This window comes from Ciconia boyciana, chromosome 21 (assembly GCF_034638445.1).
Source record: "Ciconia boyciana chromosome 21, ASM3463844v1, whole genome shotgun sequence".
In the NCBI taxonomy this organism is placed as follows: domain Eukaryota; kingdom Metazoa; phylum Chordata; class Aves; order Ciconiiformes; family Ciconiidae; genus Ciconia; species Ciconia boyciana.
This window is the reverse complement of record NC_132954.1, coordinates 3,299,767-3,420,303: the sequence shown is the minus strand read 5'-3', so window position 1 is coordinate 3,420,303 and position 120,537 is coordinate 3,299,767. Positions and strand designations below refer to the sequence as shown.

General features: G+C 54.4%; 8 protein-coding genes, 1 long non-coding RNA gene and 5 other non-coding genes across 24 annotated transcripts; 2 read left to right on the top strand and 12 right to left on the bottom strand.

The window, feature by feature from the left end:
- Positions 1-5,258: 5,258 nt before the first annotated feature.
- Positions 5,259-8,106, bottom strand: LOC140662123 (peptide methionine sulfoxide reductase MsrA-like). Its single transcript, XM_072885205.1, has 6 exons — positions 8,034-8,106; positions 7,057-7,125; positions 6,805-6,924; positions 6,114-6,218; positions 5,678-5,784; positions 5,259-5,524 (listed from the first exon to the last, which is right to left on the bottom strand). Exons 1-6 carry the CDS (start codon positions 8,104-8,106, stop codon positions 5,366-5,368), a joined length of 633 nt encoding a protein of 210 aa, XP_072741306.1. The 3' UTR covers positions 5,259-5,365.
- Positions 8,107-17,893: 9,787 nt separating this feature from the next.
- Positions 17,894-40,242, bottom strand: YTHDF2 (YTH N6-methyladenosine RNA binding protein F2). Its single transcript, XM_072885163.1, has 5 exons — positions 39,954-40,242; positions 39,628-39,652; positions 39,126-39,205; positions 33,258-34,844; positions 17,894-18,831 (listed from the first exon to the last, which is right to left on the bottom strand). The coding sequence occupies exons 1-5, from the start codon at positions 39,978-39,980 to the stop codon at positions 18,808-18,810; spliced, it is 1,743 nt and encodes a 580-aa protein (XP_072741264.1). The 5' UTR covers positions 39,981-40,242; the 3' UTR covers positions 17,894-18,807.
- A 964-nt stretch (positions 40,243-41,206) lies between these two features.
- GMEB1 (glucocorticoid modulatory element binding protein 1) lies at positions 41,207-55,062 on the bottom strand. 5 transcript variants are annotated; one of them, XM_072884883.1, is made up of 10 exons: positions 55,044-55,062; positions 51,587-51,753; positions 50,469-50,551; positions 49,380-49,504; positions 48,316-48,419; positions 47,710-47,864; positions 46,372-46,500; positions 45,510-45,647; positions 44,259-44,381; positions 41,207-43,171 (listed from the first exon to the last, which is right to left on the bottom strand). In XM_072884883.1, exons 2-10 carry the CDS (start codon positions 51,712-51,714, stop codon positions 42,465-42,467), a joined length of 1,692 nt encoding a protein of 563 aa, XP_072740984.1. In that variant the 5' UTR covers positions 51,715-51,753; positions 55,044-55,062; the 3' UTR covers positions 41,207-42,464. The 5 variants fall into 5 exon arrangements, with proteins under 5 accessions (XP_072740984.1, XP_072740981.1, XP_072740983.1 ...); XM_072884880.1 differs by lacking the exon at positions 55,044-55,062 and adding an exon at positions 53,458-53,613; XM_072884882.1 differs by lacking the exon at positions 55,044-55,062 and adding an exon at positions 52,807-53,088.
- LOC140661965 (discoidin, CUB and LCCL domain-containing protein 1-like) lies at positions 54,162-65,625 on the top strand. 2 transcript variants are annotated; one of them, XM_072884877.1, is made up of 15 exons: positions 54,162-54,290; positions 57,003-57,224; positions 60,610-60,747; positions 61,148-61,199; positions 61,431-61,503; positions 61,731-61,864; positions 62,030-62,067; positions 62,190-62,384; positions 63,149-63,270; positions 63,360-63,528; positions 63,634-63,726; positions 63,926-64,016; positions 64,214-64,251; positions 64,451-64,573; positions 65,054-65,625. In XM_072884877.1, the coding sequence occupies exons 1-15, from the start codon at positions 54,185-54,187 to the stop codon at positions 65,470-65,472; spliced, it is 2,013 nt and encodes a 670-aa protein (XP_072740978.1). In that variant the 5' UTR covers positions 54,162-54,184; the 3' UTR covers positions 65,473-65,625. The 2 variants fall into 2 exon arrangements, with proteins under 2 accessions (XP_072740978.1, XP_072740979.1); XM_072884878.1 differs by lacking the exon at positions 62,190-62,384.
- An 88-nt stretch (positions 65,626-65,713) lies between these two features.
- Positions 65,714-65,842, bottom strand: LOC140662260 (U11 spliceosomal RNA). The gene has a single exon (XR_012046029.1). It is a non-coding gene; the product is annotated as a U11 spliceosomal RNA (small nuclear RNA).
- Positions 65,843-65,902: 60 nt separating this feature from the next.
- TAF12 (TATA-box binding protein associated factor 12) lies at positions 65,903-73,694 on the top strand. The gene is made up of 6 exons (XM_072884885.1): positions 65,903-66,275; positions 69,627-69,878; positions 71,023-71,100; positions 71,403-71,517; positions 71,969-72,057; positions 73,229-73,694. The coding sequence occupies exons 1-6, from the start codon at positions 66,045-66,047 to the stop codon at positions 73,262-73,264; spliced, it is 801 nt and encodes a 266-aa protein (XP_072740986.1). The 5' UTR covers positions 65,903-66,044; the 3' UTR covers positions 73,265-73,694.
- A 1,225-nt stretch (positions 73,695-74,919) lies between these two features.
- LOC140661964 (ras-related protein Rab-39A-like) lies at positions 74,920-76,422 on the bottom strand. The gene is made up of 2 exons (XM_072884876.1): positions 76,208-76,422; positions 74,920-75,346 (listed from the first exon to the last, which is right to left on the bottom strand). The coding sequence occupies exons 1-2, from the start codon at positions 76,420-76,422 to the stop codon at positions 74,920-74,922; spliced, it is 642 nt and encodes a 213-aa protein (XP_072740977.1).
- A 577-nt stretch (positions 76,423-76,999) lies between these two features.
- LOC140662111 (ras-related protein Rab-42-like) lies at positions 77,000-78,427 on the bottom strand. Its single transcript, XM_072885180.1, has 2 exons — positions 78,177-78,427; positions 77,000-77,414 (listed from the first exon to the last, which is right to left on the bottom strand). Exons 1-2 carry the CDS (start codon positions 78,425-78,427, stop codon positions 77,000-77,002), a joined length of 666 nt encoding a protein of 221 aa, XP_072741281.1.
- Positions 78,428-79,664: 1,237 nt separating this feature from the next.
- Positions 79,665-82,485, bottom strand: LOC140662099 (uncharacterized). 2 transcript variants are annotated; one of them, XR_012045978.1, is made up of 5 exons: positions 82,237-82,485; positions 81,704-81,814; positions 80,954-81,012; positions 80,463-80,577; positions 79,665-80,008 (listed from the first exon to the last, which is right to left on the bottom strand). It is a non-coding gene; the product is annotated as an uncharacterized lncRNA (long non-coding RNA). The 2 variants fall into 2 exon arrangements; XR_012045979.1 differs by having other exon boundaries at positions 79,665-79,943.
- On the bottom strand, positions 80,144-80,214 carry LOC140662262 (small nucleolar RNA SNORD99). The gene has a single exon (XR_012046031.1). It is a non-coding gene; the product is annotated as a small nucleolar RNA SNORD99 (small nucleolar RNA).
- Positions 80,782-80,916, bottom strand: LOC140662256 (small nucleolar RNA SNORA61). Its single transcript, XR_012046025.1, has one exon. It is a non-coding gene; the product is annotated as a small nucleolar RNA SNORA61 (small nucleolar RNA).
- Positions 81,120-81,250, bottom strand: LOC140662255 (small nucleolar RNA SNORA44). The gene has a single exon (XR_012046024.1). It is a non-coding gene; the product is annotated as a small nucleolar RNA SNORA44 (small nucleolar RNA).
- LOC140662254 (small nucleolar RNA SNORA16B/SNORA16A family) lies at positions 82,013-82,156 on the bottom strand. The gene has a single exon (XR_012046023.1). It is a non-coding gene; the product is annotated as a small nucleolar RNA SNORA16B/SNORA16A family (small nucleolar RNA).
- Positions 82,486-82,969: 484 nt separating the features above from the next.
- On the bottom strand, positions 82,970-103,826 carry TRNAU1AP (tRNA selenocysteine 1 associated protein 1). 5 transcript variants are annotated; one of them, XM_072885158.1, is made up of 13 exons: positions 103,629-103,825; positions 100,412-100,509; positions 99,512-99,611; positions 96,659-96,711; positions 95,179-95,310; positions 91,880-91,999; positions 90,230-90,392; positions 89,614-89,647; positions 86,015-87,869; positions 85,275-85,488; positions 84,925-85,037; positions 83,336-83,947; positions 82,970-83,132 (listed from the first exon to the last, which is right to left on the bottom strand). In XM_072885158.1, exons 1-9 carry the CDS (start codon positions 103,653-103,655, stop codon positions 87,733-87,735), a joined length of 864 nt encoding a protein of 287 aa, XP_072741259.1. In that variant the 5' UTR covers positions 103,656-103,825; the 3' UTR covers positions 82,970-83,132; positions 83,336-83,947; positions 84,925-85,037; positions 85,275-85,488; positions 86,015-87,732. The 5 variants fall into 5 exon arrangements, with proteins under 5 accessions (XP_072741259.1, XP_072741260.1, XP_072741261.1 ...); XM_072885159.1 differs by having other exon boundaries at positions 83,692-83,947; XM_072885160.1 differs by adding an exon at positions 100,620-100,696 and having other exon boundaries at positions 82,970-83,947; positions 103,629-103,821.
- Between the last annotated feature and the right edge of the window lie 16,711 nt (positions 103,827-120,537).

The following is a 120,537-nucleotide window of genomic DNA, read 5'->3' as shown; positions in this document are numbered from 1 at the left end:
CCTCCCCCCAGGTCCTGCCGTGCTGCAGGATGTGGCTTTGCCAGGCTGCCTCGTTACACCCAGAGAGACCGTTACAACTCATCACACCCCCCCATGCTGCCCAGCCCCAAATCGCACCATCCCTGGCAAACCCCGCCCCCGAAAACCTGACCCCTCCACCCAGCACCCTAAAACCCCCAGATCCTCCAAAAAAAAAAACCCCAACACAAGCCCCCAGCCCAGCCGTCCGTCCCCACCACCCCGGCACGGCCGGAAAGCGGCGTCCCACGGCATCGCACGGAACAACCCCCCCCACGGAAAAACACGGGGAGAGGGGGAGGGAAGATGCTTTATCTCGGCCCCCATCGGCCCCTAATAAGGCAGCTTTATTTTTAGCGAAGGTGAAAGCCAGAGCAACCAGCTCAAGAGCTTTTTCCACTCACATCTGCATTTGTACAATTTGGGTTTCCTGTCGTGGTTTCGGCGCTTTTCAAACCTGCCTGAATTGTTATTTTGTTCGCTCGGCGAAGAGCCTTGCAGATACCATCCCCGGTATAAATAACGCGTGAGCGTCCCCTCCCCGACCTCCCCGCTCATCCGGGCCCCGCGCCCCCGCCGCCCCACTTTCTCGGAATGGGATCTGAGCATCCCCGCGGGATTCGGGTGCTGGCGGAGGTTCGGGGCTGGACCGCATCTTTTCAGCCCTGGATCACGGCTTTCCAGCCCCAGCGGGGGGAAGCAGCAACTTTTCAGACCATGAGTGGGGAAACTGAGGCAGGGACAGGGTCAGCGCTGGGGTTTGGGGATGGGGAGTCCCAGCTTGGCCCCCTCACCCACCCAGGGGTCCTTTAAGCAGGGTTTAAGCAGGAGGTGAAATGTGTCAGGCAACAAAGCTGGGGGACAAAGGGGGGGGTTGAGGGTTGTACCCTCCCTCTGCTGGGAACCCACCCCCATGGGGATGGGCTGAGACCTGCCCAACTCATCCCAGCTGTGCCGGGGGCCAGGGCAGCTCAGCCCCCCGGCACAGGCGCCGGGGAGGGGACAGCTGGGTGTCCCCCCCGCCCCGGCCGGGAGCGCGGCCCCCTCCCCACTTCCTCTGACACAGAGTTTCCATCCGCCCGGAGCAGGTGCCAGGTGAGGGGCAGTGGGGGGGACGAGAAGGGGCCCCCACATTGCCTCCCCTCGAGCTGCATCCCTGCAGGGCCCCGCCTGGGAAAGGGGGGACACGGGGCTTGTCCCTCCGCTACGTCCCAGTGCTCCTCCAAACCCACTGGAGCTGTGGGACACACCCCCCACCCCCTCCCAGTCTCTGGGGGGACACACCCCAACACACCCCCACACATACCCACCACCGTCCCCCAAACTCCCCCCCATCCTCCGTCACCACCACCCCTCCCCAAAATCCAGCCTGACCTGAAGGGTCTGTCCCTATTGCAGGGATGCTTTCCCCGTGCCCCCCCCCAGCACCCTGGGGACAGATCCTGCCTCCCCACGCGGGCACGCACAAATACACAGCTCAGCCCTGGCTCAGCCCCAACAGACATCAGAGAACCCAACGTCACCCCATCCTCCCGGGGGCTCCAGCGCTCCTGGCCCCATCCTGCACCCCGAGGGACGAGGCGGGGAAATAAATCCCTGGGGGGGGGACAGAGGGAGAGGTGGTGGCGGAGCCCGGGGGGGGCTGAAGCAGCGGGCGGTGGGTGCGACCCTGGCTGTGCACCCACCCTTGTGGGTGGGGATGGGGACACCCTCGTGCGAGCGGGGATGGGGACACAGGGGCAGGATCCGTCCCCTGGGACACCCGAGCCCTGCCACAGCCCACGTGCCCGTCACAGCCTAAGTGACAAACCCCGGGGAGATGTGGCTGTCACCTCCCGTCCCCTGGGCAGGCTGCCCGGGCAGCGGGGGGAGGCACATCGTCCTAAGGGACACCTCCCTGTGCTTCCCCATCCTTTAGCCTCTCTCCTGGTCCCATCCCCTGACTCCAGCAGCTGGGGATTTATATATAAAAAAAAGAACAACCCACAAATCCTCAGATTTGGGTACCCCCCCCATCCCATCCCAGCCATCTCCCCCCATGAAACACCACCGCGGGTGCCCACGACCTCCCACAGGATGCCGAAGATGAGGAGGATGCCGGGGCGGGAGGCTGAAGGCCAAGGTCCCCTGTCCCCGTCCCTGTCCCCGGCTTTCGTTCTTCAGCTCCTTCTTCAAAGCCAGGCGGTGTGGCAGCTGCGGGGCCAGGTGCCGGAAGCCGACCTGCGCTCGCTTTCTCTCTGCTTTTATTTATTTTTTTCGCTCTCCGTTGACCCGGAGAACTTCACTTTCTAAAAAAAAAATGTCCCCGTGTCCCCCCCCTGCCCCCCCCCCCCCGCGGGGCTGGGGACAAGCCCCACGCCAGGCTCAGCTCACGCCCCGTGGCATGGGGACACGATGGCACCCGGCTGTGCACCCATCCCTGGAGTTCCAGGGGACACCCAGCACTCAGCTGGGATGCCAACGCTGGCCAAGGGGGGGTCGGGAGGTCCCCGACATGTGGCACCTGTGGCACCCAGGGACTCCCCTGGGCCCTGCCACCCCCCCAGCCCCCCCCGAAAGCTGCTTTCACTCACCCTTGACAACATTTTTTGGGAGGTTTCAGCTTTATTTTCATTTCTTGCCAGCCTTTCCACTGTAAATCCACCGAACGCAGCCCCCAAATCTGTGCAAGAGGGGTGCTGGGGACACCGAGACGGGGGCCCCGCTGCCCTGGGAGGGGACATCATGACACCCCCAAAACATCCCCTGCAGGATGGTTTCGAGCCACAGACTCCCCCTGGGGACACCGAGGTGTCCCCAGCCAGACCCAGCACAGGCTCCCGGGTGCTGGGTGGGTGTGCGGGACCCACGGGCCGTCTGGGTGGGGGTGACCTTGGGACCCCCACCCTGGAGGGCACCCCGAGCCAAAGGGACTGGGACCCATGGGGGAGCCAGGGCAGGAGGAGGAAGGACGGGTGAGCCTTGCAGATGTCCTCGTCCCCTGGGGTTGGGCGGGTGGCTCTGGGTGCCTGAGCAGAGGGGCCGCTCCCCCTCAAGGGGCACAGGGGGTTTAGGAGGGGGCAGGGGTTGGTGTTGGGGGGAGTTTGCTGGGACAACTGGGAAGATGGGGGGGGGCAGGTGGGCTTCCTGCCCCCATGTCCCTGTCCCTCCACCCCTGCAAAACCCAGTCTGCCCAGGACGAGGTGGGACACGGCCACCGGGACCCCCACCCGTGAGAAGAGGGGGAATGGAGACCGCCTGCTGCTGGGGGGGGGGACACCCCCAAGGACGGGGACCCTGCGGACACCGCAGGGGTGACACAGCCCCACGCTCAGCCTACTGCCCGCTCCAGCCACCGCCATCACCTCCAGGGTCCCCCCCCGCGCTGCTCCCCCTCCTCACCCCCCAGCACGCACCCGGGGCCAGTTCAGCTCTAACTGGGCTCACGGGGGCCATGAACCCTTCGGGAGCCAGGACAGGACACGCAGCACCCCGTCACGCCAGGCCATCACGGCGTCTGCCCGTCGTCGCTGTCACTGCAGCGCCGGGGCGAGGGGACATCGGAGGGAACGCGCTCCCCGAATCCCTTCTGCCAGGGGCACGGGTCTGGGGGCTCGGGGGACAGGAGGGACGTGGCCCAGGGACGGGTGACGGGAAGGGTGACATCCCCCGAAGGCAGGAGGGCAGGCGGCGACCCTGCCCCCGCAGAGTCCCCCCGCACGGCGTGTGCGCCTACGTGTGCCGCGGTGCCTGGGCGTGCTGTATGTGTATGTATGTGAGCTGTACGTCCCTGTGCACACGTGTATGTGTACGTATGTGTGCTGCGTGCCCCTGTGCACGTATGCACGTGTATGTATGTGAGCTGTATGTCCCTGGGCGTGCTGTATGTGTATGTATGTGAGCTGCGTGCCCCTGTGCATGCATGTACATGTACCTATGTGAGCTGTATGTCCCTGTGCACATATGTGTGTACGTATGTGTGCTGCATGCCTCTGTGCATGTACGTACGTGTATGTATGTGAGCTGTATGTCCCTGTGCATGCATGTACATGTATGTGTGTGAGCTGTATGTCCCTGTGCACGCATGTAGGTGTACGTACGTGTCGCTGCACGCCCCTGTGCATGCACACGCCCTCTGTCCCCATGTGCCACCCATACCTGTACGGGCCGTCTGTGCCGTGTTTCGCCTTGCGCACGCACGTACCGTATGTACCGCACGTACCGTATGTACCGTATAGGCGCGCACCCTGCCTGCGCCGCCGCTGCCCCCTGGCGGGCGGAGCGGGCGCAGCCCGGCACTGCCCCCTGGCGGGAGAGCGCGGGACTGCAGCCCCGCCCGCCGGCGGCCGCAGGGACCGCACAGCCCCACGGACACGGCCCCCCACCTCCCGCCCCACGGACACGGCCCCCCCGCCTCCCGCCCCGCGGACACGGGACCCCCACCTCCAGCCCCACGGACACGGGACCCCCGCCTCCAGCCCCACGGACACAGCCCCCCGCCTCCCGCCGCACGGACACGGCCCCCCGCCTCCCGCCCCACGGACACGGGACCCCCGCCTCCCGCCCCACGGACACGGCCCCCGCCTCCCGCCCCACGGACACGGCCTCCCCGCCTCCCGCCCCACGGACACGGGACCCCCACCTCCAGCCCCACGGACACGGCCCCCCGCCTCCCGCCCCACGGACACGGGACCCCGCCTCCCGCCCCACGGACACGGGACCCCACCTCCAGCCCCACGGACACGGCCCCCCGCCTCCCGCCCCACGGACACGGGACCCCCGCCTCCAGCCCCACGGACACGGCCCCCCGCCTCCCGCCCCACGGACACGGGACCCCGCCTCCCGCCCCACGGACACGGCCCCCCGCCTCCCGCCCCACGGACACGGGACCCCTGCCTCCAGCCCCACGGACACGGGACGCCCACCTCCAGTCCCACGAACACGGGACCCCCGAACTCCCGCCCCATGGACACGGCCCCCCGCCTCCAGCCCCACGGACCCTGACCCCCCAGACCACCAGCCCCTCATGCTCCAGTAGCCCCCCAGGCCCCCCGCCGTTGCCCCCCAGCCCCCCAACCCCTGCCCTGGGGCAGAGCCATGGGCACAGCCACCCCCAGGCAGGGCCCACGGGGGTCCCTCCCCGTCCCAGCGAGCCCCCCTCCCCCCAGCCCAAACAGCCCCCCAGCTGCACCCATGGGACTGGGCAGGACAAGGTGGGGGGCACACGGCTTTAATCCTGCCGGGGAAATGGGGAGTGTGGGAGCTGCGGTGTGTGGGGCTGGCCGCAACGTGTGGGGCTGGCTGCTCTGCCCACCCTGCCTGCGATGCTGGGGACATGGGGACAAGCCAGGGGACACGAGGTGGCCCCTCAGGGTGTGATGGGGCAGGTGACACCGGTGCCCTTCAGGACACAGGAGCCCCCAGGCACCTTGTGCAGGTACTGCTGGTGGCGGTCCTCGGCGTAGTAGAAGTCACCGGCCGGCTCGATGGCAGTGGTGACGTCCCCCCGCTGCCGCTCCCTCAGCTCCTGGGACAGTCCCATGGTGGGGGGGAGCCTGGACGGATCCCCCCCAGCCCACTGCCCCATGGCATGGCATAGCCAGGGCAGGGGTTTGCCCCACAGCCTGGGGCTGGGGGAGGTGGCCAGTGTCCCCAGGGGGGTGCCGGTGTCCCCACCTACCTGGTGGTACGCTGCCCTGCTGCGGAGGGCAGCTGCCTGCTGCTGGGGTCCCAGCGTGTAGATGACAGAGCGGTACTGGGTGCCCAGGTCCTCCTGCTGCCGCATGCCTGGGGGGGACAGCACCCGGGGGGGGTTATGGGGCACCCCCTGGCCCCACCGGGCACAGTGCAGCGCCTTCAGCCATGGAGGGTGAGATGGAGAAACTGAGGCACAGCGGGGGTACAGCTGAGAGGTGGCTGCGGGGCGTCCTGCTAAAGGGGTCAGTGAGGGAAGTCTCTGCGAGCCCCCCCGCACCCAGCACCAGGGGATGGAGATGCCAAGGACCCCCCTCTTGGGGCCAGTTTGGGGTTAAGGCCCCCCAGACCTGGGGTCTGGGGCTGCCCCAGGGCTGCATAGGACCCACGGCTGCTGCCCGGCCCCGGCGGCTCGTCCCTACCTTGCGTGGGGTCGTGGTTCTCCCAGAAGACTTTGAGAAGCTCCTCGTAGCTGATCTTCCGGGGGTCGAAGACGACCCTCACCACCTCGGCGTGCCCCGTCAGCCCTGCGGTGAGAGCCAGCCCTGCAGCGCTCCCAGGGGCAGCCCCTCACCGTGGCCTCCTGCCCCCCAACCTCCCGCTGCCCTGGGATGGGGGGGACCATCGGCCGGTGCACCCTCCCACTGGGAGCTGAGATCTGGCAAATTCGTGAGACTTGTGCAAAGCAGGAGTGTCGGCAGGGCTGGAGGGAGGGAAGCGGATATGGAGGGGCTGCAGCACCCGCCCACCCCCCAGGACCCCCGGACCCCCTTCCCCGGCTGCCTGGTGGGGATGGGATGCCCAAGCCCCCCCTGCACTGGGATAAATCCCTGGCTGGAGGCAGCAGCCGGGATAATATTTCCTGCAGACCGCTAATCCTCCACAAAATGTCTCCCAGATAAGCCAGGCGGCCGTCTGTCCGGGCTGGGGCGTTTGGGGGGCTGGGGTGGGGGACAAGGGGGGATCAGCATCTAACGGACGGCGGAGAGCACCCACGGGAGCCCAGGCCAGGGCAAGGCAGGGGCTGCTGGATGGGGACATCACCCCACTGTGGGTGCGGGGGACACTGGGGGGTCCCCGTCACAGCACGGGAGGGGAGAAGCCCCTCGTTACCTGTGCGCACTTCTTCGTAGGTGGGGTTGGGGGTGAAGCCTCCCGCGTAGCCCACCTGGGTGGAGAAGACCCCCGGTATCTTCCAGAAGAGCTCCTCCGCTCCCCAGAAGCACCCCATGCCTGCGGGGGGACAGGCAGGGATCAGGCAGCTGGTTGCCCTCGCTCAGGGGAGGGGTGAGCTGGGCTGGGGGGGCCCTGGGGGCAGCCCATGCTGCCGGGACCCCCCTTCCCTGGCACGGGGGGACCACGCACCGAAAATGGCCGTCTGCATCTCCGCTGGGAACGGCGGGAGCATGGGGTTCCCGTTGACGGCGTGGGTGGCTGCAGGGGGGACACGGCGTCAGGACCCCCAGCCTGTCCTGAACTGCAATCATCTCTACCCTGTCCCCCCCCCCCCCAAAAGCAGGCACTGACCTTGTCCCTGTCCCCTCCAGCTCCTTGTCCCGCTTGGCCTCTGGCCTGTGTCCTCTCATGGCCACCCTCACCCTAACCCGGCCCCTGTGGGGGTCCCGGGGCTGTCACCTTCCCGCAGGGATGCTCTGGTACCCCGTGCCCTGCCCGGCGTTGTCCCCCCTGTGGGGATGTCCCCTGCCTCAGGGATGTCCCCCTGCCCCAGGGATGCTCTGGCCGGGGGGAACCTGCCCAGGGCTGGGGGGTGGCAAGGGGGGGGCACGGAGCATCCCAGGGGAGTTTAAGGAGGGCAATGCCAGGGCTGGCACCGGCCACCCAGACACCCACCCGGCCAGCAGCAAAGGGAAGCTGAGACCTGGCTGCTCGTGACACTTGTGCAGCATGAACACCCTCCGCACTCACCCTCCTCCTTCTGGGGCTCCCAAAGCCTCTGTGTCCCCCCCAAGTTCCCTGCGAGGATGGTCCCCATGAGCAAACCAGGGGGTTACAGCGTTCCTGGGGGGGGACAGAGGAGCCTGACACCCCCCCCCCCCGGCACGTCTGGGTGATGGTGAAGGGGGGCCCACTGGGCTCAAAACACCCCAAGACAGCCCTGGTGATGGGGCCAGGCCAGCACCCTGCCCTGGACCTTTCCCTGCCACCCCGCTCCGGGGACAGGGCCACCGCCATCCCCCAGCACCGACACCCCCGCAGCAGCCCCCCAAAACCACACAAGGGTGCTGGGGGGGGGGGGGGGGGCTCAGCAGGGTGCGTCCCCGTCCCCGTCCCCGGGGAGCCCCCCCGCCGCCCCCAGCCCAGCCCGGAGCCTGTGCCGGTACCTGCCACCGGCAGCCTCTGGGCTCTGCCCGGCAGAGCCTCGGCGGGGCTGGGGAGCACCCCGGCACCCAGCATGGCCGCCGCAGGGACGGGACGTCCCGCCGAGCCCCGCTGCCCCTTTGGACTGGGAGGAGGGAGCTGCGGGTGCTGGGAGGGACACTGGGAACACTGGGAGGGAGAAGGGTGCAGGGGGCCGGGGAGGCACGGGACCGTGGGGGGCACGGGAGGGGACACCTCGCTTTGTCACAGAGACACGGGGACAGGGCGCATAGCCCCGGGGGGGAGAATCCCCCCCCGCGGGACCCCCCGGGGGTGTCAGTGGCGAGGGGTGGCCGGGGAGGGGGGGGCCATCCTGCGGGTCAGCGTCCCGGCGTGTCCGGCCACCCGGTCAATCGTTAACGCACGCGAGGCCGGCGGTGCCCGAGGTCACCCCGGGACGGAGCCAGCCCCCCCCTCGCCCCACGGCTGAGCCCCACCAGAGCCTCCCCCAGGAGTGGGGCTCCAGACCCCCACGGCCACGCTGGTCCCCGGGCAGCACCCAGCACCCCGGGGCTGAGGGAGTTGTGGGGTGGGGGGGTCCCAGCCCCTCGTCTCCCCCCGGGGATGCCCAAGGGCTCATCAGGGCAGGGTAGGGCCTGATCCAGCCCCCCCCCGAGAGCCATGTGCAGCACCGCATCCGAGTCCACCCCTGCTTCGGGGTGTCCATGAGGACATCGCCCACCCGCTCCCCTGCCTCCCTGAGGAATTGTCCCCAAACCCCTGGGTTTAACCCCAATCTGAGCCTATGCCAAAAAGCAGCCCCCCCATAGCTGACAATTGACCGGGAACTGCCCAGCCACAACCGGGGCAGGTGACAGCCCGGACGCGTGGTCCCTGCGGACCCCCGGTAGATCCCCCTGCCCCTTCTAGATGAGATCGCACCCCACCCCACCCCACCCCACCCATCCCACCCCGCCCCGCCGGCCTGGCCCCGAGCAGGGGACAAGAGACACGGGGGCACACGTGTGGACACCGGGGGACACACGGGGACACCGTGTCCGTCTTCGAGCCCACCCAGAGCCCCCACATCAGTAACTGCCGGTATTTTCCCGGGGGCTCCCGCCCCCCCCCCCCCGCTGGCGGGTGCCGGGGCCGAGCAGGGAAGGGTTAACCCCACCCGCACACCCGCACACGCGGGGACACACGCACACACGCACACACACACACGCACACACACACACACGCACACGCACACACACGCACACACACACACACACACGCACACACATGCACACCCCCAGCCTGGCGGTGGCCTCATTCTGCCTGGGGAGGTGACAACGCCGGCGGCCTGTCCCCAGCCGCTGCCATCACCCGGGCTCTGCCTGCGGGTGCCCTTCATCCTCTTCATCCTCCTCCTCCTCCCCCCGGGGAGCCCCGCGGGCACGGAGGTAACGGCGGGGGGGGGGAGGGGGGGGGCACGTACCGATGGATGCTCCGGGCGGGGGGGGGACACGACACCGGGGGGACGGGACACCGGGGAGGACAGAGCCCCGGCAGCACAGTGGGATGCAGGATGCGCTGGGGGGTGGGTGGGGTGTCCCCCCCGAGAGCCCAGGGGGAGAAGGTGAGGGGGCTGAGGACCCGAAAAGAATCCCCCCTCGGGAATGGCCCGGGCACCCCGTTAAGGAGACGCCCCCCATCTCCCCCAGCCTGGGAATATTTGCACTGAAAAAATCCCTCCCTCCCCTCCCAAAATCACGGGTGGAAAGTGGCGTTTACTGGGGGGCACTTGGGATGGCCCCAGGGGGATGCGGGGGATGAAACTGGGTGTCCCCCCCCCACAGCCCGGTTCCATGCAGGTCCCCAGCAGGGAGCAGGGTTACCTGTGCTGAGTTTGTGAGGCCTCGACTGGCCTTTACATGCTGCTGGTTGGGACCGAGTCCTGGCCTGGCGAGGGGGAGGAAGGCCCAGGCCCTAGGATAGGAATTTGAGGCAATTTCAGCCATTTCAACTATTTTATTGCTAAGGGCCTTGTGGAAATAGAGCAGATGAGGTTTTATCAGGTTTTACCCCCCCCGCTCTAGGACCAGCGTTCCAAAAGCCACTTGAATGCACCCAAATTCACCATGCTCCACCTGGTCTTCCAGGACCCTCCCCATCCCCCTGCAACCAAGCAGCCCCCCCAAATCCCTCCCGGACTGATCTGCTGGGGAGTTTAAGCCTGTAGGAAGATGCTCCCCCCCGGGTTTCCATGGCTCTGAGGGTGCCGATGGCTTGACGAAAGCCGGGGGAGGCGAGGACAGCCGGGGATTTGCTTTTTATCTAATTCAAAAATAGCTGCCCTGGCACCGCGGGCCGGATCCTGCGCAGAGGGGTCAAGCAGCCACCTCTCCGCCCCGCCTGAAGGATGCGGGACGGGGCTGGATCCGGGGGTGCATCCGTATCGCAGGACCCCCCCACGCACAGTCCCATCTCACCCCCCAATCCACCCCAGTCCCACGGCCACGCGCTGTGGGGCAGAGAGGGTCTCTGGGGAAGAGTCTATGCAGAGAAAGAGGGATCATATAGGGCTCCTACGGTAACCCTATAGAGGTTGGGTCAGCGGGGGGTATGGATGCAGCTGGGCTTCTCTAGGGAGAAGGGGTGGGGGCAGCCCCCATCCCCAAATCTGCTGAGACTCTTGTTCCCCCAGCGCCAGCCCGGGGCAGGGGGCACAGTTTGGTCCCAGCACAGCCCAGGGGGGGTGATGGGGGTCCTGGGGCCGAGGGGGGCGATGAGGGTTTGGAGATGGGGCAGGGACCCCGGGACCCCACCACCAGCACCGTGCGTCCCCGGCCATCGGCCCCAGCGTTTCGTGTTCACCGCGGACCTTGATTTAACGTCACACAATTAAGGCACGCGGTGAATGCCAAAGGGGGGGGCTGGCCTGGGCTGGGGGGGACCGCACTCACCACAGGAGGAGCGTGGAGATGCCAAAAAGCCGGAGCAGCAGCACCCCATCGCCACGGGCCGGTAAGGGAAGGCGCTGCGGGACCCCCAGGGAGGAACTGGGCTGGGAGGGGTCCAGCACCCCCAGCCCTCCTGCCCCCCCAGACCCCTCCAGCCTCCCCATCTCCCCCCGACTCTCTGCAGCCCCGTTTGCACTCCCACCCCCGGCTGCCCCCGACCCACCCGAGACCATCAGGGCAACCAGGGCCCCCAAGCCACCCCCCACCCTGATTCCCCCCCAGCTCCGCCAAGGACAGGAGAGGGGACGCAAGCCCAGGGCACCCCCAAATCGCCCCCCAACCCACAGAGCCCCAACCACGGTCCCTTCCCATATTTTCCCTCTCCAGCAGTGGGTGCTGCTGCCTCCCAAGGCACCAGAGCTGATGGGTGGGAAGGGGGAACACAGCCAGAGGACATTTTGGAGGAAGGGAGCAGCCGAAAGCCCTTAAGGAGCGGAGGAAGAGGAGAACGAGGACCAACCCGGCTCCATGGCTGTGTTAACACCCTTCTCCCGGCGAGTCGGGAGCAGTGGGGAGACATCAGCCCCTGGCTTCCTGCCCGGCTGCTCCCCGCAGCTCCCAGCCGATGGGGGAAGAGACATGGCCATGGCTCTCAGGTTTCTTTCAGCCAAACTTTGCCCAGATGCTTTTGCAGACCGTGTTCTCCTGAGCCGCCGTTTCTCCAGTGTTTCCAGCCGCCTCTGGCATACACCCACCGACCTCGAGCCAAAGCCTGGCACAGCCGCTCATGTCCCACGTTCCCAGGGGCCACATTTTGGATGGAGGTTTCACCCACCATGGTCCTCGATGCTGGAGAAGGGCTGGATAAATCGCTCCTGTAAGGGAGAGCATCGCTGACCTGCTCTGTCTTAGCCAGCCTTTCCTGCGGCTCCAGGTTTATCCGTGTTTGTCCCAGCGAGGTGCTTTTTGGGCTCTCAGGGTTACAGCTCCCCGAGGACTAATCCAAGAACCCGCTCATCACCAAAGGCTGCAGCAGAGCTGATGTCTGCTCCCTCTGAGAACGCTTTTTGCTGCTTTCCCTGCACGGAGCACAAGGAGACTCTGCTTTTCCCCATGTCCTGCTCTCCCCTGCAAAGAAATTCACCCAGGACCAGTGCCTCATCACTGCAGATTTGCTGCTGCCGATGTCCCCGCTGTCCCCTAAGGCTTGTGGCTGCTGGCGTCCCTGCAGCCAGGCCGGCTCGGTGCTGAGCCCTGTGTCTCTCCCGGGACCCACTCGCAGCCTCGGCAGCACGAAGCCACGTTTGCTGCATCCTTGTCCTCCTGTGGGCCCTGTGCACCCCAACTGCTCTGTCCCTCCCCAGAGCCCGGGGCACCCCCTGCCCTCCGGAAAGCAGCGGAGGCGATGGGAACGCCGAGCCCCTGGCAGACATCCTTGCAGGCAACGTGCTCCTTTGTCATCCCAGATCTTCGCATTCCTGTGCCGAAACTCAGGGAGAACAGGACCAGGTGTCACGCTCCATCCCCTCCTGGCCACCAAAAAAAGGCCTGGATGAAGGAGCCAATGACGGCCGTTAAACACCCTGCAAGCCCCAAAAAGAGGGTCCGGCTGGGGGATGGACTGTGTCTTGCTGCTTGGCTCCCCACGGGACAGCCCCTGGGGTGGGAGGTGACCCACGGGGCCGGGGCTGTCCCAGGGTGGCCGGGAGGGGAAGGGGCTGGTTGGTCAATAAAGGATCTCACCCATAAATGCATATAGCCCGGCTGCTGTGTCATGGGGGGACACGCCATCCCCTAAGCCAGCTCTGGGAGCAACACTAACTCCTCTGGGCTCTCAGCACCCCTGCACCCTGCTCTTCTCCAAGTGGCCCGAGGACACGGGTGCTCCCCTGTACGCATGACACCCATGGTGGATCAGAAGCAGGGCTGAGCCCATCACACCCCCGGGCTGGTCTCTCCCCCCTCCCAAGGGACCCACCAGGCACCCGCGGGCATCAGAAGGGCTGCAGGTCCCCCAGGAGCTGCACACAATGGTGGCTGTCACAGCACCCAGCCCTGCAGAGCCTCCGCGGCCTCGTGGAGGGGTTCCTGCACCCCCCAGGCTCCGGCCCCTGCTCTGGCAGTGGGGGTGCAGCACCCACCCTCCTCCGGGGGAAGGAGCCGGGCTCCAGCCCAGCTGCACGTTCGGCGTCGCCCAAGCGGGAGCTGGTTGCTCAGACCCCCCCCACCTTCCCCTCGTCCCACGGGCAGCGCAGAGCTCAGGGTCCCTGCAGGACCACATTGGGTGACTGGAGGCCATGGAGGGAGGGCTGCAGCCATGGCACCAGGCTCCTCCACGCCGCTCGCAGCCTCTGCCCCAGCCTGGAGCCATCAAAGATGCTTGTTTTAAAAGCACCTTGTCCTTCCCTGCAAGCACTGCTGCCTCCTGGGCCTTGCAATGCTCTGCAGCCCCAAAATGGCTCAGAGCAGCTGGGAGAGCATCGCACAGGGGTGCAGAGCAGTGCACAGCCACGCACAGCAGTACACAACCATGCACAGTAGTGCAGAGCAGTGCACAGCCACGCGGGAAGGTGCACAACCACGCACAGCGGTGCACAACTGTGTACAGTAGCGCAGAGCGGTGCACAGCCACACACGGACGTGCACAACCGTGCACAGTAGCACAGAGCAGGGCACAACCACACGGGAAGGTGCACAACCACGCACAGCGGTGCAGAGTGGTGCACAACCGTGCACAGTAGCACAGAGCAGTGCACAACCACACAGGAAAGTGCACAACCACGCACAGCGGTGCACAGTAATGCAGAGCGGTGCACAACCACACGGGAAGGTACACAGCCGTGCACAGTGGTGCGGAGCGATGCACAACCGTGCACAGTGGTGCAGAGGGGTGCACAACCGTGCACAGGGGTGCAGAGGGGTGCACAACCACGCACAGGGGTGCAGAGGGGTGCACAACCACGCACAGGGGTGCACAACCACGCACAGGGGTGCAGAGGGGTGCACAACCACGCACAGGGGTGCAGAACCACGCACAGGGGTGCAGAGGGGTGCACAACCACGCACAGGGGTGCAGAGCGGTGCACAACCACGCACAGGGGTGCACAACCACGCACAGGGGTGCAGAGCGGTGCACAACCACGCACAGGGGTGCACAACCACGCACAGGGGTGCAGAGCGGTGCACAACCACGCACAGCGGTGCACAACCACGCACAGGGGTGCAGAGGGGTGCAGAACCACGCACAGGGGTGCACAACCACGCACAGGGGTGCAGAGCGGTGCACAACCACGCACAGGGGTGCACAACCACGCACAGGGGTGCAGAGCGGTGCACTACCACGCACAGGGGTGCAGAGCGGTGCACTACCACGCACAGGGGTGCAGAACCACGCACAGGGGTGCAGAGGGGTGCAGAACCACGCACAGGGGTGCACAACCATGCACAGGGGTGCAGAGCGGTGCACAACCACGCACAGGGGTGCAGAGCGGTGCACAACCACGCACAGGGGTGCACAACCACGCACAAGGGTGCAGAGCGGTGCACAACCACGCACAGGGGTGCACAACCACGCACAGGGGTGCAGAGCGGTGCAGAACCACGCACAGGGGTGCAGAGCGGTGCAGAACCACGCACAGGGGTGCAGAGCGGTGCAGAAGCACGCACAGGGGTGCACAACCACGCACAAGGGTGCAGAGCGGTGCACAACCACGCACAGGGGTGCACAACCACGCACAGGGGTGCACAACCACGCACAGGGGTGCAGAGTGGTGCACAACCACGCACAGGGGTGCACAACCACGCACAGGGGTGCACAACCACGCACAGGGGCGCAGAGCGGTGCACAACCACGCACAGGGGTGCAGAGCGGTGCACAGGGGCGCAGAGGGGCGCAGAGCGGCGCAGACCCCCGCCCAGCCGCACGTACCCACGGGCGGGCAGGCCGGCGCAGGCAGCCCGCGGAGCACGGGAGCCCTCCCGCGGCGATCCCCGGCCCCGCTCCCACGCCCGCAGCGGAGGGGGGCCCGCCGCGCCGTGCTGCTGCATCCCCCCGGGCGCTGCTGCCTGCACTGCCCGCAGGGCCGTTTGCTTTTGCCTTTTGGATGTCGAGCCTTTAGGTCTCACGTTTTCCAGCTTTCCCCCCGCCCCATTATGGGGAGATGTGGGAATTCCCTTTTTCCGAGCAAATAAACCGGGAGCAGCAGAGCTGCGGACGATGCCAACAGCGAGAGCAGCACCGGGCGCTCAGCCCCAGCACGGAAACCTGCTCCCCAAACCCTCCTGCCTGGATTCTGCTGCCTCCCGGGCTCAGCGGAGCTGCGTTTCCTTCCACAGGGTCGGGGTGTTTGCAAGCAGCTTGGAAACCCCCAAATCAGTCCCTGCAGGGACCCGCTGTGCAAAGGCCAAGCCCGGGTTTATACAACTTCAGAAACTGCAGCAGCAAAGAGGCTTTTCTGCACCCCAGTGGGTGCAGCCCCTGGCTCAAACCCGCCCTCTGCTTCCCGGCCCCCTCATCCTAAAGCATCCCGGCCCCTTTCCCCGGCTAGCAAGGGCATTTGGGCAGGGGGAATTCACCTCCCTCGAAGCAGGGGAGAGCGGCACATCAGCAGGTAAAAACCAGACAGGGATCCCTTTCCCCACACAGCCCAACCGTGCAAATATTTTGCCTCTTTGTTGCAAAGAAATAGCAGTAATAAATACCTTTTTGCTCCTACCTGTGCCGCGCTCACAGGGAAGATGGCGTTGCATGCTGTTGGGGTCTTCAGTTATAATCGTGGGTGGGATGTTTTTGCCCGTAACCTGAAGTTTGCCACGCACAGACACGCTGCGGCTGGCTGAGAGCGAAGCCTTCTCAGATGCACTAGAAAGTTTCCATTTTTCTCCTGGGTTAGACCAGAACAGGCCCAGGTCCAGACTGAAACCCTTCCCCGCTCGTCCTGCCCTCCGAGCATCCTCGGAAGGGTCGGCAGAAGCAGCTACCTCCAAGTCATGCATCAAATATTCACTTTTTCCCCCACATCCAAGCTACCCCTTCGTTCCCAGCACTATTTCTACTCTCCAGGACATTCACTTGGCCTCTTCCTTTAAAAAAACCCCTCCTAATATTTAACATTGTGCCCTGTTTTGGTGTTATCCTTTCCGCTACCCTCTGGAAGCTCCACAGGTCTCCCAAAAAGCAAAGGAGGAGCGCAATCCAGCCAGCGATGTACAAAACTACCTATTTTTCTCTCTCCGCTTCAGTTTGGGATGAAATAGGGCTGTTTCAGGTCTCCGGGCACACCAAACTCCTGCCCCCATGCACAAGCCCCAGAGGTTTCCATGGAAGTGATGCCAAGGTTGAAGGCGCTGCGGAATAAATTCTGCAGGGAACACAAGCGTCAGGAGCGCAACGTCCCAGCAATTCACCTGCTTTGCCTTAAAAGTGGAAAAAAAAAAAAGTATTTTAGCTCTCACACAGTTAAACACAAAGGGAAATTTAAGCAGCAGCACACGACAGCAGCATGAGGCCATCCCAGGTTAGAGGATGTGGATACGACTTGTGAATAAAGTTATTTTTTTCTTAAGTAAAAATAATTGCAGGTACTACACCTGCATCTGAAGTATTGTGGTTTTCAAATCGCATCTTCCTGTTCCTCTCACATCTCTCACTCTCTCGGGTCATGGCTTGAAGACCAAAAGGGGGAACAAGCTGGGTCTGACCAACAGTGAAACCGAGCACAAGCTGGGTCTGACCAACAGTGAAACCGAGCACACAAACACCTGCCAGGCACGGCAGAACCACCCTCCCTCCAGCTTTTTACTCAATTAAGATTATCTCAAAATACAAAATTGTTTAATTTGGGCCTTTAATCAACTTTCTGCCCTTATTTCCTCCAGCTTTGCAAACAATGCAGGTTTTACGCTCCTCTGAAAACGCATGAGGACACCAGCAAGGAATTTGGGTTTTCGGCCAGCTTGGAAGCAAAGAGAGGCCAAAGCTATCAAAGAATTAAGAGGACAGAAATTCTTCCGGAGAAACCAAGTAAGATATCCCAATAAAATGCAAATGGCCACACAACCGCTTTTGACACCTGCAGAAACACCAGCCCAGACCCCCCCAAGGAAGCTGCCCAGGTCCTTACCTGACACTGGGCTATTTGGAGCTTGTTTGCTTTTCAGAAGCAAGAATTAGTCCAAAAAAAAAAAAAAATAAAGCACTCCAGTGAGCGCATATAGGGTATGTGAGTATTTGCTATCCTGCAGTGTGGAAGCAGGATGATGGGACAGCAAGGCTGATTTTCCGCCCAAGGTGAGAAGAGCAAAGCTGGCAGCTGGCTGGTTCCAGATGTTTCCCAACTGCAATTTAATAATTGAAATATTTTCGATATAGCACAATTTTCCTTGATGACGACCCATTAAGTATTGACAATTCAAGCGCCATTACTGGCTCAGACAGTAGATTTGTTTGTGCCTCTTTTAGTCCCTCTGAACTGCCAGAACAAGAAAACCTGGATTTTTGATTTCTTGACCTGGAGCAGTTTTCCCAGGGGAGACCATTTGGGATGCGAGTGGTATCCACACCTGGAAGGAGCTGGATAATCCCCAACTTACCTGTGAAAAGGGAATGAATCCTGAACAGCGAGGCTAGCCGGGCGCTGCCCCTCGCCCTGGGGCCAGCCCAGGCCACCGGCCATCTTCCCACCTCAAGGAGCGAAAACAACCCCAATGTGCTGGGAACAAACCCTGGTACCGCGCCAGGACTGAGCTCGGCATGCCCGGAGACGGGTCACAGCACCCTGCTTCAAACCCAAGGAGAAACCACACTTCGCTCATTATTTTAAGGTATTAATACAGCAGCGAACCCCCGAGTTGCCACGCAGAGGGGAAACGACGAGGTGCGTGTCCTCGCTACGCCAGGGAGCGGGCAGAGCTGAAAAGGGAGCGGCAGACAACAGTGATGCTCAACAGGATCTCACGTTTATTATTGAGAAGTGATTAATGGTGAAAAGAAAGGCAACGCCCATTCCTCGTTGGCTTAACAAGAAACTGAAGAAACAGATTCACTACACATTTTACAATATTTCTTTTTTTTTTTGCCCAAAATTCATTTTCCTGTAAACAAAACAAGTTTTTACCACTGTTCTCAGCTTTCAAAATCAAATTAATCCAGGCTTAATCTGTAAATCCGTATAATGCACAAGAACAGAACATTTCTTAGGACTCCTAGTACTTGACTTTGAGTAACAAAGGGTCAGAGAAAAATGAACCACCTTTAAGACACAACCTCATGGACAATTTCTGTTCAATTCTTCTTAGGCCAAAACCCCAACTTCCTTGTGGAATTCCTCCTCTTCCAGGCCGGGGCGGGAAAGAAAAAAAAAACAAAAGTTACTCCACTTTCCGTGGTGGATGTTACAACTCGGTGTTCCAAGTGCAAATGTCAAAACCAGGGGAAGGAGGCGCAAGGGGGTGGAAGGAAGGGAAGCGGCGGGGTTTAAAAATTAGAGAAAAAAAGGCATATGCCACTTACGGACTTTAAAATCCGAAAAAACATAGTAAAAAGACAAAAAAACAAAGCGTATGCTCTGAAATCACAACCAAAGCCAAAAGAAAGGGGACAGTTTTTACCTATACTCTACCTAGAAGGGATTTTTTTTGTTGTTTTTGTTTTTTTAAGTCCTATGTCTTGTGAAATTCCAATACTTTTTTTTTCTTTTAAACTGCAAGTTTGTAAGAGTCTTTTTGAAGTCAATGAAATTAAGAAAAAAAAGTCCTAATTCTCTCCAGGATATTTTTGCTCTTTCTTTCTCTCTCTGAAAGATAGCTGGGATGCAATCTCTGCTGCAGTCTCTGTGGGAGGAATGGCCTTCTACTTGACACGGCCTTGGCGTTCCTGCAAAAGAAAAAGAAGAACACGTTAGCCGAGAGCGATTTTATTCACCGCTTTCACACAGCAGCATTTCAACACGTGGATCTGCGATAGAGGCCTGTCCCATGCGAGCAAAGTCCGAGAAAGAGTATTTTTCTTTGCAAAGGAGGTACTGTGACTGCGTAGGGCTAACGTGACGATGTATTACAGTGCTTGGGTCTACCAGCTCATCACGTTTCCCCTTTACGAGGGCTGTTGATACCACAGCTCCGCTCCCCTTCCTCTCTCCTTGCTCACGGCAGCGTCCTTCAGCAGAGCTACGGGCTCTCCCCAGGACAGGCATCACCAGGCTGCTCCAAGCTAGAGGTTTAACAGCATAAAGAGGAACAGGAAAAAAACAACCAACCAACCAACAACCAAGAAGGACAAACCAAGGAAGAATTGGTGGAAAAAAAGTGAGTCTAGGTCAGTGCTGAAGTTTGCAGCTGCAGCCAGTGTGGGCTGGGAGCGGGGGTGACAAAGCTCCTGGGCACGGACGCGCAGCACCCACAAGACATCTCAGCCATCACCAGGCTGGAAACCAGCAAAGCAGAGCTCTGGGCTGGAGAAGACTTGGGCAGCAGGACTCAGGAGTGCTGTGGGGATCAGGCAGAGCCCCTGCATTGGGGAGAAGGGGGGAGAAGCGAGGAACGAATGCCGGGGCCTGCGGCACAGCTCTGCCTGCGTCCAGCCGCTGCGGGAGCAGGGCAGCCCGGCTCCCTGGGTGTTGCACAGCCCTGCGGCCTCACCTGAGCTCACATGTGAGCACCCAAGCACACTGCAGCTCAAACCTAGGGAGTACTGGCATCTGCCTCGGTCTGCAGGGACTGAAAATAGCCCACAGCTACCAGCAGAACACCTCACCGATAACTCTGAAACCTACTGATGGCATCTCACTCAAAAACCAAGAGGTTCACATGGGTTTCCCACCAACTGCTGCTACCACTCCCTCGGTGTTCATCCACGTCTCTCCTCCAGCACTGAAGGAACACACTGTGCAAACATTTGCACCAAGCTGAACAGGCAGCACAGCCCCAAATACACCCAGGCATCAAGGGCTACCATATCGTCTCCTGTGCCAAGCACCACGGTCTCTTCTCTGTTAAACCCAAACCCAGAAGCTTTGCACACAAGTGGGTCTAGACTATCCCAAAGGGTTAAGAGCCCAGCCCACGTTCAAAGCGCCATTTCCAGATCGTATGACACCACCTCAAAAAATAAAACCTGTCAACAGCTAAAGGGCTCTTGGCTGATGCTCCTGCCTACCTCAACTGCATCTCCTCCGAGCACAGGCAAGTCCCTGCAGTCTCTTGTGTGAAGAGCACTACGGTGTTTTGGCTCTAGCTCCCACGCGCGGCAAGTTCATCGCCACCTAAGCCAGTCCCGAGAGATGCCGAGTCCATCCCGCCTCCACAGCAAAGCAACACCTGCAGTAGGTGCCTGCTGCAGAGCAAGACAATGCGGGTTCCCCCTTGTGTTAACTTATGTCACTTAGAGAGAAGGGACACTGCCAGGGCTCTGACGAACTGAAATCTGGTTGTTTCGGCGCAGGATGCTTCCCTGCGAGTCTGTGGCTGTGTCCCCTGATGGCAAGGCAGCAGCAGAGCTGCCTGCCCATTTCCCCGTGCCCCACGTTAACCTGGTGATCAGAGGCACCTTCCCTTCCACCTCAGCAGCTCGCTGGCAGGGGGAACACGCAATCTCTGCCAGAAGCACGCGGGTTGCTCAAAGATACAACATCCTCTGTCACCACTGCTAAATCCGGGGAGAGCTCGTCTCCGAGAAGCTTCGATCCCGGGCTAACAGCATGTATAGCCATCTATTCTTAGAAACCTTCCCAAAAAGGGAGGCCTTACATCCAGCTCAAAACAATATCCCAGGCTTTGGCAGCCCCTCAGCCATATGTGCACGGTGACCCAAGGAGGCTTCAGCTCCAACTCCTCTGCACGAGCTGGATGGCAAAGCAAGCCCTATGTGATACCATGCACAGATTGCCTTCTGGGGAGAGGGATTAGACGAAGGCACACATTCTCTTCAAGAATATTTGCCCCACATAAGTCCACTTAATTCTCTTCTCCAGTAAGTCTGCCCAAATCTGTTGCAGGTGCTATTCATTGCTAAAAAACACCATTGCACAACAGCAAAAAAAACCCCTACCACAGTGGGAAGCAAAGCCAGTCTTGAACACGAAGTAAAACAAGCACTGCAGGGAAAGCCACAAATCAAAAGGAAGGTGCCAAGCCCTGTTCCTTCTCTGCTGCCTGGCTCAGCAGCCGGCACGTTACATTAAACAAGGACAGATGGCAATGTGACGCATTCCTTCGGGAAGAAGCCGCAACTGCTGGAGCTAATGCCTCCGTCTTCCCAAATGCAGACACAGGATAAGCCGGCTGCCAGGTTCAATCGCCCCTCTCTCCGTCGGCAGCCAGGGCCCATGTCCCAGGCCGGCTGCAGACGGTGGCCGAGGGTCCTACTGATTGCGTCGCCCCATTAGCTGCTCAGATGGACCCCCGATTAGTCACTTCTCCTCCCTGCTGTGAAGGTGAAGCTGCTCCTAAGGTCAGTGTATAGTTAACACAGGGAGCAGGAACCAGGACCCAGCCTCGGTACAAAAGTGACATCCCCACCCAAAATTCCAGTGTGCCAGAACAGAAGGCATCACCTTCAAAAGAGAGGCTAGAGCAGATGTCCCCATGTCCCCAAGCTAGAGAGGGGACCAGAGACATGCCTGAAGTGAACATCTTCGTTTCAGGGTGGATTACAGCCCATTTTTTCTCAATGCAGTCTTCTGTTTAAAACCTCCTGATATTCAACCTCGAAATACTGGCGCAGAACTACCCGCTCCCCTCCATCAGTATCCTAAGGAGTCTGTAACAAAAAAATGCAGCACGACATCTACCCACACCTGCTGCGGGCTCTCGAGGCGCTGACTTCAACACCTACCTCGAGCTGTCCTGTCCTGCCCTGCTCTCCCCTCCATGAAGAGCAAGGCTTTAGGCACAGCCAAGCCTCCACCCCAGGAGATGCAAAGGCAGGCAGCCAAGAGCTCTGCCTGGCCGAGCAGGCACTGCAGAGGGCACTGCTGCCAGGGCTCGATGGCAGGGAAGGAACAGCTCTCTACTCTCCACTCATTTCAATATTGCTTTTCTTGCTCTTCTCTGGCAGATTCACAGCCGCTCTCTTGCATCTCCTCCTGGGAAAGGGGGGTAGCCAGGGCCTGAAGGATTTTTACACCATCTAATCTGCCAGCCCAACTGCAGCGCATGCCATGAACACATCTTGGTCCTCAGGGTGTTGTGGAGTTACAAGGGAGCACCCAAATCACAGCAAAGCAAACAGATCTACCAGAACACATAGCAAAGGTCAGCAGTGTTGCAAACATTCACCCTTCCTGGCTCATCTTCCTCCGAAATCATGGGCTGTGGGATGGTGTAACCCACAGCCCACCCAGCTATGGGACAGCCCAGGAGAAGGCAGAGCAGCATCTGCACACACACGCTGAGCTTTGCTCTGGCATATAGTCCCTGGAGGGCAAAGAGATTCCATCAGAAAATGTTTTATTCTCTTTGGCTGCACTTTCATTAGACACGGGCCACGTCTTATTGATCCACGTGGGAGGAGCAAGACGACACCAGCTCAGACTCTCATCTCCATCTATCAAACCCCTCAGCAAGTGGAGGGGCAGAAGCACCGCAGCCCTGAAATGGCTGAAGCGCAAAGCGATATGCCGATGACTAGAAAGACGCATGCCATTGCTCAAATCAACTGTTGACACCCACACATCACTGCAAGCATGCTTCTGGGCGGGCGGTGTTTAGAGGCACCAAGCTCAGACAAGGCAGGCGTGCGTAAGTAGGAGCCCTCTGCAATCATCCCGCTTAAGCCACTTCAGTCACATCACCGCTGTCCCCGGGGGGCTGCAGCAATGTCACAGCCAGGTCCTGATAATAGCAACTGAACGAGCTGGTGGAAAAGGGCTGGTAGAGAAGGCTGATGAGAGATTACGTTATCTAGTCACACTGTGGGGAGCCAACAACAACAAAAGGCTCAAGAGTTTGTATCGAGAAATGATGACAATAGGTGATAATGCTGCGTATTTGTTCAGAGGCTCTTACCTTGATTAACAACCAAGGTTCAACCTCAATACTCCTCCAGCAAAGGTAGGGATATTATTGCTACACTACAGATGGGGAAATAGAAGACTGTAATCAAAGGGAGGGCCTGGAGAAGAACCAAGAGCATGGCTCCCAGCTGTGCAGCATACAAACCACAGTTTATTTGGACCCATCTGACCTGGAGCACAGTGTAGCAGCCTGAAGACATCAGGCAGGCCAGGAAGCAGTCTCAGTTTCAAACTGAGAAGGTCCTACAAGCAAAAGGCATCACTCGCCCAGTAATTGCCCACAAAGGAAGAGCAGGAGATCGCTTCATGAAAGTTTGGTCTACGCTATCCCAGTATCATTCCCCAAAGGGCTGAGATTCCCAGCAATCAAATACTGGCCTTAAGACACACACATGCAACTCTCGCTCACAGACACCTTGCTCAGCAGCCCAACTCGGCCCACGACACCTGCTTCAACGACGCGGTGTTTTGCTGTTTGAACTCTCCTCCCAACACTGCTGCCTATCGCGCACTGGATGCAATCCTGGCAAACAACGCAGAGGGATTTCCATGCGCCCGTGTCTCCGAGGCAAACATCTGACTTGCCTTACAAATCAGCAGTTACAGCAGCCCATTGCCTCAGACGTGCCCAGCGCAGCCTTCCCAGCAGGATCAGCTCAAGGCATGGTCACAGTCAGCACAAATGATGGACCGATGCATCACTTTCTTATTATGCTCGTCTGCTCCACAAACAGCCTCAGGTCTTAACGGCTTTACAAACCAAACATGAGATTTTCCTGTTGTCAGCATTAGAAAGCCATCAGTTACAGAGGAAAGCTACATCCTAGTCTGCCTCACCTAGGAAAGGGGATAAAAATCAGATACAGTGATCTGGTTATAGTCAGACGTCTTCATCCTACCTCCCATTCACGTAACAGAGCTCACCACCAAGAATGAAGACAGGAGATATGCAAATAAAAGTGACTGTCAGAGCAGAAAAGACCTTTTGTTTTAGAGATCAAAATCTAACGGAGCAAAACTGAACATCCACACAACCCCAGAAGGGGCAAACTCGCATCACTGAAGCGGCATGAGCCAAGCAGGGATGCAACTGTGCCTGGTCAGCCCCTGCAATTCAGACTTTGCCCCCAAAAATGCAGAAGGCAGCAGGAAGCACCAGTGTCCCCTGCCACCACACTGAGCATGCACGGCTGGGCAGTTAGGAAGTTCTGGTTTCCTCTCGAAACGAGAGCACACCGCGGCATTGCTACACGCCAGTCACCTCACCATTTAGTCAGAAGGATATGAAGTCACGGAGAATAAATAAGGAACAGCAAGATGCAATTCTTCAGGCACAGCTGTAAGCCAAAACATGCCTTAACATTAGGGAACTTAAACACCCCAGTGGCCATGCACTTTACATCAGACATTGAATTTCCATGTCAGAGCAACTAGCTTGGGGCTAGGGGTAAGAAGGACACGGAAGAGTGCCGGGACTTTCCCCCTGCAGTGGGTTTTACACAAGCAAGGCGGTCCTAGCTGTCAGATACCAGCAGGCACGCTGCTGTTCCCTAGCATCTTTCAAGGCACCTTTAAAACCGATGCAACCAATTGCAAAGAATGAACTCTTCTCGCTTAAACATCACATTTGATTGCATGAATAAAGCAGCCCAATTCCCAAAACCATTTATAATTGCCCTCCCATAGAGAGCCTTGTCCCACAGAGCAAAACTCATGCAGGAAACAGAATGATGAAAAAGCTAAGAACATACATAAATATTTAGAGCAAAGCAGAGCACGATGACTGGGCTCCCACTAGGGACTGGAACTGGACTTGCTGACTTTGGAGCACAAGCAAAATAACAACGGCACAAGTCCTTTCAAGTCATTAGGACGGAAAAAAAAAATCCTCCTTGTCTTACAGCAGGGAGTTTTTATTCTTCCCTGTCACTACCAGGGACAAGAAGTTTGCCATGTTTCTTTTTGCAGTTTGCCAACACTTCCCACTTGGGCAGCTCAATCTCCCCACTACGGAGCAGGGCACTTGGCTTTGACCTATCCGTCCACACTGAAATCCTCACAAAGCAGGGAAGTTAAGAAACTTAATAGCAAGGACAAAATTAATGGGAATAGTTAACGTGAAAGTTTAAGCAAATAGTGTTGAACTGCATTTACCAGAGGCTCACTCTGAGCATCACACCAGAGTTTTGATCTACACCAGATAACAGATTACTTCTCCTTCTCGTTTGGGTTTACATGAAATGTGTTTCATGACTTTGGTTACCTTAAATCGTAGCTCACGCAGTAAGTAGTAGCACCTGAAAATGAGTGCCACATGAGTCTCTAGAAAAGGAAGGACCCCCACTTTAATGTTTCAAAATCGTCACTGCTGTAGAGTTAACGATGCCTTTGTGCTGTCCTCTGTCACACCACACGAGTGTAATGATCACAAGGACTGAATGATCTTGTGCGGAGAAAACCTGTGGAGCTTCACTGGAACTTGTGGTTCCATATATTCATAAAAGATCTAGAGAAAGGAGTGCATAATGAAGTGACAAAGTTTACCCTGAATAGCTTAATATCATAAGTAATAAAAATAGCAGCTGACCGTGAAGAAATGGAGGACTTTGTGAGAAAAAGCAGCTGAACATTACAGTGAAATTGGTCTGTCTGGTTTAGGTAAATCAAATGACACATGGGAAAAAGCACTGTCCTAACTCGAAGATGACAGGCTCCGAACTGACCATTAACAATGAGAAACATGAGCTCAGGGTTATGATCTGTAACTCCAGCAAAATGCCTACCGTCAAGAAAAGCAAACATCATTCAGAACAGATCATTATGCCTTCACACAAACCCAAGCTGCACCTCTATCCTGAGCAGCACGTAGCTCTGCTCTTCTCTGTCTCCACAGGCATGCAGAAGAAATGGAAAAGAGTCAGAGAAGAGCAACAGGGACGAGCAAAAGACAGAAGGGTTTTCATCCGCAGAGCCACTGTGCTCTAGCTCTTGAGCCTGGAAGAGACACAACTGTAAAAGCAGAGCAGGCACAGAGAGTACATTGAAATCAACAGCTCACCACCTCTTCCAGCACAAGAACTAGGGAGTATCACATGAGGCAGACTCAAAGCAAACCAAAAAGATGCGTTTCTTTACACAACACATAATTAAGCTGAAGAACTTGCTGCCGCAGGATCCTGAGGACGCTCAAGGAATGCATCAACATCTTGGACAAGAAGAGAAATCATGAGCCGTTGAAGACAAAGATACACCCTCTGGGTCAAAGAAATTCCTGAGCCACAAATTCTTAAAGGCAAGGAAAACCTTCAGAGATGGATAAATGTGTGCTTGTGCTGTCCTTACAGGCATTTGCTCTTGACCATGTTATTGCTAGCTGCACATGGAGCTTCTTACTTGGAAAGAGAGAGCAAGGATGCTCGAGCAATGTCCCTCTGCACGTTCATCGGATCTGCAGATCTCGCAGCCAGAAGGGGTGCAACATTAGACTACGCAGACTTATGGTCTGAGCCACTGCAGTTGTTCTTGTGTTTGAGGAAAAAATACTGCCTCCATCCCGAATAAGGCAGAAGAAATACTTCACGCTACAAAAAAACCACACAATATTCTGTATTATGAAAGGACAAGAGATCTATTTGCCTACTTCTGTCAACCATGAAGAGCTGAATTCACAAGCTCAAGTAAAAGAGCCAACACTCCCTATAGTCCTTTGTGTGTACCCCCATTTTATTGCTACTCGAAAGGGAACACATAGCAGTATTCACTGGAACAGTTTTATATTTCAACTTTTTTTTCCCCTTTAAACATATCAAGAACATGGCACCCGAATCAGCTGAACCCCAAACCAGGCTGGCTTGCAACAGCCAAAAGGCTGATGATCAGGACTTCATGATTTCTTAAAAGATTTGCAGATGATGATGGGAAATTCTCTCAATTTCAGATTAAAAAAAAAGTCATTTTACAGGAGATGGCATCAAATTACAAATAACAGAGCTGAGAGAGCAGAGCCTTCCCCGTGTCTACAGCCACACATCGGGAAGGAAACTAAAATAGCGTGGTTTCTTTTCTCCCCAAGATTAGAAACAAAAAGACAATACTAGGTAGATTTTATCTAAGTCTTCTAAACTAGTATTACATTACAAGAAATAGCTCTGCAGTTAACGACAAAAAAAAAGTTCAGCATTGTCCTTTTAATAAAAAGGTTCTAATGATAAGGAACCAGAAATGTAGTCTTCATTTCCAAGTTCTTGCTGCAGAATGGCTTACAAAATCCAAATGCTTTATTATTAACTGCTCAGATGCACTCTTATACATGACTTATACACAATTAAAAAGCCTCATACTGGGCAGCTGGTCACTGGAAGGAGCTACAATCAACTCTCTATCCCAGTCATCAGCTCGGATAATGACAATCCTTGTTAATGGAGACTTCCCTGGGTAACTTTGCTACAGTAAAAGCAGGGTGGCACTGCGCTAGCTGGAAAGCGTCCAGTGTTTTGCACCACTCAAGAATTGGTTTATTAACTCACAAAGCCGTAAGATAGTATAATTACTACCAGGTACAAACAAGAACATCCAGGAAAACGAGAGGGCTCTAATAACTGCAGCAAAAATGATCACACAGTGCAGCAAAATAAGCTTCCTAAATGAATACCTGTCACATAACACTTTACAGGAGACAGAAAAGAAGAAAGTGCCTTCTTTCAGACAGCAAACTGTTACAGAATTATATTTTCGTTAAGAGCAAGTGAGGAACGTTGCACATGAAGCTATTCTTGATGTATCGCATCTATACAAGGCTCATGTATCAATGTACTTCAGCAGTTTTCTTGGGATCCTCATCAGCTTTCAGCAACGTCTTGTGACCCACTGCACTCCTGCACCAGACAGAAAATCCAGGGAACTGAATAGGACCATGCCCTGGTGCTTTCACTGAACAAAACAGCTGGCAAATACTTATCTTCTAAGGAAAACTACTTTTTCAGGAGAAGTAGCTGTTAATAAAATAACCCGAAACACAACGCCTGCGTCAGTAGCTATTAACCTCAGTGTCAGCAAGCTACCCAGAGCTCCTGGGGGAAGGAAAGAGGGAAGGAAAAAAAAAAGAAGTCACCGCTGCTGACATCTTACACACTCCCTTCTCGCATACCAAACCCTCCACGCTGTTTCTAGGGAATTTGCCAGCCACACACATGCAATTTCAACTCAACTGCTGAAGAAAGAACAAAGTCTTTTTTTTTTTTAAATTTAAGACATTCATTTGACATCATTAGTATGTTCATAATGAATGCAATTAACATATTTATAAGAACGATCAGTTCGGAATATTCTGCAACTGGCAGCTGAAATCACCCAGCCAAGGTGAAGATAACCTGGATGGGAGGGAGCAAGAAGCCTTGCCCACACCAAACAGGCAAAAAGTGAGTTGGGAACAAGTTCACGGGAGCAGGATGTGAGAAACTCCCCCTGCTCAAAGCCGTACCTGCAAGAGGTGCACAACCTCCTCGTCGTGTACGGCCTGCACTGCCGCTGGCGAAGAACAGCTCCGAATCCCATTACCAGTCCGAGAAACAACCTTAAACAGTGCATCTCGACAGCTCCTTGAATCGACTTCAATGTTCAAAGTTAACTTTAAACATTGTATTTTATAACATTATATTTTATTATTTTATAATATTAACATAATATATTAAAATTTTAAAGACTGCTAACAAGATATTAACAGTGAGAGGCAGGGCTACGAGGCAAGTGCAACAGGCTTGCTCTTCCACTGCTCAACTTCCACTTTGCTTGCAGTGAAATGGCTCCCAGCTGCTCCCGTTTTACAGATGGGGAAACAAAGTCCCCCATCTTACAGCAATAAACAAGGATTAGAGCACCAGCCAGATCTAAGCCTTCCCTTCCAGTTTTCTCCTGCCTTTAAACAAAGCTAGAACACAACCAAAAATATGCGAGAATGCCTTAAGTGCTTTGTAGCGCTGGCTTAAAGATATTGTAAGAACAAGGCACTCCTTATGTCAAACAGCCAGTACCAAACTACTAGAATAAGCAGTATGGCTTCTGTTTTCTCTATTGCTGGGCAAATATACCAGCACAGACACAAATGTACAGGATTTAAAAGGCCTGGAAATAAACTGAGAGAAACCGAGTGTGTTGCTAAACAGCAGAGGGTATTTGCAGCAAGGAAATTCTGTCCTGGTGCATCAATCAATTAACTTTACTATGGCCAGGATTTGGAGCAGAAAGAGCAAATATCCTTGGGATCACGGGATGAACTGCGCGAGTGCAAGCCATGTTCCCTTGCTCTCATAGGAAACAGTTGCTTTTGCCTGGATATGCAATATCCAGGAACCGAATCTTACAGTCAGAAAGACTGTCCTGTTGGATATGGTAAAACCAGAGCAAATGCAGCACTAGCCAGGATGACGGTAACAGCAGGAGAAAAGTCAGCATACCCCACCCTATAGGAAACATGCTCTCTCCTTCTCTCCGAGATTACAAATTAGGAAGAAAAAAAGAGCTTTGAAGAATACATCAGAAAGCATTTCTTTTTTACAGCAACTGTGAAATAGTCTGCTAGTTTCAAATAGGCTCATATAACACCACTTAGTTTTCCCTTAAATCATATCTTCCAAGGGGGGCAGTGACACTTGCCACTATTAATACTCCTTTAACCAGCAGACAGCGTCAGATGAGACACAAAGCACCACAGTTCTGGAAATAATAGCTCCAGCCTGGCAAATCACACCTTTCGGTTTTGAGGCTGGTATACCTCAGCATGAAAAACCCACACCCCCCCATCCTGCACAGCTCATCCTGACTCAACGCCCACCAAAGTCCCAACACAAAACGTCTCTTGTCAACTCCAAACCTGACAACGGAGCACTCTGGCCCTGGAAGGGACAGGATGGGTTTTCATGGGATATCCTGTCAGTAGCCAAGTACCCCAACCCTGGGCAATGGGAGAAAGAACCAAAATAAACTTCCCTTAGAGTTGACATTTGTTGCTCTTCCAGAACACACAAGCTGTTAACTTCTCACATGCAAGCAGATCACTAAGATCTTTACACTAAGATCACCGAACGTTCTTAGAAACACAAGTGTATTACTATGGGCTAGGGATTTTTGTTGTTGTTTTGTTTTTTTGAACAAAGATAAAAGGGTCCTTACAGGGAGGAATTTGGTGACATGCTCTACCATGAAAGCAGCTGTTATGGGTTTCAAGAAGTCCTAACCTGCTTCAGGTAAGATTGCCCTGGGAGTCAGCTTCATCATTTTAGGTCAGGAGAACATCCAAACCTTGTAAAAAACTGGATTAGTAGAGCAAAGCAAGACACTCAAAAGAAATGGAGATCAGTCTCTGAGGACAAGGTGGGCACAGGCGACAGAAAAGGACAAGCAAGAGCATGATTTCAGTGTTTTCAACACCAAACCATCTTCCCTCTTTCACCGGCCAAAGGGAAGAGCATGAACACTAACCAAAGCATTTTTCCATGTGATTTCTGGGAACTATTTTAGGGAATTCTGAAGAAGTGACTCTAACAGTGACAAGTATAAAAGAATATTCAAGAGTTCCCAGGTTTTCACAAGAGCTCATCCACCTGCTCAGGCAGCAAGCAGGAATCAAACTGCAAATCAGACAAAGGTTTAGGCGAGTTGAAGCCAAGTGAAACAATTGTAGCTTGCGAGAGAAGTTCAAAACAAGCCAAACCTTGAGACATTTAAGCTTCAAGGAACAGGAATGCAGAACATTAACATCTCACAGCCATCCAAAGACTGGTGGCAGAGACAAAGAGCTGGTAGCAATGGGACACAAAAGCAGCTTCGCAGGCAGGGAGCTGCGGGCAGGGAGCTGCACGACCGGCTGCTGCCAGAGCAGTGTTTTAACTTTCCAGTGCCTCAACTCTGGTTTCTGATATATTTTTTAATCTAAGTGCTTACCTGAGATGCTTCAAGGCAGACATAGCATGGCTTGGGTTTTTTTGCCACCCACAGTCTCAGGGTAACCATCAGCATTCACTCCAGGGGAAAAAAAAAAAACCAACCAACCCCTCCTTGAGGCAAAATGACTGCTTCTCAATGAAACCATGAAAGAGCAAGTTACAGAAACCTCAACCATCTTCAAGGCTGCGTCAGCAAGCAATCAAGGAGGTCAAACTGTTGCTGAAAGAAAGACCAAGTCACTTCCTCCGTGCCGGATGTGACAGGGCAGGGGCCCTGAGCATGCAACAATGAGTGAGTCAATGGTAAAACGCAAACACCAACTATCTACAAGACTCCATCCTTGCCTATGAATTCCAGAGACATATGACTAAGTTCCCTTTCAAAGAATAAATGTTTTCCTAATCGACCGCTTCTGCACTGGAGTGCCACACTGCAACTCAAACATCACTAGGGAGGAGGCGCTGGCGCACTGAACGTCGACCCTTTCTGCTTCTGACCCTCATACGCTCGCACGTCCCAAAGAAACTGAAGCAAGCAGGGGAGGAGACTTCAAAACACAATTGAAAAGATGAATAAAGATGGTTTACAGTTTTAAGAAAATTGCTCAGCCACATTTTTAATACCTTAACCGATTTGCAGACATTACAAGCAACTTGCAAACACAGCAGCCTGCCAGCAGAAGAGACCATCGGGCTGTCCACCTTTCCCCCAGCCTTCCCCACTCTGTTGCTCTTCCTTCCACTTGCTACCCACTTACATTTACCCAGTATTAACTCTTCTCATCCATCCAACCCCCACCTGCCCTCCGACAGCACTTCTCCCCTCCCCTGCGTTCTCCCACTGCGCCAAGGTCTGCCCCTCTCGCACTGCAAACTGTTGCTCCCCAAAGTCAGATCTGGAGCATATGAGAAGTCGCACTTCCTAAGATGTCCTGCACAGACTAGATTTCTGACGTGCATTCAAAACCTCAGTTAGTAAAAGAGAAATCACCACTTCAGTACAGGCTGGATACCAAGCGGAACAATTTTAGGATGCGAAGTCACACAAAATATTCAGGGTCTCAGAAAAATGAAGTTTACACCTCCACCCCTTGCAATGTATTCCTCCCTTACAGATTGTCTTCAAGCAGTGTTAAGTGCTAGGGTATCAGTTGCAAAACGTGACCACCTTTGTGTATGGGTGATGCCATTTATACAGACAATGCTCCAAGTAAAATATAGAAAAAGAAAAAATTAAAAACTGCATTCACTGTCATGGTGAACAGTTGCAGCTCCTGATTCAGTTCTTCAACTGTTGGGTGGAAAATTCCCCATTGCTGAAACTAAAGAGATCATCAGAAAACTTGGCAAACTACCAGAAAGCTATGCTAATGCTAATTTGTAATTACTGTTTTGATCAAATATAAGCAAGACCCCTATTGTGGGGAAGGTCGGCCACAGGTGACTAACACAGCTGTACCCAGGTAAGATTCAAGGCCCACTGGTCACCGAATTTTGGGCAGAATTTTCAATCAGCAATCCTCTCGTTAACAAATCAATGATGACAGCAGGCTTCGAGCCGACAGACCCAAGCAGCAAGCCAGCGCAGCCGCAGGCAGGCAGCGAGCACGGCTCACGTGCCACGCTGCTGGGCAGTGCCCACGCAGGCGACAGCCCGCCGGCTTCAAACACAGCCGAGCTCGCTGCCAAGAGGAACAGAATGACCCACTCCACGTCCACCGGAGAGAGGACAAGTAGTCACAGACTTAAATTGCAGCAAGGGAGATTTAGGCTGGGCATTAGACAAAGCCTTCTAACAGGAAGGATAATTAAGCGTAGGAATAGATTGCCTGGGGAGGGACAGGAACTGCCATTATTGAAGGTTTTACAAGTGGTGGGAAACATCTGTCATGCTGACCCCACTTTGGGTAGGGGGTGGATTAGGCAGCCATTCAAAGACCCAGCTCTGTTTTCTAACAACTCCCCAAACCCCCCACTGATCTCCTACTTTACACTGTTCCGATGCAGGAGCTGACAATAGCACAGAAATAAATTTTGTTTAGAATACAGTACTCGGGGAAGGCTGAGATTTAGAGCAACTGAAGGGCAGTCGACCGCAGGCAGGGCCCGGGCAAGCCTCCTCAGACCGCTCTGCCGGGGTGCTGGCACCCATTTCCACCCCAAACAGGGGCTGCCATTTGGGTAGCGGGTTCCACACGCGAGCACACAGCTAGCCAAAAAGCAGCCTGATGCCCACCAAGCTTGCTCACAAGCCCACGCCTTCAGGCCCCGGGTTTAGTCCGGTGCGAGGCAGCCCTCCTTCATCTCCTTGCCCCACAGGACTTCGCCGAGACAGACAAACAAGTTACCTTTTTAACATTTTCCTCCTCCTCTTGGCGTTTCTCATAGTGTGAGAAGTCATCAAAGATGGAGGTGGTGTGCTTGTAGGTGGCAATGATTTTCAACACCTGCTTAGCCTTTTCCAGAGGCACCTCCTGAGTGTCCCTGGAGTTGGTCACTGGTTTATTCTCGTTGTTCTCTAGGCGGATGTGCCGCAGCTGGCTGTTGGGAACGTCCTTCACAAAAATCCACCTGACATCAAAACGTCCCTTCCACTTGTCCTGGGACCACACACCCGCACACGTGTTATAGTCCACAGCAGATTTCATTTCTGCTACTCCGCAGAAGTGACCACTACCGTTGACACTGAACAGTAAGTAAACGGGGCCCTTCCCGTTCATGGAGCGATAGGCGGCATCCAGTCTCTTGTTGCCGTGCTCTGTACTGCACCAGATGTTATATTTAATGGAACGGTGGATATCGTCCTCAGAGTAACTCTTAATGATGAAAACCCGGCCATGTTTTGGGTTCCAGTCAAAATCCTTGGGGTTGTAGTTGTTGATGGATCTCAACTTCTCCAAGACCGGGTGCGGCTCTGAAGCAGCAGAACCAGAACTGGCCTGAGACTGTCCCACTCCGTTACCGTCCACGCCGTTTTGACCGAACCCGTTGCCGCGATTACGAGGGGCAACCCAGCGGGTGGGCTGAGCCGCCTGCTGCGGCACGGGCAGCTGGGCCGGCTGCGGCGGCGGTGGGGGCAGCGGCTGGGGCTGCTGCCCACTTGAAGCCTGTGCCACCGGTGGGCTGTTATTGATCTGCTGACCCACGGGCTGGGGGGACACCTGGGCTGGCTGCTGACCAATATTCTGAACTAAAGCCTGCGACGGGGCTTTTGCCACCGGCCCTTTGTTATCCCAAGTTCCAATATCCATGTTATGTTTTATCGGAGGCGGTGGAAGACTCGAACCTGCAATGCCATTCTTGGTCTTCAGCTTGGGCTGCTGCTTAGCCGGTTTGCTAGCGATGTCAGCCCAGGAGGTCGGCTTTGGAGGAGCGATAGTAGCTGGAGGCAAACTGTTAGATGCCACGATATTACTAGTAATGGATCCGCTACCGACAGCCGAACCAACGACTTTCGGAACGCTGCTTGCAACGTCTGTGCTGCCCAGCTTCAGGGCTGCCATCCCTTGGTCGATGGTGTTCATGCCAGGAGCCTTGTTCAGAGTCTCATTAGCAAAGGCAGATTGCCCGTCAATCATCGCTCCACCCAGCGAGCTAGGGGCATAGGCGTAATTGCTACTATAGCCAGAGCTTTGAGTGGATTGTCCCTGAGAACTGTTATTCCCCCAAGCTGAAAAGTCAATCCCACTTGGAAAGAAGTTAAAGCCGTGCTGCCCGAGAAATGGAGTGCTGCCAAGGGCCCCTGGCTGCCCGAACATTGCGTCTGGGAGAAAGTGAGGCTCCCCGTTGCTCAGCTGTCCGTAGGAGGTTAGGTAGGGCATGGGTGGGTCACCCCCCGTAGACCAGGCAGCTTCGCCTAAGGAGTAGGAGAATCCAATGGAGGGACTGTAGTAGTTCGGTAAGTAGGAATCGGACATTGCAGTGTATGCATTATTCTGAAAAAAAAAACCCAAAAAACAACAAAACAGAAAATAAGCACTGAATAGTTAGAATGAGTTGAACACATTTCAAGGCACCAGGAATAAAAGCCATCTCAGACTTCCCCTGCCCCACCCCTCCCTACCTTAGGGCTGGGCAGATAAACAGGCCTGGCCTTGAAACACCTCCTTTGTTAGAAGTGCTCTAAAAACTGTTCCATTGCCAGAAAGATTAAACACAAAGGCTTAGCAAGCTTCCCGTGCTCAGATGGGAGCGCACTGTCTTCCTGATGGACAATGTGGGACTGGACACCAGACTGCCCCAGAGCTTCTGCTCAGGATACAAAACCAGTATCTTACCTAGCATCCAAATATTATCTTCTACTTTTTGTAGCTACTACCAAAGAGGGCTTTTCTTGCCTGGGTAACGTATGTATCCGCCTTAATTTTGCTGTTTGAGGGGGGGTTTTGGGGAAAGGACTCGGAGAGAAGTGGAATATGGAGGAAAAAGGTCCAGTGGAAGCACACTGCCAAAATCACAAACATCCCTAATTGTCTTCTTTAGTCCCTCCCTTAAACTTATTACCCATGACAACAGCTTTATCCCTACAACTTAAGTTTCAGAGCTCAAAATATTCCAAGAACTTGCAAACGAACAGGGATTTAAAGCCTCATCCTCAAAACACAAACTGCTCCAGTGCTGCAGGCACATACTAAAAAATACCTGAAAATCAATAGGGTTTCAACAGGAGCCTTTTATAGCTCGGTGACAGCAGCAGCACAAGAAAGCAGGCTTCAAATTCAGAGAGGAAAAAAAGCTGCTCCGTGCCTTGGTCTCCCTTTTAACATCCAAGTAGCCTTTAGGTTACGAAAACAAATGCCTAATTTTACAATTAGGGAACTCTCGGACATCACCAAGATTTGCTTACATGAAAAACATCTGTCATTTTGCATTCAAACCAATGCTCCCTCCAGGGAGCGGTTAAAGCCACGCTAATGGACATTATCATCCAGTAATTTGAACCTGTGTGCAGACAGCCTCGTGCTATACAGCCGCTTACATGCCAACCCAATGTAGATGAGATCAAAGTCAGGTTCAGTTCCCATTTAAAAGCTTGGCTTGCAGCAGGCTCTACTCCATTTTTCGTTGAATCATGTTTTCACCTGCCAAGTGCAGCTCCCAAAGGACTTCATGCCATACTGAAATCTATGGAGGCTCTCAAGATGGCTCTGGCACCCTCCAGAAATAGCTGGTTTGCCTCTCCACCTTCCACTGAATTAAAGGAAAGCAACAGGTTTGGGGCTAACCCAGCCTCAACTTTACAAAAATGGATAGGAATTATTTAACAGAATGTGTTCAGAGACAAGGTTTGCTTTGTTGTGTAAAACACTCAAAAGCTTTCTGTGGTACTTCATGGTGTGGATGCCTGAAAACTCAGAGACATTCTCTCCAGCCTTTCCGTTTTCCCAAATAAGTGGTCCCAAAAGCAAATTAGTAACAAAACTAACTCTTATCCAGGGTACAGTTTTACTAATTGAGGAACTCAGTCCTGCTAAACCCAAACCAATGAACAACCTTCAGGGCTCAATTTGTCCCAAAGCACGAATACTGACACTGACTAATTTGTAAGCCAAATGAAGGAACTTAAAAATATTATTATTTTGAACCAGCAAAGTCTCTTCAAAAGATAACCCCCCAATTATAAGAGTTACAATATACTGTCCTGGAAATTAGCTTTAATGGAACATAAACGTGCTGGCCCATACCTAAAACCTGAGCCCAGCAGGCAGAGTAGCACTTTCCTCTCCGCGGGCTTCTCCCTCAAAGCGCACAAAGCACGTCACTGCCAGGTGAAAACCTGTCCCCTTGTCACCTCAAAATATTTTCTTACATACCGTTATATGTTTAACTTCATGAGATACTTTAACCTAGTCTGTATTAAGCTATTACCTGGAGAGTATTCACCAGCTATACTCACGTAGTAAGGAGGGAGCACAGGAGTTAAACAACAGTTGAGCACTGCCAGCTCAAAGCAGATTTAAGACAGGCCCGCTGCTGTTCACTACCCGAATGTCTAGAACTACGCTTCGCTATCAAACACGCCACCTCGCTCCGCTACCCTGCACTCGCACAACTGACACAGTTACTGATTAGTATGCAAATAAAACTTCACCGGCTTTTAATTCTCTCCAATGACTAAGACTTTTTGTTACAGCTATTTCCTCAAATTCACTATTCCTCTTCACCTCAAGACTAGAACCAGGGTTTAAGCTTACTTACTGTTGCTGTTGAGCTTTTGTTTTTTAAACTGTTGAAGAATCACTTACTGTGTACCTGAGCTTTAAAATACACGGTAACCTAATTTACTAGGCTGACAAGCTAGTAACAGTCACACCTGCAACAGGAGCTCCTGAATGAAGAGACATGAAACCTTATGACTTGTTACCCAGTGCTTGCGTGGAGAGCTCAGAAAGCAATTTCAGAAACCACTCGCATTACCCTGCAGCAGTGGGCTGCATTTAATTCATTTTTCAGAGCCTTATCTGTAACACCCTTTCCCATCTTCAGAAAAGAGGCGCACACTTCGATACCTTTGTATTTTTGAATCTGGCCCGTCGGCTCAGCAGAGCCACGGTCCCCTCCAGACTGAACCCTAGGGTTTTGTTTTCTACTGTATTGAGTATCAAAACACGGATGAGAGCTGACAAGCAACTCAGCATGGAGAGAAACTGAGATAAAGTCACCCTAAAATTTCATTCAAAGTTAACACAGCGGTTTTGCCTCACTCCTGCTGAATTTCTAAAGCAACCGCTCTGCTCCACCTCCTGGGGCACGCTCCAATCACTTCCTTGTTTTTAAAAAGTATTTTTACCAGTGTGGCACACACAAAAAGAAACTAAATATTCAGAAGTTCTTCACCAAACATGCAAAATCAGGTAAAATATCGTGTTGCTTCTATAGCATTATAGTAACCTTCATTCTCTTTAGGAGAGGTAAATAAAACTACACTTTGCAGGAAATACTTCCACACTCAAAAGGAAGCTGGAAATTGGTGGTGTTAATTTCTGGGATAGAAAAAAAAACCACCATTAAATGACAGCTACTAGGAAAGTAGCTAGTTTTATTCAAGACTTGAGAAAGTAATCACACTCTCTCGCCCTATGCAGGTCAAATTTAAGCTTGTAACTTTTTAGGGAGCTGAATGCAGTAAGTTATCTTAATGGACAGGCTGAATTCTGAAGATTATGAACAGCTGACAGGACCTTAAAGAAGATTTTTAGCCTCATATCTTTAGCACAAACTAGGAAAATACTTGTTGAAAATGTAACTGAGACAGAAACCTGTCCTTGTGTTCCAATAAAACATGCATCACTTCTCCGAAAAAAATACACCGACGAGTAAAAACGATCGAAAAAATACAGAAAGGGAAAACCAGAACAGCTTATTTTTCCTAATCACAACTGGAGAGGAAAGAGGAGCCAAGAGAATGAACTAACTGCTCCAGTGCTACTACAGATGTTTATCTATAATGCTTACTTGCACCATCTAATCAGCTGAACTCCATCTGTTATGTGTCACTCTCCTACTGCTCATTAAGAAAAACAAACAAAAACCAGCTAACAGCGGAGCTAATCTTAAATAGAAAGTTAAGAGGAAAAGTATCTGGAAGTCTGACTTCCAGGAGCTGATCACAAGCTCTCCCAGCTCGACTTGTAACTAAAGTTCTCAGAAAGTCCTAACAGCCTTTATCACATATGTGTTCCGTGGGGGTTTTTTTGGTGAAAAATAGAGAAAACCCCATGACACGCATTTTCAGTTTACTTGGCAGGGAGATAAGAACATTGATAGTATCCTCCAAAAGCCCTCAGAGCATAACTGCATCGTGTGAAGCAATTTCACAACGCAATACAGCGTGTCTCCTCGAATGGCGAAAAGAACCAGAAACCAGCAAGGAAACAAGGTCATAACAGTAAAACTGAAAGAGCAGAAATGGTAACTTCAAGACAGTCACGCCGAAAAAAATGAGCTGAACACCAACTGTAGGAAGCCCTTACATCCCCAAAAAGTTGCTAAAACCTTTATACTTCACCCATCACAGCCTCATGGGTTTTGGTGGTTTTGGCCTGGAGAAAGGCACGTATAGAAGAGCGTCTTACGATAAGAAAGCCGGCAAACATCCAAACACAGTAAGTAGAGATGGGGAAACGCAAGGATGCCAAATTCGCCCTTGCTAAAGAGCAGCAGGAAGCCCCCGGGCTGTTAGCAGGTCCCCTCCGTTAGCAGGTACTCTTACTCACCGGCCGGGCCTGGGGACTCAAGTAGGGTTCAAAGTCATCATCATTTAACCCATCCTTCTGATGAACAGATCCGTTTTGCACTGAGGAGAAGATTTAGAGCGTTAGAAAGGACTCTGCCGATAAACTCGAACACTTACTAACTTAAAGTATTTAGAGACAGACCTTAAGATACACCTACCCCCCGCTAGTTGTAACACGCCGTGCTCAGCCCAACACAGAGCGGAAAGGCGCTTCACCACCGCGCAAACGCTCTCCTAACTGCAAACTTTCCCCAGCCCCAGAAACGACGGCGGGCTTCGCAGCTCCCGGTTCGGTTTTCTCCCAGCCACTCCGCTGCGGGAAGGCACACGGACCCGAGGATATGCCCGGCAAATTTCGGAGGCGATCCTCCCCGTCCCTCCCCCGCGGACACGCTCCCCAAAGGCGCAACTTCCCCGCGGGATCCCCGCTCCGCCGCAGGATCCCCCATTCCCAGCCCTCCCCGCCGCCCCCGGGCTCTCACCTTTGTTGCCTTGGCCCTTGGGTCTCTGGCGCGGCGGCGCGGCATGGAAAGAGAGAGGGAGAGCGGTGAGTCAGGGGGGGCGAAGCGGCCCGGCGCGGGCGGGGAGCCCGGCGAGGCGCGGCCCGGCCTGGCGGGGGGAGGCCGGGCCGCGCCGCGGCACAATGGAGGCGCGGCCCTGAGGTGGGGGCGGGGGGGAAGGCCGCGGCCGCCGCCCGCCCTGGCCCGGCCCGCGCCCCCGCCGCTAGGCCCCGAGCCGCGGCCTCGCCTAGCGGGCCAGGCCCGGCGCCGCGAGGGGGAAGGCCGGGCGGTGGCGGCGGGGCTCCTACCTGCTCCAGGAGGCTGCTGGCCGACATGGCTCCGCGGCGGGGCTGCTGGCGGGGCGGGGTGGGGCGGGGCAGCGGGCGGCGGCGGCGGCTTTGTCCGGGCGCGGGCGCGGCGCGGCTGCCTGGCGGACTCCGACTCGCCCGCGGCGGCTGCCTGGCTGGGGCGACGCTCTAGCCACCCCCTCGCCTCTCCTTCCGGCCCGCGTCTATGGCCCAGGCCCGCCGCCTCGCGCCCACACGCGCTCCCCGGGCGTCACGCGGCACCGCGCGCGCGCCGCGCTCCCAGGCACAATGGCGGGGGGGTGCGGGGGGAGCGCGGTGCATGACGGGCAGGCGGAGGACCGGTGGGATCAGCGCCCCCTCGCGGCCGGGCGCGGGAGCGCAGGCGGGGGGGCGGGGGGGGGGGCGGCGTTCTTAAAGGGCCAGGCGCCCCTGCTGCCCAGCCCCGCTTTTCCAGCAAAAAATGGCAAATCCGCGGCCCGGCTGAGCCCCCCAGCTCTGCTCCGTCGCACCCCGAGATCTGAGCTCCCCCCGTCCCCGTGCTCAGGGCCTGGCCCCCAGCCCGGCCCCCCAGGGCGTGGGGGGACCAGGGCCCGTCACGGCCCGCCGGGACCCCCCGGGCAAGGGGCTCCCTGGGGGCCAAGCCCGACGCCCGAGGGGCCGGGAGTGGATGCGAGGCGGGGGAGCGCAGCCTGCCCAGCCCCTGCCCCTTTCCCGGCCACGAGAGGGGCGCAGCTGGGGCAGGGAAGGACCTGCTGTGAGCCCGGAGTGGGGGGAGGGGGGGTCCCCAAAAGGACCCCGTCCCTCCCCAGTCAAGGGGCTGCCTGCACGGGGCAAGCCGGAGCGGAACGCAGTGAAGGCTGCTGGACAGGGAGGGAGGCGGATCCCTGACCCGAAGTCCTCGGGATCCGGCTCCCCCAGCGGCTCCCCGGCCCCCGTGCAAGGCGGGTACGACTCCCTGCGAGCCCCTCCCGGCTCCGACCTCCCCCGGACACCCGGGAGACCCTTCCCCGCCCAGGCAGGGGGGCCGAGCAGCAGCGACCACCCCTCAGCGGCTGCGGGCAGAGGGAGCCCTGCCCGGCCTGCGCTGCCTTTGAGGTGACGGAGCCGCCGCCTTTCACCTACCCACGAATAAACCATTCGAGCGTCGTTCGATTTTTCCTTTTAATGCAAAAAATAGCCGAACACATCTTCCTTCCCCCTCCCCAGGTGTGTTTCCTTTACTGTTGTTTTGCTTAATATTTCCAGCCAAGCAGCTCCCCCCCTCCCAGCCCTCCCAAATCTCCGCAGCTCTAACAGCGCCCGGCGCTTCCTCCCTTCCATCTTCCCACCGCAGCGGAGCCCAAAGGGACCCTGGCCACCAAAAAAAAAAACCAAAAAAAAAAAAAAGAGGGAAAGAGGGAAAACAGCGGGGCACACATTATTTCAGCAACGTGCCAGTTCTAATCCTGCCAAGAGATTATAGGAAGAAAGAAGAAAAATACAAAAATAAAACCACCAAACAAGTAGCGACAAGCATGGAGCAGCCCCAGCACACAGTGTAAACAGAAGCTGCCCCGATCCGGAGTCCAGCTCTCCCGGAAAGCAACAGCACAACATGCTTTGTACACCCCGAAAGGTCCCTGCAGCGCTGAGCAGCGAAGGGGGAGGTTGTGGTTTTAAGCTCGAGTTGATATTTTTTGCCTTTATGCAAAAGGTTGAAGTGATCTCGGAGTCTCCAAGCGGCGTTTGCAGCACCGAGCCTGGCCAGGCGGGGAAAGGGATGGGGGAAAAGTGCCATGGGAAGAGGTGGGATTGGGATACAGGGACCCCGAGACCGGCGAGAGTAGGTCCAGGGCTTTGCAGCTGGGAAACGTGGACAAGGGAAGGGAGAGCAAACAAATACAAATAAAATATAGATATAAAACCAATTTGTGTGGAGGAGGAGAATATGGACAGTAAACGCAGGGTTACTGTCGTCTTCCCCAAAGCAAGAATAATAATAAAAAAATCCCAGTTGAGGTGCAGTGAAGAGTCCAAAGAATTCCCTTCCCTGGGGGAAAATAAAAATACAAATGAGGTACCTTTTCCACCCCAAAGCTGTCATCCCTTCCCACAGTCACATCAATGCTCCAGCCACTGGTTATTGTCTCTCCGAAATAAAATAATCGGGGCCAGGGCAGGCCCGGAGCAGAAGCACCATGCGTGCGGCTGGGCCACGGCGCGCTCTGGGCGCCGGGAGCCCTCGTCCAGTTCCTCCCGGTTGGGTTGTTCAGCAGAGATCCAGTCTCTCCTTGACCCTGCAAACAGGCGGTATTGTTCAGTGCTCCACGGAGACGGAGCCTTTTCCAGGTCTCACGTGTTTCTCCAGCTTTTTTGTTTTAAAAAAAAAAATTATATATATATATATATAATATACAGTACAATGAAAATATCCATGGAAACAAATGGGGTGGCTGGCAAAGATGCTTAACAAAAAAGCCCAAAATAAAACAAATTCCCAACTCTTCCCCAAACTGACGCTTGCCTTCCCCACTAGTCCTCCAAGACCACAATCTCCACGTTATGGACCTGGTGCTGATGGTCCTCCACATCTCCCACCACTTTCTCCTCAGTCCTCAGCTCCGTCTCCAGGATCACAGCTTTGCCCTCCGACTCGTCCGTGTCCGCTTCGGGATCCGGCGCCGGGTCGATCTCTATGATGGTCTGCCCGTCATCCGAGGTGCCTTCCACGGCTTGGATGGTGGAAGTGAGGCCGGACTCCATGGCCACCAGTTCCACGGGGTTGACCACGGCCGCCACATTCGCCAGGGCACCGCTGTCCTGCATGGCTGCCGAGCTCAGCAGTGCCAGGCTGGAGGACGGGTGGAGGGTGACCGTGTCGGAGGAGCTGGTCTTGGAGGAGGACACCACGGTGGCGTATCGGAAGAGCTGGGAGCCAGACGGCAAGGTATGAACAGTCACCGGGCTGGAGCCTTGGCTAATAGTTGCCACCGGGATGTTGCCCACGGAGAACTGCTGTCCGACGGGTGCAATAGCGATGGGCGAGATGACCGTGAACTGAGGCTGCTGGATGGGGGTGGAGGGGCTGAGGACGGTGGCGGAGGCTGGGCGCTGCAGGCGGGGTCTCTTGGGGGGCTTGGGAGCGCTGACAGGCATCAGCACCACGTTCTGGATGGTTTGGGATTTCGCCTTCTGGTCCTTGGCAAGTTTCTTCTGCTCTTCCAACTGCCGCTCCAGGTCTGCAAAGAGAACGGCTAAGCAGCGCGTTGGGCCCGGGCTAGCACGCTGCGGGAGCTCAGGGGGACTCGCGGGCTCCACCACCGACCATTACGCCCCATGTTTGCGACAGGAGGTCTCCTAACCACCCAGCTGAGCACAATCTTAGCGTTTCACTCAAGACCAAACTGCACTGAAGGAAAAGGGCAGGTTCTCCTGCCACCCACACAGACCTCGTCCATGTTCTGCACCCGCTCAGCCTGCTTTAGCTGGCTGTCAGTGCCTGGATAAGGAACAGGTACCAGTTGGCTGCTACTACTGATGAGAAGATGGGCATTTCTGCTCCCCAAGCTAGACCCACCTACACAGGAGAGTGGACAAACCCCCCTGGGCAGTAGGAACTGCTTCCTGAGTTTGGCTGGGTCCCCTCCCCAGGAGCTGAGTACCTGTACTGGGGACAGGGAGCAGGACTGCTTGGGTCAATGAAACATCTCCCTCGACCCTTGTCTGTGTGACCATTGGAAGTCAGAAGTAGCACAGCAATCTCATTTATCCAGGGCAGGAGGGGACTAGGACATCCCAGATAAGAACAGGTCCTACAGGACACAGTGAGGAGGGAGACACATCCAGCAAGCGGCTCTGGGGAATCCAGGTCAGCTTATTGGCTTCAGCTCAGGGGGAGCCGTGTGCAAGACACCTGATAGCTCCACGCCAAGACAAGCAGACAACTCAGCACCCCGTACATGGAGAAGCTTATTAGCTCAGGCACAGCACGGCACTGCCGGCAGCTCGGGTGACTGCCACACAGCACTTAGCTAGCAGCACCTATTTCCTAATGCCGACCGAATTGGACTCGCACGCCCAGCACCCTGGCTGCTGCAAAGGGCACAGACTTTGTGCTGTCAAATGCCCCAAGCAACTGCTCACTGCGCGGAAAGGGAGAGGGGAAATTCCACTCAAGCCCTGGGATGGAAAGGGATTGGGATGCCTTTGTTTTGGGGCAGCGTGTATTGAACAATAACCCAAATACGGTTCATATGTTGAAGGAAAGTCACATCAGTTCCCAAGAGCAGCAACAGGGTGAGAAGCCTTACTGGGCGCTGACTGTACCTGCCAGTGTGTACAGAAACTGTTCCTCTCCTTGCTCTGTCTGGTTTTTCCTGTTGTCCAGAACCTTCTTGACCGTGTCCATTAGGCCAAATGTGTGGGCAACGTTGTTCAAGACTGCAGCATCTGCAATGTGCAAAGTGCATGGGGACGAGTGCCTAGTCCCACAGGTGGGACTCAGTCAGGTACTCAAAAGATGCTCATATTACACCAAAAATTTTCTGCTGCTTTTTGTAAAACTCCCTCTGTTCTTTCCCAAGGGCTGGCTGACAAGGGCAGACCCAGCTCCCTCATCCTTCTGACATCCAAGGACTAAATAATCCCATTCACATGGTAAAGAAAATGAAACAGAGATGTGTCACCCAAGCAGCTCAAAATTGCTGCAAATGAAAGCATAATTTGAAATCACAGAGATACAAACGAGCTCTCCACCTACAAATCATCACCCCGTGCTGCTGACAGTGTCATTAACATGCCAGCTCCACTGAAAGCTGTGCAAAATTTCTATTATAATCCACTGACTTCAATCACTTACAGCTTCCAAAAGCTGCCACCTACCAGACACAAAGATCCGCCAGCCCAAAGCTAAATTAGAAAATAAAAAAAAATATCCTGGGTAAAATGAAGTTTGTGGCTACATGGATGTTCTCTCAGTAAGAGCATCAACAAGAGGTGCTCTCAAACCCTGTGCTCAGAGGGGCATGTGCTGAACTGGATTAGGGAACTGATCCAAGTTAAAAATAACCCTGAAGAGGGGAGGGGACTTATTTTTAACCCAGATCAGTTCCCTCATCTGGTTCAGCCCCAAAACCAGGTTTTCTGGCACAAGTGAAGACAGAATGAGAAGTGAGGGGGCAGGACCTGTTTAAGCCTGCACTGTCAGGGAGAAAAGTGTTTGAATAACTCTGGTCTGAGAAGTGAATCTGGGCAGGCTTTCATGAGGGCCGGGAGCTGAGGAGAGTCACCCGATGGCCTCATCAAGCTGCCAGGGTCATTTTGCTCACGGAACAGGGTGGCACGTTGTGTCCTTGTGCCCCGCAGTGGTGTAAGCGGACGCACTTCACAGTTGAGCAGGCTGGGACCACACCCAGACTCAGCTCCCACAGCTCAGCTAATGAGCGGTAACTCGCTCACCACCCCGACTCAACAGCTTCAAATGGTGGGGACGGACCCTGGTCACTTTTTTTTGCCCGCAGCTGCCCTTTTGAACATCCTTCCCCACCGCAGAGCCAGAGGCTGTGGCTCACAACCTACCTGTCATCTGGAAGGGAGACTGACCCAACCTCTGCTGGACACCTCTTAGGACTTCTTCTATCTCCTTCTGGATGTTGCACACAACCTCTTCCATCAGCCCCACATCAGCTATTCCTTTCCAGAACATCAGCGTGTCCTCTGGCACAAGGAGAGGGGAAAAAGAAGTCAACATGTACAAGCATTTGGCATTTTTCCCACAAGGCTACCTTAAACCTTTCAGGCAAGAGTAACGTTGCAAGACAACTTCTAATTTGGCCATTGGGGTGGATATGACATGCAAAAGAACACCCAAAGAAGCAAAACAGACCCAGGCAGCCAATCAGTAACATGTTTTCAAGCAGCACCATGACTTCCAAGGCAACATTTCACTGCCTCTGTTCATCTTTGCAAGATGCAGAGCTTAAAATCTTTGTTTGAGGAAATTCTGCCTAAGCTTCCGTACTGATCCTAAGAGGGAATGCAAGGCACCGCAGCCAGAGAGACACAGTCAAGAGAGCTGACAGGGTACTAACATGGGGTACTAACAAGACACTGCTCACTGATGGTTTCAGTCTAGCTCCAGGCTGGCTGACGTTTACATCCTTAGAATGAACAAAAAAAACCCCTCACTGTAACTAGTAGCAACTGATTTGGGGGATCATCCATCAGCCACAAGGCCAGGGCTGAAGCCTCCTTCTGCCTGCTGCAGTGAGGAGCTCCGTTTGGCAGGGACCCTGCACGCCTGGGAGACGCTGGGATAGCCAAGGGGCTGGGGGATGGCTCTGGCACTGCCTAAACTCTCCTTATTTTCAGGATTTCAGTCTCCAGAATGTAACAGGCGAGGAGAGGGGGAGCAAACACCCAACAAGCAGCCTGAGCTTACCCGAGATCTCATCCGTGTCCTTTTTCATGCCTTCCTCAGTGGCCATGGTGACAGCAGCCGTCAGAGCCGAGTTCCACTCGATCCCCTCCTCCATGCTCTCCTCTGACAGCGCGATCTGGGTGATGCTCCCTGCCAGAGAGGCAACGTCAGCTCTCTCTGCGGCACCCAGAGCACCAGCCCTGAATCCCTGCTTTGCTTTCCACCCCCCTCACCCCTCCCAGGCTCTTTTTCACTCTCGTGGTCAGGTTGTTTGTGCCTGGCTTCTTTCAACCTAATCAGCTAAAAGCAAGTATTGCTGCTTCTCATTGGAACCATGATTATGAAAGGCTCTGGGGCTTCCGGAGGGAAAACCACGTGCCCTCCAGAAGGCAAACTGGAGTCCTGGCGTAAAAGGAGAAGAAAAGGATCAGAATAAAGAAGGGAACAAGTAAGCCTCAGCCCAGCCACCCTTCTCCCCTTGCATCATCAACAGGGAGCTCTGCACCCTAGAGATGCCCTAATCTCTCAGGAAATGACAGGGTCAGGGCCCAAGCTGGTTTATAGAAGGGAAACGGATCTGACTCAGTCCTAAGCTTCTGGATCAAATTTGGGACTAGGCCAATGTGTAGCCACTGTAAGGTTTTACCATGTGGCCGTGGTGCTCTCCAGGAGATTCTCCTTAGCCTATGGAAGACTCTGCCATCTCACCCACCCAGGGCCTTAGAGAAACGTAACCTGCCCAGCTGAACGATGCGGTACGGTTGGGAGTAGCCTCCTCCCTTAACCTCAAAGAGATCACTTTCTGCTCTGAAGCATGGGATTCGCTGAGAATTTGCAGTTGGAATGACAATCAAATCATGTCCAGCCATCACGGATGTCCAGGTGATGTGGAGCAGGCTGCTCCGGAGGAGGTCAGCGTGCCTAGATTCATTCCTGGGTATCACCCACCTCATGCCTTTGTAACAGACCTTCAAACAGGAAAGACATCGGGAAATGCTGTACGAGCTCTCTCAGGTGTTTGCTCACATGGTGACCCCAGAACAGGCATGCCGTCAAGGTGAGCCTCCCCGGCTCCCAAAGCTGCCTCTAGTCACTGCTTAACACCGGCTGCTTTCCAGCCCTCCCGTTAGTGCAGGGCAGAGCTCCCCGACAGATGCTGCCGAGACCTCTCTGAGCGGACACGAGAAGCACCTTCCCTCCCAGAAACCAGAGCAGTCTCCTGAACGGTGGGACCGCCCTGCTGCGCCTGGGGAGAAGGTGTGAGGTGTGTGTGTGTGGGGTCAACCTGAATTGATTAGCCCAGGGAGGGAGAGGAGTGTCAGAGGGAAACTCTCGTGACACGGCTAACTGGTTTCCTACCGTCAGCTGATGTAGGAGTCTGCACCACGCTCTGCTGCCCCGGCACCGGTGCTCTGGCGCTGCTGATCAGGAGATCAAATTTGGTGCTTCGACAGGTGTTGGTGCAAACTTTGTCATGCTGGTAGAAGTCGATTTGCCCCGAGTCCATCATCTTCCTGTGCAGGGAGTGGGGAGAGAACCAGGCTCAGCTCAAATCTCAGCCTGGAGACAAAAGGGAGTATTTCACGTAGGAATGCTACGGCCATGGGAAGGACGGAAAAAGGGAGACCCGGTGCCACTCTGCACACAAAACATCTCCTGCAGGGCTTTCAAAGGGCAAATACAAACCATCCCCCAGCTTCACATACAGGGCTCCAGTCCTGCTCCACCCTCACCAAGTACCAGGTCCCTCAGGCGAGGCCACTTCTGCACAGGGTGAGGAATCCTGCCCCTCGGCCCACGGGGCCAGGATCTCTGCCCCAGAGGTGCTGCAGGTTGCTGGCCAAGTAACGTGAGCCTCCAAGAGGTCTCCTGGGGACTGCAAAGCAGACAAAACGCCTGCTCGGGATCCTGCAGCTGCAGTGACGAAGCCCTGAAGCTGGACACAGTGGTAGGCAAGTGAAATACCTCAGCATGATTCCTCCGAGGCGAATGGCTCTCTTCCAGTCCTTTAGGGTAGACTTCCCAGCCAGGTGAACGAAATGCTTCGGGCTGATCAGTTGGTCATTGAACTGTCAACGAAATAAACAAAGGCTCAGCAAACACAGGGTAACATCGTTTTGGAAGGCTGCATTGGGACATCCAACACAGCCAGTCCACAGCTCATCTAAGCCCACACTTCTACCCAGAAAGAGGAGCTGCTTCTCAGACTCCTACCAGCTTTGATCCCCTGGGCACAGCAATGCTTATAACTCCAGAACGCATATGTTTGCAGGGATGTCCTGCCAGCCATCGGCATTCGAACCACACAGCTCTAGCCAAGAACAGCCCTGAAGGCCTTTGTACGAAGCATGAACCAAATTAGCTCCTCCTGTGACCACGTACAGTCGTCTTGGAGATCGTTACGGGAGACTCCTGCTACATCAAATAGCTGAGCAACGTCTAGCTGACGCAGGTATTCACTCGGGCATCTGTTCCATCCTGCTCCAGCGACTAAGAGAGTTCCTGTTGAGGGTCAGCAGCAGAGTGCTCTCGCTGCAGCAGCACACGGGGACTCGGCCTCAGCACATCAGCTGTTACATTAGCACACTCTCAAGTGGAAAAAGGTAACAGCAAGATTTCTCTTCTTGATGCAACCTGCTCACCGAGGAAGTGACAGGAGTGGAGTGTCAGGACACCAAGGGAAAGGATCAAGGAAGAAAAGCTCTGGCAGACCGCAGTACGCATGCCCTGCTTGCCTTCAGCTCCAAGTCCCTTGTCAAGTGCCAAATACGACTCTGCTTTGAACAGTAATCAAGAGCAGCACTGAAATATAAGGTAGGTGATAGGCCTTCACTCCTTAACCCACTCCTCCCCTGCTTCTCCCCATGCTAGAAACAATTTTAGCGCTAACGATCCAGCGTGCTGCAAAGGCAAAGTCACTCGGCTCCAGGACAAGGCTCAGATGAAACACAAAAAGTAGGAAAGTCCTGAGGAGGTCAAGCACCAGACCTTGAGAGCAGAGGAGGAATCCGCTGCGAAAACTCCCTTACCTTTACACACTTGACATTAATTCCCGGACAGACAAACTTCTTCCAGAGCAGGATGGCTTTGCTCTCCCCGCAGGTGATGGGATAGGCGATCTCGATTTCCTCGTTCGTTTCAATGGTGCTGGGGTCTGAGGGAGGAGGGGGTAAAAATGAAACTTTTCACCCAAGAGGCTCAAATCCCACAAGGTGGGAGCTGAAAGCTCACAGGTTGTGAGACCTACACTCAGGAAACCAAAAGAAGGGCTAATCCCAGCTCAGGATCAGTCCTCTCTTAGTCTTCTCCAATTACTAGCTCTAACAGCGACTGGCATCTGCTTTTTAATATAGCAGCTCTCAAAATGAAGCTCATCTATCAGGAGAACGTGAGATCAGAAATCCAACTCATCTGTAAGGGGGGGGTGTCAATGAGAACAATCTTTGTGGAAACAAAATGCTTTAAAATTTGAAGCACAGATATCTCTCAGATTTCTTGGAGCTCTGGTATCTTTAGCAGCGCTATCAGATATTTACTGATAATATATTCTCTTCACATGCAGAGTTTCTGCTAATACTGCCAAAAGACCCACACCCACACAGGAAGCAGAACACTAGTCAAGATCTAGTGACAGCACCTGATGACAGGAGCCTTTTCCCACATACTCCTCAGGATGGCAGGGAGCACTCAGCCAACCTGCTCGGTTCGTCTGAACATCCAACCCAAACTGTCAGGCTGTTTGTTCAGCAAGGAACCAGCACTCAGAGTCTGATGCTTCAGCCAGCGCAGACACAACCGCCATCCTTATAACCATCATTCCTGCCTGCTAGTGTCTGCACACCAAGACTAGGGTGAAATCTCGGCTCCCCTGGACCCCGTGGGAGCCCTTACCATTCATTGCAGGAGAGCCAGGATCTCAGTTCCAGGACTTTGAGACCAAGCAGTAACAGCAGACTCTTATTCCAGAGTATGCCCAGACCCTGCACCCACATCCATGCCTGGGAAACAGCATCTGCAGGGGCAGAGCCAGAAGGAAGCCCAGCGAACCGGAGACACCAGCTCAGCGGCGACCAGCCCTGCAGAAGAGGGGATTCTGCCCACGCCAAGCGGGAACTCACCGATCCCTTCTTCTAGCTTGTGGATGGTGTGGGTTTCGACGGCCACTACGGTGGCGCTGGCCTCAGAGCCCTCTTGGTAAATCCTGTTGTGAAAGCGGCCATCCATAAACAAACTATATAAATCATGGGAAATTAAGATTCACAGCACGGGGTTAAAAATTCGGTTCGTTTCTTTCTTGCCTGTCCTCGCAGGATGCGGATTTCATTTGATACAGTTTCAATCACAGGCATTTTTTTGGCACGACAAAATACGATAATAATCCCAAGGACTGAAACACGCAGAGGCGTTCCCAGTCCTGTCATCGCACCCTCCACGTTGCCAGCACCGCTGAAGGAGCTCTGCAGTGCGCTTCCCTGTGCCTTCTCCTCTGCTTTCTGCTACAGGCAGTTACCCACGACAACAGGAAGCAGAGCGCAGTGCCCCAGGATTTCCCTTCCAGCCCTGTGTGACACTGCAGCACAGGTGATCGTGCAGGGAAGAGTCACTGTCGGGCCTGCAGCCACCCTGCTCTGCCAATATTATCAAACCGGAGCCAGTATATTTATGTCCTGATTGATTGAGAGTTAAGATGAAGTGCCTGGTGGCAGCCACTTCACAGCAGCAGCTGCCATGAGTACCACAAAATTCCCTCCAGCATCCCAGCTTCATTGTATTTTAGAGGAGGATTATTTTAGGGGAAAGCTGGCACAGAGGCATATGCGGATCCGGACACACGGGCACAGACCACCATGTACAGCAGCTGCAGTGCTGCAAAAACCCACCCTGGGGCTGGAGAAGGAAGAGGGAAACCGGGTGGATGCGTGGCTGGGGCAGCACTGTGACCACCTCGCCGCTTCCCCGCTGCCACAGCCAGCGCCGGCTGCCGCAATCCACAGAGACGGCATCGTGCGGACACGTCTCCGCAGGACAATTTCAGTCCTCGGAGGCCCCGTGACAGCGACACACACAAAAGCTTTTTTCCCCCCCCGTTGTATTTTTCTCTCTACCGTGCGCGGCACAAAACCGACGCAGACCTTGGAAAACGCACCGACGCTCGGTCCCCGCACCACGAAAATCTAGAGGGAAGCCCCCCGTCCCACCCCGCACCTCCCAGACACACCAGTACCATCCGACTCACCCTTGCTGCACCGGCTGGAGCTGCAAGATCACTTGGGTTTTGGTATCCTCCGGGTTCTCCCCTTCGTTTCCGTCACTTGGTACAACCACCACATCACCCACAGGGACGCTCACTTCGGCATTCGCCATCTCTCACATGAAGCCCGGCGGTGGCGGGGTGCCGCGGTGCTGCACAGGGCAAAGCAGAGGCAGGTCTGTACCGCGGCAGCACCGCTGCCTGTGCAGGCAGAGGGGCAGGCAGCGGTGTGTAAGCATGATCGCCCAGTCCCGCCGCAGCAAAGGCCGGGCTAGCGGGGACCGCGGGGCCGGCAGAGCAAAGCTCCGGCTCCAAAGAGGGGTCCAGGCGTTTTAAATTCACCACCAGAGATGGCAAGTGCCTGTCAAGACACACGAGGATTTCTCCTCCCCTCTCCATCACGATAGCCGGGAGCATCTCATCCGACGATACAAAACCCACAGAGGCAGGTCCCCCCAGTGCCATCCCACTCATGACTTCCCGAGCCGGCAGCAGCCAGCGCCTTTCCCTGGCCCCGCAGGCCAGCGCCGGCCGAGCAAACCCGCACGGTGGGCTTCGGCAAGAGCGCGAGGTTTCCGAGATGGAGCCTCTCCCCTTGGCTGGCAGCGCTTCCAGCCGCCCTTGGGATGCTCCGATCCCTCGCTACCAGGAACGCGCCTGGGGCTGACCCTTCCCACGGCACACGGGCTGCGGAGCAGCCGGTATCGCAGGCGGCAGAGGCGCGGTGCCGCGGGAGATCCTCGCAGGGGGGCATGGAGCAGGCTGTTCCCGCCGCGCAGGGAGGCTTAAGGGTGGTCTTGTTACCGCCGTGGGGCTGGAGCTCGGCCCTGCGCGGGTCAGGGTCACCTCCTGGGGCTTAAAAGCTTCTGGGAAAGCGCTCGTGTGGGGACAAGGCCTCGCGGCGGGTGACGGCGGGCTCGGTGGCCCACGGCTGGGAGGCAGCGGGACGGGCGAGGAGAGCCGCTGGCGCAGGGACGCGCTCCCAGCCGGCTGCAGCCCACGCACCCCCCGCGGGTCCCTGCGCCTCCCTCCCCGGCCACGTCTTCACCCGCTCGGGGCTCGAGGGCTCCCCGGGCAGGCCAGACCCCGGCCCGGGGCAGCGCTCCCCGGTGCCGCTCCCCCGGCTCCCCCCCCACCCCCGCCCGCCGTGGGCCGGCAGCGCCGCGGGACCCCCCCGTGGGGCGGCGGGGCCGCGGCTCCCTCACATTTCCGGCGCGGGGGGCGGCCGGGAGACGGAGGGACCCCGACGGCGACCGGCTCCGGCCCGCAGCGGGCGGGGGGAACGGGCGCAGGCCTCGGGCGGGGGGCCGCAGACGAGGGCCCCGGGCGCCGTGAGGGGCCGGCGGGGCGCACGGGGGCCGCTGCCCCCCGCCCCGGGAGCCCCCAGCCCCGGCGGGGGCCGCTAGGCCGAGGGGAGGCCCCGGGCCCCGCCGGCGGGCAGAGGTGACCCCGGAGGGCGGGGGTCGCCGAGGCGAGGGGTCAGAGGTCAGCGCCCCCCACAAGGCCGCAGCCGCCGCCGACCCCTCCCCCCCCCCCCCGCGGGGTCAGGGGTCGGGGCGGGGGGGAGGCGCGGGGCCCCCCCCGCGGCGCGCGGCGGCGGCGGGGCGGGGCTGCCCGGGGGAGGGGTGTGGCCTCCCCCCCGCCCCCCGCGGGCGGACGCAGCGGCGCGGGCCCCCCCCCGCGGCGCGCGACGTCCTCCCTCGCGGCGGCGGCACGTACGGCGGCGCGCGCTGGGGCGCCCCCTCCCCTCCCCTCCCCGGCGGGCCGGGCCGGGCCCCCTCCCGCCCCGCCCCGCCCCGCCCCGCCGCCACCTGGCCCCTCCCGGCTCCCGTAGCGCGGCGCCGGCCGGCCCTTACCGTCGCCGAGCGGCCGAGTCCGGGGGCTGAGGGAAGGGGGAGGGGGGGGGAAACGGGCCGGGCAGGAGGGAGCATGCGCAGTAGCCGCCGCGGCCTCGGCCGCCAGCACTTCCGGCCGCCGCCTGCCTTAAAGGGGCCGCCGACGAGGGCGGCGCGACTCGGGTCGGCGGCGCCGTGCTGCCCCCTGGCGGCGGGCGGCGGCACCGCGCCGCCGCTTCCCCCCCCGCGAGGCCGGGACACGAGTGGCGGTGGCGGTGGCGGCGGCGGCGGCGGCGGCGGGGGGGGGGGGGGGGCCCGGGGGGGCCCGGCCCCCGGCCAGGACGGCCCGGGGCGGGGGCGAGTGGAAAGCGGTACCGGGCATCCCCAGCCCCGCCCGGGGGCTCCGTGCCCCCACGGCGAGTCCGTCCCCGGGGGGCATCGGGGACCGTCCCCAGCCCCGCCCCGGGGCCCCGCGTCCCCCAGCCCCGAGCGAGGCCCCCTCCTCCCCCGCGGTGCCCAGGACCCCCCGCCGCCGGCCCGGGGAACCCCCGCTCCCCGGCCGCGCCGCGCCTGCTCCCCGCGCCGGGCGGTGCCGGCTGACTGACAGCGAGGCGGCCCAATGGCGGCGCGGGGCCGGGCGGCGGCAGCCAATGGGCGCGGCGGGGCGGGCGGGGCGGGCGCGGGGCGGCGGGCGCGGCGGGGCCGCGGCGGGGCCGGCGGCGGCGGCGGCGGCGGCGGCGGCGGGAGGATGCGGGCGGGCGGCGGGGCGGCGCGGGGGGCGCTGGCGCTGGCGCTGCTCCGCCGCTGCCTGCTGCTGGGCCCGCTGGGGCTGCGCCCGGCCGGCGGACAGGACGGTGAGTGCGGATTGCGGGGCACCGGCGGCGGGGGACCCCGCACCGGGACAGGGCGCCGGGAGCCCCGCTCCCACCGGCACCCCCGGGGGTCCCCTTCCCTGGCCGGGATGGGCCGTGCGGCGCGGCGCGCCCGGGACCGGGACTGTGTCCGGGACGGGGACCGGGACCGGGACCGGACGGGCTCCCCTCTGCCGCGGTGCCGATCCGGGATGGATCCTCACCGTGTCCGGACCGGGATCGGACCAGGATGGGCTCCCCGGTACCGATCCGGGACGGGTGCCCGCTGTCCCCAGACGGGGACCACAGCGGGACGGGGTCCCCGCGGTCCGCCTGCCCCGGTACCGATCCGGAACGGGGTCCCCGCCATCCGTCTGCTCCGGTACCGGACGGGACGAGCTCCCCGCTGCCTCCACCACCCCCGCATCACCCCGGTCCCGCACCCGCCTGCTCTCCCCGCAGCCCCCGCCCCGCTCCCCCTGTCCCACCCCGCTCCCGGTGCCGGGGTGCCGCCTGTCCCGGGGCTCCCGGGGCTCCCGGGGTCGGCTCCGTCCCGCCCGCAGGGCTTTCCCCCCCGATCCCCAGGGGCCCGACTCTGCCCCGGTTTAAGAGGATCACTGGAGCTCACGGTGAACCGCCGGGAGAGCCGGGCAGCGGGCTCCCTCCCGGGGATGCTGCAGACCCCGGCAGCATTGCTCCGGGGGGATTTGCACCCGCCGGGTTCCGGGAAGGCCCCGCGGGGACGTTCAGCCAAACCTCATCCCGAAGACACGATTCTTCCTCGGTGCCGCTCGTCCCCAACTCATCCGAGAGCGAGGAGACGAGAACAGGCCACCCAAACCATCGTCGCCAACGAGGGGAAACTGAGGCACAGGATCACCGGGGGCAGAGCCTCGCTGCCTTCCCCACGTGTGATCTGGGAGGCATCCCACAGCGGGTTTCCACCGGATCCCAAACCCATCGGTGGAGACGGGAGAGCTCTCCCGGGGCTGGCGGCGTGCCGGAGGCGGGAGCGTGCCGGGCTTTTCCCGGAGCATCGCCCTGTTGTGTCTTTCCTGCATCCTGTGAGAAAACAAACAAATCCCTGGCAGGGATGGCCCCAGCGGGGCCCGGCCGCGGCTTTGCCCTTGCCCAGCGGAAATCCAGTTTTCCCATTTTTTGGCGATTGATGTTTTGGGGGGGAGGGGGGTCCCGTGGTCGACGGACAAGTCCCCAGCCCCGCCATGGCTCTGCCTTCGCCGTTCCCGGCCCCTCGGTAGCATCTTCGGAGCCAAATCGCCGGGTGCACGTGCGGCTCTCGGCTTATCTCTGGCACGCCTGCCCGGCGTGTGCCGGCCACGCTCGGGATGCTTTTACCGAGAGTTTTCTTTCCCGGGCTGGGTTTTTCCTGGGATGGGTACCCCCAGCTGCTCTGGACCCACCAGATCCGGGTCTGGGATCCACGTGGATCCAGGGGGGTCCATCCAGGACCCCCAGCGCGGGCGCCCGTGCCAGGCTGTCCTGGCCAGAGAGGGTTTTCCATGCAGATCCCGCTGGCTCCAGACGTTTCTTGTCGGAAACTCCCCAAATTACCCCAAATTTCTCTCCTCCCGCACAGCAGCCCCTCGGGGAGCCACTTTCCCGGCAGTCCCGGTCCCCCAGGCCGTTACCCCCGTCCAGCCTGCCCCCGGTGCCCCCTCCCCAGCCCCAGAGGGCCTGATCCTTCCCAGCTCTGCCGTAACGGGGGCCGCTGCCCAGCTGCGAGGGGGGAAATTGGGGATTTCAGCCACTCCCGCGTCCCTGCTGGGGGTGTTCGCAGGATAAACCCCCCCAGTTTGGCCGCCAGCCCTTCCCACAGGCTGGGCAGGAGTGGGCTCTGTGGGAGGGCTGGCATCTTCCGCCTCCGGCCCCCCCTTTTTTTATCCCTGCAGGATTTTCCCCCGCCGGTGCTTTGTGCCGTCTCCCGGCGACAGCGAGGGCAGCCAAGGCAGGGGCGAAGCCGTGCCCGCCATCGCTTTTCTTTCTGGCTGCGCCGGGACGATGCTTGGCAGGAGCAGCAGCTTTTTGGGGATGCAAGGAGGGGGTGAACGATGAACCCCCACATCCCCCCAGCCCACGCAGAGGGGGCTGAGCGGTGCTTCCCCCCCTCCCTGCCCTTCCCTATGCCCCAATCCTGCCCCGGCTCCACCAGAAATCCCGGCCGGTCCCCGACACCGGGTGCTTTCAACTCAAGTTTCCAGGATACTCCCTCGTCCCCGGGGGCGGCGAGGCCGGAGAAAAGCCCCTTTTGTGGCGGGTGCTGGCATCGCCCTGGGGAGGAGGCGATGGGGATGCAGCTGCCCAAGGTCATCCTCAAGGTCAAGGCTGCAGCCGAGGGTTCCCAGGGGCTGCTCGGCGCTGTACAGCCCTGTAGTGGGGGGGCATTTCCTCCTTGCGTCCTTTTGTAGCCCCCAAAATCGGGGTCCTCCTGGCCTGGGGGATGGAGAGGAGCTGGAGGTGCAGGTCTGTGCTGGGTGGCTGTGGGGGAAACTGAGGCAGCTTCATCCCTGGATCCCCCCGGGGACTGTCCCCGGTGGGGGGAGCGGCCAGAAAAGCCACAAAAAAATGATGTTTCAGACAAGAAAAGCATTTTCAGGGGCTGCAGGTGCCCGTGGGGTGTCCCGGGTGGCCATGCCAAGTGGGGAAACTGAGGCAGGGAGAAGCCCGGCTGAGCCCCTGCCTCCGGTCTCTCCGCAGGGGACGGCTGCGGCCACACACTGCTGACACCCCACAGCGGCACCCTCAGCTCCAAGAACTACCCGGGCACCTACCCCAACCACACCGCCTGCCGCTGGCAGCTGCAGGCCCCCCCGGGCACCTCCCTCCTCCTGGCCTTCGGGGACGTGGACCTGGAGCCCTCCGAGCGCTGCGCCCGCAGCTCCCTGCTGCTCACCGACACCCAGGCCAGCACTGCCTACGGTAAGGGGGGGGTCCCGGGGGAAACTGAGGCAGCGCCCGCCGAGGGTCTGCGGATGGGGTGGTGGTGGGGTGCGATAGCGCATTATGTAAAGTCCTGGATAAGGAGAATATCAGGAAAATCTGGCTTTTGAGCTGATTTCATCGTGGGGGGGGTATCTGAGGAGGGCGGTACCTGAGGAGGGGAGTATCCAAGGATGGGGGTGTCTAAGGAACGGGGTACCCAAGGACGGGGGTACCTGAGGACAGGGGTATTCAAGGAAGGGGGTACCCAAGGATGGGGGTACCCAAAGAGGGGGATGTCCAAGGAAGGGGATACCCGAGGAGGGGAATATCTGAGGATGGGGGTACACGAGGAGGGGGGTACCTGAGTGCAGGGGGTGTCTGAGGAGGGGGGTACCTGAGGAGGGGGCTGTTGCCAAGCTGGGGGGGGGGGGAGCACCCAGTTGGGACCAGATGCAGCCGCCGATGAATTAATTCTGTCTGCCCAGCTGCTGCCCAAACACTTCCAGGATTTTCCCGGAGAGATTTAATGGTCTTGGAGGGATTTGACAGCACCGGGAGCGCGGCGGGTGTCTCATCTTGGGAGGGGGGGAGGAAACGTCACCCCTGGCGTGTTGACAGGGGATGGAGGAGCAGCCCCGAGGCCTGGTGAGGGGCAGGGGATGCTATGGGGAACGTGAGGTGGAAAGGAGCCGGTCTAAATCCACCACTGCTCCCGGGACTGGGATTATCCCCTGTTCTCCAGGGCTTTCACCCTTTCTGGGCTGGTACCTGGAGGGGTGGCAACACGTGAGGTCCCCAGTCCCCATCCCCTCCGCTGTGGCCTCGGGGACACGTTTGTCCCCATCTCCCAGGACCCCAAAGCTGAGAGACCGCCTGGCCCAGGCTGAGGGGTCCTGGAGCAACACAGGAAAGGGGGGACCCCCAGATGATGCTCCCGGGGGGCTGGCGGAGGTGGCAGGGCACCCGCAGCCCCTTTGGGTGCCTTCACCGGGGCCGTATGTGCCAGCGGGCGGGGGGTGACGTGGGGCCAGGCCGGGGTCCCCTTCCCTCGCCCACGGCTGACGCCGGCCCTTGAGTAGTCCCAGATGTTTTTCGGGAAGCGGCCGGAGCAGGCGGAGGCTGTGGGCTCCCTCCCGCTGACTCAGACCCGGTGTCTGGCACCCGGCCCGATCCTGCCTGGGGACGTGCCGGGGTCCCTGCGGGGGTGGCAGCCTCCAGCCCACGGCTCGGCCGAGGGGTCCCCAGCACCCAGGGGGTCTCCGGAGCCGCCGGCCGGGTGGGCACCGTACCAGACACGGCAGCACCGCGGCAGCATCTGCCCAGGGCAGTGCTGACATCTGGCAGCGGGTGGGAAATCTGTGCGTGTCATCTGCATCTCATCTGCATGTCATTTGCATATCATGCAGAGCCCCCATTCCATCACATCTGTGACCCGGTGACATCCCTGCACACATGCGTGTCCCACGTCCCCTGGGCTCGACCTCTCGGTTAAATATGACCCAGGCAGGGCGAGGGTGTGGGTTGAAGTGGGGAAACTGAGGCACGGCACGGCCCCACAGCGGGGTTTTCACCACCAGCACCATGGGGACACAGGGACACAGCTCCTTGTCCCCAGGGCAACAATGGCATTTGCTCAAAGGGTCTCTGGGTGCCCCGAGGCCCTGGTGATGGACATGACACAGAGCAGAGAGACGCGGGGGGGCAGGTGATGGCTGTCCAGGGACTGGGGCCACCTCTTGTCCCTGGCTGGGACCAGAGATGTCCCCAAGGAACCCGTCTGCCGGCTAAGCTGAACTTTTAATCAGGGAGATGGAGACTGCAAATTAATTTGGATTAAACGGGAGGGATTTAGGAAGCAGCTTCAGCGGTGCCTGTGAAAGGGGAGATGGGGCGGGGACGGGGACGCAGCCCCCGTTTCGGGGTCCCGCGGGGCCACGCCGTGCATGCCAGCCCCGGCAACGGGGGACGCGGTGGCAGGCGCCCGATAAGGGCTGGCAGCCGCTCGCGCTGTCCCAGCCGTGGTGGAACGAAGAGGCCCTGGGGGGAAGCCTTTCTGGGAAGGGGTGGGGAGGGACCCCGGACCCTGGGAGCCTGGTCCAGCTCTGACCCCCGCGCCCTGGTCTGCATCGTCCCCCCGGTGCTGCTTGTGGCTGCGGGGGGACAGCGTGGGGGAGAGGAGCTGAGGATGGTGGGGACAGGGTGAGCTGTGGGGGGCTGTGCCGCAGGTCCCCCCCATAGCGTGGATGTAACCGCTCTGGGGCTGGGACCACCCTGGGAATGGGACCACCCTGGGAATGGGGCCACGCTTGGGACAGGACCACCCTGGGTTTTGGGACCACCCTGGGGTTGGGACCACCCTGGTGTTGGACCACCCTGCATGGGGCCACCTTGGGGTTGGACCACCCCGGTATGGAACCACCCTGGCATGGGGCCACCCTGCATGGGGCCACCCTGGGGTTGGGACCACCCTGGGGCTGGAACCACCCTGCTAAGGGACCACCCTGGGGCTGGGACCACCCTGGGGCTGGGACCACCCTGCTATGGGACCACCCTGAGGTTGGGACCACCCTGGGGTTGGGACCACCCTGGGGCTGGAACCACCCTGCTAAGGGACCACTCTGGGGCTGGGACCACCCTGGGGCTGGGACCACCCTGAGGTTGGGACCACCCTGGGGTTGGGACCACCCTGGGGTTGGGGACACCCTGCATGGGACCACCCTGGGGTTGGGACCACCCTGGGGCTGGAACCACCCTGCTAAGGGACCACCCTGGGGTTGGGACCACCCTGGGGCTGGAACCACCCTGCTAAGGGACCACCCTGGGGCTGGGACCACCCTGGGGCTGGGACCACCCTGCTATGGGACCACCCTGGGGTTGGGACCACCCTGGGGTTGGGACCACCCTGGCATGGGGACACCCTGCATGGGACCACCCTGGGGTTGGGACCACCCTGGGGCTGGAACCACCCTGCTAAGGGACCACCCTGGGGCTGGGACCACCCTGCTATGGGACCACCCTGGGGTTGGGACCACCCTGGCATGGGGACACCCTGCATGGGACCACCCTGGGGTTGGGACCACCCTGGGGCTGGAACCACCCTGCTAAGGGACCACCCTGGGGCTGGGACCACCCTGAGGTTGGGACCACCCTGCATGGAGCCACCCTGGTGCTGGGACCACCCTGGGGCTGGAACCACCCCGGTATGGGACCACCCTGGTGCTGGGACCCCCCTTGAACATCCTTCCCTAAGCACTGCCCAAATGGCGGAGCCCCCCTGGCCCTGGTGAGGGCTGACCGGGGGAGGTGACGCCCTGGGGTCCGGGTGCCCGCGCCTGTCCCCGGGGAGCCCCAATCCTCTCCATGGCCCCGTCCCTGCTGGCAGGGCCCTACTGCAGGAACGCCGTCCCTGCCACCCCGCTCCTGGTGACAAACTCCAGCGCCGTGACCGTCCTGTTCAACAGCACCAGCCACCGCTCGGGACGAGGCCTCCTCCTGTCCTACGCCACCTCGCAGCACCCAGGTAGGGGGGAGCATCCCCCGGGGATGCAGAGCCCCCCCCCGGGCTGTGTCTTGGCTCACGGGGGGGTGGCACAGCCGGGGGTGGAGGATGCTCCTTGCTGACCCCAGGGTGGGCACCCATCGCCCCGAGCTCCCTGAAGACCCATGTTCTCCCTGGCCGGGGGCACGACATGGGAGACCCCCAGACCACCCAGCCAGCTGGGACACCCCCCCCCCAGCACCCTGGACCCCCAGGTCAGCTGGGACCCCAGTATCGGGCAGAGCCGCAGGCACGGGGCTGACGGCTGCAGGGACCGAGGGGCCATCCCTCTCTGCCCCGCTGGGACTGGGTGCCCTGGGGCAGAGGTGGGTGCTGTGGGGCGGGTGGGGGTCCCTCACCCTGGGGTGTCCCTGCCTTGCAGACCTGGTCTCCTGCCTGGCTCGAGGCACCCACTACACCCAGGAGTACGTCAGGTGAGTGGCCAGGGGTTCTGAGTGGTCCCTGCTTTGGCGTCCCCCGCCCCGGCATCGCTGCCGGTCCCCATCAGCCCCGGTTTCGTCCCCATCCCTCTCCCGGGTGCTCGGGCTGCGCTCACCCCGGGGGCTCTTGGGGTGCAACTGCGGTGGGATGGGGGGCAAAGCGGGCGTGCGGAGGGCATTTGGACGGGCGCGAGCCCTGACCCCCTGCCCCGCCGTGTGTTTCAGCGTGTACTGCCCCGCGGGCTGCAAGGACATCGATGGGGACATCTGGGGCAACCCAAGCCAGGGCTACCGGGACGTAAGTGCAGAGCCCGGCTCGCCCCGTGGGGCACCCCGCTGCGCGGGTCGGCACCCGTGGGGTGGCACCTATGGGTGCACCCGCCGGCGACGGTCCCCAACACGCGTGGCTACTGCTTCTCACCCCCCAGCAGACCGCAGGGGATGGGTTTTGGCCATGGGGTGCCCCATGGGGTGCCCGGCTCCCCCCCGGGGGGGCTGCTCTCACCCCTCCCCTGCTCCCTGCAGACCTCGGTGCTGTGCAAGGCGGCCGTGCACGCCGGGGTGATCGCGGACGAGCTGGGCGGGCAGGTCACCCTGTCCCGGGAGAAGGGGATCACGCTCTACGAGTCGGCCTTCGCCAACGGGCTCCACTCCAAAAGGTGGGTAAGGGGGGGGGCTGGGGACCCCGGCTGCGCCCCGCACCCACCTGCGGGACCCATCTGCACTGACACCGGGGGCCTGCCACCCCTGGATTTCAGAGACCCCCACGGTTTCTTCACCTGGGGACACCCCAGCTGATGCTCCCCCCGCTTTCCTCCCTGCAGGGGATCCCTCTCCGAGAAGCGGCTCATATTCCACAGAGGTATTTTTTTCCCATTTCCCCTGAAATTAAGCCATGATTTTGGCTGCCAAACCCGGTGCCACCCCCCACCCCGTGCCCAGCTGGGGGTCCCAGGCTCCCAGCCTGCCATCTCCCGTTGCCAGCCTGCGGCGACGCGCTGGAGGTGGCCGCCTTCAACGCCTCGTCCTGGTGGCACGAGGTGGACGCGCTGGGGCAGGACCGAGCCTGGGCGGCCGAACGGGCAGCACTCGGCACCGCCGGCCGCTCCTGGGCGGCTGAACCCGGCTCCAAGGCCGCCTGGCTGGAGCTGGACCTGGGCACCCGCAGGAACGTCACAGGTGAGTGCTGGCCAGCGGAGCCCATCCCCGTCCCCAGGCCACTGTCCTCCCCACGGTGACATGGCTGCCAGCCTCACTGCCCCCCCCCAAAAGTGCCCAGAGCAGTTGCACACCCCCCCCCTCCCATAACACCCAGGAGGGATTGGAGCTCCTTGTGCCACGGTTATACTGGTGCAAACTGGGATGCAGACAGCACCAGCCACCCCTGGCTGTCCCCCGTCCCCCTTTTGTCCCTGTCCCCCCCCATCCGCAGCCGTTTCTGGGACGAACAAGTTAATATTATGCTCTTGCATCTGGTGCCAGCGAGCGCCTTTTGTTCGGCCGGAGCCTGCCGAAAGCGGGGGCTTTGTGCGGCGGCGGCTGGCGACCGCGGGGAGGAAAATGGGGACATTGTCCGGCCGGAGGCTGGAGGAGGGAGGAATGCGGGGCTGGCAGCTGGGGCCGGAGGTTATCGGCTCCCGGGGGCAGAGCGGGGGGTCCGGCACTCGAATCTGCCACCCAAACCCCCTCCCAGGGCTGGAGGGAGCCCCTGAGGGGGGGTTCCCCAGGGGGGTGACATGTCCTGCCCCCCCCCCCCATCCCCTCCCAGCAGGGACCCAGGTATCCCAGAGATGGGGGTTATTCCAGCTGGGACAGCTCTGCTCCACGCAACGGGGCACATCCCGGTGCGGATGGGGTGCGGGGCGGCCCCCCGAGCCCTTCCCTGGCCCCGCACCCCCTGACTGACAGCAGGGCCCCCCCCGGGCTCGCTCCTGCACCAACAGGCATCATCACGAAGGGCTCCTCCGAGCAGTACGACTACTACGTGACGTCCTACCAGGTCTCCTCCAGCCGCGACGGGAAGAACTGGAGACCCTACAGAGGCAGGGGTGGCCAGGAGGACAAGGTGGGCATGGCGGGGGACACGACGGGGCCGCAGACCCCCCCCGCCCGCGGACATTCGGCCATCGGCACCCTCGTCACCCTCTCCGGCAGGTCTTTGAAGGAAACGCCGACAGCCACGGGGAGGTCTCCAACGCCTTCATCCCCCCCATCGTCGCCCGCTACGTCCGCGTCACGCCCCAGAGCTGGCACCAGCGCGTGGCCTTGAAGGTGGCCCTGGTGGGCTGCCAGCTGGCGCGGGTCCGTGCGCCCCGGCCCTACGGTGAGCCCCGCCACGGGAGCTGCCACCCCGCACCCCAAACGTCCCCCAGGGATCTCCATCTCCCCGTGGAGGTCTCACACTCACGGTCCCCGCTCTGCCCCGCAGTGCCCAGCGTCCCCAAGGACGTCCCTGTCCCCACCAGCCGCCCGGCCAGCCGCACACCCATCCCCGGCATCGCTCTGGACCCGGAGAAGGCAGGTGGGTGCCATGGGGGGGGCCGTCCCTGGGGCGCAGCATCGTCTTGCGGGTGCTCCAGGCACCGACGGACCCACTCGGGCTTTAAGATCCCAACACATGGATTTGAGTTCTCTGGTGGCCCCGGGTGGGCTCCTGGCACCCATGGGTGCAGAGGGGTGGGATGGGGCACCGGGGGGCTGACGCTGCCCTCCCTCCCCAGGCTCCACGCTGCTGGTGATGCTGCTCATCGGCGGCTTCGTGCTCTTCTGCTCCAGCCTCCTGCTGCTGGCTTTCCTCTGCCGCAGGAAGAGGTGGGTCCCATCCTGACCCTGCTTCGCCCCGGGGGACCCGGCATCGCCCCCCCCCCCCCCCATGGCTCCGGGCGGCTCCGTTCGGCTGCTCGCCGGGTACCGAAGGGCGCAGCCCCCGGGTGCGAGGAGGCGGGTGGTGGTGGTGGGCACGGAGTGGCCGGGACCCCCTCACCCCCATCTCGCTCTCCCCTTGGCAGGAAGCCGGCGGCAGAGCTGAACTGCGGGATCACGAAAGGTAAAGGGTCCCCCACCCCACCCCACCCCTCCCCGGGCCGGGGCCCCTGCCGTGCCTCAGGGCCAAATTCAGGAGGGGTGCTGCTGCCGAGCCCTGAGCCACCCCAGCCCCGGGGGCACCCGGTCTGCCCCCAGGCACGGCGCTGCTTGTCCCCAAGGGACGGCATGTGACAACCGGGGGGTTCCTGCTCTCCGCTCAGGGTACCCCAAACTGGAGCCGAGCCAGGTGTGCTCCCTGCAGAGCCTGCCACCCCCCGACTCCCTGCTGGCCTCCTTCCCCACAGCGGCTGCGCCGGGGGACCTCAGCCAGACCCATTCGCCAGGTAACGGGGACACAAACGGGTCCCTCAGCCCAGAGCTGGGGCCGTGTCTCCCCACTGCACCCTGGGGTGCCCGTTCCCCCCCCCCCCCCCCGAGCACCACTCTGGTCCACCCCCTGTCCTGGATCATGTGCAAAAGGGAGACCCTGGCAGGGCTTATTATTTATCATTATTATTATTATTATTATTGCTGCACCTCAGACACGGGCATTGCAAGGTGGCCGGAGGGCACCAGGAGCCCTGCTCTGTGCTGGGGCAGAGGGACGTGCCTGTCCCCGTGGGGTGGCTGTCCTGCCCCGGCTGGCACACACCTGCCCAGCTTTCCCCAGCCCGGGGCGGGGGCAGACGCACCTGGTTTTTGCACCCATCCCACCCACGGGTGCCCCCAGCCCACCCACATCTGGAACAGCACCATGACCCCTTCGCCGCTGCGGGGACGGTCCCCCGCGGTCCCCAGCTCAGAGCCCGGCGTCCCCGTTGCAGAGTACGCCGAGCCGGACCTGCTGCCGGTGAGCCCCAGCACCCAGGCGGGTCCCTCCACCTTCAAGCCGCTCCCGGACGAGGGCTACGCGCTGCCGCTGGTCGTCAGCCACTACGACGTACCGGGAACATACCACGAGTACGCCGAGCCGCTGCCGCCCGAGCCCGAGTACGCCACGCCGTTCAGCGAGCCTGAGCCCGCCGGTACCCGCTGGAGCCCCTGCGGCATCACGGGCCTCCCCGGCTCCCCCCCGGCGCGGTACGATGCACCGGCCCCGCGGCCCGGGGAGCTGCCGGCCGGCTGCGCGGCCCCCCGGGGGGAGCGGACTGCCGGCGCCGGTGGGGACGTCCCCTCTCCGGAGGGGCCCGGCTGCCAGCTGCGGGACTGTCCCCTCTCACACGTGTACCACGAAGCCTTGTGAAGCTGCGAGGAGCGGGGGCCCGGCGGCACCGGCCCGGGGGCGCCGTGCTGCGGACGCGGCCCTTCCCCGGGCTGCCGGGGGGACCTTTTTTAAGCACAACCCTATTTAAATACATACATATATATGTGCGACCGCACATCGACCCGCTAGGCGGCCTCTCCCGCGCCGGGCTCCCTCCCGCCGCCTCCGCCGGTGGCGGCCCCGAACCCCTACCCCGTTCCACTCTGCCATTGACGCTGCCCGGGGCGCCGGAACAAGCGGTTACCGGCTACCCCCACCTCAAAAATTGTGCTTCCGAAATCTCTTGATGTCGATTCCGCGAGGGCGGCCGCGCGGCCCCCCCGTGCCACGCACGGCAGAAGCCCTTTTTAAGGCTGCGCCGCCGCCCCGCTCGCACCGGAAAGCGCCAGGCTACCACCTATGTCACGGCGAGCCCTGCGTCCCACGGAAAGAACAGCGCCCGGATCCCTGATCCTTCTCTCTTTCTCCACAAGCTTCACCACTCTTTCCAGCTATTCTGCGTTTTTTTCCCCCAAAAAACGCCATTTCTCCGCCTCGCTGCTTCTAGAGATATGCAAATCGCGCGGGGCATGCTGGGACTCCTCCCCGCCGAGCCTGAGTCGAGGAGGGGCGCCTTTGGCGGGCGCGGTGACGCGCATGCGCAGCCAGGCTCTCGTCCGATTGGCGGCGCTGTGAAGCGTTTCCGGGTGGTGGCGGGCGGTGCCCCCGGAAGGGCTCCGGGTGCGCGGCGGAGGGAGCGCAGCCGGCGGCGGTGCCTCGGTCCGCCCGCGGGTCATGGGGAGGTACGGGACGGCGGGGAGCGCTGGGGGGGTCCTTCCCCAGTGCCGGGAGGCTCCGGCTGTTTTACACCGGCTTTTACAGCCTAAAATACGGAGGGGCCCGGGCGGGAGCCCGGGGGTGGGCGCGGCAGGCCGTGCCCCGCCGCTCCCCGGGAGGGGCCGGGCCCGGGGCCGGTGTTCAAACCCCCGCCCGTGTGGTGGTCAGCAGCCGGGGCGCGGGGTCCCGGGGCCTGCGGGGCGACCCCCGCAGCCCTGCCAGGCGGGGCCCGGCCCGGTGTGGGGCCGCGTCGGCTCCGGGCGGTTGTCGGTGACCTTGGCTCTTCCCGACGGCTTTGGCCGCGGCTCCCTGGCAGCCTGCGGAAACGTTTTGCGCGGGGAGGTTTGGTTCGGTCCCGTAACGGCGTTCCCCGTGGGCAGTCGTGGGGCCAGTGACCTCTTTAAGCGGGTGCCTGGGAAGATGCTGGAAGAAGAGCTCTGAGCGCGGTGTACGTGGAGCTGTTGCCTCCCCAGATGCCGGGTGTCGGTGCTGCAGGGGTACAACGGGAAGCTGGAAGCTCTGCGGCGAGGAGGAGGGAGGTTTGAGTTACCCTTCAGCATCTCAAAACACATCCAGGGGGGAAAAAAAGACTTTCTTATTCTTTCTCTTTTAGCTAGCGCACCTAATGGATAAATGCTTGTAACAGATGCTTCCTCTCGCAGCATAGGGGAGGACTTTGTCTCACGTTTATAATAACTAAAGCAAAACCCAAGATCTTTCCCAGTTTTCTCTATTAACAATAAAGAGACACCCAGGCCGGACGATCCTTTGCAAAACTGTTTAAATATTTGGTGAAAATCGTTATGTCTTAATGGAAGTGGGAACCCCCCGAGCGCTCCAGGGAATGCGCCGAAGGTTTGTTTGGCTTTAAGGTAGACTTTAATTACAGCTGTAACCCTGTGCTGTCAATGCCAGTGAGTTACAGCGGGTCAGTGGTGCTAATTGCGGCCACCAGAGTTATTCCTGCCGCAGAGGGAAGCTGCCGTTGCGGAGGCCGGGGCTCACCTGCACGTTGCTGTTGGCGGCAGATACCAAGGTACTCTGTTTTCTGACAGAAAAATGGAATTTGGCCAAATTTCTGCTCCCTCTTCAGGATCCTGGGAGATGCCTCGTCTTCCGCAGCAGCGTACGCTCACGTACTGCTCACGATTGTGTAATATCTTCCGATAGATAAACCCTCTCGTGCCGTAGTAAGGACAACGCGTGCTCTCTTGCGTGAAACCGTTGCCTCTCGCGATCTTATGATAGCATGGGTGATACGAAAAATATCTGGTGTTCCTGTAGGAATGAGAGTTATCTGGAAGAGAGGAGGAAGCGAGAGTAGGTTAACGCTGACTGCTGATGGACTGGGAAGGCTTTGGAAAATGGCCTCTCCGTTCGCTGGCCCCACAGCGGTTGCTGATGTAATTAAAGATCTAGACACTCAGATAGCTGTAAGTAACGCGCTGGGGCTTGCCGCGGGGCCAGCATGCGGGATTTGTCCTGGGAACCTGCGCATCCCGATAGTTTTGTGTTTGGTGATCTTAACGGCACGCAAAGGGTGCGATAAGATCCGCAAATAAATGAACAAAACGACTTTATGTGAATAAAGTGCCTTCTGCCCAAGGATTTTGGCGCTTTCTCCCCTGCATGGTGGGTAAGAATTCCTGCTTTGTCGCTTTGTAAACTGAGGCATGGGGGTGAGCAGCCTGAGATCAGCCTAAGCTAAAACCAAGACTAGCACACCGAAGTCCCTCCTGAACTTGTGCTGAGCTCCTCGTCCAGAAATGTCATCTGAGGGATTTTAGGGTGTGAATGTAATGGTTTTCTATTAGTTAATTAGTTAAAATTGAGCTAGGAATTTGCTGTGAGTGCTACAGAAGTCTGTCTTGGATATAAATTCTCCTAAAAGGGCTCCGTGTCTGTAGGTGCAGCAGTGCATGAGTGTGCCTTGGAATGAAGCACTAAAGCAGCCGCTTCTAAGTACTCCTGCGTGATTTCTGGTTTGTGTTTTGGTATGAATTAATCCAAACTAACAAAGCTTGCCCTGATGAGGGGAAACTGTCTGTTTGTAGCTCAGGTAGCAGACACTCCCTTCATCGCTTTGTATGCGAATGTGCTGTAAAGCTGTTTAAACAAACTCTCTTCTTCTCTTGTAAGTAAGTTCACCCTGAAACGCATGGGCTTTTCAGAAAAGGCATCCGCTCTCAGCGACTGCTTCTCACCCTTCTCTGGGCCCAACAGCAGCTGCTGCGGCCGCTGCGCGAGGGACTTTTACATCAAACTGTTCGTTAAATGCTCGTTTCACGTGACAGACCTGTCGCTGCTGCCCACACCACTTGCGGGGGTGGAAGGCCCAGGGTTTGGACGAGTTTCCTTTCACGGAGCGGTGAGGACAGAGCAGAGCTTCGTTGAGCCTGGATTTTAGAGCCTTCCAGCCATGAAATATAGTAGCTGGCAGTCAGTCTGTGTGTTAGCTCAGTGCCCAATAACCTGAATAACTTCAGGCACCGAAGGGTGAACCTGGAAGATCTGAGTAACGTTAAGCTGCCGCAACCCACTTCTGGTTCACCGTTAACAGCTCAGTAAATCTGACTTCATTTACCGTGGCTGTCGGTTGCCCGGTGTGGGAAGAACAAATCAAAGGTGTGGGTGTGCGCATGTGTTTCTCGGTCACGTTACCTCTGAGTACCGAGACTTGTGCTCTCAGAACCGAAAACGAACCTTATGTTGTCAAGCCCACACCGAGGGATCGCTGCGGGTCAGACTTGAGGTGTGGTGGTGTCGAAAACGAGACCTCCACCCTACGGCAGACACCCCAGGGAGCTTGAACCCTCTCTTCTTCTCGGGCCCATGGAGTGTGGAGATGAAGACTCAAACGCTGCGCCTGCTGTTCCCCTGCATTGCTGCTGCAGGAGAGCAAGCCGTGTCCTTTAGTTAAATCTTCTTCACGTGGTCTCTTCCTCGAAGCTGCTTGCGGTCCAAGTGAAATGTGGTCAGCAGGGCCCTGACCGGAGGGCGAGGGCTGGACGCGCACGTGGGATTCAGCCCGAGGAACGAGCCGGCGGGTCAGTGCCACCGCGGAGCTGCTGCCTCTTGGCAGTGTGCTGCGTGCGGCCGCTGTGCTTCTCGTGGCAAACTTCATATTCCATATACCAGGGAATGTTTTCTCTTCTTCTAAACATTGCTCCTCCCTTCTTGCTGTGTCCAGAGAGACCCGATCTTCTGTAAACCTCTGGACCCTGTCAGGACACTGCGGTTTACTCTGGAGAAAGACGTGATCGCCCCGTTGAATTCCTTCTCTGTTCGCTAACTGTGGCTTTCGTTTTCTTTTCCAGTTGATTGGTTTGGGTCCCCACAACCCCAAGAAGAAGCAGGACCTAGATAAGCTTTATGATCTAAAAGCTAAAGCCCAACAGATTATGAACCAGTTTGGCCCTTCTACCTTGATCAACCTCTCCAACTTCTCCTCGATAAAGCCAGAACCAGCCAGCACTCCCCCGCAGAGCTCCATGGCCAACAGCACCACCGTGGCAAAGATGCCGGGGACGCCCAGCGGAGGAGGACGGCTCAGTCCCGAAAGCAACCAGGTAATTTCATCCCCGACTTCAGGACAGCGGGGGAGATGCTCAGACCTGCCTGTGGCTTAATTCCTCTCCCTCCTTAAACTACTGGCAAAAACTTAATGTCTATTAAAGTATCAGTTACAGGGTGAGAAAACATCTTCATGTCTTTCTTCCCTCCCCAGCACTTTCAGGCTGGATGGGGTATGGATGCTGTAGGTGTAGAGGTTTTTTTGGTCTCAGGAAAATGTATATTGGGGGTGCGATTGGGAAATTCTTTTTAGATGGGAGAAAAAGTGCAGGTTTGTAGCTTCCATCTTACTGGGGTGGTGCGAGAGGCAACACCGCTGCCAGGAGCTGCTGACTTGTGTGTTTGCTTCTTGTGGTGTGGAGTCTTTGAGGTGTGTAAAATATGCTGCTGCCCAGCACGTGCTCCAGGAATGCACCCTGATCTCTCTGCCGGCTTCCCTGGCACCGTGACCTCTCCGGGAAGCGTACTAGTCCCCCGACACAAACACAGGCGCGGCGGTTCCACCGTTGGTGTACGGGAACCAGGAAGGGCAGGAATTTCCCACCTGTGTCTGGTTCATCTGACCAGGCTGACAGATCAGTGCTGATAGCTTTCATCCGTATCCTACAAGACTAAGTGTCCTGCTGTTGTTCAGCCGCAGTGAAATATCTGCTCCCTGCCATGTGTGGGCTGAGAGGGTGCTGCCTTCTGCCCTAGAATAGCCCAGCACTCGCATATCTCTCTGTTTTCCATTTGAAACACTAAAGCTGATAAGCGCTAGAGCCACAGGAATACTTCCTGAGCACAAATTTAGTCACTGATACGCTGCTTGCACTTGTCTGCCTCTTAAGACTTCTAGTTTTGCCTTTGCCCCCTCTTGCCAGCAGCCTTGCTTCAGGCAGTGGCGTTTTAGTGCAGGAAACTTATTTATCCTGGCCTGCTGCATTCCACTTTCTGTTCAGAGCAACGCTGGTGCTTGAAAAGGACTCCTTAACACCTGATGTTTCTTATCTCTGCCATTCCTGAACTGATACGCTGTGTCAACACGTGTGACTTGGGCCTCGGGGGTAGTGAGAGAGGAGGTCTTTTGTGGCTGTGCGGGTGGGCAGCTGCTTTGCTGAAGTAGGGCAGTAAATCGTTCCTCTTCTCCCCCACGCTCAGGTTTTAACCAAGAAGAAATTGCAGGACCTGGTGCGTGAGGTGGATCCGAACGAGCAGCTGGATGAAGATGTGGAGGAAGTAGGTACCAACCCATGTCAGGGGCTGCAGAAAGCGCTAATCTGGGATCTTTCATGGACCAGTGGCCCTTTGTCCAAGGCAGGGAGGGTTGGTTCACATAACGCTGCTGTATTCTCATGCTTGCTGCAGCCTTCACCCGTCCGTGTCTGTTCCTGCGTCCCAGTGTCGACAAGGGTTTTAAAACAGCAATTGTAGCAAACGCCTTTGAAATACTAGCTTCTGCAGGTTCATTTTCATGCTCTCCGCATGATTTCAGCTGCTCAGTACTGATAAGACCGGTTGTTGTCCTTGTTCTGCCACAGATGCTGTTGCAGATCGCCGATGATTTCATAGAGAGCGTGGTGACGGCTGCCTGCCAGCTTGCACGGCATCGCAAGTCAAACACCCTGGAAGTGAAAGACGTCCAGTTGCATCTTGGTGAGTGATTTTTTTAAATTTTTTTTTTTCCCCTCAGCTGAGAGCTGGACGCTGCCCTGAAGTCAGGGCATGGCTGAGATGTTGGGGTGGAAACCTGTGAGTAGCTACAGATTCGTTGCTACTTAATAATGCCCTAATAATCAGGGGATGAACACGGGGTGTCTGCCCCTAACCATCCCCTCTCCAGATTTTGCAGTTGTGCGGTTTGTAGCTGTCCGTCAGCCTGTGCTGGAAGGTCCCTAGCACAGGGACTGTGTCTTTACCATGTTTAATGCTGCGCAGCCCTCCGCTGCTCTGCTTTTGTGAAGCTTTTATAGCTGGTATGCGGATCACCAGCACGTCTCTAGCACTGGCTCCAGGCGGGCGCGCTGCCGGTATGTTCGTGATGACGAGGCCGCTCTTGCGGCGGGCGGTTGGGGTAGAGCGCGCTGACCTGTGCTCTCTCTTCTAGAGCGTCAGTGGAACATGTGGATCCCGGGCTTTGGTTCTGAAGAAATCAGGCCCTACAAAAAAGCCTGCACTACAGAAGCTCACAAACAGGTAAGGAGCCCTCAGTAACATGGAGAATCACGTGGTACAAGCCTGATATGGAGAGGGTGGTCTTGGACTCCTGGCATGATGTGAACTTGTAGCCTCTTCCAAATGGTTTGGACTTGAAATAACTTCCAGAGTCTCCTCACCTGCTTGTGCAGAGAGGACTGAGGTTGCTCTGGCTCCTCTGTGGTGGTGCGGTGCTGGCTGTGCCCCAAGAGAAGCAGCAGTACTCGCCGCCTGAAGGGCAGCCCAGCTCGGAAGGGTTAAAAAACAGCTGAGAGCTGCAGACAGTGACTTGTCAGCTGCCCCCTTGCAGATCTTGTGCTCCGTCTTTGTGCAGAAGGGACTGAAAGCACGCTGCTGACTCCTCTGGTTCAGTTGAAAATCCATGCCCAGGCCTGGGGGTTAGCCCCTGGCGTAGCCCCTCGAACCGCTCCAGGGGTCTGGATGTTCCAGGTGAACCGCAGGGCTCGTTGACAGGCTGTGCCTCGAGTTCCTGGGGCCGTTTTACGTCTGCAGCCCGATGCTGCACTCGAGTATTTTGTGAGCAGTGTACGGCACCTCCTGTGTCTGTGTGTAAGGGTCGGGGCTCCAGGCCGCTCACCGCCCTAAGAATTTAAAAGCTGCAAAAAGCCTGAAGGCCCGGGATGGTCTTCGGAGAGCACATCGTTGTCCTGGGATTTCGGCTGTAGATTGGAGCTGAGCAGCTCTGGGTTTTTTTTCCCCTTAATTTTGCTTTAACTGAACTGGGCCATGGCTTTTTTAAGCGTACGGTCAGAGCCGGGGAGGAGCCGCCCTGCAGGAGCCGTTGGATTCAGGGATGATATTGCATCTCCCCTCCTGAAGCTCCCGCAGCAGCGGCTGGGCAGAGAGAGAGGAGGCCTTGGAGTGGGGTTTGACCCCCTGCACTGTTTATTCCCACTGCCCCTCACTAGCGTCGGTGTTTTACTTGCCAGCCCCGGGTGTCGAGGAGAGGAGCACAGACGCTTTCTTTTCCTCTGGCTCCAGCTCGGGATCACATTAAGATGCAAACGGACTCGACAGACCTGTGTGGAAACAAGTCAGGCAGTGTCCTGAGAGAACCCGAGATACCTTGTTCCTGCATGGCTGCAGGTTGTTTTGCAGTAACCTTGTCTGAGACACTCACCTTCCCACATTTTTCTCTTTCTCGTTACAGAGAATGGCACTGATTCGCAAAACCACCAAGAAATAGCCCTTGGGAAGAGCCGGGAGAAGACGCCAGTGCATTTTGGGATATCTGCCTCTCCCCTAAAGCCTCCACGATGCCATCCATGGGATATTTTTTTTAATGCTTTACAGAGAAGCATATATTTTTTATTAACGGTGCAGCAATATCTTGACTTTATGAGGAGATCTGCCAAAAACATTCTACGCCCCCTTCCTCATTCCCCCTAAGAGCGCAACGTATCTCAAAACAAAGACTTTTATTTGTGACTTGAAAGTGGTTTATCGTATCAGTGATTATCCAAGGGACAGAGCATTTGATCTTGTGTGGGACAGTATTAGAAGCATCTGTAGAGGTTTTTGTTTCCTCCTTCCTGCCCCTACCTGCTCCAGTACTTTGTAATGTCAGTGTTTATATAAATACTTGGGTTTGTTTTACATGAATAAAGAAATTATTAATCTAAAACCATGGCACAGTCTTGTGCTCTTCAGACAGCACGCGGAGGGACTGCAAGTGAAATGGGCAGCCTCCACGTCGCCTGGTTTCGGCGTGTGGTGCTGTTCTGGTAAGAGATTGGGTTTAAAGGGAGTGGAAGGATTTGGCCGGCCTCTGCCGTGCTGGTAGGGCTCGGCAGGCGGCTGTCCCTCTTTACATCCAGCCTCGGGGTGAGTAGTTTGCCCGTGGCTTGGATATTTGGACCATTAGGAGTGGGACACGGTGACTGAGGACAAGAAATCAAGGCGATCCTGGTTCTCTCCTTGCCTGGGACGTAAAGAAAGGCCACATGCCCCTGCCTGTTCCTGCCTGCTCTGCTCGGTCTTTGTCAGAGAAGCCGCGGGTGCCGTTTGTCGCGGGGAAGAGGGAGCCGGCAGCTCTGCAAGCTCCCCTGCACAACAGGGAGGCTTCTGTGGCCCCGGGAGCAGGAGCGGGGCCCGTCCTCCCTGCCCAGCTTGCTGCTGGGGCCCTCGGCCTCCCAGGCTGCCGGTACCTCCAGGGGAAACCGCCTTTGCTGGAGTAATTCAGAAACCAGGAGGGGCTCTCTCCTCTCATGTAAGCGCCAGCTAAGGCGCCCGCGGAGCGCGATAAATGCACGCAGCCTCTCGGGTGAGGCCAGTCTGCTGGGCACTCGGGGCAGAGGGAAGCTGTTCCTGCACCGCAGCCGTACTCGGCTGCTGCCGCAGGCACGGGGAGGTGTTCACCGGCTGCTCCAGCTCGGGGTACCCGGGAGGAGCTGGAGTTCAGACCAGACCGTGCCTGCCTGAACCTGGAGGAGACCAGCTCCGAGTGAAAGGGATGGGCAGTAAAAGGGGTTTTGGCTCAACACGGGATCTGATGTGGGATGTGGGGGGCCGGGAGGACCTGCGGCTCCTCTCTGGGGGATGGGGACAGCCTTGAAGCAAGGGGGTTTGGAGAGAGAATAGAGGAACGGGGGTGACGCCCGCCTCTCTGCAGACCACTGCCCCGTCCTGCCTGGGGACTTCGCCCTTCCCGTGGGCAGCCTCGGCGCTGGCTGCTTCCCCTTCCCCAGGAAAACACGGGCAGGCAGAGAGGTGCTCAGGGGGTGTTTAATGCGCCCTTGCAGTCGCTCGCTGCTCCGTCTCTGCCGCACCTCCTGCGCGTCGCGGTGGGCAGAGCCCAGCGTGTCCCAGCCCCGCCGGGACAGGCTGCCAGTGTCCCCAGCTCTAGCACGAGCATCTCTTCCGCTTCTCTTCCTTCTCCGGAGCCTTGAGCAGCGCTGGCAGTGGGACGCTGCTCTTCACCCCGTCCCACGCCTCGGTGGGAGCCAGCTGCCCCGTTTGCAGTGCTTGGTAGATGGCCAGCGTCAGCATCTGGAAAGCCTGGACCACGTTGCTGGCGTCCTTGGCCGAGGTCTCGACGTACTGCACCCCCAGCGAGGCTGCCAGCTTCTCTGCCTCCTTCCTGCCCACCCGCCGCTGCCCTGCCAGGTCGCTCTTGTGTCCCACCAGCAAGAAGACGATGCGGAATGGCTGGACCGTGTCCGTCACCTCCCGGTGCCACTGCCGGACGCTCTCAAAGGACACGCGGTTGGTGAGGTCGAAGAGCAGCATCCCCCCAGCCGAGTTGCGGTAGTAGGAGCGAGTCACGGACCTGGGGTGCCAAGAGAAATGGGGTGAGCAGCCCCTGGGGCTCTCCTGTGCCGCCTTGGGCAGCATCTCCCCTGCCTGCAGAGCAGCCCCAGCCACGTCCTGCCCCCTGCAACCGGCACGTTGCGCCCAAGCCATCATAAGAGCGAGGAGAATCGTCCTTTCGCTGTATCAGCAAGTGGTCCAGGCAGCCCTGTCCCTGCACGGCCATCAAAGTTCATCCGTCCCCTGCAGCCACAGCCCCTGAGCTCTCCCGTTCCCTGGAGCCACAGTCCTGGAGCTCTCCTGTCCCCTGCAGCCATGTCCCTCGAGCTCTCCTGTCCCCTGCAGCCATGTCCCTCGAGCTCTCCTGTTCCCTGCAGCCATGTCCCTCGAGCTCTCCTGTTCCTTGCAGCCATGTCCCCTTGAGCTCTCCTGTCCCCTGCAGCCCAGCCAGCGGTGGGCAGCCCTGGCAGTGAGGTGCGAAGGCCCCTGGCAGCTGAGCTGGGGAAGCTGCTTTGCCCAGCTCCCAGCGGGCTCCCAGCCTCTTCCCCCAGCCCTCTGCAGCTGGTGGGGCAGAGGGGTGCGTGGGGTGTCCCGTACCCCCCCTTTGGAGCTGGAGCAAGGGCTTACAAGGCAACCCCAAGGGCTCCTTTCCCCGGGAACACCCTTGGCTTTGGCTCCCCTGGGCTCCTGCCGCCCGCCCGGTGCTGTGCATCGCAGTTCCTCACCCATGGGGCTCTCCCAGCAAAGGGACCGGTGGGAACACAGCCCTCCCCAGGCTCTCCCCGGGGCTGGGATCACAAGATCCCACCAGCACCCCAAATCCAGGGGGGACGCCCGGCTCCATCACCCCTCGCCACCCCACGGCCAGAGCCGAACCCACCTGAACCGCTCCTGCCCGGCCGTATCCCAGAACTGCAGCTTCACCCGCAGCCCCGGCTCCAGCTCCACGAACTGGACGTAGAAATCCACCCCCACCGTCTGGTTGATGGCATCCAGGAAGACGCCCTCGGTGTAGCACCGCAGCAGCGAGGACTTCCCCACCGTCGAGTCCCCCAGCATGATCACCCGGAACTGGTATTGCCACCGCGGCTCCATCGGCACCTCCGCTGTCTGCTGGGACCCGCCGCCTCCGCGCCGGGCGCAAGTACAGGCAGGCAGCGCCAGGCGCCTCCGCTCCTCCACCCAGGAGGCGTTCCCGCTCTGCCGTGGGTGCTGGGTGGCCCCTTCGGAGCCCCTTTCCTCCCTTTAGCTTGGATCCATCCAGCTGGAAGCACTCGGGGGGTGCCTGGTCCCATTTTCCCAGGGGGTGGCCCTGGGACACGAGGCCCATCAAGTGACACGGCCACATGCAGATGTGGGGGGGTGTTACCCTGCCAGTGACCCCCCCCAAAGCAGAGCATCCCCCATGTCATGGGTTGAGCACGGCGACGTGTCCCTGCCAGGGGTCCGGCACTCGGCACAGCCTTTATTTGGTGCACAAAACCCTCAAGTTTATTAAAAACACTCCTGCAGGGGAGTATTATTTTTTCAGAGCCCCCAAATTAAGGCTTGAAATAATAAACCCGAGCCAGGGTGGGGACGCAGCCCCGCGCATCGCCCAAGGGCAGGGGGCTGCAGGACGGAGAGAGAAACATCCCCATGGGTGGAGGGTCCCGTGCCCCCCCTGTCCCCGTCAGCACCGGCAGCGCTCCCGGGGCTCCCCCTGCGCCGGGGGCCGGCGGCGGCTCTGGCTGGGGATGAGCCTGATGCCGCCGCAGCCCCGGTGAGGGGCGAGGACCCCCTGCCCCAGCGCCTGCTGGATGCCCCCCGCCAGCGTCTGGAAGGCCAGCTCCACGTTGAGGTTGCTGCGGGCCGAGGTCTCCACGAAGGCCATGCCCAGGGCGGTGGCCAGGTGCCCGGCCTCCTCCGCCGACACGGCTCGCTCGGCCACCAGGTCACACTTGTGTCCCACCAGGACGAAGGCGGGGGGCCGGTCCCCGGCGGCTTCGCGGTACCACTCGGGGACGTGCTCGAAGGACGCCCGGTTGGTGAGGTCGAACACCAGCAGCACCCCCGCCGCGCTCCGGTAGAAGGACCTGGTGATGGACCTGGGCACACGGGGGGGGGGTTTAGGGGGCACCCCAGCACCCGCCAGCCCCTGCACCCACTTCTCTGGGATGGGGCTCGGGGGATTTGTTTGGGTCCCAGCTGGAGCGGGAAGAGGAGACCTGCCTGGACCATCTGCACCCCAATTTTCTGTTCAGCATCCCCCCCCCAGACCGGGGGGCTCCAGAGGAGACCTGTGGGGTTTTGCAGGGGCTCGGGGGTCCCTCCACCCCCCCCCTCCCCAGCCTGGGATGCAGTGGGGATGGGGCAGCACCCATGGGTGGGTGCTGATGGGGCTGAGCACTGGGCGGAAACAGGGCACCCCCAGGCCAACCCTGGGGCCCCCAAAAGTCTCCCAGGGATGGGGGTGGCACGGGACCCCTTGCTCCAGCCACAGCACCCGCCTTGTCAGCCCGTCACACCCCATTTGAGCCTCTTCCACGCTCCCAGGAGCTCCTGGCTCCAGCCTGATGCGATCAGGAAGGCAATCACCCAGCCCCAGCCCACCGGCACCCCAGGACCAGCACCCCAGGACCTGCGCCCAGCCCCGCTCCCTTGGCCGCCCCCCCCAAAACCAGCTCTGCCTTCACTGTGAGCTCAGCACAAGGTTGCAACGGCCCCGGAAGCGTCACCGTCCCAGCGAGCCGTCGCGGCCTGTCCCCACACGCCCGGCCGGGGACTTTACACCCCCCCCGGGGCGGGGGGGATGAGTCAGCTGGGTGCTGGGGTCCCTCATGGGGGCTGTGTCCCCGTCCCCACCTCACCTGAACCGCTCCTGGCCGGCCGTGTCCCAGAGCTGCAGCTTGGCCTTGCCGGCGGGCGGCAGCGGGACGGTGCGGCTGTAAAACTCCACGCCGACGGTGGGGCAGGGGGTGGCCGTCCCCCTGCCCGGACCCTCCGCGAAGCAGCGCAGCAGCGACGACTTCCCCACCGCCGCGTCCCCCAGCACGATGACGCGGAACTGGTAGTGTCCCCCGGGGTTGGTGTCCTCAAAGGGCCCCGTCACCGTCCCCATGCCAGCGGCTATGCCCGGAGAGGCCAGGTTCACCCGCCCCAGGCTGGCCAGGTGCTGACCCTGCTGGGCTTCGCTGTGCTGGCGGGGCCGGAGCCAGGTCTCCACCCTTGTCCCCACCCCGCAGGGGACAGGGACACAGCTCTGGCCTGGCAGTCACCGGGGCAGACAAACAAACCGTCCCAGGGAGGAGGGAGAAGCCTCCGGCTCTGTCCTCATCCTCCCATCCCCAGGACTCTGTGTTTGGCTTTGTCACACGCCCGCTCTGTCCCGCTGCCCGGTTTGGGTGACAAAGACGGGGACAGCCGGGCTCCGGCTGTACGAACACGCGGCCGCAGAGGGGCTGGTGCCCCCCGGGAAGCCAAAATCCTGGGAGAGCCGAGAGGGACGAGCTCCACAGGAAAGGGGCTCTCAAGTCCCCTCGGGGAGAAGGGAAGAGGTTTAGAGGCACCGACTCTGCATCCCCCGGACAAAAGTGCCCTCTGCAAACAGCCCGGCTCACCGCAGCGGCACAGGGCCTTTGCCACGGCCCAGCCCTCCCCCTCCTGATGGCTGCGCAGAGACGGGGAATAACGGACCGGACTCCTCGAAGAGCTCTGGGGCTGCTTCCACCCCCAATTTGTTCTCCATCGTGAGAAAATGGGCGACTCGAGTCGCCGGGGCTCCAGCGGAGGACGCCGGCTACGTTGCAAGACGCTGCCTTCCCCTGGGCAGGAGCCGTTCCGCACCTCCGTGGTTTCGCACGCAGCTTTCCTGCGCTGCCAGGGACCCCCCGTCCCGGGCTGCCGAGGGGGAGCTCCGGGAGGGTGCGGGGAGGGGGAGCTCCGGTGCCCGGAGAAGGGGAAAGCAAAAGACCGGCTCCTGATCGAGGCAGCTCTGGCGCGCTAAGGGCTTCCCCACCAGCTCCCTCGGGCGGTAACTCAGTGCTACGAGGAGCATGAACTTGCACAGAGAAGTCAGACACACAGATTTCCAGGAAAAAAAAGTACATCCACGAGCACATCCCAGTCGCGCAGCAGCTGCCTGGAGATCCAGCCCACCAGCACGGCCATGGGAGAACCCCCAAAGCTCACCCTGAAGGATGGGTGACCCCAGGTGGAAGAAGTTGCTCAGATTTCACAAGTTAAGTCTCGCCCTCAGCAGCCGGCAGGACGCCGTGCTCCCCAGCCCCCGTAAGGGCAGGCAGGCACCACCCCAGACCAACGCACCCCAAACACGAGCACAGGAGACACAGCAAGAGTTTCAAGTGATTGCGTTTATTCACCCTCAAAATATTTTCTATCCAGACCCTCTCCCAAGCCCTTCTCCTGAGGAAACTCCACGGAAGGGACTGCTCTGCCATGCCGGGTGTTTAAACGGGAGCTTGAGCAGCACCCAGAGCCAAACAAGTTCCCTCCCCTCGCGGCGCAGGCGAGCGGGGCACAGGAGCAGCTGTTCCCACCCGAGGGAGCTCACGGCTCAGGGAGGAGCTGGGATCTGGGACCCGGTCGCGCAGAGCTCCCGCTTCTGGAGGAGAGGGCTGGGAAAGAACAAAGTCTGTCACTGCAGGGCCTGGCTAATCTCAGCTCCATGCTCTACTTAGACCTGAAGAGGGGATAAAAAATAGTCTGGTCTGAATGAAGAGCAGTTCGAGTTGGCATTGCTTCAGATTTCACCCGCGTTAAGGAATTCCCTGGCCTTCCCTCTCCCCGCACGGTGCGGAGATTTCGGCTAGCTCACGCCTGGCCTCAGCCCCATATCCGCAGGATTCATCCAACAGTCTCCAAAGAAAGGAGTCATCACGGACCAGGCTGCGCTCAGAGGGCCGGCGCGGTGCGACTGATCTCACTGGCACTCTGCCCCCCAGATAATAAATAGCCTGCCCGATTAAAAACCTTACTGATTAAGTCAATCGCTCCCACCTGCAAAGCCCAGATTAAGGACCGGCCACTTCCAGCACAGGCACAGTCAGCTTGAACTGTCCCTTGTCCTCTGGGACTGGCAAGATCCCACCCACGAAACACCAACCATCTGGCAGTTGCCCACAGAGGACACTCACGTGGCTCCATGCCACAGCTTCCCCACGACTCAGGCCCCAAGGAAAGCAAAGGGAATCCCTTCACTGGGGACAGGGGCTCGTAAGCTCTCGGCCTTTTCCACTAAGCGAGTAATTCCTGAAAAAAACAGAGCCACGGGTAAGTATCTGACGTCGACGGGCCGCGGTGCACTAGGAATCAACACGTCAGACCCAGCCCAAGCGAACGCCAGCCTGCAAACCCTCACCGCACCTCTGCCCTCCATGCCCAACGCCTATCCCTTCTCTTGACCAGGGGGTCTCACACCCACCCAGCCTTCCCGAAGGAGCAAGGCCACCACGGACTGTCTTCAAGCTGGCCCCTCTCGGAGCAGCACTGCAGCAGCAAAGAGGCCGAGACCAGTTTGAATTTTATTTTTCCTCCTTTTTCGACCACAAGATCGGTATTCAGATCTGATGGGAAAGGGATCTGGAGGGACGGGTTACGGCGCTCTGACAAGGGCGTGCATTCTCACCTCGGGTCTATCTGGCAGGCAGGCCATCGGCCGAGAGCGCTCCGAAACGTCAAGAAACCCTGGAACACATCGCAACACCCCCGACATCAGCAGCAGGCTGCAGACTGACACACCCCACCCAGAAACCACCAGCGCCTTGCAAGAAAAAACACCCTAATTCCTGAAAATATATAGGAGGGGCGAGTGACAGCAACAGGCAAAAGAGGCCCCGCAGTCAAAGACCTTCCCGTTGCTCTTGCATGTTGTTGGAGACCTGTAGCTACTGCCCGGAGCCACAGCTCTTGGATAAACATGCAGAGTCACCACCGAGCTCGCCTGGCAAAGCCAGCACAGCTCCAGAGCGGCAGATGCAGCGAAAGCAGAGTGATCTGCCGGCTTTGGACCAGATTTGATTCCCAGTTCTGCCACTAGCCAGGCCCAGCGATGCTGGGGAGAGAAAGTCCCCTTACCCCACCCACACATGATCTCAACAGAGCAAGAAGTAAGGGGATTCTGCAGCCCTTAATGACCGGAGAGATACTTGTGAGGGGCCCCGCCAGCGGGAAATCCTCGTCTGCAGGGCCGAACCCCGCGCACGAGTCCTGCGGAGGGTCCACAGCGTCGGGAACAAGGACCACACCGGCGGCATCTGGTAGCAGAGGGCCAGGAAATGCTGCTGCTCGCTGCTCCGGCCAAAGGCAAGAAGGCAACCAGAGGCAACCGAATTCCCAGCGTAAGGGGAGATTCCAGAGCCTGAATCGCACATCTCACCTGCCCCACGCCGCCGAGCCGAGGCTGTCACCAGCCACCCTGCGCCCTGGGATCACCTTCCATGCCAGGATGCTGCTGGGGACGAGTACAGTCTTGAACTTCAGGCAGATCCTTAAGACAGAAAAAGTCTCTTAGAGCAACAGAAGAGCTGCGATGCCCACCGCCTCCCACCTCGTCGCGCACCAATTCGGACTCCAGAAGCAGGTATTTGGGGAAGCTGCTTTCTTCGAGGGACAGCACCCCCGGCCACCACCTCCGCCCCCAGCCAGGGCCCAGCCCCTCGCCCTCGGCTCGGCAGGGTCCCCCGGGCCGTGTATTTTCCCGAAATGTTGCCGGACAGTTACGGAGGCTCAAACTGCGCGGCGACCGTCGAGGAAAACCCCTCGCTCTCGGCTCCTTTTTGACTGCATCTGCCACGGCACCGAGACAGATGCAGCTTCGATAGGGCCGGGCAGGCCTGCAGGGCTCCTCCGCCCAGCAGCCGCCTCTCCCAGGGTGGGTTTTTAATCCAGCCCGCTGCGGAGGCCACTCACCCACGGCGGCCCCGCCATCTTCCCCGCACGCCGGGCCCCGTCTGGGAGAGAGGGAGGGATGGAGGGAGCAAGGCCCATCGGAGCCCTTCACAGCCCATCGGAGCGCTCCGAAGCGCCGCCGCCCGGGCGCGGAGCCCGCGGGGCGTCGATGCGGCGGGAGAGCCCCGGGGGAGGGCGGATGGCGGCGGATTGTCCCCGCGCCGCAGGCCCCCATCCCCGCCGCAGCCGCCATCACAGAGAGGCGGAAGGCACCCCGCGGTGGCCTTTTATAGGGCGGCAGCGCGGGCGCTGATTGGCTGCTGGGGCCGGGCCCTCCCGCAGAGCCTTCTGGGAGTTGTAGTTCGCGCCGCCACAGCCCCCCCGCCATGCCAGGCCGGGCCATTCCCCAAAGGACAAACGCCCCCCTCCCCCGAGAGCTGCAGGGAAGGCAGGGGACATCCCACCCCCAAGCAGCAAGGCCGTGATTTGCAACCCCTCCGCTTGCACTGGGGGCTGCGCCGCGCTCCCCCACCCCACCCGATGAGCTACAGTCTCATGGCACAAAGACAATTTCTCTCTCCTCCCCGCAAGGTCCGCGTCAGGGGTTGCTCTTCAAAAAGGCGAAGGCAGCAGCCACGTTCTTCCTACTCCTTCCTCCCTTTTGGAAGGTGGGGGGAACACCCCACCCTCGGGGAACAGAAGGAAAGTTTCTTGGAAACAAAAGTCTCTCTGCCAAAGCAATACCTCTGTCAGGTTCCGGGCTCGTGCTCCATAATCAGTGGGAAGGATTTAAAATGAGAGCACCTGCCAACTGGTTGGAAGGGACTGCTGAAATTTCGGCAGGTACTGATGCTGAAGGCACAGCCGCCATGAGAAATCAGGTTGAAAAGCCTGAGACTGCTTCCCGCTCCTGAGCCCTGGAGAAAGTGCAAAAAGGATGAGGGAGAGCAATTAGTTAGGTTTTGATCTGTTCTGAGCAAAATTCACAGATGAAAAAATTCACAGTGCTCAGGAATCGCCCTTTCAAGCTGGTAACCCCACCATGAACATGCCAGATTACCAACAAAATAAGCCCGGCACTCATTTAAAGCAGAAGTCAGTCTGGAAATGAGCCCCAAACCTTGCGTGACCAAGCTCTTCTAAAAACAGCCCTTGCCAAAGCCAGCAGGGACAGGTTACAAGCAGCTGCTCCCATCCTCTGCCTCCTCCATGGATCCTGCAGCTGCTCTGCCAAGTCACGAGGCACTTCCCGGGCAGCCCGGATTCTCCTTGGCACAGCGACTCGTGTAAAGTGAACCCAGAAATCTCCCCATCAAATCCTAGGGCAGGACAGAAACTTGCTCATTGTAGCAAAAACCCCCCAAATTCAGACAACCTTGGAAAAACCCCACCCCAAAAATTCAGACCTTGGAAAACAACTGTTTGGGAAGAGAATCTTCCAAATGCTAGAGGGGGAGAATCCCCAAAGAGCAATACCAAAAACCAACGGATGCTCAGTAGACCTCAGCCCATCACGAGAAGATGGATGGAGAGAAGACGGAGCAGGGAAGCTTCCCGCTGCATGCCTCCGGTGCTCGACCACAAGGTCAGCGAGGCCCTGGTGAAACCTCCCGCCATGGCTGGGAGCCTCACACCAGTCTCTTCCGTAGCGCGGGACGGGGAGCAAACGCTGGAAGAGGCTGCAATTCCCACCGCTGGACAGGGGGGAGCAGACAACCCACAGGGAAGCACTCTGTGAAAAAACAGCAGTAAGGAAAAGCACGTATGAATTAGTGATCCAGGTGGGCTGCCGTGCCTGCAGCTCCTCAGGGGTCCTGTGTGCTGAGGGGACAAGACGAACCCTGTCCACATACATCGCCTGGACTGCGTTATCTACCATGGCTTTGACCCTGGAAATGTTACAACAGAAGCAGCATATTGTTGAGAGGGTGTACCAACCACTACCCCCAAAACCCTTCTTCCAAAACTGACCACACTTGGTAAAACCATTTTGACTGGGAATAACTGCTAAGGAAGAAAAGTGTAGTAACTTGGAAAAAAAAGGAGATATTTTCCGAAGAAATGCTCTAACCAGGCAAAGAGGTAAAGCAAGCTTTGTCAGAGTGACATTTTCTGAACTAGCTCTATCAGTTGCTAAATGTAGCTATTGCATTTAAAATTCATACTCTATCCTGACACCGAATTAATTTCATGTTTAAGCAAATCCCAAGTTAAATCCAGAAACTGGTGTATCCAGTGTGCTTTACAAGATACACTGGGAGATAGCAAGGCTGGAAGGTAAAAATTCCTCTCAGATCTTGTTTAGCAGAAGCTGGGGATTAGCAAGCCAGTAATGAGAAACCGAGTATGCAAAGATCAGAGTGAAACATCTCTGTTCCTCAAAAGGGATTCAGAGAAATACCTAAGGGTGTTGGGTACTTCTTGGTGTGCGGGACATGAACCTGTCTCCTGAAACTGGTCCAAGTAACAGGAATCTTCGCTAGTCAGACACACATGGAAAACATCGTCACCAGCCCCTGTCAGACCCCTCAGCCCACACACGGGGCTGCGCTGGTACAGACCCACATTTGCTAAAGAAATGGTTTCAAACTCCTCATCCCATTGGAAGCTGGTTAGAATTTCTCACAGGCCACCCCCGACGCTTACTGTTAAGCTTTTAATTAAACACATGTTAGTAGCAACAGGCCACCCCGCAGCCTTGCAGCTTACGCTTTGGAAATCACCACTTCATGCCTGACAGGAGTAACGCCCACGTCTTTCCAGCTCTGCAGTTGGCTAAACATTTTTCAGTCTATGCAACTCAAACGGTAATCCGAGAGTCCCTGCAATTTAGAGTAATCCAAATTGGATCATCACATCTTCATCAAGTAGCATAGTAAGAATGTTTGAGTCGTTTTTGTAATTACTAGTAAACATTGCATGCTGAAAGGCAGAATACTTCTTGATCTCAATTGCAGATTTTGATGCAATTTTCAAGAATTACATAATCCTGGGGAGCTGTGATATCATCTGCCTTGGATTTCTTGCCTTTAGCACATAAAGATAAAAGCAGAATTTACCTTACTACACGGAGTCCTTGTCTTTCATCTTGTGTTACACTAAGTGGTAATTAATCAGGGCTTTTCCTGTAGCCATCTATGAGAAACAAAACCCCACACTCTGTTTAACTTGGATTCCAAAACACAAACCCTACAAAATCCAGGTGACCGGCTGTTTTGTAGCTCCACATAAAAGTCTCCTCTGCACTTCAGATGCTGCAATAATGGCCGAGAGCTGAAAATGAACATTAAGATGAGTAAGTGATACACAGGAAAAAAAAGTGCAGAGAGATTAACAGCTCAACAAAACATTGGCTGAGATTCTCACAAACAACCCCAAAAGGCTGGCTCACACATCAAGGGAGCGTGGCCCAAAGCCTCACGTCAACCTCTCTCCCAAAAGGAAATGCATGAGCTATTTTAAGCTCTGCAGCACCAGTAAACAGGCATCAGTGGGTAATTTTTGCTGGCCTCTGTACTCCCAAATTGTTCTCCGTGTAAGGGCCCAAGGGTCTGTATATCCATAGGATATCCGTGGATATCTGTATGGTCTGTATATCCATGCAGATATGGATATATCTGTATATCCATAGAAACCAGGGGATGCCACTTAGGATGGCTCAGACGAATCATTACCAACTTTCTTTCCGCCAAGGCAGGTCCAAAAGAGGACATACAGGGCAGGACTGTGGCAGCACAGTAACAGAACGACCTACAAAGCGTTTAACAGCAGAACATAAAGAAAACTTTCTTTACATCACCTCTGAAATGCCACACTATTGAACAGGCGCTTTTCAAGAAGAAGGGGCATCATCTGAGTGTTCAGCACCGCTGGTCAGCTACATCAGAAGAAAAAAAGCACTCTGCTCTCTTCCACCTCTCCGGTGCCTCTGAAACACTACCAGCACACGCAGGGGACACTCATTTCCGAAAATTCAGAGTAACTGAAGGTTAGGACACTGTTAACAGCCCACAGCACAGTCAGACGCACAGCGGGAGGAAAAAATTCACAGCAGATGAGAACGCAGGGCTCTAGCAGTCCTCTCGTTCCACTTGTTCAGAAATGCGCTAACTCCAGTGTATGTCACCATTCCCCTCATATTCACAGTGCATTTACCATTGCAGTTGATAGAAAGACCACAGACTGACAAATATATCAGAATTATGGACACAAACAAAGGTGTAGTAGAAGTAGGCTTTATGAAAGTATTTAAATTTTGTGGCAAATCTCTGCATCAACATGGGCAGGGTGGCAACTAAACGCTTTGCAGTAGCAATTTCAGTTACCAAAGTATTTCTTGGATAGACATTTATTACAGGTAGTTTATCTGTTCCTGTTTCTCAAAGAGTTTAAGGCACAAAAGCCTGAAAAGGGCTTATAACATGTACATAAGTGCTATTATTTTCGCTTTCACCTCTAATGCAACATAATATTAGCTTAAATATATTGCTTGTCCATCCAGCTTATACAACATCCAGTAGAAAACTGCTTTCCAGGTTAGCAACAATTTGTTGCACAATATATCAATTAGATTGCTCTGACCCGTTTTTGCTGCATGATCTTCAGTTTCACCATATTCACTCTGACAGGGCAGTGGAAGACGCTATGAAATCTTAACATCTTAATGAGACCATCAAGGTGTGTCCGCAATGAAAAAAGGCATGATACACAAAATAACATTTAAACAAGGTTGCTGGTAAAGTGTTTTAAACTGCTTGACTGATGGGGAATTATTTCCTCATACACAGGTGGAGAAGCAAGCCAAACGTGCGAGAGATCACCAGGTAGAAGGCATCGGTCTGTAGTAGTTTTATAATGCTTCTTTCTGTCTTTACTCTCCAAAATGGTCTTCAGGTAGATTGCTTAAGAACACCGTGCTATAAACTTGCTAGCTCAAGATCATAGCTTAGGTTAAACAGAAGGTTTTACAGCTTTCATCTACATGGTTCTTTCCTGTGCTCAAGTTACAGCAACCTTACCCAGTCATCAGAAAGCTTTTGAGACATTTTAGTGGTATCCAACAATGATTTTTTAAAATAACACATTCATGAGAGTTGGATCAAATGACTGAAGACAGTTAAATGGGCAGCAAAACAGAAAGATGGGCAGGAACCAAAATGCAAAGGGTAATTTTACTTAAAAGACCAACTTTTTTATTGTACGTTGGAGTAGAGTCTTTCCCCTGTGCCATCTCGTTGAAAGTTTATAAATTACAATTCCCAAGAAGTATTAAGAGTTCATTTCAAGACAAAAGGAATAAAACTGTTGCAGTTCTAACTTTCACCATGAATAAAAGTTACCATGATGCTCCTACGATACTCATTCTGTACAGGAAAGGCCACAGTCCTCCTGTACTTCGAGTAACAGACCTGGGTGGAGAAAGGGCCACCCCTCACGACTGCAGGATCCAGGTGCAGCATAACAGTCCGGAGCGCACTGGCGGGCTTGTCACACAGACACAGTGCCTCAGCAACGAGGCTATAACACGGCTGGAATCTCTGACGAGACAGTGTCCAAAGGCTGCCAATGACAGTCCATCAAGGCATCATAGAGCTCTTCGCTCTGTTCCATAAACTGTTTATTGGCTTCATGGACGTCCAACTGAGGCGTCGGATCTAAAGGAGGGAAGATAGACAGACAAAGAGGTCACATGCCAAATGTGTTAGGAAAAACCCACACCCCGTAAACATGTTAGTTTTATTAAAACAAATGTGGGGACAGTCACAAAACATTCCCAGCACTTGCCCAATCATGAACCTGACTAGATTAGCCCTAGTCAATCTTTCTGCAATGGGATAAGAAATAACTACATCCAAATATGTCCCTCTTTCCAGTGGTGATTGCCCCCATAGCAGAGTCAACAGAGAGAACGCATACCTGCACCTCGCAGCCCAGTGTGGCCACTTAAACTGCCAAAGAAGGTGGGTTGGCACTAAGGCACCGGACTGCAAAGTGGAGGAGCGGAGGCGCAGGCACACGTTCCGTTCTGCTCCCTCCACTACAGGGTCAGAGTGGATGGCTGGGGACGGTAGCGTCCTACGCTGCTGCAACAAGAGTCACCAGAGCTCGTCTGCCAAAGCCTCGAACATCTCAAAGCATTTCACAGTTAGTAACCAAAGAAGTGCCAGCAACACCCAGTGAATTACGTATGAATATGTCCCCTATTTTACAGTTGGAAGAAATGTTTTTAAAGCATTTTGGAGCTGGAGAGCAACCCAGCAGGTACAATTCTGCTGTTACCAATGCACACTTAATGTTTCACAAAAATCGCCTCATCGTATTCCCCAAACCACTTGTAGGATGTAAAGCTCACCTAACACCACCCACATGATAACGCTCAGGTTATCAGAGTAGCACAATCACATAGGTTAGTGCACGACTATCAGAGTGCAAAGCAACCAGCCGACTGAATGGAAAAAACTACAAAACACATCAGGAATAAAATGCTCATAAACATGTTCGGTTTTAGCTACAGCATGTTGTAACACATCACAGGAGAACAGGATTAAGAAAAAGGAATGATACACTGGCAATACATTATCTCAGTTTCCTACAAAGTTCAGCATATTCATTTAATCAATGAGAAAAAGACACCCCAGAGATATTCTAACTATAGTCCTGGTGTGTTGGTTTCAGAGAAAGGAAAGCTCTCCTGTAACGCTTTTAAAAGCCATTAAGGGCTTTCTCACTGACATCATTACTGCTACCTATGGATCCTGTAAAGGATCCAGCTGCTTTCTACTGTACCATGTGATTTTTAATTTTTTTTAAAAAAGAAGAATAAGATACACTACACAGTGCATATTCCACTCAAGACAGAAATTTGGAACTCCTAGTATGAAATTATTTTTTCTTGCATCAATAAATGAAAACTGTTTGTATTTATATCTAAAACCCCAATAAGGTTTAGTGGCCCATTTCAAGCAATGACTGCTAAAGCAAATATTTTATCAGCATGCTAACTGATATTATTTGTTTTTTAAACTAAAAGCACAGTGAAGTATCCTGGGCTCTAAATTCCAAGATTTTACAGAAAAACAGAATATCTACATTGTTTTTGTAGTGTACCAGAAAAAATACTTAAAAAAAGGATAAAAGTTTGAGTACTACAGAAGATTAAATCTCAATGCTAGTGAAGTCACTTAGTTTCAGTCCTGACAAGGTTCAGACTAGGAACAGAAACTGTAAAATAAGAATGCGATTGTGCTAGGTCATAGTGACCCACACATTTTCTCAGACCTCAGATTTACTCAAAGGTAAAGGTATATTACACATTGAAATTAAGGGCCAATTTGAGAAAGACTATCTCTAATCAGTGCAGGACACAGACAACTTCAATATCAAATTCAAGAAACATACCTTCCAACGCATCCTCACCAACTTCTTCATATGTCTGCAAGGAAAAAAAAAAAACACCTTAGGACAGCAGACACTTATCTTTTCTATTATGGACATCATCTGTTGATTACTGCTGTCATACACTGACTTTTATATCTGGCTGACTACGACAGAATTCTTCACACATGAGCCCTGTGTTCCGCTCCCAGCAGACTCCACGGGGGAGATCCCACACTAAACTTCTAACAGAGGCAGCAGTTCTTCCGATCCCTGGGGTGCGGTGGGTGGCTGTCCTGATCTGTTTTCTCCTCTAAAACAAGGCTTATGAAGGATCCCAGAAGGCAGTCTTAGCACTGTCTGTCCAACTACCCATATCAAGAGAACCCTTCTACCATGACAACTGTATTAAGAGACCCTTTGTGCCCTCCAGACCTTTTTACCCCTCCAGTCTCAGCAATATCCCCCATACAAGACAACAGTACACACCAGGGTCTGCTAAACAGTTTTGCTTCCTCATCAAGTAGAAAGACTAAGACCTCAAAGTTGAATATAAAATGTGCCCATCACCGCTTTGTAACCTATGTCGTGTTTCTGTGCTGACGGATCACTGAAGAGCGAGTTTGTCGCGCTGTCCTACCTGCATTGTGCTCTGCGTGTATCCGTACTGGGGATAGCTGTAGCTGTAACTGCCTGTGTTCTGGTCGTAGCCCCACTGGGCATAGTAGTTGTGATATTGTTGGTAATACTGGTTATAATTATAGTTGTACATCTGATTGTACTCCATTGGTTTCACACGATTACTTAAAAAAATAAAGCAGGAATAAGTTGCAAATAATGCAGAACAATTACGGAAAAAAGCAGTGAAATAGCTTAAGATACAATATGGTACATAGACAAGGCCTAGTCTAACATGCAAATTTCAGCCTTTAAAATACATTCACTATTTACTGCAGCAGTATTTATCATTTGCATACATTTGCAGAAAGAAAGAAGTGGTTTAAATTTAACGCCCTTTCCCGTATTCACATTCATCTTCATTAATAAACACTGCTTTCATTCTTTATGAGTAATTCAGTATCACTTCCTGGCTTTGGGAAGGGAAGAATTCAGGACTATGAGCCTCATCTTAGAATAATCCTGAACCATGATCCAGATTCTTGGGTCCCTTTTTCCTTCTGATAAATAGGAGGAAACTAAGTACTCTGCAGCTTCCTGAGACAAGGTACTGAGTCTTGCTTTACATCAAGAGTTAAAGACTTGGAGCCTTGCAAAAGAACTGGGGGGTTTCTTTAGTGAGAATGGGCAAAAACCTCTCCCTTCTGCCACTACCGTACAGAAGCCTAACCAACGACTGGGTGTCCCCATTCCCACTGAACCGGGTGGTCTTAGTTGGTGCACATAGTTGGAAGGTGAACTGGTGCACATAGTTGGAAGAGCTCATGAAGTAAAAAGGACTACAAGTAATTAAAAAAATAAACTTAAATAGCCTGTGAGCTGACTAAAATTCCCATTCCTTGCCATAAAGTGGCAGCATTCCCAAAGAGCTGGGCATCTCACCTGATTATCAAGATCTGAAATAATGAGATGACAAATATTGTCTGGAAATGAAAATATGTCACACATAAAGCTATGTCTAATGATGAAATTAGTGAGAAGTAGGAAGAGGGAAACATCAATCTTCTCACCATGAGACACCCCCCTTTTCTGCTTTTCTCTTCCTTATCCCCCCAAGGCTTCTGAGGTCACTGAAAATCTAAATATTATTCAAATAGGGAGCAATTACTATTATTTGTATTACCCTAGTGCTACGAGCCCCAAGTCAGACCAGGATCTCATTGTATCAGGTTCTGAACAAACACAGAAAAAAAAGTTAATCCCTGCCCCAAAAGACTTATATTTAGTAGACATTATAATAGAATTAGCAAGGTAATTGAGCTTTGCTATCCAGAAATCAATAAGCAGATTTAGACTATTTCAATTTAATGCAAAGGAACATATACTTTTAAAGTAATCATATTTAAATACAGTGTGTGTACATGTGTGTGTATTTAATAATGTATACAAATAAAAACAGTGTAAAATGCTTAGTCTTGATCTAATGTTATAATGTTTTTGAATTCCTGTGCATTCTGATACTCCAGCTACTTTACTACACTCGTGGGTATTCCTTCACTTTGTGATGGAAACATCCAGGAAATGTACCCAAACCACTAAAAGACATTTAAAAATACATGTGATTTCACATCATGGTGCTCTTATATAAACGTCTGGCTGCTCTTATACTCACGCTTTTGGTATAGCCACACTCAAGCGTACAGGTTTAGAGCCCAAACCCACAGCTCCTTGACACTCTGTCAGTGCTCTTTTCTGTTCCAGTTCATCCGTGAATTTCACAAACCCGTAACCTCTGCAGAGATACAGAATAACTCATATAAAACAAAAACAAAAAAGCCATGCTACTTTCTTTTTTTAATATTTACAGTGAAGTCAAAATTGTTTTGAAAAACACAGCAAATGAAACACTTTTGCTAGGCCTGTCCCTTTTCTTAGCAGAGATTAAGTGCTTCCGTCTTCCAGTTGCTTTGTATTATTTGCAAAATGCTTGAAACCGTACATCCAAACTTTGGCAGTACTTGCAAGGGCTTCACAAAAGTAAAGTCATTCTTGTGCCAGTGGATTCTGGGGAATTGGAAGTGAGCTGACACAAGACATGTCGAAATGCATGAACAGACAGTAGCAAAGCCTCAAATCTATACTGGGAGGATATAGATAATCTAAACAGTTGCAAGTCAGCACAGGATTGACAAGACATAGACACCGTTTATATCCAAAACTGCTCCACTGTGAAGGAAAACTGCTTTTCCGTAGGATCGACTGAGCTACACTTTCCGATCAAGTCCTTTTTTCAACAGGAAAATATTCAAATAGGCTTTCTGTCATTCCTAACAACAGTACAGCCCCATCAGCATTCTCAACAGTGGACCTGAAAACGAGCTCTTAACGTCAAGTTGCTAAAACCTGCTCTGACAGCACGACTTGAACAGCGATAGCACACAGCCAGCAACCCCTCAGCTCTGTGGTAATCCTTCACTGTGGTGCTAGCAGCACTGTACGTCAGCCAGACAGAAAATATTAATTCCCCTCCAACCCCAAAGGTCCTTCGCGTGGGATTCTGATGCTGTAGTGAGTCAGAAGCAATGCAACAGCATCCAAAAGGGCAGTGCCAGGATCCCAAGATGGGATGGGCTGCCTCACGCAGCAGAAAGATCAAAGACTTAGGTGTGGGAGGGAAAGAGGAATCCATCTAGGCGAAGGAAGGAGTATGGGAGGGAAAGGGCTTGTCTACCTGGGGAAAAGAACAAGCCATAAGCAAGGGTGTACAGCATATTATCTGTTCTGTGGGAACTCTTAAACACCAAGTAACACACTGTTTTGAAAGCGGCATCACCTAGTACTGATAGTAGGTCCACACTGGAAGCTACTACAGAGCAGTTGGTGCCCCCTAAAATGCAGTATCTTGCATAGCAAGCTATACATACAAGTCCAAATATATATATTTTTAATATATATGCACATATGTGTGTGTGCTCCCCATATACAGAAGACCAAATCAAAGCTCAGGCTTGTCTATATACAAACTGGATAAGTAAGCAAGAGCAAAACTGTACATGGGTACACATCCTGTTTAACTTGCCCTCTGCGAAAGGACTGTGGCAAATTAAACCAGCGCAAATCAGCTGTTAGGACAGTTTAAGTCAGTGTTAGGTGTTCGCACACAAAAGCGTGGAAGTTTCTAAGCTGCTACAAAGACTCCTGCAGCCTTTCGGATGGGACCAGGAGCGTGTAAATGAAACCAGGAATATTGGCAGTTCCGAAACACAGACGGGCAGACGGAGTTAGATGTAGTGTATAGGAATAGATAGCTGGGTGCGGCAAGGGAGAGACAGTGATTCTTCCAACTTTTCCAGACACTTAGATTTTTCACACCAATGGCCAAAACAGATTTTAGTACAGAAAAAAAACACCAAGAAATCGTTTCTTTGTGGCCAGGACCTCCCTGGCAGACATTCTGCCCTGTCCCCGCAGTTAGGACAAGCCCCTTCAGCCTGTATCCTCAGCAGAAAGCAAAGAAGCAGGCACAGCGCTAGAGCATCAGGCTCCAAGCTCCTCTCTTGCCTGGACAAGAGGCGCTGGGAGGAGGCCTTCTTGATCTACCAGCCCTGGCTGGAAGGGCCAGGGTTTTGCTAGGCACGTCCACAAGCCCCACGTTCCTCTCTCGCATCACACTAACACTTGCAGTTGCCTCAGCTTTGAGTAACCGCACAAGTTACAACAAAGCCCCTGGCAGCAACACCCCGGCACTGCTAGGGGAGACAGCTGTGCTCTTCCCAGCAATAGGACTTTAAGTCCCTGCTCTTTCTCCGCTTCCCAAGCTACCACAGATTCCCTTTCCTTGAGGTCTGCACTTAGAAACAGTTCCCAAAGGCAAACTCATGGCCCAAGCTGCATCACCCAACACCTATTTTGTAGGCAGAGATTGAAGCAGGTGCAGCAAAACAAGAACTGCTGGGTTTACACCTCTGAGGAGGAGGAGGCACCCAGAGCCCACCCCAGCAGTGTCGGTCTCAGGCGAGGTGGCAGTAACAGCATCAGTACTTAAGAGCCAGAGAGTTACGGAGCAGCTCTGCAAGAGGTTCACATTCCATATTAAGAACAACTTCGTTACTAGGGAGGCAGTGCTGGAACAGGCTGCCCAGACAGGTTGTATTATCTCCATCCTGGGAGGTTTTCCAGGCTACACAGTTCACGGCTGACCTGTTCCTAGCGTTGGTAGCAGTCCTGTTCAGAGTGGGAGGTTGGACAAGAGACCTCCGGAGGTTCCTTCAAACCAACATGTCTAAGACTGAGAAACCTTATGTGAGAAAGAGGGGAGATCTACAGCCATATTCTAAGTCTTGTCACAACATTCTCATAGGTATTATATCAGAATACAGTGTTTCATTGAAGCCTGTTCATTTCTGTTTTGAAAACAAGGATGCTGACCAGCTGGTCCCTTTTCTAGGAAAATGCAGTTTCATTTTCTGCTATGCAGAAAATATTTTAATAACATTAAGAAACCCGACTTTTTGACATCTGTTTTTGGTGAGACATTTCCAGCGAAGATGAACAAGGCGGCTACTAAGTACTTGACAATGAATCATAGCTTTGTCTGCCCTACCCTGTTTGAAATAAAAACCCATAAAGCTTTCATAGGAATATACACTCAATAGCCTAAAGACTGTAAAAGCACAATTCCATCTGAAAGTGGAGACAGCATTGCAAGATTACTTCGACATTTTTCAGCATTTTCAGAAGTGCAATAACATACTGCCAACACACAAAGGGCATAATACTGACAGAGGAGTGACAATACACTGTGGTGACTACCAAAACCCAAGCATACTGTAGACTGAATATCCAAGAACATTGTACTTTTAGATAACCAAAATCTAAGCTGATAGAACTATTCTGTTTCCCTTGCTGCATTATATCTTTCCTATTGCTGCATGTGAAGTGAAAGAAAAGAAGGAATAAAAGATTACTTACTTGGATACTCCCGCCTGGTCCAAAACAACTTTTCCACCTCTACATGATGGATAAACTTTAACAAAAAATTCATATAACATGCCATCATCCACATCAGGAGTCAGGTCTCCCACAAAAAGTGAATATTCTGGACTAAAGAAATCAAAAGAAAACTTCTTAAGTACAACCATACAAAAAAAGAGGCATACTGAGTGACAGCTAACATTTGACTTCAGACAAAAGTGCTATTAAGGGACCATTTAATGGATACTTTAAAGTGTCGCCAGTTAAGTTACTTAGGTGACTAAAATTTTTATTGACACTGCTTTTCCAAGTTAATTCAAGCAGCACAACTAATCTACTCCATACTGCTTTCTACCTAAAGATAATTTCATTTTTCAGTTCTCACAGGATATCTCTGGATTTCTAACACGGCAAGAAAACATTAATGTCTCATTTATGGATTTGCTATTTCCAATATATTGAACTTAAATTATAAGATACCAATAAAATACTTTGATGCTAGAAAGTTTAAATATCTTAAAAGACACTCCTGACAAATCTGCTGTGCCACACAAAAGGTAAAGCATAGAACTGACAGGCAGTCGAAGTTATCCTCCCTCTGCTAAAGACCCACGGGCCAAGCTGCTGGAATCAGAAGGGCTAAGTTATCCATCTGCATTTCCAGAGCAAACGGAACCATAAGAATTAGTTAACAAACGTAAATCTCATTCTTGTCCCCATCTGTCAGGCCTTGATTCTAATCTAAAATTTTTGTTTTTTTTTAAAAAAAGATTCATAGTCATCTAAAATAAAAACATAATTGCTGAGATGTGACTAACACTACCCTAATAAATTGCAGGACTGCGTTGCTTTCACCCTCATACACGCCTTGCCTGAACACCTCCTTGTGTCATTATTACTTCAGCTGTGTAAGCGTTTCCGGGCAGGCACTATGGAAGGTACTCGCACCACCCAACTTCAGGAGCCTCGTTCAGCCCGCTTGTCTCCTTACGCACCTTTCACTGTCCACGGGGAAAGACGGGCTCCTCGGGAGGGCAATTCAGAGCACCCTTCTCTCTCTTTGCTGACTGTTGTGGTACTCCAGCCAGTTAAGCCAGGTGGTGTGAAACCACTGCATTTATCTTTAGGTGCTAAAGACATTCATGGCATTATATAGTATTATGATGGGATGCACCTCCAGATACATAGAAAGTGCTAACATGCTACAGCATCAGAGATATCTACAGCGGGGCCAAGGCAGTTTAATGTAATCTACATTTTTAATTATGGGATTTAGTTATCTGGGACTGCTAGACAAAATGGTACAAATTTTAGTTGTATGCATCTCATGAATGCTCTCCTATCCAAATTTGCGAGCTGTACATCTCATCCAGCAATGATGAACTTGTGGGTTTACATAGTTTGAATACTCTTTGCAAGGCAATTGATAAAGAGACATTAAGCAGGCAAAACTAATATTGGAATATTGAGCGTTCACCTGTTATCGGGCTGTTTTCCATACGTTGCATAATTCAATTTAAATCGCTTCGCCTGAAACAAGGCAAAAATGAATCCATACATGCAAATGTTCTCATGTGAATCCAAACAATTAGGAAAAAATACAATAAGCTTATTTTACACAACTTTCTGAATGCTGACAGATGCTCAATGCCATCAGGCCAGCCAGTTAAGGTATCAAGGACAACATTTTTATTTGACTTCAGGACAGCTATAGTAATGAAAATCAGTGAAGAACCTGCACCAAGAGGTTTGGCCTATCTTTATTTCAACAGTTTATAAAGCTAGTGAAAGAGCGGTGAACCTTACATAGTATCAAATTTTTCTATCTTTAAGGAAGACAGGAAAACAGAGATACTAACAACAAATATTAAATGACTTCTAATTTTAAGGTCTTAAAATGAAATGATAGCACAGACCATTGGACATTTGTGATTTACAAGAATACCGGCAGACCAGAATCTGCCACACTGGAAAATGGGTTCAATCCCTGAGCCTGGAAGTATGGCTAAATACTTTGCTCTGGATGATGTGCTCATTTAATAAGATCCAAAATTAAGTTTGTTCTGAAAGCCTTACCTGTCACTGGACACTGGAGGCCTCCCTAAACTTTGAACCTGATTTTCTTTTTAAACAAGTTTCCCAGGAGCCTAGATTTGTGCCCACTGGCACATCTGGAATTCCCTGCCCCCATCCTACCAGGGTTCACCAACTTTTGCCTAAGTCACATTTAAGTCTAGACCAAGATCTAAGGAGCAGCTGGTCTCCTGTCTCAAAATCCCGAGGGTCTCAATCCCATGGGCATTCTTAGATGATGCTTAGCCCACAATGACCCAAGCAGGCTCACCACAAAGTGCAATGGTAATTGCTATTTTATTCTGAAAGAAGTCTGACAGAGGAAGAAGCAAAGGGTTGCACTCCTTTACAAGAATACTCGTGTCAGAACTCACCCAGACAGTGTAAGACCTAAGCTGGATTCCCTCATCAGCTTGAGGGGCTTGAAAACCATTTTTCTATCTCCCAACAGGCTTCCAAAGCAGACATCCCTCTGCACTACACAGTGGCATAGCAAGAATTCAAGGGGAATTTGGCCAAAGAAAGCAAGCCTACTGTGAGTCCATAACCTAGAGATCAGGACATTTGTTTAGTACATTTGTTTAGTACAGCGGAGAGCCTCGTGCACTCCTGCACCTTGTATGATGTATTTTCTTCCCTCAAAGATAGCGTAAATAATTCTCGGGAAATAGAGCAAAGACTTAACTCTAGGCTATAATCATGTTCCTTGCATGCTTGCATTCACTGGTGCACAGTGGTACACAACTCTTTCCGTGGACCATTTACAAGCTAACACAAAATTTAGATTCCACTTTGAAGCACTTTCATCTTTTTTTTGATTTTGCTCTTCATTGCAATATTTTGGGTTTAAAATAAATGAGAGACCCGACAGTACTTCCACTCAAATGGGAATTGGGGACACTAATTCTGTAGAAGAGAGACAGTAACAGCACCATGGCTCTCTGTTACTCCTTCAGCTGATTCGGTATTTAAAAATAAATAAAAGAGTGAGCCATATTCAGTTTTCTGCGAACAAGAGAAAAAGTATCTAAATGCAAGAGATGAGCTGGACAGTTGTCTGCTGAGCGCACTGATGTAGGATGCCTACATTGGATCTCTGTCTGACGTGTAATTCTTTCCATGTGTCATGTAAATCATCCCTCTACGCAACACCACATTCTGAATTAAACTGTGGGTAAAGGCGGGTATTCCCAAAACCAAACTTCAATTATTATATTACTCCTTGCAACAGCTGCTCGCTTTCTCTCTCTAGTCACTATAGAAGGGATCTAGGAAGATTGGCTTCCCTTAGTCGCAGGCTCTGATTTGCAGTATAAGGGCATATTAAACAGGACAGGTGAAACAGATACCTCCAGGCCTCTCATCTACCCCAGTTAACGGGGGACGCCATCCCCTCAGGAAGGTTGACCAAATAGCTCAAGGAACAACACCTGAACTGCCCCATTTCCTGCGCAGGGTGTTAACCACACTGAAACAGGCATCAGTTTACCTTCCTATAGCACACTAACTGAGGTGATTCTAGAGCTGCTTTACGAACCAGTCATCCTAGCTACTGCAGCCAACTGCTGTGGGTACAACGGACAGCTGTCAGCCGTCCCATTTTAATCTACTACACATTCGAGTCAACATCCTAAAATTAGCCTCTATGACTATTCCTCCTCTTCTTCCTAACTACCTAGCTTTCATGTACCCAAGACATTTACTATGTATTGCAATTATACAATGGACTAGCTCCTTCTCCACTGTAAACAGGTTTGAATAACTTTTGTTTGCTAAGGGCCAAGAATAACGCAAGGCTTAAAAGTCATGTTTCTCTTGCAAATCAAAGTTACTCAAAACTCAGTGCGAACTTGCAAGTTCACCTTGTACATATATAACAACAGACCCACTGTAACAAATTCATATGGAATGACAAACGGAGAGAGACAGAAGGACTGTGGTAGGTATATTCCATCTATTTTTCCCTTGTTCTTCTCTGGTGTCTTATTAGTCCAACTTTGGTAATAGTAGAAAGGCTCAGAAATACAACATTTCTATACCTGGATTTTATCCAGACATTCACACAGAAGTTAGTATTTTTTCCAACACTTTTCTGAGCAAGAACATTACTAGTTTTATGTTCATTAATTTAACTCTAAAGAAAGAAGAATCCCAGCTTGCTAACTATGAACTTGCCTGTAATCATTCAAAATACAGATTCTACACTATCTGTTCCTTCCCAGTTTTGCTTGCCAACTGGCCAATTTAATTTACTTACCGGTGTAGCACCAGGAAGCGGTTTTCCATTGATTTTGTGTAAACATTTCTCTGCAGTAGCTAGATCTGCAAATTCTACAAAGCAATAGCCTGCTGGAATTCTGAACATAGACACAGGAGAGGAGAGAGAAAGATTTCAGATTTAAAACACATTTGGGGAGGAATATTGTATTTTTAGATAACTGGTATGAAATTTGCTATAGTTGCAACACTTAGAACAGTTTCTTTTTCAAAGCATAAACATTAGCTACCAAAAAGAAGCTAGCAAAGTAATCTTGGATCTCAAGTAAAGTGACAGCCCCTACTTACCAGTAAGTCATGTCAACATAAGCACATAGAAAATAGTTTTGCTCACAATTGGTTTACTTCCTACTTTCATTGACTATATAAATTTTCCCACCCAAGTTTAAACAACTGAAAACTGAAATTACAACATTTACAAGAACATGAAACTACTTTATCCTGCGTAGTCACTCCTTTTATTCCAAATGAACTCAAAGGGTCCTCATATGGCTCCTTCTAAAGTCAGACTTCCCACCTCCACCAGCATCACGTAGCTGCGCTAGTGCAATGATTAACACAGACTAGTCACTGAAGCCTTCAGCCCAGGAGCTGTAATTCCCAGAGGGACTGTATGGCATACATATGCCACTCTGAATGACTGCTGAAGCACTGCAGGATGAAGGCCAAACCTTGGTTTGTTGACGGGGAGGTCGAAGAGCCAGCGATTGTCCTCTCCATTGCTATCATCAATATAGCCATATTGTTGGCAGCAATGGCAAAAAGCTCAAAGGGAAAATCACTCCGACATGGACAGTACCACAGAGATGCCATGCAGAGGGCAAACGGTTCAATCCAAATGCACTGGTAGAACAAACTGAGAACAAGCATAAACAGTTACCCTGTCAACCTGTTTCGAATGATTTTTACGCTCAGTACAAGCTCTCCCATGGTGGCAAAGGCTCTTGAAACAAAGTTTTCATCCATATATGGCTCCAGCTATAAAAGCAAAAAAAAAAGTTAGACCAGGGCATCTACAAAAAGGAGAATATATGTGTCAATGTCACCCTAAGCAGTTAAAACGTTATTGAGAAGTATTTTACCCTTACACTTCAAAAAGAAGACTCATTTAAGAGGGTCGATGCCACTCAAAACCAGCAGGCATGCATGAACCAGGCTCAACAGTCTGCAAAGTGGAACCCAAGAGACAGCATGAATTTCAGAGAACAGGGAGCTTTCACAGAAGGACAAAAGCCACTCAGAAACATACAGCAACAAACTGAGCGTTCACTACACGGAGCAGGGGATAAGGAGATGGCAGGCTCCTTCTCTGTATGCAAACGGAGGTTGGGCCAGCGCTATCGGTACACACACGCGGTACAGCCCGGGGTGCTATGACGAACGGGCGGCATGCGTCAGGTAACACAGCCCCCATCGAGCTGGGGTAGGGGTTTGCAGAGCCACGTCTACCTCGCAGAACCGTGAGGATAGGCAGGGCACCACTTGGCGGGGAGACCTCTAATCGCGTCCCACAGTAGGTCTGCGCTTTGTACTGCACATGGGTGCACTGACCGTGTTTATGTCACAGGTGAGGGTGGCACCATGCGTGTCAGAGTGTGTGTGAAGTGCAGGGCTGGGTGAGTGAACACGCTGGAGGGCAGGTGTCTGTATGGCGTAAGTGACTGAAAAGTATGAAACGGCACTGCAATTTGGGCCAAATATATGATGAAGGTACTGAGGGAAAAGGATGTCTCTCTGTGTAAGAGAACGTGGAGGAGGGAACTAACTGAAATTAAGGTTTTGTGCAATATACATACTGATGGGGAGCACTGCATGTGACAGCTAACACGAGGCTGGGGTGTGGAGGAAACATATATAGCTCCACATATTTAAGTATATATACCTGTGTAAGACAGATGGCCTTGTGGTAGCTGACAGCCCTCGAGTGTGGTCGTGTGTCTGTCAGGTACCAGGTGGCTCTGTCACTTGTGTGTGTGACAGAAGGTGCAGACTTGTGCAGTATCTGGTAGCGGGCAACCATACTGCACTCGCACGTGCAAAAGGTGGTAGATGCCCTGCGGAGATGTGAGTGTAAAGCAGAAATGACTCCGTTACGTGTGCCAAAAGCAGGAGGCACCACTACTCCGTATAGACATGCCATGCAGAGGGTGATCCTGTGGCGCACGTGTACGGGAAAGCCAGAATCCTAAAGGCAACAGCCAACTGTTGCTCGGATATGTATGTGTGTGTTTCAAAGAGCAGCAGCCTGCTTGTGAGAGAGGTGACTGAAAAAGAAGATGGCTTTATGGTGGAGAGGTTGTAGATAACCCTTTGTGCGGGTAAAGAGAAAAGGGACCCTATAGAGTGTGTTTGCATGAGCGGCAGGCAGTGGGAGACTCACTGATGTGTTGGTGGATGTGTGCAAGCAATGGCAAACTTGGTGTAAGTGTGTGTATGAGAGAGAAGCAGCCAGTGGGATCCTCAGTGATGTGCTGGGTTGTGTGTACACACAACTGAGAGAGGCTGAGGAAGACTACAGGGTGCACATGTGTGTGCAAGCAGGACTATGCAATATGCTGGTGTGAGTCTGTAAGAAAGGGGCTGCAGAAAGATATGCGTGCAAGTAACAGGCAACATGGAAATTGTGATACACTGCTGTAACCACATGTGCATGTCTGTATGTGCATGCAGGTGTATACAAGCATGCGGCAGGCAGCAAGGACGCTACGATACAGTGGTGCAATTGCATATGCAATTGTGTGAAAGTGGCAGACAGTGCATACACTACAATACAACATGAGCACATACATACAGGCGCGTACGTGGGTAGCAAAGCATTACAATACGCTGGGTGTGAGTACGCATACGCGAGCGTGTATGAAAGTGTGTGCGTACAGTGGCAAGCGGTAAGGGACACAGGTGCATGAGTACAAGGGTGTACGCAGTGTGTGTGAGGGGCAGACGACAAGGGACGCTGTGGGGTGCGTATCACTACGTGAGCGTGCCCACGGCGTGCGTGTGAGCAGGCAGCGAGAGACACCCTAGGGTGAAGAAGCGTCTGTGAGTGCGAGTGTGCTGCCAGGTGCACGTGCAGGCAGGAATGAGGGAAACACTGGGGTGTGTAAGTGCTTATGAGTGTGTGTGCATGTAGGAGAGCGCAAATCCTTATAAGCGTGTGAATGCACCCACAGGTGTGCGTGTGTGGGGGGCAGGTAGTGAGGGATGCTCTTGGATAGATGCATACAAGCATGCGAGTGCAAGTAAGCGTAAGTGCCTACAAGTGTGAGCACAAGCGTGTGAGCCTAGCAGCACGAATGCGAGCGCGTGAGTGTGTAAGTGCCTTAGAGCGTATGACCGTGAGCATGTAAATGCCTACAAGCATGTGAGCATATAAGCCGGCATATAAACCCTAGAAGCATGTGAGTGTACAGGCTAATGAGTATGTCAATGAGTGTGTAAGTGCCTAACAAAGCATGAGCATGAAAGTGCAAGAACATGCCAGGGCCCAGGGCTCATGCCTGCCCACCAGCACGAGCACAGGCAGCACGGGACACTGGTATAACTGCCACGAGTGTGTCTGTGACCCTGGCTGTGGGCAGGCAATGAGGGTCACTCTGGGATACGTGTGTGTGTGCGTCTAACTGTGTCTGTGAGCGTGTAACTGTCCACGAACGTGCCTGCCGGGCCGGGGTTAGTGTCTCTGAGTGCGTGTTTGTGTGTCAGCATGTGTAAGTGTGCGTGTCAGCCTGTCTGAGTGTGCCTGTCTGAGGTCCAGCCTGCGTGAGCCTGCCAGCGTGTACAGGAGTGTGTGTGTGTGAGACTGTCAGTCAGCTCGGGAGTTTGTGCGTGTGTCAGAGCGTGTGAGGGTCCGTGAGGCTGTGTCAGTGCGTGAGGGTGTCAGTCGGTGTGAGGGTGTCAGTCAGTCGGTGTGAGGGTGTCAGTCAGTCAGTCACTGTGAGGGTGTCAGTCAGTGTGAGGGTGCCGGTCAGTCAGTGCGCCCCAGCCCGCGGTCACCCCGGGGCCGGCCGCCCCGGCCGCTGCCCTCCCGCCTCCCGCCGGCCAGGCCGCCCCGCTGCCCGCCTCACAAAGCCCCGCGCGGGTCCCGGCCGGACACTCACGTCCCCCATCCACAGGCTGGCGGCCATGCTGCTCCCGCAGGCCCCGGGGCGGGCTCAGCGGGGCCGCGGCTCTCGCCTCCCGGCTCGGCCCCGCCGCTGCCGCCGCCGGCGCCGCCTCACGCCGAGCCCGCGGCCCGCTCCGCCGCCGCGCTGCCCCGCCGCCTCCTCCGCGGCGCCCGGCGGGCGGAGAGAGCGGCGCCCCCGCCGCCACGGGCGCCCCGGCCAGCGGCAGCGCCCCCTGCCGGCAGGAGGAGCGCCAGCGGCGCGGGCGGGGGGCGGCGGGGGGGCGTGCGCAAGATGGAGGCGGGTGTGAGGAGAGGGGAGAGGGTTGGGGTTTGGGGTTCCTTGAGGAGGTTTTGGGGCGCCGGGAGGAGGTTTTGGGGTGCTGGGAGGAGGTTTGGGGCGCGGGGGTGCCTGGTGGGGCCGTGAGGAGGCCTGAGGTGAGGGGTAAGCCGGGGTGGAGGGGGTGAGAGGAGAGGTCCAAGGCTGGAGACTGGGAGGAGGAGGAGGAGGAGGAGGAAGAAGAAGAGGAGGAGGAGGAGGAGGAGGAAGGGGCCGAGGGGCGATGGGGAGGCGGGGGTGGATGGATGAATGAGGCGAGCCAGGCCAGGAAGGCAGGTCAAGCCTGAGTGAGGCCATGTGGGGACTGACTGGGCTGGGGGACAGGAGAGTCCCTGTGGGGCAGGAGCAGCGGGGACGGGGGTGGTGAGGCAGGAGCCAGGGCAGGGAGGAGGTGTTGGCCCCAGGAGAAGGTCTGTGTCTTCAAGTGGATGGAAAAACAGCCGGGCAGGCTGCCCACCTGGCCTGGAGAGGGGCACGGGGGCCAGTGCTGGGGTCTCCATTAATGCCTCTGTTCCTGGAGTCACTTACGCCCCAGGATGTCGGCTCTTTCTGAAAAGGGACAGTGAGCTTCCAGCCCCTCTAATGGGGCAAGAAAATGAGACCTATTGCGTACTCCACAGTTTCACGTGTGAGAAGACAAATACAACAAACCCCAAATTTCCTAATTAAAAGATCCTTGTGTTTTCTGAGACGGGGGTTGAATTCATTTTAGCACTCCAAGCTGACAACCCAGGCCCCCACGCATCATGGGATTGCCTTAAAAAAATCATGAGGCTTTTAAATGAAGAAAAGAATTAATTACTTCATATGGTAGTACAGAGGACTGTGCCATGCTCTGCATAAATATCGTGGAAACTCATTGTGTATTCCAAATAATTGGGTGTGGTAAAGGGATAACATTCCTACGGTTGTCTTGTTTTAAAAGCACTTTGGTCATCTCTTTAAGGTGGGAGGCACTGAAATAAGCTGTGTGGAAGGTTTTCAGCTCTCTGCTGTGAGTGCACGACTCGGACCGCTGCTGTCGGTGCTGGCACGTGGTTTACGAAGTCAGACGCTTGTTGGCAATGTCAGCGGCAGGCCGAAGGCTCAGTGTGGTTTACTGGCTGAGGAGGTTTGTGAGAGGCCGTAACCCCTGCTCCCCTCCACCCAACGGGGCAGAAGCTGTGCTCCGAATCCCAGCCAAGCCGCGGCTGCCCCAGCTCTGAGGTTAGACCACTGCCTCTTCGCTCAGCAGGCAGGAGATTCAGGCTTTGGGTCGTCAGCCCAACACGTGAGGATGGATTGGGTACGGTGTAATCCTCCCTCTTCTCCTCTTTACTCCTCCAGGCCTTGGACAGCAAGGATGGCAGTTCCCGGAGCAAATGAAACCACTAGTTATGATGGAGCAGAGACGAGTGGATGCGGAGCACCGAGGGCTGCGTGCTTGTGAGCTGGTTGGTATTTTGGCATCACCCAACACTGCAGTTCTGGTCACGGGAGCTTTGCTTTGTGAGCCCTGTACCCTCTTATAGAAAGCCCGGCATGGGGCAGAGCTGCTAAAGCACTGGCTGTGGTTGTGCAGTCACTGCAGCATGCCATAAATCCAGCTGATGATGACAGGGACACTCCAAACCCTCGCTGCTATTTATTGCCTCTGTGGCTGCTGGCTCTGGGCGAGCAGGGGTGTTGCTGCTCTGCTGTTTGCAGCCCGTGAGAGGGCAGCACAAGGCCGCCGGTTCTTGGCTGGGGGTTTTCAGGTGGCGAAATTGGGCATCCTTATAGCGCGATGAGAGCAGCACCGGGCGATGGAGCCAATCCTCTGAAACTCCCTCTGAAGCAATGTGTGAGTGTTCGCTTAAATCTCGCCCCAGAGCATCCTCGTTCCAGTCGCTAATGTGTGAAACCCACCAGGAGTAGAAGGAAAAGTTCTTTGCTCTGCTTTTCCCTGCAGATTACAAGTGTAATGAACATTGACCCTGACTGCATTTCTGCAGGAGACTGTGAAAATCCTTCATCTTCATGCTGGGCAGGATCTGTATCTCTATCATCATTCTGCAGCGTGGCCAGTACTGATTGCTCTAGAGTATCAACTCTTCAGCAATCATGGGCGTGCAAGAATCATAAGAGTAAAAACATATTTACAGTTTGATTTATTTGTTTTCTGATTTTTGAGTCCCTAGGGCACCCTCAGGTCATTTTTCCAAGCTCTTCCCTACAACATTGCAAAATCTGGCATAAAATCGAGACAGCTAGCAAGACCCACAGCTGGTAACTCTGTTGAATAAAGACATTCGGTTGTCAAGTAGCACTTTTTGTGCCTCGGTGTCACTGGCAACCTGGTCTCTTGCAAATTCACCCTCTTTGGAGTCCCTGCTGAGACTGCCTTTCAGGTGTCAGCTTTCAGGATGGGGTTTTTTTTTGCAACATGGCAATTCATCCACTGGTTAGCACTGAGCTCTGCTTTGCAGAGCCCACAAAGCTCTCGCTCATTCTCTGTTATTACCTTACAACTACTCGAGTTTGTTCTTTGTCATGTGATGAAGTGAGTCCAGTATCTTTAATAACTCCTTTCCATTTTTCCTTCCAGCTGAGTAATACAGAACTTGCTTTTCCTGGGGTAATCCATAGAGATGGATGTTGGGCAATGAAAATGCAAAAGGAAGCCAGAATCATGTGATTGTGTTGGACCAGGAGAAGGTAAGAATTTTATATTCAGTGTTATATCTGAAGAGACTGCTGTTTATGCACCTAACCTTGTGACAGGGCAAAAACACTGCCAGAGGAATATTATTACCTGAAAAACTGTTTATTTCCCCTTAAAAATTTGTGAACTGGCAAAGAGGCAGCAGCTCCTAATAGGAACACGGGGATTCCTCTGTCCTGTGTGTGGATGTCAGTAGTCAGCAGCCGAAACATCTGTATATCTTGTCCCCTCTGCCGGGACAGTAGTGATTTCTTGGTCTAGGAACTTGGTCCTGAAAACTGCTGAGTAAATTCCAATTGGCATTTACTGGAATCCACTGGAGGGGTGATCCTTGAGCCCCCCCGCAGGACTGGGTAATGCTGGCAGCCTGTTTCTTAGCTGGTCACTAGGAGCTTAGCCTGCTGAAGGGCCCAATCCTGTGAGCTTCAGAGCTCTTTCAACTCTCAGTAACTTTCACTGGAGTTAAGGGTCACTCAGTACCTCCCAGGAGGAGGCCCTGAGTGGTCTCAGCTTTTAAAATTAATGGTTTTGAGCATGAGAATCTGGCCTGGGAGATTTTAATTTGAATTTGCTGTTTTTAGCTTGAGCTTGAAACTGACTCAAATAGTTCTTCTGCCTTCAGTGCTGTATGTTACTATGTTAGAGCCTTCCCCGTTGTTGGTCTCGCAGGCGCCAAGTCCGTCCTCCGCCTTAGACAACTGTAGCCAATGGACTGAGATCAGGGGTGAATTTGGCCAGGGATGATTGAAATAATAAATAAAATTAAAAAAAATAAAGGTACATAAAGCAAAACTTTGAGCTTGGAATGGCTTCTGAGGTTCTGAGTAGTTTAAGTAATCCAGGAGAAAATATGCAATGAAATCTGTTTTCCATTATTGCAAGAGATGGTATGTCTTAAAATTTGATCAAAACCATTTTTTATATGATGAAGATAACGCAGCTTAAAGTGATATAGAGATCTGAGATCTTTTTTATCAATGTAATATTTACAAATTATTGTAGACTTGACATTCTTCTTTATTTATTGATAAGGCTTGCTGTTCCTATCTTGATCTCACAGCAAATAAAAATAATTTCTGACCCAGTTCTAGCTACCAGTGGTATTTTTGAAGGAAGTGGTAGTAAAAACTCATTACTGGTATGTATGTGCCTGCTAGTTTTCTTATCCAGACCCAGTTTGTTGTATATCAAGACAGCGCAGTGGTAGAGACCTGATGTTCTCTCTTGCCTTGTATTTAAGAAAAAGTGAAGACACTTATGTGACAGTCCCACGTTCACATTTCTCTGGTACTGTGGGTTTTGTAAGATTCCCCAAAAAAGCCAAGATTGAATAGAACAAGGACACTCCATTCCTGTTCCTTTAAAGGAATATCTTTCAAGCTTGAGTGGCTTCTGAGCTGAATGGCTGTGAGCAACAGCATATAGAGTTCAGTGCAGAGAATACCTACGCACATCAACGAGCAAGCAGGGCCAGAGGAATTTATTCCCAGGTCTGTCAGTTTTCTCCTGTATGAGTGTACGTGCTCCCCTTGCTGGTTTTTCTATTCCTATTCCCACATCATCAGTCAATCCCCGTTCCTCTGTAGTTTTTATCCACTTCATATCTTTGCTGAGGGATGTCCTTACTCACTCCTCTGAGGGAATTTCTTTGGAGGCTTCATCTATTCCCGCAGGGATCAAATAGTAGACCGCTGTGTCTCACCGAGCCACGATTCAGCAAGGGCCACCTCGGATTGTGGATGTCATTTACAAGGAATGGGGTCAAAAAAGAAGTTGTCTGTTTCTTATTTTCTTCCTTGGTACTACAGGGAATTCACCCTCAGAGAATTTATGAAAATGTCAATAGGTCAAGTAAGAGTGTTCCGGATGTTCACAGTAATAATTTACTAGCTGGCAGGGCTCGTTTGTTTACATCCTCTATAATGATCCCAAGGGACAGACTTAATCCTGGTTTTGGATATTTGATTGAGAGTAGCTCTTGGGGTATCTGCCAGGATGTTTGTAGTCCATACACAGTCAGTTGTGGGATCTTATGCTAATGATGTTTTAAGGTAAAATAAATAAATAGGCTTTTTCACCCCATCAGTTAGCATGCAGCGTAACTCCAAAAGCAGTTCAGCTAATGACTCAATACAAACACTTCTGATGTGGCCGAAAACAGAAGCCCCAGTCCGTTTAAATTGTTACTGTCCGATTTCAAGGCAACAGAGAACCCAGTAGGTCTTGCAGATGCATTGGTTAAATGGAGCCAGCACAGGGGAAGGCACAGTGCATCAGCTGGCAGGGAGAGAGGGGAGGAGGTGGAGGCTGTGCAGCGTGGGGCATGGGCATCACGCACTGATGGGGAGAGATGATGGACTCATCAGGGTGTCCGTCTTGGATGCAGCATGGCTGGAAGGTGGCAGTGCCAGGTGACCAGTCGACACTGCAGCAGCTTGCACGAGTCCCTGCTGCACTCCACAGCTTGCAGCTGGGTACATCTATGTGTATGTGGAGCAGCACAGCACGCGTGGGAGAAGATCCACTCTTCACTTTAGGCTTCTAATTGAAGCACTTCAAGCAGGTGCCTGGAGTTAAGGGGCTAAATCAGGGTTCGTTTCTCTTAATCCCTTCTGTAAAATGCAGATAACAGCACTTTCTATGGGTTTCAGTCTTACCAAGCTCCAAGCAGCGTGCGAAGTGTTCAGTGTAATCTTCATTGAGCACGTGTCTTTTGCACTCTGTTGCTGTAAGTTAAAATTTGGAATTGGGTGGAGTGTCACACCCGCGTCATGAAGCAATGGCAAAGCTGGGCATTGGGTGGAAGAGCAGAAGCATGTGGTGATTTGGTCCTGGCTATGTGACATCTGGCTCTACTTGGTGCTGTCTGCTACCTGCAGCCTGAAAACTAAACTGAAAACATAGCAGCAATTGGAGATTGCTGGAAATGTCTTTTCCACAGCCCCCCAAATGGTCATTGATCAGAAAAATAACATGCATGTAGTTGTGACACGTGAGGGACTCATGGGTTCATTTCTGGAGCAGTTACAAATCGTATCCTTGCTCAGATGCTGCTGGAGAACCAACAAGGAGGCTTCTTGGGGAACTATCAGGGCTCACTCATCTTTTCTGTCTCTCCAGGAGCTTGTGCAGTTGAATTAGCTTTTACTGTTGGTACATTTCTTCCTACAAATCCGGAAAAGGTACATCAGGTTCTCCTAGACAACTGTTCTGACAGCAAGGAAAACCAGAGTGGGTTTATAAATAAAGGGTGGGAAATAGCTCAGTGGTGGCATAGCAGAGAAGGATGCAGAGGTTTTAGTGGGCCACAAGCTGAATATGATTCAACAGTTGGTGCTTTGTGAAAAAAAGACTAATTTTATTCTGGCATGTATTAGCAGGAAAGTCATGTGAGACATGGGCGTAATTAATCCTGCCACTCTGGTAGGCATTGGTGCTCCCAGCTTTGAGCACTAAGGAAGAGAAGGACACACTGGAGACCAAAGGAGAGCAAGAACAACCAGAGATCTAAAACTCTGGACCTAGGGAGGAAGCTGAAGGAACTGGATTTATTTAATCCAGAAATCAAAGACAAAGTGTAGGGTTTGCTAAGGACAGTCTTCCAATGAGTGAAAGGTAAGAGGGCTGAATCAGTTCTCCTCTAACTCTGCTGTGGGCAGGATAGGAAGGCTGCTTAACTTCCAGCAACACACATTTCCATGAGTTTTTTGCAGAAGGTTTCTTCTTATTAGGCAGTAGGCTTCGCATGGGAATTTCTGTGTGGTTTTTATAAGTACATCAGAAAACGCCCTGAATATGGTATACATGTGCTTGATAATGCATGTGGGGGGACTGGATCATTTCTTTGGGGGTGGGAAAGATTGCTCTTCCTCTGTGCTTGGAAGAAGATTCAGTGACATTGGGGAGCAGCAAATTTGAATGGGTGGGAGAGGTATATTCGCATACAGGGAGCTGGCTTGCAGAAATGTCAATGCCATGTGCAAATCTCCCGTTGACTCCAGTAGTTTTTCAGGTTTACAATGTAGCACTGGAACCGACTACACAGAATAAACCAGAATAAACCAAAACCTGACCATTTCTGTGAATGAGACCATCACAGTTACAATTACTAGGTAGATGATCTCAAGGGAATTTTCTAAGGATCTAAACCTTATATTTAAAAAAAATAAACCAGTCCTAATGAATGAGGAAGGGGAGGGGAGATAAGATGACATTCACACCTCTTCCAGGGTGGGATACCTGTGTTTTTGCTTACTGCAGGGTATATGAAATCTGTAAGGCTGATCTGGGGGTATCTGGGTGTAGTAAATGCTATAAATGCCTGAAATCCTCTGGATTTGATGGAGCAGTACCCATTTTGGGGGGAAGGGGGAGAATGTTCTGCTCCAAAGAGGCCAACTGAATTGATTATTTCAGTGAGCAGAGAGCCTGTAGCCACTTCTATCTTTTCTTGGTTGCTAACAGTACCATTTACCAAGAGCTTCTTTCTTAGAGATGGTTGATCGCTGAAAATTTCAGATAAATCAGTCAAACATTTAGGTTGCTTCTCTAATTCCAACAAATGTGGGTCGGAGAATTAGGTGGGGAATCTTGAAGAGTTTTCTCCTAAGTTTAAAGAGGATAAAACCTTGCGATCTGAACTCTTTGGCTTGGGGTAGCATGGTTCCAGACCATGTACTTTACTTATTTCTGTTTGTAAGGTTTTCAGCAGGTCTTGGTACTGGGGCAGAAATGCAATGAGAAGACTTTTCTTGAGCTTGCTCTTGTTTTAGTGAATGCTGACAAACTCAGTGGCAGGTAGAAGTTTTCTCTTTTTCAGCCTAAAAGCTCAATAGGTGAGGGTTTTCATAGGCTTGAGTTTTGCAGCAAAGGTTTTGTCTGGTTTTTTGATTTTTAAATTTCAACCCAGCCAGTTTCTCCTATTTTAGTGTTCTTGGTATTGAAGATAAATTGAGGTAATTTAAAATCCTCTGAAGTAGTTTTCCAGGTATTCTTTGGCTTTGATGAAAGAGAGCTAGTGTCCGTATCAAAAGCATCCAGGAAAAAATGATTAATTTCCTTGTGTGGCAGAGAGGCTAACGGTGCCACCACCGCTGCAGCTGGCACATGGTGAACTACTTTGATCTCCTGGCTTGCCTTTGAACCACTTGCAAGCCCTAAAGCTCTTCAGTTCTCCATTGAATGGTATTGCTTTCGGAGCTTATGCCTGTTAGCTCAGCACAAGGCTCTAGACCTAAGGAAATACAACCGAAAGGCCCATAAAGGTATCTTGTTTTCAAGTTACCACTCCCCATGGTGAAGCCCTCTTGCCTCCTGCTGTTGGACTGGAAAGTTAACTGTGGACAACCCCATCTTACGGGGTGAAGAAGAATATGCGGGTCATGTTACTCTACGGGGTGCTGCCGACAGTGGAATCACAGCCCTCTGTATAAAGAATCGTGGTCGGTCGTTCCCACCACTTTGAGGGTCACAGGTGTTATTGAAAAATGCATCTGAGAAGTTTGACCAGCGAGTCGATCTTTGATTTATCAGCAGATACAGTTCCACAGTGGGAGCAGAGATAAAAGGCGGACGGATTCAGTCATTTTAACCATCCTATTGTTCTCCTATTTATAGTGAGTTACTGGTTCTTGGACAAGGTGGGAAGAGTCTGTGGGGTTTTGTTCTTTAACAAAAGCATCCTTTCTCCACAATGTTAATTACTCATTTGTGCCAAATGAGGAATGAGAAACAGAGTTTAAGGATCTAATTAACGTTTGCTTCTCCTTTCAACAGATCAGTCTTTACACTCAAACTCTGTGATAAAACTATTTTCACTTACTTTCTAGTCATCTGAGAATCTTCCAGCCTCCACAGAATCTGCATTTCTGGGTTAGGAAAACAAATAAATAAAAAAGCAAAGCTAGAAATAATATCCTGCTACTTTTAAAAAAGGACAAATGTCATTCGTTTGTGCATGTATCATCTTTTTAGCCCAGCAGTGATTACTGTACATGCCAGGAGAAGTACCTGTTAACCCTAAAGCTTCTTCACAAATCTTTTGTTCTGACATACCTAGAGTGGGCACAGTTTAAAAATATATATATTTTATCCTGATTTGGCTTATTCCCACACAGGAATAGGTAATATAAGGTACCATTATAACAATCTGACTGTGTCTAAGTAAGGCAGTATTATCTTTACCACTGTAGACTGGCATAATTAAAGTAGTGTTGAAAAGCCATAGGTTAAGGTTATTGCTTTGGACATATACCAAGGACTGTTACATTTTTTTAAAAAGCATTGCTCCTCAGAAATAGGGACTACAGGATTTGATTCAAAGTTCTTAATTCTGGAAAGCATTCTGAGGTTTGTTAAAGGTGCCATATTTAGTCATAAAAATAACAAAATGAAAAATACAGACGTGTATTTATAGTAGGAATAATGAAGATTTATAGGGTAACGATAGTTGCAGTGCTCCTAGCCTAGGAACTCTATATTGAACAGAGTGGTTGAATGTTTGGCTTTTAAAAAGAGAGAGAAAAAAACCAAAAAACAGATGAATAATGAAAAACAAATCCTTTCTCTGGTGAAAAGCCAAACCTGTGTTTTGAAAATTAAATGTTTTTTTGGGTTAAGCAGTGAAAAAGTGGACTTGATCTTTGCAACAGCTTGGATTTATTATTGGAACCAGTTGGCTGTGCCATAGAGGAGAGGAATTTTCTGGTAATTAGAGCAAGAAACTGGGAGTCAGAAGCGGTAGGGTCTGTTTCTGGCTCGGGCACTAGCACGCTATGTAGCCTTGGGAAACATGCTGCCTCATTTGTACCTTGGCTTTGCTGTCTATAAAATGGGGCTAAGGAAATAACTCAACCTCACAAATTACATGCACTAATTAAAGAACATTTCCACCGCACCTTGAGGTCTTTACTGCTAGAGGATGGATTTTCACAAGCATGTGCTTCAAATGCTTTTGAAAAATCCTGCCCTAAACATTTACAAGCCTGATTGCCCGGATTCCTAAATCCACGTGTGGGTATCTAATTGAAAAGGGTCTGATTTCCAGAAGTTTGTCTGCTGATGAAAAAGAACATGATGGAGAGTGTTTTCTCACTGGACTATGAAAACAGGGGGATCACGGGACTCCCTCCCGCTGGGATCCTGCCGTTTAGCTTGGCCGATTTCACAAGCTCCCCCCTGCTCCCCAGCAGTAACATGTAATCCCCGCAGGCTTCCGTGCTCTGAATGCTGTGGCTCCATTGCAGCGCTCCGAGAGGCAGCTGCAAAGAGGCAGGTGGGGAATGATCAGCTTAGTTAGTACGTGCAATTGGTGGTCTCTGGGGGGTGTGGAAATGCTCCTTGCCCTGCTGGATACAGCTTCCTTAGGAAAGCAGCAGTCAGAATTAATTTGAGTAATAGCTGCACATCCTTACTGGAGTTACCACCAGTATCCCTGAGGCCCCATATCTGATTTGGCTTGGGTCTCCCAGCGGTTCAATTTCTAAATCACCATCTGTCAGCATTAGAGCTACTCGGCCGCCCCTTCCTTCGGACGATGCCGTGGTCGGTGAGTAAAAGGAATGCCGTTTGCCTTGGACGCCATCCCTCCCCGGAGCAGAGGAAACGCGCGCTGACAAGACAGGAAATTCTCGTGAACCGCAAGGACCTGGAGCTTGCCTCTCGCCTTCCTGTGGGCCTTACCCGAGTTTCAGCCTGGGTGTTTAAAGATTATTAATAGCAATAGCTACATTAACAGGTTTATGTTTTTCTTCTTCTGTCAGCGAAGTTATTTCTTCATGTGAGACTTTCTGGTTGTTTTTATTCAACGTAGTCGGAGACGGACCCAAGAATGTGGTGGTATTGCAGTACAAGGATCCGTTCGAGCTAATGGGCAGCCAAGCGGGGATTTCGCTCTCAGTCAGAAGCGGACAGGCTTTCAAGTCTCCAGTGCAAAACATAGCTCCAAACTGGGGCAGGCTTAGCACAGTGAAGGATTTTGTTACACAAGTATTTCTTTTCAGCAGCAGCGCACTTCCAGAACGCAGTCACTTTCTCCTTGCTACGGCTGATCGTTCCTGCACCCGCACTGTTCCCCTCTCTCATCCTGTTGTACCTTTTGCGTGGCTGTGTGATGGCCCAGCTAGGGAATTATCTCAATTCAAAAAGAAAAAAGAACAAAATCCCCCCTTTTTTGGTTTTCTTTCTGTTAGGTTATTTTTATTTCAGGTCAGTTCCCTAATCCATATTTCAGCTGCAGAAACAAGTCATACAGACAGTGAGAGGGTGACAAGGGGCAGAAATGTGGGTGCTGCTTAAGCCAGCGCTTCTACTCAAACAAATGCTTGTGCAACTGGAGGCTAGGCCTGGACAAAGAGAAGCTCTTTTTTGCCCTGCTTTGAGTCATGAGGACCTCAGAGTGAGTCTTGGCTGTAGGAGTCAGCAAGACATATGTGTGTGGTTGGGCGTTTGTGTCCAAGGAGACAGTTTGTGTCTTCAGTGTTTGGTCACTGGGTAGAAAGCTCTGCTGTTTGCTGGGCATAAAAGCTCTGCCACGGTCAACAAGCTCACAGACTGGCTCTAGGTTTGCAGGAAAAGAAAGGTCATGCTGAGATTGGAGAGTGCTAAGTTCACTACATTTCAGAAGGAGTGTGACTTTGTAAAGTAAGTCCTGCATGTTCAAAAATTAGTGCATTACTGTTCATTCTTTAAAGTGCACCCCTTTGTGTAACACGACTGTGTCTGCTAACGTAGGAAAGGAACTGGTCATCATCCTACACAGAGTATTGGATGTGTCTGACTAATGGTCCAACAGGTGACAATATTTGGGTGGTTACTGGGGAACTCATAAAGCTGTTCTCATAAAACCTCTGGGGTCCAAGCATTCAGATACAGGGAAGAGAAGTCCTAGTTTTTAAATGTGCTAAGCGCTTCCTGCAAACTAATGATTTCATCTTCTCCTGCTTTCTGCTGGAGTCGCTGGTGCTTGGTGCCTGCCAGAAGAGATCTGTAGCTGGCATACAGGCAAGCTGTTCTGCTGCCTGTGGAGAAAGGTGTATTTTGTCTAGCAAAGCAAGGGAAGGGGTGTTTGGAAACTTTAGCACAGCTGAGTAGCGCACAGGATGAGAAGACTGTCCTCCACAAAGTCTGTGCTGATATTCACAAGAAGTTAAACAGGGCTTATGGGGTGAGTAGATGGTGGGCTGGTTCTCTCTTGAAAAGACTTTTTCACAGGAAGAAGGACAGAGAAGAGTAAGAGTTCAACTTTGTTTATCCCAGATTTATTATGGAGTGTAATATGTATTGTAAACAACTTTCTTCATAGAAAAGTATGTGCGTGAAGCCTGTTCTGATTTATTTTCTCTGTTGTTCAGATTTAGCCCAAAGTGGTACGAGTTCCTGGTTTCCCCTAAATGTTAATGCTTTTAAAAATAAGCCCAACATGTAATTTCACTTACGGTAGGCTTTGTGTTTGTCACGCAGAACAATAGCTGCAGCAGAACATGAGCTCTGAATGGCCACCCTCAATACAAGCTAGCGCTGTTTCTAGTGCAGAGTCAGAGCAAGAGCCCATAACCCTGAACAACGTGAGCAAACCCGGGGTTGCGCTCTTGGTCTGGACCCACCAATTCCCTTTATTGGGCGCCTGGGCTGTAGGCTTGCTTTACTCATCCTTCCTCTCTGCTGTGTGTGGGGGCGTATCGCTGCCGAGGAGGGGGAGATCAGAGACATTGTTTTCGTATGATCAGGCTGAATCTCTCTTTTTGTTGATTTCATAATGCCAGGGAGAGCAACTGCAGCTCCCTCCTGGGACCAAACTCAACCCGTAACAAGGCTTCCTTTCTCCTGACGTCTCTGCTGACCTTCGTTTCACTCTTAACTGCTGTGTCAACTTGACAACCCTGGAGCCTGCCCTGACCTTGCAGCATCGCCGCAGAAGTTGCTAAGAGCGACTGGGAAGTCTGTTGGTAATGAACTGGCAGCACCAAAGCCTGCAGCATGTGAGTGTTCCTTAGTCGTCAGATTTTGTATCCATCTGTTGGTTGCTTAGCCCCAGTTAACTGTTGATATCAGCTAAGGTCCCACCCAATGTGATAAGGCTTAGAGCTGCAAAATACTCCTGGAATATGTCTAAATGCAGCCAGCCTTCTCGTATTGAGTGCTGGACAAGGCATTGCTCCCTAATTATGCATTACTGCATAAATACTGCACATGTTTGTTCAATGAGTAGGAGATGTTTGGAATTCATCTTCAGCACCTCAAGACAGCCCCAGATCGCCAAAATAGGCTGTTCTAGGAGCAAATGAACTAAACCTCTGAATTAGAAGGGTTTAGTCGTGAATGTGAATGGGTCCACTTTGGTGAACAGATGAGAGGGAAACAGGGCTCTTGAGTTCCCTGAAGACCCATGAACTGACCCTTTGAGTTTTCTTTATTTGTCAGAGGAAACAAAATCTCACAGAGCTATGTTTTCTCCTTTGCCATTTAACTTAGTTCTTTGCTGGTAATTGTAGCAGTGAAGTGAAGAGCTAAGCGCACCAGAGAGAGCTTTGGAGCAGAGTAAAACCATACAGCAGAAGACAGACAGGGCGATGGTCACTTCTCCTATATGAATCATCTCCTTTAGCCAGACTTAGTCTTGTGTGCTCTCATTGATTCTGTCTGAGCCTTGTCCTACACTACTATATGTGAAAGGAGAACTGGATCCTGTAACAGACTGATAAACAGGGCCGGCAGTCCAGCACACTTATAAGCATCCTGCCTATAAGTGCCTTTAAGTGATAACAGTGTCCACACCATTCAGTACAGAACAGATCCTGTGCGGTGCCTGCATTGAACATCCAGCTCTTGAGCAGATCCTAGATCTGGGGCTTTTCCAATGTCCTGCAACATCTTTGAATTTGGGTCTTTGCTCTCTTTGGTCCATGTGGAAGCTCAAGAGCTCATTCAACTCGGAGCACATCACCTTGGCTCTATCTGAAACCAGTATTTGGGACTTTTGGGACACAACTGGACAGCAGGAGCTCAGTCTTTCCTGTTTTGTTGGCTGTATGGAAAGGAAACCTTTATCCATGCACCACAGCAGGCCTTGCATGGCTGGCTAGATGCATCTGTGGAAGGGGAAATCGCATTCCTCTAACGCATCGAGGGTGGGTGGTTACTGCCAGAAGCAGGATGCTGGGTTTATCAGGCCAACGGTCTGATTCGGGACAGCAATCCCTGTGTTCCCCAGCCCAACTGATGGGTGAAATCCTTTGTCTGATCTCAGCATTGCTTTTAGCAGCTGGCTCCAGGGAGAAGGGCGGAACAGCCTCCTGCAGAGCCGGGCCTTACAAAGCAGCCTGTGTGGGATGGAAGGTCCCCTGCTCTCTGGCTCGAAAGAGCGTGTGGGGGTGTGTATGTGTGTGCCATGGGGGGAGCACTTCTGGCAAGCAACGATCTTGTCCAAATAAACAAAAGGCTAAAACCAGCCCGTCCTTGGCCCCTTGAGAAACCCTGCAGCAGATGCTGCCAGTGACTGTAGGTCCTTGTTGGGAATCCCATGGATAATCATTGACAGCAGGGAAACACATGGCAGCATACGGCAGCTCAGAGAGGGCCCTCTTTGTTCACTGAAATCAGTAGAATCTCTGTCTTGTCAGTGCTGATGAAAAAGCACCGGCTGGTTCAAGCTCAGAGCGGGGAGTGAGCAGAGCTGCCTTTTGCTCTTGGCTCGGCTGTAGGCTTGCTGTGTGGCCTCAAGCAAGTTGCCTCTCTCCTCTGTACTGTGGTTCCTCCTGTTGCACATTGAGGTCAGGGATAGAAAGCTGCTTCCCTGGGGATTTGTGGCCAAGCTTTTAAACTTTGCAAGGTGCTTTGTGGCTGGAAGGCACTATGTTCAGAATAGGTAAATGTTCAATACTAGTATAATTATTTACATATGATTCAAAAGATGAGGAGGGGCGGAGAAGTTCAGCTGAAAGGTCAGCTTGTTACAAGACAGAATTGGTTTTTGCCACCAGTGAAAATGAGAAATGAAGCAAGGAGAGAAAGAGGCTGGCTGGGTATGATCAGAGATGACACCGGAGCAGGCTTGGCCTCTCTCACATGAAATGCTTTTCTCTCTTTTTGCTGCATTGTGAGTTCAACTTTTTGGCTCTGTTACTCAAGTGATTCATATTTCAGGCACAGTGATGGCCGGGTGAGGTGGCTTGGGCGAGAGGAGTGGAGGACTGAAGAACTGCGTGCAGTTCCAGTGTGAGCGTGACAGGAGACTGGGGACTCGGGATTAAAAGGAGGAGTCAGGTCGGGTCACAGTGCTTCGGCCGTGCTGTCTAAGGTGCCCTCTTCGTGCTCCGTTCTGCACACTGCTGTCGAGTCTCATGGTGTGCAGATAGGAAAGAAATACATGTCCCCTTGGACTGATGGACTTCCTTCCTTTTGCAGAAGTTAAATTGAGGCAGGAGGTGGGAATAACTGAGAGAGACTTAGACCTAAGCACATGCTGTTGTTTTCTCCTACTGTCAATATGGAAACCACCTTCAGATTTCTCCATATCTGGAGCAGCCAACTGATTGTCCTACGGTAAAAATGAAAATGCTAAGCAAAGCCTAAATCTATAAAAACCTGGGATGTAGTTCTCAGCGGGACTCTGCAAAGTAACCATATCATTCCTCTTACACCTGAACACTACATACCAGCCTAGGAAGTGACAAGATTTTCTAGCCATGCTCTGAAATCGTGTTTTATGGGTTAGGGGCATCCCAGGGACACAGCAAAGCATTTTGCATGCAGCTGTGAATTAGTGTGTCCGTGGAAATTTCCTTCAGAGGGGGCATCTACAAGGAGGGATGCGTCTTGGACAGGTGCTGATGTAAAAATATACAGATCCGCATATGGGCTCCAGAAACACAACAGGCTGGCACCAGCACTTTCTCAAAACAGACTTTTCTCTTCTGCTTCATTTTTTATTCCTTCTTGAGGCTTTTCCAGCATCCCTCGTTGGAATTTATAATCCGTCTACCTTATCATTTATCATGCCTTCTAGTCTCAGACTCACTGCAACTCACATCCCTCCTAATGAAGTAGTAGTTGATTGTTCCCATCTGATCCCATTCCTGCTAATCCTGAGAAGTTACAATTGAGTTAAAAAGTCACATATGTAGTTAACATGTCAAGAAGCACAGAAAGGAGAGTGTGTGAGGCCAAGGTGAAGTGACCGGACTGTTCTGTGTGATTGGAAATCAAGCTAGGAATATTCAGTGGGAATTATCTCATGAGAATGACTGTACCCGTTTCACTGTAGCATAGCTATGTTGTCTTCTGAGTCTTCTCATTTGTATCAGCATATGTGAAAGGACATTTGGAGTCTCTGCTCAGTGTGGTGGTGTGTCCCTAATGGTCTAGAATAAAGAAAGGAGTAGGATATAAAAGACTTGAGATTCAGTTTTTAAAAGAGTGGTTTTTAAATTGAGGGTGATTCTTCACAAGATAGTTATCTGGCATTAAAACAATCATATATCACAAGATTGGAAAACACCCTAGATCACCAGCTGCTAGTGAAAATGTAGGGATGTGGGTCAAATCTTGTTTTCACCGTTTCTGCTGAATAGTTGTTTATTTCTCATCTCTAAAAAGGAGGATATTTACTTGCCTTTGAGATTCTTGGATGTGGCCATTTCATGTTTCTGGGAACACCTGGCAGCTCCCTTTATTTGGATAGTGCTGGTCACAGAAATCCATCATTCAGAGACGTGGTGTTAGTGCAGCAGGAACTAGGCACCTTGAGGACTGGAATGTCAAATAGCTGCTGCTTTTCTGTGGGGAAAGAAAACATGTGCTCTCAGGCACTGGAAAGGCTTCTTAAGAAACCCTGTGATACTGTAAAACCTGCCAGAAGATCTCCAAATAGATACTTAGCAGTTTATC

Coding starts and splice junctions, on each gene's coding strand:
- LOC140661965 (XM_072884877.1), top strand. CDS start 54,185: ATGCGGGCGGGCGGCGGGGCGGCGCGGGGGGCGCTGGCGCTGGCGCTG. Junction 54,291..57,002: donor CCCGGCCGGCGGACAGGACG/GTGAGTGCGGAT, acceptor GTCTCTCCGCAG/GGGACGGCTGCGGCCACACA. Junction 61,865..62,029: donor AACGGGCTCCACTCCAAAAG/GTGGGTAAGGGG, acceptor TCCTCCCTGCAG/GGGATCCCTCTCCGAGAAGC.
- LOC140661964 (XM_072884876.1), bottom strand. CDS start 76,422: ATGGAGCCGCGGTGGCAATACCAGTTCCGGGTGATCATGCTGGGGGAC. Junction 75,347..76,207: donor GCCGGGCAGGAGCGGTTCAG/GTGGGTTCGGCT, acceptor TTGGCACCCCAG/GTCCGTGACTCGCTCCTACT.
- LOC140662111 (XM_072885180.1), bottom strand. CDS start 78,427: ATGGGGACGGTGACGGGGCCCTTTGAGGACACCAACCCCGGGGGACAC. Junction 77,415..78,176: donor GCCGGCCAGGAGCGGTTCAG/GTGAGGTGGGGA, acceptor CCGTGTGCCCAG/GTCCATCACCAGGTCCTTCT.
- TRNAU1AP (XM_072885157.1), bottom strand. CDS start 103,655: ATGGCCGCCAGCCTGTGGATGGGGGAC. Junction 100,510..103,628: donor CCAGCCTGTGGATGGGGGAC/GTGAGTGTCCGG, acceptor TTGCTTTTATAG/CTGGAGCCATATATGGATGA. Junction 92,000..95,178: donor GACCAGGCGGGAGTATCCAA/GTAAGTAATCTT, acceptor GTATCTCTGCAG/AGGTTACGGGTTTGTGAAAT.
- LOC140662123 (XM_072885205.1), bottom strand. CDS start 8,106: ATGCTGGGTGCCGGGGTGCTCCCCAGCCCCGCCGAGGCTCTGCCGGGC. Junction 6,925..7,056: donor GATGCAGACGGCCATTTTCG/GTGCGTGGTCCC, acceptor GTCCCCCCGCAG/GCATGGGGTGCTTCTGGGGA. Junction 6,219..6,804: donor CTACGAAGAAGTGCGCACAG/GTAACGAGGGGC, acceptor CTCTCACCGCAG/GGCTGACGGGGCACGCCGAG.
- GMEB1 (XM_072884883.1), bottom strand. CDS start 51,714: ATGGCGAATGCCGAAGTGAGCGTCCCTGTGGGTGATGTGGTGGTTGTA. Junction 48,420..49,379: donor TTAATGTCAAGTGTGTAAAG/GTAAGGGAGTTT, acceptor TTTCGTTGACAG/TTCAATGACCAACTGATCAG. Junction 47,865..48,315: donor CTCGGAGGAATCATGCTGAG/GTATTTCACTTG, acceptor CTCCCTGCACAG/GAAGATGATGGACTCGGGGC.
- YTHDF2 (XM_072885163.1), bottom strand. CDS start 39,980: ATGTCGGCCAGCAGCCTCCTGGAGCAG. Junction 39,206..39,627: donor CAAGGGCCAAGGCAACAAAG/GTGAGAGCCCGG, acceptor TCTTCTCCTCAG/TGCAAAACGGATCTGTTCAT. Junction 18,832..33,257: donor AGGAGGAAAATGTTAAAAAG/GTAACTTGTTTG, acceptor TTTCTTTTGCAG/GAACGCCAAGGCCGTGTCAA.
- TAF12 (XM_072884885.1), top strand. CDS start 66,045: ATGCAAATCGCGCGGGGCATGCTGGGACTCCTCCCCGCCGAGCCTGAG. Junction 66,276..69,626: donor CGCCCGCGGGTCATGGGGAG/GTACGGGACGGC, acceptor TTTCTTTTCCAG/TTGATTGGTTTGGGTCCCCA. Junction 69,879..71,022: donor TCAGTCCCGAAAGCAACCAG/GTAATTTCATCC, acceptor CCCCACGCTCAG/GTTTTAACCAAGAAGAAATT.